Raw genomic sequence first — 134,783 nt, 5'->3', positions numbered from 1 at the left:
GTTACACGTTATTAAAAGGGAAGTTTAATGCCCCGAGGAGCGTCTTGAAAGGAGAAAATTTCCGGCGAGGTCGACCTATTTTAAGGCTGATGCCTGGCCGCCGCAGACTCGTCGTTTATTTCCGCCGCGGCGTTTTATCAAGTCTGCAAATGAGGCTGCACTTCCACCCCCTTCTGCCCACCTCGAAGCAGATTGATGATCCGATTCGAGTAATATTTTAAGATTGGCTTGATAACGTCGCCTCTGGACCTGCTCTCGCCTCCTTTCTAGGCCCCGGCTCGCCAGCCTCCATTCTTTTTAACAAGATTCCGTTGCGTTCTCGTCACTCAGGGCGACGGAAGAGATTCGTACTTGAATGGAACAGCTTCCGGGAGATTGAAAATGTCGTTTATGGGAGTGATGCACGAGCCTGGAAGCGGTCAAAAGGATCTGTCTGAAAAATGAACGTGTCCGGACTCTGTCCGACGAACGTTTGCTGCTTTGTGTTGTTTGGTGCACGAGTGGGAAGAATGGAGAACGCGTACCAGCAGAATTGTGGTGGAAGCACCGCGTCGGAGCATGAAAATTACCAGCGGTATGAAAGTGCATAGGGGTTTCAGGTCGATGTTGACACGAGGAATTAAAGGATAAGCGCAGATGACGCGGATTACCTCGAAACACCAAGGACACCTGTGTATTTGGCTGAATAGCAGAGTAGCAAAACTAGATTTACAGTGAAAAAGAGCAACTGCTGGATCAATGTAGCTGGGGCTGATGTGTTTGACCTGGTTTGACGCCATTTTGTTCGAGACATCTTGCAATTATTCATGAAGGGATATCAAACATCAAATTACTTGTAAATGGAGGCAAAATTCTTGTCACGGTGCAACTAGAGGATTGTTTGGGGTTGTTGGAAGAACGTTTGACCTGGTTTGACGCCATTTTGTTCCGAGACATCTTGCAATTATTCATGAAGGGATATCAAACATCAAATTACTTGTAAATGGAGGAAAAATTCTTGTCACGAAGCAACTAGAGGATTGTTTGGGGTTGTTGGAGGAACGTTTGACACGGTTTGACGCCATTTTGTTCCGAGACATCTTGCAATTATTCATGAAGGGATATCAAACATCAAATTACTTGTAAATGGAGGAAAAATTCTTGTCACGGAGCAACTAGAGGATTGTTTGGGGTTGTTGGAGGAATGTTTGACATAGTTTGACGCCATTTTGTTCCGAGACATCTTGCAATTATTCATGAAGGGATATCAAACATCAAATTACTTGTAAATGGAGGCAAAATTCTTGTTACGAAGCAACTAGAGGATTGTTTGCAGTTGTTGGAGGACCGTTTGACACAGTTTGACGTCATTTTATTGTCACTTAAGAGATTTCTTACAAAGCTGATGTTTCTGTTTGCAAATGTACGTGGGTGTTCGAATCATATCGAAGGTACAAACAACACCAATATCCCAAATTACATACGCGATGCCCTAGTCTCTCCGTCACAAAAAAAGTTCGCAACCCGTATCCGCGGGAGTCCAAATGTAATTGGCAAATATTTGCATGAGACTCCGGCAAATGGAACTCCAAATGTGTTGCGTAATCAAGGCAGCGACCGTCCATCCTTGTATCGTTGAATCATCCGGAAAGAGAATAGATGGTGTCTCCGGGAGGGGTTGGTTCACAGAGTAGCTGGACGAAACTGTGAAAAATGTCTGGCGCGGAACTGGAGCGATGGTTTACTTTACGATACATCACCAAGCTTCTCGATTATCCTCCACAAAAATTCGAAATGCCTGCTATTTTTTTTGTCGACGAATAAACTGCGCCCGTTATTATTGAATTGGTAGCCTCGTCGTTCGGTCGCGATCGATAGTGCATCGCTCCGAGCGCTACAGCTGTTCCTCGTTTCGTATGCAAATATAAACAACGCATCGTAAACAATTATCCGGGCGCGCGAAAACAGATTCGATTTTGGACTCGACGAGAAAAACGAGGAATCGGGCTCCGTTCCGGCGAAATTCCATTCCGGCGAAAATTTCGATTCGCGGTGCTCTCTCGCGGAAAGTAAACAGAGGCTGGTACTTCCGAGAATTTGCTGATTTACGAGAGAGAAACTGTCCGAAGGGGAGGATTAAACCGCTCTGGATGGTCGATTCATCACAATCAGAGGCATTATGTCCTTACAATTTGGACCCTGTTAGCCGATAGAGTTCAGTTCCCAACTCGGTTCGAACAAGTTTGACACGGTTTGACGTAGCTGTTCTCTTACGCGCGAGGACGGGGCCAATTTTTGAAAAGCTGATCACCATATTCCTTTCTTAGCCGCCATTTTGATCCCAACTATGATCACATATTTTTAAATATTTTTTCGTCTCGTTATATTTAATGTGGGTTTCACGCCACGGTCATAATTTCTGGCACATATCCGATTCTCCACACGGCTGGCTGTTACGCGAGCAATTGATATCGAGTTTCATTCACGGCCTCTCGCCCGGTTGATTCGAGCGAATTTATGAAATTAATGGAGTGCGACGTACGCCGCGGAAAATATGATTTTCAGCTTTGATGCGTGAGGTTGGCTGTCTGGTTTCATCGAAACGCGCGCGCTGCTTCCAGGGTAAATGCTCGAAACGGAATTATTCTTCTTGATTGCTTCTTTTGTGAGCCACTATATTCGACTCGAAAGGCAGAATTTCACTCACGATTATTCTATAATCAACCGTTCTCAATTTAGAATCCAAAAAATTGTGTACATCCAGAAGCTAGTGAATTATTAATTTCCTTTCATTGGTATCTTTTTTATTTAATTTATAAAACAAAGATCTTCGTGTCCAAGGAAACCCGAAAATTCACCGTACGAATTGAAAAATTAATATCCTAAATGAATCTGAGAACTGTGTGAGCCGATTTCCACGCGCTTGGAACTCTTAAAACCATCTAAAATTTTACATTTTCGTAACTCGAAGACGCGGTGGCTTCGAATCGTGGAGATCGGTACGTTCAGCGGCGCAATTTCGAGTGCAGAACAATCATTAACGTGTAAGTCTCGTGTAGTGGTTTTATCGTTGTTCCCGTCGTTCCTCGAGACAAACCTCAAACTGTTTGCACGGAGTACAGTCTCCAATCAGACGGGGCCGCGATGCCTAAGAGTGAACCCTTTAACCACGTAGAACGAGCCAACTACCGTCTCGCGATAAATATTTATGGGAGAAACTCCGTATTTCTGTTGGACTTGTGGCGTTTCTGCGGATTGTTTGCCGGTTCCCGTTGGATTTCCCTCCATTCGGACCCTCGAAACACGAACGTACATTGTTGTTAATGGGTTTAAGTAAACGTGTCGGTGTCAGAAAAAATTTATATGTAAAAAAAGATGTCGCTATCGTAGGGTATAATGAACGCAGAGACAGCATAGGTTGCACACTTCGCTCGTTTCGAACAGATTTTCTATTAAAATTCAATTTTAAACGCGTTGGAATGAACGTGCACGTAAAAACGAATGGGAAATGTGCAGTGAAATTTTGTCGTACGAAGCTCCGTTTTCGAGGAAATTGGTTTTCAAAACACGCGGCGCTGGTGCGTAATTTAATTGGTAATCTCGTGATCTCTTTACACGTTCCTATCGCGTTTAAACGTAAAACGTGTGCCGTTGATCGTACAAAAACATTCTACAATCGTGACGGACGTCTACAATGGGATTTGTTAAATTCGATTTTAACGATACACGCTCGTGCCCCGAACAGTTTTAAAATCAGTTGTCTCGAAAACGAGGGCTCGTACGGAAAAAGTTTATTCTACGTTTTCCATTTATTTTTACACCAAGAATCGACCACTGCATTTATTTTTTATTTAAAATATTATTTTATACGAACAGTTGCGACGCGTTTGAATCGAGGTTCGCGGGTTCGTTCATCTGTATCGCGTATCTATCATTAGAGATGTAAGACGTCTAGTGACCTAAAGTAACACGTGGCGAGGTCGTCGTCCACGGTAAGTACTGACATAACAGAAGGCCGAGCGATCATTAAACGATAATTAAAACCGAGGCTCTCGATTTTATCGCCGTTATCATCGCCGCCCATTGACAAAGGGCGAGACGTATAGTATTCAAACGACAATAGCGGCCGGATGGATAATTATTTTATTAGTTCACGTCGGTGCAAAGGACTATTCGACTAATTAGCAATGTCGTTGACCGTAATTGGCAATCGTCACGCGCTCGAAAAGTGACTAGCGGTGTGATTTTTTAGCGAGTACGCGAGAAACTGAATCCTGTTTTCCTGTAGCGACAGATGATGTTATATACGTATATATATATACAAGGAGACTATGTATACACATATGTATAAATATATCGATTGGTCGTTGCAAAAAAAAAAAAAGAAAAAAAAAAAAATGTGCCGAGCTGCGCGCGTAGGGTGTTAATAATAAAATTTACAAAGAAATGATAACGTGTTTCCTTCCGTTGGTCGTGCAACATAATCCAAACATATCTTTTATCTGTTGTTTAAAATAAAGAATTTTTTAGGATTAAAAACACTGCTCATTTATCCCTCGAAACATAATTGTTTAAGGTGCGGACAGCGATGGCTGCTTTTCCTAGGAACATCCACGACGCCTTCCACATCCAGTCGTCAATGTCTCCTAATTTTACGAGGGAAGTATTTTTAATAAATCATCACAAAAAGCTACAACTATTTTCTCAAAGTGTTGCTCTAATTTTAGATTGGAAACTTTCCGGGAGAAACTGTGCACAACGGCGAAAATAGACCATGCAAAGCAACGCTGCATTGTGACACGTGTCCAATTTTTCACGAAATGGCCGCGTTTCAATTTCGCGGGAATTTAGGACACGGTTGACCAAAATGTCACGCAGTCGCCCGGCAGAGAATTTTTCTAACAAGTTGTCCAGCTTATCCGGAGCTATTGACTTCTAACAGGATGGCCGACCGGGCTCGTATATTCTCGCTTTGTACGCGTCGTCGGCGACACGTTGCTTCAGAAAGTAGCGCAATTTCGCGTCCGGTCAACCTCTGGCGGCCGTGCCTTTGCGGGGGAGCAACGAGTGGGCTCGCTACGGGCATTGTTGCTCGCCGTGGATAGCAACAGCCGACTACACGCTGCATGTTAAGTTGCTTTGCTATTATCGCGGAATTCGCAGTCGAGGGCCAAATAGGATATGCGTTGTGCGTTTCGCCCGGACACGTGTCACACGCTCCCGTCCAGGGAATTCTCCCGTGTACCCGCCGAGAAAAACCACCATTTACCCCGTTCCATTCATGGAAATTTCATTTCACCGTTTTCGCAATTTTTAATACCCCTCGGTATCGTTCATCGACGTAAAAATAATTTAAACGAACTAAAGTTCATGCAGATGTCAGGTCAGTTAGGTGATTTTCTTTGAAAGAGATAATTTCATAGTTACGGGTGAATTTTGTTTCCGCGAATCGAGGAGGGTGCCATTTTTACGTAGCATCCCGTTCAACCCCTGTTCCCACGTTTTGCCGTGCAATGTGGGTCACGCAGCCGGTGTACCATTTTCCGTTTCCGTCCGAGCGTTTATTAAAAAAATGTATACAACGAACGGGGCGAGTTTTGTAATTCAAGACGGCGGGCGATCTTAGGGCGAGGACTTGTTCAAATCGGGAACCGAGATTTTCAAAATACGAGCTGTTTAACTAATTTTGTGAACGATGTCAACGTAACTATGCATCAAAAACAGCCATATTTACGTTACAAACTTCAACACATTCATAATCAAGACTTACAAGCATCAATTAGACGACAAAATGCGAAAAATCTATAGATCTTTGGTAATTCATTATTCAGCGTATAATGCAGAATCAGATACCATTATTTGGTCCTTGATAATATAAATCAAAAACTGAAAGATTAATTGCTTCAGCAGCATTCGTATCGGGAACACGACGCCAGCTCCAAAACACTCGTCAAAGTATACAGCCATTAATCTCTTAATATTTGCTATACATCATGACGCAAATGATAGCCTCTGATAGGGCAGCGTTCATTGAATAATAAATTAACGACCATTATATTTTCTTATTTTATCAACGAACTATATTTCACGCATCAAGTGTAATCATTATTGTATTTACAACGCCGTTAAGCTTAAAGAGATGCTTTTGTTTTGTCCCTTCGCTGCACTAATCGACTCCAATTGGATTAAACCCCGAGGTCTGCACGCACGGATTCTATTATACTTTAACTTGTCGGAGCTCACGTCAAATTGAGGTCTACACGCACGGATTTCATTACAGACTAACCAAATGCGCTCGGATCGAATTAAATCAAACTGGAATCTATGCGCGCGGATTTCATTACAGATCAGTCAACCCACGGCTGCGTCGATTTCGTTACAAACTAACCAACTGCGACCACATCAAACCGGGGTCTACATCCACGGATTCCCAGAAAGATTATTCGACCGTATCGTCGAGAAATCGGGGTCTACACCCACGAAGTCAGGCATACATTCGACAAATGTAATAATACCGATAGGTTCTAACTCTTTAAAGGTTAAAACATTGACAAAAACACGCGAATGCGTTAATTTATACGCTGTAAATAGGCTTTTGTTGCAATTCTGCGGTCATTTCGCAGATTACCGTGTCTATATTATAGTCGACCATACGCAAAACCGACGTTTAATTAAAATGTATGTGGTTCTCTACCTCCACCTTATGGTCAACTAACCAACTGCGACCGCATCAAACCGGGGTCTACATCCACGGATTATCAGATCGTGTCGTCGAGAAATCGGGGTCTACAGCCACGAAGTCAGGCGTACATTCGACAAATGTAATAATACCGACAGGTTCTAACTATTCAAGAGTTAAAACATTGACAAACACACGCGAATGCGTTAGTTTATACGCTGTAAATAGGCTTTTGTTGCAATTCTGCGGTCATTTCGCAGATTACCGTGTCTACATTATAGTCGACCATACGCAAAACCGACATTTAATTAAAATGTACACGGTTCCCTACCTCCACCTAATGGTCAGCCTCGGCTGCAAGACTGATGATCCCATTATTCCTCACAGATGGTCTCGCAAGTTTAAAACTCATTAAGCCCATGGGCGTGCAAAACACGGGGACGAAACTAGGAAATTGTTATTTAATGAGGTGGTTTCCGCGGTATAACGCTACACGAATATTTATTTCGAACGGGAATCACAGCGATTCCGTGAAAAGGAGGCCGTCTCCATAAAATTCAATACGTATGTACGTTGCGCGCCAATTAAAAAGGTACACGACGCCGTAGCGTAGGATAGTTGATTGCTCAACCTAAGCTCTTAACAACGGTGGAAACTGCGACGCGTTGGGAGCGTAATTCTTTTTATTTCGTTGGTAGCGAGCACGTGTGTCCAGAGGGTATGTAGAGCGTTGGCAAAACGCTAATACGCTTTAATCCGGCGCGTTAACTCCGCCGAGCGGAGGCAGCGTGTTCGTTCGCGGAAACCGCCTCCAGCATAAATCGAGTTAGGCGAGTTGGTCCGCGCTGATCCCGTTGTTTGTTACCTGATTACGCCCCCCCCCCGACGGACACTCGTTTGTTCTTCCCTTTCAATCGCTCCCGCTTCCCTGAATTTCAATGCGTTCCTCCCGATTTCTTCGAAAGGAGCCCCGCAGACAAAGGGAAAACGTTTTCTATTTTTCTTGATATCTGTTTGGACAAAAGTCTCGTGGAGGTAGAGGGAGAAAATTATAATAAACATCTTTTGTAAGCCTTTGAACGAAGTCGATCCGAAGCGAGAAAAGGATTGGCGAGGACCGCGACAGCGTCGCGCGTTCGAGTCGAACGGCGATGCAGATCGATTTTTAAAGATCTCACGCGGCTCTCTCCGAGCGGGTTAACTGAATCTCTATCTTAGCGAGTAGGTTAACGAGGTCGTAACCTACATTCTGCATCCGATGCTCCAGTAAATTAAAGCAATTATTGTAATATCACATTGAACTACATTTCAGAAACTCGATTGGCCATGGAACCGTGATAGGAAAGCGCATTGTTTTAGAAACTCGCGGGAAATTCTCCCCGTCGACGTTCATTTGAAATCGAAGGTCGAGGTTTATGCATTTCCACAGACTGTCTAGGCACGATGTAGAACAACAGCGAGGGTTGCATATCTACACTCATTAAAACGAACTGTAGCACAACAAACACCAACTATTCACGTAACAAACGACTGCAAACGTGTTCATACACATAGTGTGACGTAGAATAATAAATAAATGCAATTGCACACTTTGAAGTCTAGAGATCCATAAGAATGGACCCTATATTTACGTGACAAACTTCATCAAACATGTTCAAACATATCTGGTCCAACAATCATTAAGTAACAACGATTGCAAACGTGTCCATAAACACATAGTGTTGTACAATAAGGAGCAAATACAAATGCACACTTTGAAGTCTAGAGATCCATAAGAATGCACCCCAAACTTCAACCAACATACTCAAACACATCTCGTCCAACAATTATTAAGTTACAAACGATTGCAAACGTGTCCAAACACACATAGTAGTGTACAGTAATAAATAAATGCAAATGGACACTTTGAAGTCTAGAGATCCATAAGAATGCACCCCATATTTACGTAACAAACTTCATCAAACATATTCAAACACATCTGGTCCAACAATTACTAAGTAACAGACCATTGCAAACGTGTCCAAACACACATAGTGTTGTACAATAAGGAGCAAATACAAATGCACACTTTGAAGTCTAGAGATCCATAAGAATGCACCCCAAACTTCATCAAACATACTCAAACACATCTCGTCCAACAATCATTGAGAAAATACGTCAACGAAAGATGGAATCCTTGATGTTTGAAGATCAATCATATATCAAACATATACCAAACATATTCAAACATAACCTTACCTATATCGTGCAATAACCAATTACACACCCGTCATCTTATAAAATCCACCATTTTCAAACGCATACCCAAAAGTTTCTCTTCTTTAAAAGCAAAGAATTTATCTTATTTAAACGTGTTAATAATAAACTTTAGCGATGACGTGGGATATTATGAAAGATTTTTTTAAGAATTCCACGAGCTAAGTCTTTTCTATCCACGTGATCCCTTTCAAGGGTAAGAATAGAAGGAAGTTTGATAAAGAGGGTTCGAACAGGTTTCGTTACGTACCATATAGGTCAGCGAGGTCACGACCTAAATTCTATTTTGATGCTGGCACGGGAAATTCACACGATTAATTTGCGTAGAGGGCAACCACACGGTTTTATGTAATTTCTCTTAATGAATTACCAGCAGTTTTAAACACTCGACGAATCACCAACAATTTCAAACGGCTCGAAACGACGGAGCATTTTCTCGGAAATAACCACTCTCTGAGAAATCTTTGGTAGCGTTTTAAGCACCACGGGTGACTTTTCTGTAGCTACCACTTGCATAGGAAATTATATTAAATTTGTTTAATTTGTTACTTGGTTCTTAACACGCGTGCAAGAATACGAAATTCTCTACTTAAACTTCCATCTTGGATTTAGAGAAGTTTGAACGACCTCGTGAGTATAGAATGATTAATAATGATTTTAGTAATCATTTTAAATTATTCTGAATGTTTTTCACCCACTTTATTATTCCTCTGCAAGCGTAAAAAATTTTTCAAGCAGAAATGTCACAGAAAATTATTCTTAATAATCACTTTAAATGCCAAATGTATCAAAATATACGAGTTTTCATTATTATTTTATCATTCCCTTAGAATGATTTACCTGTTTTTTTTAATACGATAATTGCAAATAAACAAATATCAAAACAGTGAAAATATATCGACGTTTCAGTTGCTTTCATGAGATTTGAATTGTTTGTAGATCGATGCAATCCAGATTGGGTTGTATTCGTTTTTTTGCGGAGTAAACAGTAGAGAATTCGTTGGGATTCGAAGTGGATCTGCGACTTAGCGCGCAAGTCAATGGGGTCACAATCTGGATTTAGCTATCGAAGCGTCGCTAAAATTGCAAAGCCGGTGAATTTTTTTCTCGAGCGGCAAAAAAACAACATTTTCCAGCGGATTTAAACGAGCACGAGTTACGAATCGCATATTTGTATATGATATTTCGTTATTGGACACACTAAATACTCCATAAAACGTACAGAGACGAATACGTTACGATAAATTCTGACAGATTTAATATTACTTTAATCGTTGAAAACAATTACTTAAACAACTGTATTTTCAGTTATGTATCAGATAAATTTATTTATTTAACACGTGACTAACACGATGGAAAGTCGAACAATTTACGAACAAATTACTTTTCAATGCTTTACTCAAATCGTAAAGTTTTGTAGTATAATTTCTGCCAAAGTCAACTTAGTCTGGTTCAATAGATAAATAATGAACATCATACATTGGAACGAACCAGTACCTGAAAGTCATCAAGTAATTTACAACAGATGTTACTTAATTATAAATGTATTGTCATGGAGTGTTTGTCCAATATTATAAATGTAATTATCGATTGTAGCTAAACTACATAAATCAGAATGTTATACGAGAAGGTGATACCACAGATGAGGTATACGAGTAGATCTTTCACCCAATGTATATTTTCGGCTCATTTTTATGGGGTCTCGAAACCCCATTACCATTTTCGTGTCACTCGCGATATTACCAACAGATTTAGAAATGTTTCAGGTCGGTAAGGCAGTTAAATTGGGCCACGAAAGTCGATAAGGTGTAAGCACAGACGAGGTATACGAGTAGACCTTTCCTCTTATGGACTTTCGTGACCCAATCTGACTGCCATACCGACCTGAAAATTCGGAGGTGATTTTAGCGGCCTCCTCTCATGAATGGCGGTCAGTTGAGAAACTATTCACTGAATTAGTATTGAGTGAGTTGACCATGGAAGGGATTAAAATTCATTTCTGAATCTGTTGGTAACGTTGCGAGTGACACGAAAATGTTAATGGGGTTTCGAGACCCCATAAAAATGGGCCGAAAAAATACATTGGGTGAAACATTTACTCGTATCACAGACGAGGTATATGAGACATATACCTCGTCTGTGACGCAACACTACAGCTGTTTGCCTATCAATACTAATTCAGTGAATAATTTCTCAACTGACCGCCATCCATGAGAATTTTTCGCTCAGTATGGCAATTGTTCGAACTGACGTACAAAAAGACAAAAATTAACGAGATACACTCTTCCAAAATGGAAGAAAATGTTAAAAAGATCATGCATCAAATTGTAAGGGAATCCTCGTAAGAAGGCTTTAATCTTCGTAATGGTTTTAATGGGTCGATGATCAACAATGACTAGTTTATGGTCACTGGTGGTCAACAGTGAGGTAGACATCAAGGTCAGCGGTCCAGTGAAGATCCAGAAATGGCCAAGAAGTGGGACCAATCGAAGTAGTTTCTTTGTAGACAAGACAGTCCTAACTCTTAACTTCAACTATGACTCTGATTAGTCTCCCCACCCTTTCATCACCTTAGGCATATAAGCAGGGTCACTGCGAAGACTTCTTCAGTCGCGTCGCGAATTCGGGAGTGCACAAACCGCCTGAAGTGGACCGGGGACCGCTGCTGACCTCTGCTGGCCGATGCTGACCACTACTGGCCAGAGCTGACCATGGCTGACCAATACTGACCAATACTGACCACTACTGACCAGTGCTGATTCGCGTTCCTGCCACTTCTGACCACTACTGACCACTGCTGACCACTACTGACCAGTGCCGGACGGTGATGACTACGGTAAGAACTGTTTAAAAATTCTCTCCCCTCTTCTATTCTATCGTTTGATACCAATTTCGCTTCACTGAACTGATTTTGCCTTGCTTGCCTAACTGACGTTGCTATAATATGAATATTTTCTTACTTTACAGCTCGTCCAGTGGTAACTATCCTGTATACTGACAACAAGTAGTAAGTCCACTCCACTTATTTATATTTTATTATTTTCATTTGTTTGTTTGATGTGAATTCAACTGTATTTATCTATCTGATTTTATTTGGTTATTATGAATGTTCCTTTTCTATGTTTCTACTTTTACATTGTTTGTCGAATTTATGTGATTGCTTTGATATGTATAGTATTGCAGGATATAATAATGTAGTATTGTTTTCAATCATATACTATATTCGTTTCTACACGATTCCATGAATTTTTATTTTTACCTTCTTGCTCGAATTCTCGTAATATTCTGCGGAGGTACTTTCTTTGATTCTTCCATTTCGTTTGATTCTTCCATTTCGTTTGATTGTTTGGTGTTGATTCAATTTGGTGTCTCGATCCAAGTTCCTATCGTTATTACGAATGGTCGTTTTGAGTTGTATCACAATGGGGCGATGTATATACTGTATTCGTTTCGATGATACTGATCATTAGAAGAATGTTCGTTTTGATACGTGAAACATGGTGTCGATGGATATGCCATATTTGTTTCGATGGCACTGATTAATATAAGATTTCTATTTTTACGTTTAGCCCCTTTAGTTAGGTGATAGATTATTTTTAAGTGTTTATTAAATTTCCTACCATGTCTCACTAATAGAAATATTAGTTTTGATTTCAGTTTAAATTTGGATTAATCGCAAGGACACCGAGGGAGAACGCCGCGCCCGCCGAGGGACTTTTAATTCCGGGTTGATTAGTCTTAAGCTTCGTCGCGAGTATTAAAATTAAAGTCGAAGCCTTCTTTATTATACGTGTCTCCGTGTCCTACCAAGCAATTATTCAATAAGTAGATTGTCTCTCGCTCGTTCCCTCGTTCCTAGCTTCGGTCACCGCTGTTTCATCGGTTGAAACATGTGATCGGCCGTGTAGCTGGCCCGACAGATCTAACCGCCTTCCCTTGGTAGCTCGATCCAGGGAAAATGGTACTCTGCTGGAAGGTGTGGAGTTTCCGTATCCTGCGGAAACGCATACCTTCCAGCGGAAGTCGACACTGAAACAGAGGTACTCTCTCTTTGTCAGACAACTTGAGTCGGGTCCTTCGGGCTCCCGGCGGGTTGCGTTGGAGCAATGGAGACCTTAGATTCGGAGTCGCAGCCGTCCGTTATCCTGTAGAGATCTAGTTAGCAAGGGCAGTAGGTTCGATCCTCGGATCCGCTGCACGGTTCAGCTTCGCGTCGCGTCGTGTCGCGTCGCGTGCCCCTCAAATTAACTTCGTCCCTCTTTTTAACCAAATAATTGCTTGGTACATCCAAGGAACCTTGTTTCCTTCTATCGTCCGAATTTTAGTTTCAACTTGACCAGACTTGAGCTTCGACGTTAATTTTAAGTCCCTATCGTACGCGTCTCCCAATATTTCCAAGTAATTATTTAACAAGTAGCTTCTCTCGACTCGTTCTCCGGTTCCTAGCTTCGACCACCGCTGTTTCATCGATCGAAACATGTGATCGGCCGTCCAGTTTGTCCGAAAGATCTAGTCGCCTACCCATGATAGATCGATTGCTAGAAATAGGAATCAATCTACCAAGGGCAGTGTTGATTCGATCCGAAGATCTGCTGCACGGTTCAGCATCGCGTCGCGTCGCGTATCCCATAATTTAGCTTCATCCCTTTTTAAACGAAATAATTACTTGGTAGCTAAGCTTAGCTAAAAGGGAGATCGATGGAACTTTGATTCCATCTATCTCCCTTCGGGTCTCCACTCGCAGCAACCTCCTCGTGGTGAGACCTGGTAATCGGTGTCACCCACGATAGAAAAGTTATTCTTCATGGGTGACACCGAGCTAATGGCTGCGAATTTAGAATTGTTTCTTGATATAATACACGAATTTAGATTTATAGTTAGGCAGGTGTTTGGTTAACCATTATGTTAGGCAGGTTATTTTTATTTGAAGACAAATTCTTTTGAAAATTCTTTCTCACTTTCGTTTGTTTCTTCTTCGACCAACGATCGTGGGTCAGAGAAGATTTTTATTAATGGAGGGTGGTTGGGAATCGGTTAGGGCGGGTCTCCATTCGCAGCAACCTCCACGTGGTGAGACCTGGGTAATATTAATTACCGTTTAATTAATAATCGTATCACTCTTAGCTGGGTAATGCAATTATTAATTAAAAACTGAATAATATTAGCAAATTGGCTGCGATCCGCTTTGCATAGATCATCATAAATATAGAACTTCTTCGCTAGGTTAGTTTTAATTCTCATTGATTCATCAAAGATTCAAGAGTATTGTCACAGACGAAGTATACAGGTAGATCTTTCACCCAATTGATTTTTTGGCACCATTTTTATGGGGTCTCGAAACCCCATTACCATTTTCGTGCCATTCGGAACGTTACCAATAGATTAAAAAATGAATTTTAATCCCTTCCATAGTCAATTCACATTTACTTACGCATACACTACAGCTGTCTGCCCATCAATGCTAATTCAATGAATAGTTTCTCAACTGACCGCCATCCATGAGAAGAGGCCGCTAAAATCAGCTCCGAATTTTCAGGTCGGTATGGCAGTCAGATTCGGCCGCGAAAGTCCATAAGAGGAAGGTCTACTCGTATACCTCGTCTGTGCTTACACCTTATCGACTTTCGTGGCCCAATTTAACTGCCTTACCGACCTGAAACATTTCTAAACCTGTTGGTAATGTCGCGAGTGATGCGAAAATGATCTATTCATATATCTCGTCTGTGGTGAAAGGTCTACTCGTATTCCTCGCCTGTGTCTGTACGTCGCGTAAAGCATGAAAAGCATTCCTACGTTTGATAACTTCACGAAATTAAATTCTTCCAATATTTAGTCTCAATTCCAAATACAAAGGGTGCTGAGTTTGAATTCCATTGTGAATCGGTAACGTTGAAAGTGACACGGATCCAGTCACCGACGGAGTTGCATCGAACAAAGAACTTGTACCATTCGTCGATAGCATCGGTGTGCTTTAGAACATTATACTGGTAGATAAAACAATTTTCCATTGATCATAAAATCGCTATTAGAGTCGAAGCAAGTTAAAATTTTATTGTAACTAATAGAGCCCTCGAGCAAGACTATATAAAAGGCGATTTCTAATCTAAAATATACACAGACTTAACTCTAACTCAGATCTGCACTGTTGCTGCTTCAAGTTCTTCGATACCACTCTGATCATTGCGTTAAAACATAGTTTCGAACTTGGATTTTACCTTATACGTTACTCAGAAGTGAACGTGCAAATTATTATTCTGCGGACTCATCAAGTTATTGTGTTGCGAACTTCAGCATCATTGGACTTTGAAACTTACTCGGGGTCTATAGAGCTTGCCTTTGCACTGTGCTGTGACTAGCGTATTGACCTGGACACTTGTACGTTTCAATTATATGGTCCGATGAAACTTGCTGAAGGTTCATTGATTCATTTGACAGCACCCTATAACAGGATAGGGGTCGTGCTCCCTGTTCCATACCCAGGGATAAGGTTCATTATCCCACGAACAAGAGGAGCATCCGACCAGCCAACGTCTAAGGCTTCAACAGTGAGTATCTGGACCTGAGCAGTCCATTTCTAAAAGTCTCTGTAACCCCATAACTTACACGAACACGTGGACTTTGGGGCTGAACTACTGCTGAGAGTTGAAATGTTGGCACTCGAATGCCCCAGGGGTAACATGGGAATTCCATTTCTTCTTGACCGCTTCTTGTTTCCTTCGTTCGACGCTTGGAAATAAATCTGTAAAGATGTCGTCGATCTTATTAGGTGTCAACATCTCAACTTTGCGCAATACGTGAAATTTCTGACACCCTTGTCGAGTGATTCGAATCGATAAATAACAAAATGGTCAGTTTACTCTGCAATATCTGAACTTAAGGACACGCTGGGTCCCGTTCCACGTATCGCGCCGTGTCAGAGCGTGTTTCGAGTCAAGTTGACAAGGTCAACAAGAGCGTAGGGCGGGTAGCGGGCAGAGGGTGCATCGATTATGCATTTGTGACCCTCATTCTGCTCCAAACAGGCCTGACTCTGCCAATGGCGAGGCTAATCGGGCAGGAGGGTGCATTGCCAGCAGCCCACCCTCTATTCTCGCGCAGAAACTGCACAGAACTTCCCTCGTATACCGGGGCTGCGGTCGTTCAACGGCGTTCCCTACGTTTCCGGTTTATCGACGAGTCCTTGCAGACGAATATCAAGGGTACGACGCGTTGGAAGACTTTGGAAAGTTTTTGGCCGTCGTGTGTTTGGGTGGTCTCGATCTCGTTAGAATGATCTTACCATGGTAATACTTTTAGTCTGTTTTGTTCAGTGTGCGTTTGTTAGTTAAGTCTCGAATGATAATTAATACTAGGATCCATTGCGCTTCAATTATTATTTCGTTTATTTTTTGACTCGTAAGGGTGGTTGCAGGGGTCAATGGACATACTATCGAAATTCTACGCACTTTCGAGTAAAAAAATCCCTACCGAAAATGTAATGTCTGCTCATACATCGATATGTTTCACTGAAATTTTTCGGCGAAAAAATTTTTTTTAAAATCGTCCTGGAAAAATTATTTCCAGCTGCAGAGGTCTATTACAATCATGTTTGGTGAATAGACATACCCTCGAAATCCTAACCATTTTCGAGAAAAAAATTCCTTACCGAAAATGTAACGTCTGACCATACATCGATATGTTTCACTGAAATTTTTCGTTGAAAAAAATTTTTTTAAAATCGTTCCGAAAAAATTATTTTCAGTTGCAGGGGTCAATTACAATCATTTTTGGTGAATAGACACACCCCCGAAATCCTACGTACTTTCGAGAAAAAAATTCTTTGGTCGGAAATTTTTCTATGACTTTTTAACGAAGCCTCAATGAACAAATTAGTATTCTTGATTTTCGTCTTATTTTGGCGTCTAGAATCTCCTATTAAGATTTTTCCCAGGGTTGGTCGAACACCCCGTATAAATGGCACGCGTTCAACGCGTACGAACGGACTCGTGTTTCCTGTTTTAACACGCGTGTAAAGGAGAGCATTCATAGCGTGCAACGTTTAAGCTGAAAATTATTATTACCTCTGTTTGCACGTGAATTCGTGGGCAGCTTTGGTAGAACTTTGCATTGTTTGTGTCACGACCATTTGTTAAGTGTGAAGCAGACACTTGTAGTTGCTTGTTCACAGAGAGAGAGAGTTGATTTATCTGTAGTGCGATTAGGGGTTGGATCGTTGTGATTTACTTGTGACGTTTGACCAAATTGTGCTTTGAATACTTCATAATGTTTGCAATATTATGAAACGTGTTTTGAAAGTTCACTAATTTTTATATTTTGGGTTTACGCGTTCGGTAGCCAAAGACTGTAATTTTAATATTTAAAACTCGTAAAATTTTGGGCTTCCAATATCGATATTCGAAGCTTCAATATTTAACGAGTCCATTCTGTGTGGGTCTGTAGCTCAAGAATGTCTAATAAAATTTTATCTACCAATATATTAAATGTAAAATTTGCTTGAGAAACACGTGCCATCCTCTTGGAAGTTTAAGTTACTTAAAAATTTATTTAAACACTATGTTTAAACTTTTATTCATTGAAAATGCAAAGGGTGATTTTGAATTTAGATTGAAATGTTTTCCAATTCCATTGGAAGTTTAAGTTATTTAAAAATTTATTTAAACACTATGTTTAAACTTTTATTCATCGAAAATGAAAATGATGATTCTGAATTTAGATCGAAAGGTAAATATAAATAGTGAAAATTTAGGAGTTTCAATATCGATATCCGGGGCATTAATATTCAATGAGTTCAATCTGTGTAGGTTTGAAGTTTCAAGAATTTCTAATAAAATTTTATCCGTGGCTGTATTGAATGCAAAATTTCTATCAAAAGCACGTGGTCGTCATACACTATATCATCATTTTAAAAATTAAATAGAAATAAACAAAATAAAAAACAGTTAAAAACGATCGTATCAAATATTAAAAATTCTAACATCCAGAAAATTTAATATTAATATTCCTAAAGTTTGAAGGTTATTATGGCAGAAGTTACGGTATTTAGTGGGTTCAACGTTTCTGTGTTTAAATCGCGAGGGTCTTGAAACGAGAACTTTTATTATTTACTGCCTCGGTGCTTATTACCCGAACGAAACAATTTCGAACAATAAATTTTCGATTTAATTAAACAACCGTTCCACGGGAATTTCATTAAAGAAACCTTCGGGGATCGATCGTATCCTCTCTTTATTCGAAAATATAATATTATCCTTTCGATCTCGAACATTTTCAAACGCGTGGCAAATTTAAAGCAATTTGATATTCGTCTTCACGTTGAACGCCGACTCGAAACAAAAATATGCGTTTTTATTCGCCACCGACATTTTCTTCTCCGGTCGGGTGCAAACTCGGCGCGCAATTTATTATTGAATTTCTCGGAGCACGGGAAATCCTGATAAGCGTTTATTCACCTCGTTGAACAAACAGATTCATCAAATCGACGCCGATTTTATTGCGCTCGAACGTGACAGATTTCACGGGCGCAACTTTTCTCATAAGACGTTGCAATAATACGCGAGCAACGCGTTAAATTTACATCAGCTTACGAGCCAGCCCGGTTGCTCGACCTCCGCCATTGCTGTTGCACTTAGGATGTAGAAGTTTCGAAAATTCTACGACCGATACCATCGAGGAGAGACGAGAATCACGACGAGACTTTTATCGAGTTAAAAGATAACCGTGGGCGGTGAAAAAATATTCAGCCACGGTGTGCAAACGATTTTTTTCTCGATGAAACGTTCGGATAAAATTCAAAAACGCGTGCAAAGCAACGGGCTGGTTCCTTTAAGCGATAACAAGTCGCTGTAAAAATTTAATCCAGAGTAATTCAATTATTAAGAACACTCGGTGTTTCAAATTAGATCACATATAAATAATAAAATTACTTAAATATTGTTTTAATCGAAGATAATTAAACGAAACAACAGGGTCGTAAATATTTTAATCAAATCATAAAGCTTGTTAATAAAGTTTAAATACGCAATGAGTAATATTTTATTTAATTTCTCTTTTATTAGGAAAGTTTATTTAACTTTTTCACGTGGAATTTAACTCTCTCTGAAATCCGTTTAAACTGTTTCTTCGAATTTTCAAAGGTAACAAGTATTTATATTGGACGAATAAAAGAACGTCATTCGTGTATTGTTTAATAAAAAAGCAGTGATCTAATGATGTATAATTTGTACGTTTGTATTAAACTATGTTTGTTTAACCTGCTTTTGTTCATTTGGTTCGGACGATTTACCGCGCGCCATGTTTTATCGCGTTTACTCGGTGCACAAGAGGAAGCAAGTTTCAGTAGTACAAGTCCGTGATTAGTCAGACAAGCCGGTTTTCCGGGAAACGCGGCAGAAAATGGAAGAACAAAGTAGCCTTAATCCCGGTGTGCGTTTGTTGGCCTCTAAAGCCGCCGGAATAAAAAGCTCGGAAACGATTGAATTTATATAAACGGTTTAAACGCGAGAAATTACACCCTTTTTCTCGATCGAGATGGGATCAGTATCATGACATCGGGAAACAATAACTTAAAATAAGCGTAGCAAAACATGATTTAAACTGAAATTAGTTCAAACGTAACTAATGTATCATCGACTTAAAAATATAGATTTGGTATAAATCAATTTAAATTGAGTTGGGCTCATTTTTGATCGATTGCAGTTGAATTTTTAAGTATAAATTTATATCAGACTTGTCTTAACTATCTCAAATACCTAGACAGAGTATGACTTGGTTTGAGATAGTTTTAAGAGAAGTTCGAACCGCATTTCAGTTCACTTTAATCAAAGAATTTTGATAAATGATGCTCGAAAGTAAATTCAAGAAGAATACACACAGTCGTGCGTCATTTCGCAACGGCGAAACTGTTTCAGAATTAATTGATCCAAGTTCGTATAAATTGCAGCTCGACGGGCCACTTGTCTCGCGGAGTTGCTAATGGAAATAAAAAAAAGAATTCCCGCGAAGAAATAATACGCTTTATGGAAGCTGTTCGTTAACCAGGTTAATCGTTCCGTGTTAATTGATTTCAATCAAATTGGTTCTGCGGTCGGATTACTTTAGGATTCAAAGGAAATTACCATTCAATAGTATCACGTGCGCGCATTAATATTATAAAACTTCATTAACGTAATGCGACAGATCGCCGAGGAATGCATTCGATTATAACGTCGACGCTAATTAATGAGTATTCCAATTTACCAGGAAATTGTTCAACAAATTTATCTTTGGATTAAATCCAGGTTTTGTGACATTTGCCATAAAAAAAATGGTCCTCTAGATTGCAATAAAGAATGTCATGTCTGTTGAAAATCAGTAACCTTCGACCACTCGATATTGCGTTCTTCTACTCTTAAATGTACCCTATATAATCACCCTTGGTGTCCTCACAATATTCGAAACCACAGTTTTCATCAATTTTAAGGGAGGAAACCACTGTGACAGCTGAAAATAAAGGCAATTTTCAAGAATTTTTCTCTGATAAATATTTGATGTTTTTGAAAGTACATTTCTTGAACTGCATCTTGTTAAAATTTCGTGTAAAAATAATAATTATTATAGTCATAATAGGAACCAACGTGAGAGGCCTCCAAAAATTTGTTGAAAATGATTCAATTTTCAAGAATTTTTCTCTGATAAATATTTGATGTTTTTGAAAGTACATTTCTTGAACTGCATCTAGTAAAAATTTCGTATAAAAATAATAATTATTATAGTCATAATAGGAACCAGCGTGAGAGGCCTCCAAAAATTTGTTGAAAATGATGCAATTTTAAAGAATTTTTCTCTGATAAATATTTAATGTTTTTGAAAGTACATTTCTTGAACTGCATCTTGCAAAAATTTCGTATAAAAATAATAATTATTATAGACATAATAGGAACCAGCGTGAGAGTCCTCCAAAAATTTGTTGAAAATGATCCAATTTTCAAGAATTTTTCTCTGATAAATATTTGATGTTTTTGAAAGTACATTTCTTGAACTGCATCTGGTAAAAATTTCGTGTAAAAATAATAATTATTATAGTCATAATAGGAACCAGCATGAGAGGCCTCCAAAAATTTGTTGAAAATGATGGAATTTTCTTAAACCATAAGACAGTAGCTTACTTACAAATTTTAGAAAACAATTATTATAAAATGGTGGAACTTTGAATAAAAATTTTCAAAAAACATTGACAAAATTAATATTTCTTCTAACATCCGTAATTTTGTCAGTTTTGCGAATTTTACTTGAATATTTTAGGGGGTGTTTCTTAAAATCCCCCGAAACATTGAGGAGAGGTAATTCGATTTCTCAATCCATGACAGTGTTTTTTTTTTCTTGAGTTTCCCAACGTTCATCGACTCTCCGCGAAGCATCCCTTAAAACTGTCGTCCTTTGGGGTAACCAGAAAATCCTAACTGATCCCTACGCGAGATCCTAATGAGTAATCCCCGCGTGGTAGTCATGTCACGAACCACCCTTCCAGCCAGATCCGCCGTTTGTGAGACGGCACGAGCGTGCCAAGAAAAATCATCCCCCTCGGTTCTACCAATTAACCTTGCACTTGCACTACCGGGACGCGATAACCGGAGAGGAGAACAGCCCTTCCTCCCCACCCCGCCGTTGCCGGAGTTCTTCTAAATCCCCCCACTATTTTCCGCGTGGACTTGGTGCAACGCACCTGCCGCCCGGAGGGGGTTGTTTTCGAGATCGGTGGCGCCCGCGGCGGCGGCTGGGGGAAACGGAACGGTGTATTCCGGAAGCGGACAGTGCGCACCGAACCGCTGAAACGAGCGGCTGGCCTCACGGCTGCATCCGCGATCGCGATCTCTATACGGTGTACACGAAACGATGAATGAAAATGTGCCCCCACGCGCGGCGATCGACGTTCCATCGGACCCGACGGGGGTGAACGGCGACAGGAACGGCCGTAGGGCTCGATGATCCGGCGACGATCGAGCAACGTGGAGAATATCGAGACTCGATGACCCTGTGCGGCTGGGGTACACCTTGTGCATCGACCAAGAAATCGCTCGATATATATCGGGGGTGGTTTATCGAGTTTCGGTTCGCGTAATGGTTCACGCGGGTGAACGAGCTACGCAGGGTTCTTGGTCAACCCCATCGACGAAGGTCAGTTTCGGGGGAAACGCATCTCACAATTTGGAGATGAATTTGTTTGGTGGAGGGGGATGGATTTGAGACAACGTACGATTTTTAGAATTATTTTTCAAACTTCTCGGGGGATTTTTAAAAAATCAAACTGGGAACTTTCTGCTTGCAAAAATAAGGGATTATAATTTTCGTATTGTGGGGTACGCGATGTGGAACTTTCGGTTTTTGAATCACATCGAATTTGAAAATTTCGTAACCACGTTCAGGTTAACTTTGACTGTATGTTGTTGATAGATAAATATTCAAGAATACTTAACCTCTGATTTATGGTTTAATTGTAGGTAAAAGTATGTTTTAGTCGTAGTTTATGAACCTTTTATCAATACACGTGAAATATGGATTAGGGCGAATAGTTTGTAGCTACTTTGATTTAGAATGTGTTAGGGCTTGGGTTTGAGAAGAGGGTTTGTCAATTATTTTATTTTTGTTCAAGTACTATCAAATATGTGTGTCGTTGACATATATTCCAGTATATTTCGTCTTAGTAAAAAGTTTGTGACAATTTTAAGGGTGAATATCTATCAGGATTGATATTTAAATGGTGGTGGGTTTTGTGGGTTCCATCGAATTGATTTCTTTGGCATAATTTTACGAACACCAGTGTTTAGTTTGGTATAGTAAAGCTCCTATTAATTCTACCCCTTTTTGCATCTTAACGTCCAGTCATTAAATGCAAATGCGTTACGCAAAAAATGCAGTTCTTTTATGCATTCGACAGCGCAGATTAGGGGCGACAATCTTTTCTTCGAAACTCATTTGTCGAGGCACGTGCCAATCTGTCATAGTACTCTTCTGGACGTAATCAGGTACAGAGACCCTTTATCAAATTGATAAAGAAATTGTTTTCAGAAAAAACATAGAATGCAAAGAAAATTTTCCTGGATATGAAGTCACAAGTGTTAAAATTGTTAGGAGTAGGTGAAAATTAAACTGCATGATTGCTTATGGCTTCGTCTACCAATATTTAATATTTAATAAGGTGAAAACTGTCAGAGCATATATTGATATACTGTAAATTATTAAATTTGCAAAACTAATATCAAGTTTCGTAACATCAACCCTTAATCCATCGTCTGTCGTCACCACCATTGTTCTCACTATGTTTTGGCGGTAAATATGAATCGAGTCCCCCCATAAATAGGGGGTTAGGTCACAAAAAATAAAATATAAGAGTAATTCGGTGAGAAATATGAGAAAAGTAAACTGCACTTTCATCAGATTGGTCTCAAATATTAAAATAAGTTTTTGAAATGATCGAAATGGGCCAAGTCATTATTCCTCGTTTAAAAATAGAAACGTTTGCGTCTGGAAAGAGATCCTATCGGTGAAATTTAAGATCGAGAATCGGAGAACATTTGAAAATTAGGAACCGCAAGAATAATTGTGAAACTTAATGTAACAGGGTAGAATGGGGCTAGGGTTATTAGAATAATTTAATATTCAAATATTTGATAAGTGGGGAACGTTCTCTCCTGAATATTTTATCAATACGTGCGAAATGTGGATCAGGGTGAAAAGTACATAGCTATATTGGGGTTTGGTATTGAGAAGAGGGCTCTTTCTATGAATCATTTTATATCGAATATTATTCTGATCGAGGGTTTTGCTTCCTTATTGATATCTACGAGCTACAATGAGTCTCAGAATAACAAAATCGTTGATAGAACCCTCGAGTATTAATACATTGAATAGTTTCTCAGAACAGGGTAGAAAAACAAAAAAGAACAAAGCATAACTGTATATCAAATTTTATTTAAACTCCTGAGGGTAAAATTTTGTAGTCACTTTGGGGGTGGATATTTTGGGATTTGTTCTTAAGAAGATGGAATCTCCTGCACATCTTTTTAGGGTACAAATATAACATAAATTATATTTGTAGCCAATTCGAGGTTCCATTCTACGTCGTCTCGTTTTTAAAATAAGGGTAAGGTCCCGTAGATTATTTCACATCGTCTTTATTCCGACATTTTTACCCGTGCCCGCGAGTTTGCTGGTACACAAATATACCAGTATAAATATTTGGCTCCTAACTCAAGCTTTGAGACAAGCAAAGTATCTAGTAATTACAGTTTTTGGTTTCACTTCTTTCTGGGCCACGGGATCTGGAACGATCTTTTTTTAGACGGCTATGAAATGCGGAATATTCAAGCCGATAGTACGCGAAAGTTTCGAAACGAAAGTGATGGAAATACACCCCGCGAAAGAACCGAAACCATCCAAGAATTACTTTAATTTCTATCTCCTCGTCGCTCAGCAATTTCGAATGTGTGTTATACGTGCAAATCTCAATTTTGGCCGAGCAAATAGCTGTACACATTTTACTTTGGCGCTTCGAAGTCCTCAAATTGTTTTCTGTAGCTTCGTTCGTCGATGAGTGTGAAAATATTGGAACAGTCTTCTGGTTTATTATTTATTTTTAAAGCAATTAACTAGTAAAAGTGTACAACTGGACAAGACCCACCATATTCTGTGCATTCACACTCGTAAATTCGTACTTAAAATCTGTGTGTTTGTGATTCCTTTATAATTCCTGTTATTTGCATCAAATTCGGACAAAACTCTGGTTGCTTTTTGTGTTTGCTTTATATGACCCTGTAAAAGAATTAATTTCTATATTTTCTTTATATTTATATCTCAAGTTTGGTTGTATTTACGTTTAAGTATAGTTGTTCAAATTCTGTGTTCTACAAACAGGAAACGCGGGCTGATCCGCAAGCTCCGGTTTTACAGCGCGCGTGAAATACGACATCCCCACTTTTCGAGGTTTTTTTCCTATCGGAGGTGCATGATATACGACACGCCCATAATTTTCACATTCCTATTCCCCGAAGGCGTACAAAACGTAGAATATTCTTCTCTTTGAATTCTACAGCGTGGAATATCTATCTTTCGGACTTGGTTGTTTCCGTAGCGCGTGTAATATCGGTTATTCCGTGGAATTGTCCTTCGTTGCGCAGAAAATCGTGGAATTCTCGCCCCCAGGGATTATTCACCATAAGTGAAACAAATATTAAAAAAATTGTCCACTTCGTTTATATCACTTTTTCCCTGAATTTACAGTTTTTCTCTGCTCTAGATTTTGTAAAACGTTCATATCTTTTCAAAAAATTATTCTCTCGTTAGAGTTTGTTATTTTAATGGTCCAAGTACATGGGAAAATACACTGAGCTGTTATTAAATAATTAATTCCGAGAAATTACGTTTCCGTCTGACTTGTTAAGATATTTTCACTTAAAGTGAGGTATTTGAGGTCCTGTATTCCTCAAAGCGTGTCTCTAAATATGAATTCCATGTTACCACGTTCTAGCTGCACGATGTATATGCACTGACCATGCAGTTATCGATGCATTTACCGTGCTTATCGTCCGAAGACTTTTCATTGGCAATAGCCTGTAGTGGGTATAGGATTCGGGGTCAAGTGTCACTGTTCCTAAGTTGTTCTTGGTATTTACGTTCCGAGAATAGCGTTCGAGCGAACGAGTACATTACGGTTAAATAGCGCAGCTATATCCATTCCACGTAAAATTAGAAAACAGAGTGACGGGGTGGGGGAAATTTCGAAGTTCCAAGAATGTATTTTTAGAGCGTGGATTCCCAAAGTCTGCACCACGAGATGATTTTCAGTGGATTTTTAAAAATGCTGATCTAAAAATAGTAATACCTTTTATTTGATACTTCCATCTTGAAAAATATGATTTAAAAATTGTTTGTAATTTATTTATGGTTTCGACAATATCCCATGGATGGCCAAATTCCGATTATTTCGCAAGCACAATCAAGGAAATAAGGGGTGGAAAACAGAATCAGTCCAATTGGTAATTGTTCTGGCTCATTTCGTAGCCAGTAGGCGTTACGACCCTCCCTCCACTCTTGCTACTCCCCCCCCCAGTGGCGAGTGTGCTAATTGCTGGCGGTAATTAGCGTTGGATGGTAAACTTCCCTGTAGCTGCGTCCACAAATCCTTCTTCTATTGTTAAAACCTACGTTTTAGCGAAGCAAGAATGAGATCGTCTAAAGAAGTGGTTCCCTTTCAAAAGAGGAATATTATTAAACTATTTCTGATACTTTTTTCCCACCATCTGATCTGTAACGATCGGAAATAACAAGAGGAACAAAGACAAACATATAGTTTTACTTTGATTATATATAAAATTTCAAACCGTTCTAAAAAAATTATTTCTGGTCGCAGAGGTCAGTTACAATCATTTTTGGTCAATAGACATACCACCGAATTCCTAACCATTTCCGAGAAAAAAATTCCTTACTGGAAATGTAATGGCTGACCATACGTTGATATGTTTCCCTGAAATTTGTTGGCGAAAAAAAATTGTTTCAAATCGTTTTAGAAAAATTATTTTCAGTTGCGTGGGTTAATTGCAATCATTTTTGGTCAATAGCCATACCTTCGAAATCCTAACCATTTTCGAGAAAAAAATTCATGAAGATGGAGAAATTTTTCGACAAAATTAAAAAGTTTCAAATCTTTCTGGAAAAATTATTTTCAATTGCAGGGGTCAATTGGAATCATTTTTGGTGAATAGACACACCCCCGAATTCCTACGCAGTTTCGAGAAAAAAATTCCTTTCTCGGAAACCAATGAAAATATCCACTTTATTTTTGTATAATTAAATGATTCAAGCGATGTATAACAAATTCTTTTGGGGCAGTGGGGATTTCTAAACGTCCCGAAATGGTTCATAAAAATGGAAACTTTTTGAAAATCTGACCGTAATTCATTCTTATCTGGGGGGATATGTTGATCTCCCATGACCTGGAATGTTCCAGAAATCGCTTTGATGGTTCTCGCGTTGCTTTCGCTGAAAAAGAGTGTAATATTCAACTATTGTATACTTTTCTGCATTCGTGGACGTACATACGTATAAGCATAGCATTTTACTCGTGGCCTTTGCGTGGTCTTTCCTTTGAGCGACTGTGTCAAGAGTCTGAAGCCAATTAAACATATACGAGACAAAAAAATCGGGAAAAATTTAAATTAAAACTTCTGTAACAGCTACAGTGGCGCGTTTCAATCCTTCGCAGATACGTTTACCGCTCGTGTCAGAGGGATATTGCAAAGCAACAAAATAAGAGGATCAAAATAGTGAGGAAAATGATATAATATTCATCATTTTGGCACGTAGACTTTAAAAATAATTTCTCAACTGCTGTGAATACTCTGAACTTATAAAATTTGTAGAAGGAATTATATTATATTGTAACAATAGAAGAAAGCACCATTGTAGTTACCGGTGAAGGGTTGTATTTTTATTTTCCTAGCTATCATTGTGACAATATTTCATCCCTTTGCGTAACTGTTTACGTTGAATAAGAAATGCAAGGAATATGAGAACCGAGATCCTGCATCTCTATAATTAAGCAACATCTGTCGTACAGAAATTCAAATGCACCCTTTATATAACGCGATTGCACTCGTAACAACGACTCATGCATATTCTTCGCGTGTAAGCAAAAAATCACAGCGATCCTTTAAATTTCCATCTGAAAATTATTTCAGAAACCGTGCCCCCGAACGACATTACGCGACTGTTGTACAGTGGGAAGAAATATTTTTAACGCATAATTATTAATCGTGTACCAGTCGCCGTTTCTTCGAGGTTTTATTTTGTTTAAGCACGTGAACTCGAAAGTCACGCTAACGCGCCACGCGATTAACAATTGCTAGGAAAAATAAATTTCCAGGGGAAATTTCTCTCTTGCCCAGTCGCCTACAGTCCGACGTTTTGTTTTCTTCTTTTTTTTCCTCGTTTCAGAAAGAAGGCTGTAATTAATTTCGCTTATCTTGAACTAATTAAACGAAACTGTTGGTCCGTTCGTTTTTCCGCGCCGAAGTAAATTGCTTTGGGCTCGAATGCTGTAAAATTGAAATTGAATTTCGGTGGGTCGACGTTAATTAACATCGTGTTCGTTTCGTCCGAAACGTCGTGCGACTCATTTTTCGCGACGGGGTGGAAAAAAATAAAAAAAAAAAGGAACGGAATGAATCGTGTCGTTTCGCGTGTACTGTTCCGCGCGAGAAGAAAACACGGTCACGTGACGAGAAAGTTTCAGTTTTTAAATAATAACAGACACTTTCGTTCTTCGTACTCGTTTCGTATCACTTTGTTCGCTCCCTTTCGCTTTTTACACTTTACACATTCCATTTTCCTTTCACTTCATAATTGCGGATTCCATCTCATTATCAAATTACACCCCATGCTTCCCTTTATCCCCGTTTAAAGAGCTTCGAGATGTTAAATTCTGATGATAATGTTTAAAAATTTTACCAGCCACCTTTCAGTGGATTCTGTTAGTTAATCAAACGACTAGTTTTATCGTTTGACTTTTAATACAAAATAAATTCGAGAAACGAAGGAAACCCGTCGGAGTGTCCAAAACTGCATTATGAACAAGTTTCAAGGTTTCGTATTATAGGATAGTGTTCTTTCATTTCGATCGCTGCGGAGTCACTTGGCGCGAGTTCGACTCGTTTCCTCTCAATTTTCCGTTCAATAAAGTGGGTCGAACGCTACAAAGAAGTCAAAGTCTTATTCCGCAAAAAAATTACCTTGAAACGCTATCAAGCCGAGAGAGACTGCAATAAAGGAAACGAGCAGACAATTCAGTTGGTAGAGAGAGAGGGGGGATGGGGGAGGAAAATTCAGTTTCCTAAAATTCCGGACGATGGCTCGACAATCGGATCCAACGGTGTCCAAGCTCGGGGAATGGCCCCGGGAGAAACGTAAACAGGAAGATTCCAGAGTGGAAAGGCTGGAGGATGAGCAGAGACCTTAACGACGATGCTGTTGGCCGGTTCGGAGGGAAATCGTAATGCGGAAACGTAGCCGCCGGTGAAATTGTTCCACATCCATTCCGCGTGTTTTATACTCCGAATAACGTCTATCGATTGACACACATTCCTTCTCCTTCCTTTCCTGACGTTCGCGTGGCGTGTGGGCGACCAGCTTTCCCTGGTCTGGGGACTCTAACTCCGGTGGTGATCCTTCAATCGGTAGATTGAATTTCGCGCGTCTTACGGGCCACGCATTAAAAGTTTCTCCACGCCTATGGCAGCTGCGTATCGAGAATCGTGCATCTATAATTGCCTGTTTCGTTTATTCAAGCCCAGCAAGAGTTTGGGTAAAAATTGTCTGTCGATTTCTCACAATTTGCATTCTAGTAATTTAGAGTCCGACTACGCCTATGGTACTTGCATTTTGCAGAGTCTAGATCGGTATCAATTACTAGAAATTATGTAATTAAATGTTTGGTTAAAAGTTGCTTGCTTCTACGTGTCTTGCATGACATGTAATCAAATTTTGTCTACGCCTATGATAGCTGCATTTTGAAAGTCATGCCTCTAATATTACTTGTATTGTTTATTCAAGCTTAGCAAGAGTTTGGTTAAAAATTGTCTGTCGATTTCTCACAATTTGCATCCTAGTAATTTAGAGTCCGACTACGCCTATGGTACTTGCATTTGGCAGACTCTAGATCGGTATAAATTATTCTTAGCATCGTTAAAAATTATGTGATTAAATGTTTGGTTAAAAGTTGCTTGTTCCTCTGTGTCTTGCATGACATGTAATCAAATTTTGTCTACGCCTATGACAGCTGCATTTTGAAAGTCATGCCTCTAGAATTACTTGTATTGTTCATTCAAGCCCAGCAAGAGTTTGGTTAAAAATTGCCTGTCGATTGCTCACAATTTGCATTCTAGTAATTTAGAGTCCGCCTACGCCTATGGTACTTGCATTTGGCAGACTCTATCGGTATAAATTATTCCTACCATCCTTGTGAGACTCTATAATTAAATCTTATCTTAAAACTTACCGACACTGTACAATTTGTAATTTATCTCGAGTCTGCCTACGCCTATGATATTTCTATTCAACAGACAACAGCCTCGTGTTAATTGCGTACGTTTTACGTTTTCGCGTCACTTAAATTTAAACTGCGAACTAAATATCGCAATTCCTTTGTGTCGAGTCAACGTAAAGATCGCTGTACCATCGAAATAAACAAAGATCATTCTTTTCAAATAGTACACTCGGTACGTAGTATCAGGACCAAGCAATATGCAGTCCTTTCGTCGCGTTAAATAAAACTCGATTAATTTCGATAAAATGGATTGCATTCTCGATAACCGAAACTCTGAAACGTTCCAAAGTCCCACAAAATGGCGCAATTAGACGGCTGGGTACAGCCAGAGGCAACGTGGGTTGACTAGTCGGTGTTTCGTCGTAAATATTCGTTCGATGATGTTGTTAACCCCTTTTTCCCGGTTTTAATACGGTTCCTCTCGCTGTTCCGCGGCCACGGAGGCGTTGTAATTAAAGGCCCGAGAACACGGAGCGCAGAATTCGCCGGCTCTTTCATTACATCCGCTGTCATGCAGCGACGCGACCACTTCGCCCTACCACGCCGGCGAAGAAAGTATTTCAACGTCACGCCGCGTAATTCCGCGGGCCTCTTGTAATCTTCGCAAATAGGTTCATCTTCGTGCAATCACTTTTTAAGTAGAAGCTATGGCGCCACGGGAAAGTAAACTTTTTATCAAAGAGGACGGTAGAGGGCGGAGGGAGGGCCTCGAAAGGGGAGCACGACGAGGACGGACTCCAGATGGGGCGATTTGTCATCGATGCAATTTGTAACGGAACCGTGTGCGAAGGATGAACTTGTCGCGTCGTTGAACGATGCATTTGTTTCGAAGCTCATCGAATATGGTTTCACGCTTCTTTGCTCTCGTTTTCTCCCCGCGTAACCGGTGGTACGATTATCGAAGACAATCGGAGTTTGAACGACGCCGCGCGATCCTACTTGCGCCGACGAGTCGTGGGAACAAAGACGGACGATTTATACCGCAACTTCTGAGTTTTGTCCGATGATAGGATGTACTGGGCTTCCCGATTCAATTGCTACGGACCACTTTGCTGATTGTCGATCCAGCGGGACGGACTATTTTCTGATGGCATTAGGGCGACACTTTCGAGCGTCATAATAGAAACTACCAATTCACTTAAAACTTGTCTGGCCAGACATTTTTATTGGTCAGAGACCAAGAATCACTCGCGGTACATAAATAGAAATAATGATCATTCCACGGAATTAAGTCCAGAATGGTCAGTTTTTTTTTTTCTTTTTCAAATTCTACGATATTTACTTGCGTTAGTGGGCTTTATCGACGCAGAGTCTAATCGAACGAACGAAATGTGCTTTAAAAATTCTATTCTGGGGCATCCAGACCGCCTTCTTTGTCCGTTCCGTGACTGTTCTTCCTACGCCCAGCAGCGATACGTGATATTTCTGCCGGGGTATAAAAGGGAGAAGAATTGGATCCTTCGAAATCCTATTTCCTGAAAGTCTCCGAAGGATAAACTTGTCGTGTTGTTCAGCAAAGCATTTATTTCGTGGCTGGTGCATCGTGTAAGCTGATTGGAACGAGGCTTCGTGGAATATTCTCAATTATTAACGTCAAAAAATATCTCTCATATATTCAGAACTCGGAGGTCTGAACATCTGTCTTTCTCTCATAAAAAAGTTAAATATTTCTTAAACGATCGAGTCGAGAAAAAATTGTTCAATCTTCCATTGTTCAATTTCTCACAGTAAAAAAAAAAAGAAATGATTAACATCTCCTTAACGCCCCTTTATTGGATCTTGGGCGAGACTTTAAAGCCCGAGCGCAACAATTTATTCATTCGATCGGAACGACGGATAGATCGGGATCGACGAGGATCATTCAAGGGGACAGGAATCGTCAGGAAGTTTCCGCGAGAGATTTTAATATCGGAATATTAAATTTCCCGAGCGGAGAATATCTCGAGGAAGGTTAGAAAGCAACGATCCACGGTTCGAACTGTCAGCTGGTTCGCGTCGCCTGGGATTACGTCGCTTCCCGTTTTACATATTGCTGCCTCGCGAAAGTGTTTGTAGCTCGCAAAACCGATGCAATTGCTGCTGGTTGCGGCTCCGGGCTGTCTGTAATCTCTCCGCTCGTCGCCGTCCACGTGAAATGCGGTGATTAATATTTCCGCGTAAGCATTGTTAAATGTCTGACGGCTGTAACTTTGTTCTGGTGGGGCGCGTTAAAGCGTTACACCGGCTGGAATTCTCGAGGAAGACTGAAAAATGGATGTATTCTGGCCCGTATCTCGAACGGTGAAACTGAAAACTTCGTTGGAATCTGTTAATTAATCCACGTTCGCGAAATTTTAGTTGCCCTTTAGTTTCGACTACGATCACGGCTAAAACGTTCAAATTGTTTCGACATATGTAACACGATCGGGTAATCCCCAAACAAATTGCATTACCCAGATACCCGTGAATAAATGCAAGAACAAGTCCTCGCTCTAATCTATTGATTGCCTTTATCTCTGATTTACAGGGGCTGCGTTGAATGAGAAGCAACTGGGATTAGGCTAATACCTTCGATGGCTTTTGTTTAAATCAATAAACAACCGTTGCCGGGATAATGCGGTTCCCGTGACGTCACAGAGAAGGGACTCTAATTTTGTACAGTGTTTCGTGCAACCGTAGAACGAACGTTGGACTCTAACAAAAACAGAACATTAAGTCCGTATGAATCACTTGGACACCTTGGTTTTCGAATTGGGCTTCAGTAATGGACACTCGACAGTCATCAATCATCATTGCAACGATACAGTCATTAACAAAGTCCCCCAATCATGTTGACAAGTGCAACAGAACTAGCTCTCAAAGAAGGTCCCACTTGAGGGCCCAAGACCACTTTCTTTCCATGGAAAAGTACCCTAAATAATCCATCACCGATCTAGACTTGCAAACAAGTCAAGTGATCCTAGCTAACCGAATAGAAACTTCAGAAAAAAGATTTGCACCAGGGCAACAAAAGGTAGCCACCTACCAAGTACTGTTGTACCATCCAAGGGGGTTGAACAAAGCATCAGAGGGAGTATTTAAACCTGGGCATCGAAGGGTAGTCCATAAGAGTCTAAGCAGAGCATCAGAAAAAGGATTTGCACTAGGTCAACAAGAGGTAGCCACCTACCAAGTATTGCTATACCATCCAAGGGGTCTAAACAAAGCATCAGAGGAAGGATTTGGGCCTGGACATCAAAGAGTGTCTATCTAGGGCTACTAAAGTCCAAAAGAGTCTAAGCAGAGCATCAGAAAAAGGATCTAACCCCAGGACAACAAAAGGTAGCCACCTATCAAGTACTGCTGTACCATCCAAGGGGTCTGAACAAAGCATCGGAGGACTTTGTACCAGGACATCGAAGGGTGTCCAAGCTATCTGGTACCACAGCATCATCAGAAAGGGTCGGAGCATCCATTGGCTCTCTCATGCATCGTTCGATCATCGGTGGTAAAAATGATCATCGTGGCCAAGGTTCTCCCGCAGCCATGACAGAGTAAACCAGTCGGGGATCGTCCGAGACCTGGTGCACCATGTTGAACGTAATGGCGGCGGTGACGACGAGCCTGCCGAATCGAGTGGATCCAACGCCGACTACGTCGAGCAACGCGAGCAGCCCATCGAGCACAGCCGCGAACAACGTGACGTCGGTGCCCGTGGAGAATCCCACGGTCGAGAACCTGCCGGAGAACGTGAACGTGTTTGTGGTGGTGATCAAAGGGATAATAATGGGTAGCATAATCACGACGGCCGTGCTGGGCAACGCGCTGGTGATTGCCAGCGTCAGGAGACACAGACGGCTACGTGTGGTGACGAACTGTTACGTGGTAAGCCTGGCGGCAGCCGATCTGCTGGTGGCCATGTGCGCGATGACGTTCAACGCGTCCGCGGAGTTGTCGGGCGGCAAGTGGTTGTTCGGCCGGTTCATGTGCGACGTATGGAACTCCCTGGACGTCTATTTCTCCACAGCCTCGATACTGCATCTGTGCTGCATCAGCGTCGACAGGTACTACGCCATTGTCAGCCCGCTGGAGTACACTGTCATCATGAGGCAGGGCACCGTTGGCTGCATGCTGGGCAGCGCCTGGACCCTGCCTGCTCTGATCAGCTTCATACCCATCTTCATGGGCTGGTACACCACCCAGGAGCACTTGGAATACATGGTCATGAACCCAGAGGTAGGTGGATTCGATCATCATTTGATATAAGCAATCCTCTTCTGTCTCGATATAAGCAACTGGCTGTCCCCCTTTCTTTATACAAAGTCGAGGATAAACAAACGCTTACATCTGGCAAATCATTCGTTATTTTAACACTTAAGTGGACTATTGGGGCTGCTGCTACCCTCCACAAGTTTATACTAAAAATTATTTAACATATGTTAATGTCTCTTCTGTCTCGATATAAGCAACCCTCTTCTGTCTCGATATAAGCAACTGGCTATCCTCCTTTCTTTATACAAAGTCGAGGATAAACAAACGCTTACATCTGGCAAATCATTCGTTATTTTAACACTTAAGTGGACTATTGGGGCTGCTGCTACCCTCCACAAGTTTATACTAAAAATCATTTAACATATGTTAATGTCTCTTCTGTCTCGATATAAGCAACCCTCTTCTGTCTCGATATAAGCAACTAGCTATCCCCCTTTCTTTATACGAAGTCGAGGATAAACGAACGCTTACATCTGGCAAATCATTCGTTATTTTAACACTTAAGTGGACTATTGGGGCTGCTGCTACCCTCCACAAGTTTATACTAAAAATCATTTAACATATGTTAATGTCTCTTCTGTCTCGATATAAGCAACCCTCTTCTGTCTCGATATAAGCAACTAGCTATCCCCCTTTCTTTATACGAAGTCGAGGATAAACGAACGCTTACATCTGGCAAATAATTCATTATTTGAACCCTTAAGTGGACTATTGGGGCTGCTGCGACCCTCCACAAGTTTATACTAATAATTATTTAACATATGTTAATGAAATGATTTATTACTCCATTACTTCACTATTTTTGAAATGCTTTAAGGGAAAGTTGATTTCTAGAATCTTTACTTTAAAATCGATACATCCAATAATTTTCAGGGTTTCAAGTTCATTTTTTATCCATTCTTTTCCACGTCCATGATTGCTTGTACTTTCCATAGTTTCGCAAAGTCCAAGGACAAGGCTCCGAAAACTATTTCCACGCGAAACCTTCGGGTCTCGTCGTGAAAGCTATTCGATCAGATCGCCGTACGAATTTCCGCCGAATAAATCGGCAACGTCACGTGCCTACTTAATAAGCGTTCTGACCCTCTGCATACTAAATTGTGAATACCGACAATAATTCCTCAGGGATAAGGGGGATTTGTGCAACGGTCTTCGTCGATTTGCATACGCGCGCGTTACGAGTAAATCGACCAATCATGTCCTTCACGTCGTCCGCGTAACTTGCACCATTGTTTCCTCGATTGGCTAATTTGGTTATGCATAGTGTCCCGATGCATCATGGGAACACCACCGTGGATGTCGCGGGGCATTGTAAATGCACAAGTAATGGTAATTTAGTACGGGAGAATTGAATTTCCGATCTTCAAGGATCAACTGTTCCATATTCATACCGTTGCAAATGCCCCGGGGCTAGTTTTTCATTGTCCGCGTGCAGTCAAAAATTTTCAATTTCGCATTCATTTATACAGGCCCGTCCTGTTTACCTTGGCCGTCTTCTTATCTTCGTTGTTCTCGTCTCGTGAAAAATACGAAGACGAATTGTTCCGATATCGTTACCGATCTCGCCGGATCGAAATAAGAATCGGTGAACTGCTCGACTCGAATAGAATCGTTCATTAACGTAATGCAGCGCGTTTCCCGTGCTCGAGATAAAAACGTCATGCCCCTGTGTTCCATTTCGTAGCGTCGCCGGACAAATCCAATTTAAACGTGTCTTCAGCCGCTTGTAATAAAAATAAACTGGCGTGACATGGTCAAGCCGATGCTCCATTTGCCAGCGGAACGGAATTAAATCGTAGTTTCGATCCTCGGCTCCGTTAAAAGATGTTTCTATCCGTTAATTATTTCCAGCGGGACGGCTGATTGCGATTTTTTTTAGGAAACGAGCCGCGGTTACGATCGCTGCATTGGATCGGGTCCGCGATAATTTACTTCCAATTACTGTTAGCCCGTTCTATTAAAGTTCCCGTTTTCCTTAATTTATGTTAACCCGAACGACGGCTCGTTCGGCTCCTTCATTATGCGATGTGACTGACGGAAGTTTAATGCAAATTACGATTAGCACGATACATTGTTTCGAAATGAAGTTTACGTAAGCTCGTGGAAAGGCTTCATCTCATTATGCCAGGGGGTTTAATAAAAATTCTGCACGCGCAACAGAAACTGAACCGCCAGGGGAAATTGGATTAAAAATCTAGCGTAACATTTATGGGGAACCGAAACACGATTATTAAAACAAATTCGAGTTTCCGCGTACAGAGTGGCTTCTTTAACGCTACCGTTGCACGCAGTTTACGCAGTCAAACCTAATCGAACCAAGAAATTGCTCGAATTTAAACTTTGCTTTATGCAATTATCATATAGTTGTAATAAAGGACTGAATTCTGTGAGAACAAGGTAGTCAAACGCAATCAAACGAAGTCAAACATAGTCAATTGTAATCATTTTCGACCTTTGTCAGGCTTGAAAAGCATACGTATGCATAGACTTTGAATTATGAGAGAATAGGGCAGTCAAACACAGTCAAATGCATTTAAATGCAGTCAAACATAGTCAACTACAGTCACCTAATGGGGGGAAACATAAATTTTCAAAATTTGTCACGCTTGGAAAGCATGTGTCTGCATACAGATTGAATTATGAGAGAATGGGGCAATCAAACACAGTCAAATGCATTGAAATTCAATCAAACATAGTCAACTATAGTCACCTAATGGGGGGAAAAGTAAATTTTCGACCTTTGTCACGCTTGAAAAGCATCTGTATGCATCCAGATTGAATTATGAGAGAATGAGGCAGTCAAACACAGTCAAATGCATTCAAATGCAGTCAAACATAGTCAACTACAGTCACCTAATGGGGGGAAACATAAATTTTCAAAGTTTGTCACGCTTGGAAAGCATGTGTCTGCATACAGATTGAATTATGAGAGAATGGGGCAATCAAACACAGTCAAATGCATTCAAATTCAATCAAACATAGTCAACTATAGTCACCTAATGGGGGGAAAAGTAAATTTTCGAACTTTGTCAGGCTTGAAAAGCATCTGTATACCTACAGATTGAATTATGAGAGAATGGGGCAGTCAAACACAGTCAAATGCATTCAAATGCAGTCAAACATAGTCAACCATAGTCACCTAATGGGGGGAAAAATAAATTTTCGACCTTTGTCACGCTTGAAAAGCATCTGTATGCATTCAGATTGAATTATGAGAGAATAGGGCAGTCAAACACAGTCAAACTCAGTCAAACACAGTCAAACACTGTCAACCCAAGACAAAATGGAGACTGACAGTGCACTAGTAGTCTAAGACCTCCATTCAAAGCAAGGAATCTACCCATGTTCCAGGTTTGTTCCTTCGTGGTGAACCGACCATACGCGGTGATCAGCTCCTGCGTGTCCTTTTGGATCCCCGGTCTGGTGATGATAGTGATGTACTATAAGATCTATAAGGAGGCGGTGAGGCAAAGGAAGGCACTGAGCAGGACGTCCAGTAATATAGTCCTGAACAGCGTCCATCATCATAGGTCTTCGACCAGGCAACACCACCATCAGCAGATGTTGCTCCAAGCGGCGGCCGAGACCGGTGAGCAATCACTATACTTAGAACGTTATAGATTATCCTCCGGAGTTTGTGTTCCGTCACGATGACTGGAACATCTGGCTCGTTCCTGAAAAGACAGTTCTAGGGCAACACCTGTAGGAGGCGCATTGTTTCTTTTGTTCTTCCTTCTGGGGAAGCTACTTGTTGATCCAAGAGTTTTCAGAGATCGAAAGTAGGTCGAAATTCCAGAGTTTTGACGGGATATTTTGGGGCGGTTGATTTTTGTCTCGCGCGTGAACGTTTATACAAGAGATACGGAATAAAATGGAGGCACAGCCGCGTATCTATGAATTCACGCTGTTGTAAAATATCGATCGATCGACAACGATTAATTATAAGCGGTTCGAGGCGCCTTTAAATTTCATTTCATCGAGTGATTAATTTTTGGCTTCGATAATTAACGAAGACCGATGATTACGCGCGTGTTCGACGCTAGGTGGGAATATCTTTGCTGGTGTTAATTAAAATTGATTACAAAGTCGCGCGCAATAAAGGGTGTTCGTGAAATTTTCGCTTAATCGTGAAAGGATTTTTATTAAAGAGTTAATTAAAGATGCGGCTACCACGTAGCATCTCCCGCGCAGAAATTGCTCTATCTCGCGACAAAAATCTCGGAAGACGTATATTAGAAAATTCTTGAAATTTTACTCGAACCAGTTCTTGTATTTGTAGCAAAAATTGGTGCACTTGGAAATTCTGCATATTTTAATTCGATCAGTAGATCATATTAAATAAAATACTTTGATGACGAGTTAACAAATTTGTAATCAAGAGACAAGAGTTTATATAATTTGGGAAAGGCGATTCTGAAAGCAATCGATCGCAAACCAGCGTGCAGTTTTTCAACGAAAGTGGACACTTTAATAGCTTTTGACGAGGACCATGTCCAATCAATTTTCGAATAAATTGATTGTATTCCACTGTCCGAGAAGTTTCATGAAATTCAGAGAGAGGGGAATGATTGTGCTTGAGCCAGGAAGTAAACTGAATCGCTCAATTTAATCGAACCACTGAATTGTGAGGTGCAAAAAACGTTTCATCAACATGCACTAATAGACTTGCAATTATATCGTAAATATTTCTAGTTAATTATTCACCCAATTTACTATTAACTAATTTGAAATATATTCCAAGAACACTAATTTTAGTTTGCTAAATTTTTTCCATATTGTTATGATAAACAATCTAAAAATTGATGTTGAAAAATATTAAATTTTTAGATAACGTTTCTTGGTACAAAACTACGTCGGAAATGTAGAATACCTTTTTCGATACGAGGCTTCGTTTTCGAGAAAATTGACTCTGAATATTTAAGGAGAACACTTAAGTAGAAACAACGAGTATTGGTCAGACGCGTGACCCACAAACTTTAAATTTCATTATCTCAAGAACGAAGCGTTGTACGAACAAATCGTACAGCACATTTTCGACTTATTTTTTCACGTAGAATCACGCGACAGAGGTGAAAATATTTTCATTATTTTGCTTTCCTTTCAAAACACTCGAAACACGTTCGCCCGTTCCGTTATCGTATAATTTTTTAGCAACGACACAGCAACGACGAAACGATCCGAGAATCGGGGCTCCTTATTCGCGTTATCGACGCGCATAACTCGATTACACAAGACATAATCTCCCTCCCTCCTCATCGCGTTTAATCGTCTTACGATCCGCGTGACGGTGCGGTCTTCAGCCGCATTTCTCGACGAACTAATATCGCCGCTGTGATCGCAATACTTTCTAATACCGTTGCAACGGCGAGCGGAAGAACGCGGAAGCGGGTGAACGTTCCCTCGAAATCCTCTTATCTCGTTAAGCTGTAATACCGGCCGTCGCGGAGCAGCTCGTGCCGGGAATGTCTCGAGGAAAATGCAGTTTCCGGCTACCTTTGTGAATCCCCGTCGTTCCAGGTCGGTCCGTTTTCTTGGTATTTTCGTTGCGTCGCATCAACGTTGTTCAGGAAGCCGGAAACGACGCGCTGCCCGAGTTTCTCTTGGTCCACTCGACGTACCGCTCTCATTATTTCCCGCGTTAAATTTCGTCGGAACGCGACCGAGGAACGTTTTCACGGCGGGGATTGAGGTTACGTTGTCAAGTGGCAATCGCCGAACTAATTGCGCTTTATCAAAATTAATAGAAATAATTGCTCGACGGAACTGGCCGGTCGAATTCCTGGGGAAACGAAGTCATCTTTGGGAATTTATTACAAGCAAACAAATACGATTCCAGACTTTTCCTTTTGTACGATGTTTGGTTGAGTCCCAGGGAGTGTGAAAATAATTTTTAATTGTAGGTTAAAAGCGGGGAAGAGCTGTTTTGAAGGTGAAAAGTTCAATTTTGCATGTATCCCTAACGCAGAGTGCAAAGAGCGAGGTACGGTGACTGTATTTGCACCAGCGTTTCTCAGGCATTTCCAGTCTTTTCCACAATCGTTCTATGCACTATTTTTCTACGGAATTAATTGTGCAAAAGGCTTCACTTTCACTGAAAATTTATTTTTCGCTCATTAGAAAGGAGTCGGTTTCGAATACCTGGGGAACGAAGTCATCTTTGGGAATTTATTACAAGCAAATGAACGCGATTCCAAACTTGTCCTTTTGTACCATGTTCGATAGTGTCTCAAGGAGTGAGAAAATTATTTTTAGTTGTAGGTTAAAAGCGGGGAAGAGCTGTTTTGAAGGTGAAAAGTTCAATTTTGCATGTATCCCTAACGCAGAGTGCAAAGAGCGAGGTACGGTGACTGTATTTGTGACAGAGTTTCTCAGACACTTTCAGTCTTTTCTTAGGTGGTAAAAACGCACGTTCAAAGTTCACAATTGCATTTTGATCAGCAGTTTCCGCGGTTTACAATTAAGGGCGCGGATTGAAAGCGGTCGATACGGTTGAACCGATTAAATGGGATTTTGCGGTCCCGTGATAAAATGGCGGTTTTCGGCTATTTTCGGTAGCACGGATGGGAACGATAATCGGTTCCGTATGGCTTCCGGCGATTACAGGCGGATGGAAAAATTGATCGATTTCGACAACCGCGGAAACGCGTTCGCGCGACTCGATGTTAAACGCGGGAGGAACGAGCGGCGTTTTGTTAATCCCCGGGCGGATTATAATTCCGAAAATTGCGAAACCGGGTTAAGCAATCTCCCATGGCGAATCGATACTAGAAAATAATTTTCCCCATGGTAAAATAATCGTTTGAGCCGATAATTAAATCGACGTTTTCGCGTCATCGATTCCGCGATTAAAAACAGAATTATTCACGTTGATTGAACAGTAAACTTTATTCTTATGCACCTACGATCACGTGGAATTTAATAAGAATTAAAGTCAATGAAAATTTTAATTTTCTGCCCTGAGTAAAGTTATAACAAGTAATTAGTCGACTGTTTAGCGAGGCTTTTCCCAGCAGAGTCTGCCTCAGATACGATTAATCGTTTGAACAGTCTCCTCTTTGTAGAAATATCAAGCCAAAGTTAGTCTCAGGTAAAGATCATGGTTGTGGCAATTTACTGGCAAGAATATAAATAAAATTTAATAGAAAATTTCGACCAGCTTTTAAAAAGAATTCGAGGAATCGATTTGGCAGTCTCAATCGTCGTGTATTAAAGCTTCAAAAGGGGCTGCTGGCTCCCCAAATGGCGGAAGTTCTCGAGAATAAAGGTGAATAAATCGTTTTCGGAGTAAACTGTTTTGTGTGCTGGCCGGCGTGGAAAGCGAAAGTCGGCTGAAACGCGGCCATTGGTTGACACAATCGAACAAACGACCGTGTCAAATATTCGCTGATCAAACGCGAGTATCGTTCAGCGTATCGAAAGGTCGGTCGATCGAAAAAAGCATTAGTGTAAACTCGTACGCTCGCTTGAGCGGCCATTGAAAGCACAATTGCAGAAGGCTCGCGTCGAAAAAGTTTGTATTGCCACTTGAAACGCTTTGTCTCTCTTTTCCCTTTTTTTGCCCACCCAAATTTCTATTCAATCGTTTTTCCAGAGATTTGTCGCCCGTTGGTGCTCCATTTCGTTTTCGTAGAATTTCCTACACGATTCACGAGTGATTTCCCAGTTTTGTCGCAACATTTATCAACGTTGGTGTAATTTAAAATTAAAATAAAATCACTGCTCTTCTGTGTCAATTCTAAACTGTTTAAAATACTTCTCACGTTCGAACGAAATTCCCAAAGTCGACTGCAGTGATTTCAGCGATCGTTCAATGGAAGTTTAACGCGCGATTATTGCACGGGAAACGAATTGATAAACAAATCGTGGGAATCGGGCAGTTGTAAAAAGAATGGGGGGCAGCTGACAACGGTAAACAGAAAAGGAGCTTGATTCTGCGTCGCCTTTAATGACCAGTCATTAATAACAGCTTGGTACGTGTCGGAAATTTACGAGCGCGCCTGTTCAACTGCAGTTGCAACGAAATTACGAATCGACTGCAAGCATCCCCTCCCCTACCCTGCGCAGAGAATTTGCCGACCAGCTGACCTTGACCCTTAAACGCACCCTGTCATCGCTGGCATTTTATTCTGGCAAGGACGACGAATCACAGCAGGGTGGGGGAGGACGAGCGAAGATTAACAGAGAATCGATTTTTTGGTTCGAAAATTTTTATGCGGTGGAAAAATTGAACGACAGTAATGGGTTTAAACTATTCCACACCACTTGGTATCTAATTTTAGTAAAAATAATGCAGCAAAGAGGAATAGTTAAGGTTTAGTAATTTTTTGTCTCGTTTCTCCATGCGCCATTTTCACATTATTTGTTCGTCAAAGGGTTATTTCGCGTGTAAACAAATAAACGTGAATTATAGGGATGGTTGTCGAAGTCGTGTCATTTGTTTGGATCGACTCGAATCGGCTCGAGCCCGTTGCTAGCTGCCAGCGTCGGTCGCCAGTAGTAACGCACCGCATAGATCAGCCATAAGATTTCCTGTGTCTCGACCGGTGGCCTTGACCTCCAGCGATCCCACATCATCGCCAGCATTCGGGCTGAATGGTGGTTAGCAGAATGAAACCGAAGGGTTGGGTGGCCGCGGAAGGTCAGGGTGACAGTCACCAACGACGTACTTTTATTCTCAGATCGTTGCGGTTGCAGCTTTATCGCGGGAAGTTGTTTCGAGTTACGTAAACAAAAGTTTGCGGCTTCCGTACAGAGAGAAATAACTCACAAGCCATTTCGTGACCGGAATTATGAACCGATACATCAATATCAATTACGAAATCGTTGTACTATTGTAACACACGATAGAAATGATACGATGTTTATAATATCGCCGTAATTATTAATATTTAATAACGTTTACGAGCTAAATTTCAAGATAGTTTGTCATAGCTCTGATGGGCGTGGTGAAACACTATGGTGGGCGTGACGAAACACTAGTGGGCGTAGTGAAACACTATTGTGGGCGTGGTCAAATACAACGGTGCAGTAATTTCTTTCTTTAAGATGCTTTGTCATTTCTTTCTCGAAGGAATGCAATTAAAACACAATTTTCCAAAAGTTCTTGCTTCTCCGGAACAAGGAACGCAGCAATTAGACTAAATGCAATGAATCCTTCCAGGGGCTGTATTTTGAGCAGCCCTCTAGACGGTCTTTGTGCTTGCAAGTTACGAAAGGAAGTAGTTGGGAATAGATGCGAATTCTGAATTCCGCAACAATTAGCAAAGCCCTCAGCGGCGGACGTTGATAAATTACGGTTCAGCAGCCGCTAGAGAATGGCATTGTTAGATTATTCATACGTTTTCACAATAAATTGGCCGGTTCTACGTGATTTGTCATTGTTCGCGCGAAATTCTGTGTCAAGTCAGTCATTGTCCCGTTCGATGGTAATTTTTGAGGCTGTTTTTCAATCCCGAGATTTCAATTAGTGATAGAAAATTGTGTTGCGCCGCTGATGATCGAACAAGCCAACAATACTGAAGGCAATTTTCATTTTCTAACATTTAATTATGTTCCAACGTGATGTTCAATATTTTTAAATGTAATTACCATCGCTAAATTAATTCGTCAAAATACTTATGATAAAAATATTGTTTTGGAAACGTATGAAATGGGAGTAGTCAAGTACTATGGTGGGCGTAGTCAATTCCCGTGGTAGGCGGAGTCAGACGTTACGATGGGCGGAGTCAGACGTTATGGAGGGGATAGCTAGCTTCAGTGACCTAGGCAGTCACTTAATTTTGGTCTTACTGCAAGAGCACTCCATCCACGAGACTCATACACAATCACCGAAGATTCTATTATCCCACGATCGTTGCAACAACGATTTTAACCGAACTTTAGGATATTTTCTTTTTAGAAGAATTAAAATCAGGCTCGCCACTGTCATCATTTTCGCCCCGTGAGTTGCGTAAGAGGGTTGCATAGGTCAACACGGAACGCTCTTGATATTTACAGCGGACTGTTTTCAAATATGTATATCGCTTTATACTCGAATTGACAAGTGGGACGATCGATATTCGACGGTGGTGTTTTGAATGCACCAACTTCCCCTCCCTTTCGCCCCCTCTTCACTTTGTGAAGTCAACGCTTCTGCAGCCCTGTCCGGCGAACGTGTAAAAAATCGAACGGGTCCAAATTAAATGGAAATAATTGCGTCGGTTCAATGGATGATTTTCAGCGGACGTTACTCGATGTAGGAGAGCACGATTCATTAACGATCGCATGCTTATCACGTGCTCGTTGATTTGCTATCGGGATTCTTAATACTAATTGAAAATTCCTGGAGCACGGGTAAAATAATGCCTGAATCTTCCTCGATGGGTATTGATTTGGACACGTGTCAGGATAGTTTACAGAAAGTATCTGCTAATTTATAGGGGAAATTTTACTCATTAATTATTGGAAATTCGTTTGAAAAATTCGTGGAAAGGTGAAATTGTTGACTAACCGGAAATCGTTATTTGGCGTTGATTTCGTAATGCGCCTGAAAAGTTTAATGATACTCCAATGTTGCAATTTATGAAAAAATATTTACTTGTTTATTATTTTAAAGGTTTTATGGAATTATTTACGATATACGTGCGAAATTGTTATTTGTAGATTTTTACGAAATTCTGGTAGATGCATTAATTTAGCAGATATTCAACATTTTATTGGAAAATTCCTGTTTGTTGAGTTTATGTTATGAATATTTATTCGACGACGATGACAATATTTTTATGTAACGATAATTAATATTTTAATTCTTTATTTAGCAAGAAACGACACGATCGTAATAGTTTGTTGTTCTCTTGAAATGATTAATTTGATGGATATTTCAATAATTCTACCACAAATTTTCAAATTTATTTTCCGGGAAAACGCCAATTCAATGATGGAATATCATAAAGCTAAAATATAAACGCTGGGAGCTGATATTAAATGGAACAAAAGTTACACAATTAAAGTATTCGTAGTCATAATACATTTGCAGTAACGCATTTCCGTTTGTTGATTCCAATTTTGATCAAAATTCGTTCTCGTGTTATTTACAAAATGGATACCAGCGCGGATAATGAAATTCAAGAATTTCATTTCGCGAAACAACTGCGAAAATATTATTTAATTTCCTGTTTTCTAGAGAACTATTACACTTTTTCTATTTTTAAAAAGTGACAGAACCGGTAAAACTTTCTCTGAAAAACAACTTGTAAAATTGTTCATGTTCTCGATGTAAGAGATACGTGGTTGGAATAACGTCGAACCAAACTTAAATAAAAAAAAAATATTCAAGCGTCTGTGTTTTACCACAGATCGGACGAGTACGTGATTCTGAACGCGTTCTAGCCACCGATTCATTTGATACTTTCAATATTTGCATTCATTGTGCTTGGTTTAAATCAATAATATTGATTGCGTGTAAACAGCCACTGAACGTAATCAGCGCCTTCCCGCGACGGAATCGAATATGGTTTGAAAATTTATGAACATCGCTTCTCGCGTGGCGCAGCGAAACTTAGAAATTTCAAAAAAACTTTTACAGAACTCGAACGAGTTTATCGAAATTATTAAGGTCGCTCGATCGAATTAAAAAAACAAGTGCTTATCCGAAAGCCAGACAAGTTGCAAATAATTTCAAACACACACGATTTTGTTAGTTTCAAGGCAAGCGAAGTTTGATCGCCTCAAATAGCCTGCTACATTGTTACTAACATGCAAACCAACAAGTTTCAAGGCTTCGTACATTTAGCCAGGTGTCTGTATTCTCTGCATACTAATATACAAAATCCCACTATTTTTTTTAAATTAAATTCTTTAGGGGAAAAGGAAATTTGGTGGAAAATGGTGGAATAAAAATATATTTCAACGGTTGAATTTCCAAAATAAATTAATGAAGCGTTCTTTTGTACGAGGTACTAAACTTCGCTATGAAAACTCAAATTTGTTAAAAATATTCTTCCGTTCCCTGAGTCTCCATGAAATACGTATTTTGCTACGATTATAGGATCTAGAAAAAGTTCGAAAAAAAAAGTAATTTCCAGGAATAAAACTATTTGTGGACACTGTTTCGAGAGCGTGTTTACGAAATGCAAATTTGAGAAGAATCGTACGACTTGTCGTCGCTTCGCCACTGGCATGACCAACGCAATTTGCGTCGCGAGGGTAACTTTCGTTCGTCGTTGAATAAATAAATAAATATTTGATATTAATTACACGCGGATGCGGTATATGGCGGTACAGTGGCGGGGAACTTGGTCGGTATCGCGAGTTCGCAATTTAACTCTCGAGTAGATCTGCATCAGCATCGTCGCAAAGAGGAAAACGAGGAGGATGGGACGAGTTCTCGGTCGCGAGCGTTTTCGAGCTTATTAGACGCGAGGAGTGGGCGCGAGCGCGCATCCATACACGCGCGCGAACCGTGGACCTTGCCACTACTTTTGCCATTGACTTCGAGATTCATATCCCAGTCGCCGTTTTTACAAGCATGCAACATCGATCGTACGGTCGACCTTAAGCTCTTCTAGAGTGGCATATTCTCACGTGCTGAATCGAAGCTAATCGACGATTATTTGAACTGTAAATTAGACGCACGTGACTGGACGAGCCTTGGACAGGTATCCAACCGATTTTCATCAAATTTTACAGGACCGTAGATCCGTATCTACGATAAACGTGACCAAAGTTATGACCGTAGATGGTCAATTTTTAAGTAGAAAGTTATAAATATATATTCACTCATATTTTCAAAACTGTAAATTAGACTGACGAGCCTTGGACGTGTACCCAACCGATTTTGATCAAATTTTACAGGACCGTAGATCCGTATCTACGATAAACGTGACCAAAGTTATGACCGTATATGGTCAATTTTTAAGTAGAAAGTTATAAATATATATTCATTCATATTTTCAAAACTGTAAATTAGACTGACGAGCCTTGGACGTGTACCCAACCGATTTTGATCAAATTTTACAGATCCATAGATCCGTATCTACGATAAACGTGACCAAAGTTATGACCGTAGATGGTCAATTTTTAAGTAGAAAGTTATAAATATATATTCACTCATATTTTCAAAACTGTAAATTAGACTGACGAGCCTTGGACGTGTACCCAACCGATTTTGATCAAATTTTACAGATCCATAGATTCGTATCTACGATAAACGTAACCAAAGTTATGACCGTAGATGGTCAATTTTTAAGTAGAAAGTTAAAAAAAAAATATACACTCATATTTTCAAAACTGTAAATTGGACGCACGTGACTGGTAAGCCTTGGACATGTACCCTACCGATTTTTATCAAATTTTACAGGACCGTAGATCCGTATCTACGATAAACGTGATCAAAGTTATGACCGTAGATGGTCAATTTTTAAGTAGAAAGTTATAAATATATATTCACTCATATTTTCAAAACTGTAAATTAGACTGACGAGCCTTGGACGTGTACCCAACCGATTTTGATCAAATTTTACAGATCCATAGATTCGTATCTACGATAAACGTAAACCAAAGTTATGACCGTAGATGGTCGATCTTTAAGTAGAGAATTATAAATATATATTCACTCATATTTTCAAAACTGTAAATTGGACGCATGTGACTGGTAAGCCTTGGACATGTACCCAACCGATTTTCATCAAATTTGACAGGACCATAGATCACTATCTACGATAAACGTAACCAAAGTTATGACCGTAGATGGTTTACCAATTTTTAAGTAGAAAATTATAAATATATATTCACTCATATTTTCAAAATTTTGTACCAAATATTTCTGACGCCCACCTGTGATGGCTGGTTGTAGTATTATAATAAAAGAACCTTAATTGGTATATAATTCAGGCTTACAGAATATAATTTTAATTAAGACACTCATGGTAATTTAATCGGGACCAAATTCAATAAAATTAGCTTTAATTTAGAATGATGTACATGTTACGTCCACATGGACTGAAAGGAATGTGGCTCTAATTGGATTCACTTTCGTGTTGGTGCGATTCGAATCGAATGAAATTAAGTAGAAATCAGTACGCATAGGGAAACATCATATATTAAAATTAATAAAATTACAATGCAGGCAAAGTTGCACAAATTGTATCAAAGCAAATATTGTCAAGATAAATAATAGGACTATTTATTACAAATTTAAATAAAAAAATTGACTGATAAACATATAGACAAATAAAAGCCTCGAGTCTCGTCTCATGCATTTGTCTCGAAGGAACAAACTCAGACCTTAAGAATAATTAATATTCAGTTCTGGGATTTGGATCAAATCGAATGAAATTAAGTAGAAATCAGTATGCATAGGGAGACATCATACATTAAAATTAATAGGGCTCAAATGCAGGCAAAGTTGTACGAAATGTATCAAAGTAAACATTGTCAAGATAAATAATATTAGTACAGCCAAAGACCATGCAGTCGGTGCTGTTACAAAATTACAAAAAAAAAAAATAATACTAGTATTTATTATAAATTCAAATAAAAAATTGATCGATAGACATTTAGACAAATAGGAGCTTCATGTCTTGTCTCATGCAGTTGTCTCGAACAAACAGAATCTGGCCTTAAGAATAATTAAAATTCAGTTGTGTTTGGGACCGAATCGAGCCGAAATCAATTTAAAGTACTCGAGGTTAGGAATAACCATTCAGCCTAATCGAATCGAATGCGGCTTGGTAGCCGGTTAACTTCGTTGAGCAGGGTGCACGTTCGAACGGGAGTCGATTGAATTCAGTTCGATTAGGAACGATGGGGTTTCAGGTGCGGTTCGCTTAGCCATGCGGATAGCTTTACACGTTCGCAAGAAAATTCGATCCGCTTAGCTCGACCTCTAGACTCTTCGGCGCTGTCGCGTCTCGATACAAGTCCATCAATAATGGACGCCCGGTGGCGGCGTACACGTGGCTGGCAGAAACGAATGCGCTCGAACAGCACTAATTTCAAACGGTCGGTCGGCTGGTGTGGATTACTAAAATGTTCGAGGGGCCAAAACGGTGAATCCAATTCCGAGAACTCTCGTTTCGTGTACGCGTAAACCGTCGGGACATGGGGGGCAACAAACGCCTCGATGTTCGAGCTAAAAGATCGTTCGTTTCTCTCTTCGATAAAATAACAAATTCGAAACATTTTTCAAAGACGAAGATTCGTAGAAAAATTAAAAAATATACAATTTAGGTATATCAAACGAGAGAAAGGAAATTGAAATTTGTCATCGTAGTAATCTATGTCAATGGGGGGAATTTCCAATTTCGTGATCTCCCACTATACATCGCTACGATCCACGCGATTCGAGTGGCTCATTTACGACTTCTGATCTACATTTACACTTTGGCGTTCTGTTATGCATATTATGCACTCGAGCCAGCCCATTTAGCTCTCCTCGCATTCACAGCATTTCTGCAGTTCCAGCGAATATGGCTACTTTCGCGGTTTGATACGTTACCGTAAATAAACGGTACGATTGATCAATAGGGTCGGGCTAGCGCCGTAATATCCGTTTATTGCATCCACGTGACGCAACGGAACAATTACACAAATGGTTGCACAATTACACAAAATTCTGTCCTGATCCCTTCCCGATGAATAATTAAAATCGTATAACGATGCACTGCCTCTTTCCTCGGTAAAACCTTGTTGCTCCATTCTCAGAGAGACACAACGTGGTAATTATTATTTGCTCACCGCGTATATAAACTGATCAATAGTCACTGTTTCATTGCACCGGAGTAACACCTGAATTAAAGGCTAGGCTGGTGTAACGAAGACAAGATCATAAAGGTAGCCGCTGATGAGCCTTAATACACAGGGTGTCAACAGCAAACTGGCCAATTTGTATGAAAAAATGTTTAGTTCGAAACACTAAACAACGATGTTGCTATTCTTTGTCAATACCCACTTGTTACGCCACTCTACGCCCCGCCCCAACTACTCCACCACGCCCAAACTCTACTCAGACCACGCCCAGATCCTGCATAGACCACGCCCAGTGCACGCCCCCGGGAGACTTTTCCGATTCGTCCAGCTATACACGACCAGTATTCAAAACTGATTTTCTCGAAAACAAAACAGACGGGGAACGCACGAGCGTGAGATCGTTTGTTAATATAATATCACCCAATGGGATTGCCGTACAAAACAACGAAACGCCGGGTCGCGTTGCATGCAGAAATAACCTTGGACAATAAAGCGGCAGCTCGTGCGTAGCGCAGCACGGTTAATCAATCGGTTGACCGATTGGCAGTGAACTCGGGAAATCAGTTAAACCGCGCTACAGAGAGTCACTGTAATTCATTTTCAGGGAAAATTAAACAGCGCGATACGTTTGTACGGGGAAACGTGCGGTTACCTTTATGAGAACTAACCGAATTTCGGGATCGCTGTCGTTTTGAAATTTAAACGCAACGCGTGCGCCGCGGATTGTTGCTGCCGGAGCGAAATTCGACGAGAACGAGGGAGACCGAAAGGAGCAACGAACTCCACCCCCCCGTTTACGCCGTGGAAAATTAACGATCTAGATATACGAGCATCTCGTTGCCTCGCGCTATTTACAGTGGTTGTATACGCCCCAGCGAACAACACTGCGTCCCATTTAATTCGAGCACCTTAAATATACCTTGCTGTCGACGATAAGACGAAATTTCAGAGACGATAAATATTTGCTACGTGTTTCCCCTTTGCATCTCCCTCGGGATGATGGCGTCAGGTTGCCCTAACGTCCAGAATCGTTCTGTGCATTATTTTTCTACGGAATTAATCTTTAGGAAACGAAGTCATCTTTTGGAATTTATTCCAAGGAAACGAACGCGATTCCAGACTTTTCCATTTGTACGATGCTTGATAGTGTCTCACAGAGTGAGAAAATTATTTTTAGTTGTAGGTGAAAAGCTGTTTTAATGGTGAAAAGTTAAATTTTGCATGTATCCCTAACGCAGAGGGAAGGTAGTTTCGTTTCCACGAAAGTTTTACTTCGTGTCCGAGTTCCAATGAGCCCCGGCTCTCGCGTTAGCGTTCTAATTAGCGTCTGTACGTAAAATGGCCCCCCCCCTCGTTTCGACAAAAAAACTCGACCCGACCCGAACCGTCGGATTGACCGATCGACGACGTTAATTGCGCTTTTTTCCCGAGGCCGAAGCTGGACGAAAACTGGTTCCCAAAGTGGATTTATCGGGGGGTCACGCACGAACGACGTCGTCGGTATTAAAAACTCAAGGTCCACCTGGCGGTGGGATCTGCGTCACGTAGTCGCAGCGACCTCTGTCGTTACGCAACCCACGATTAAAGAAAAAGGCCTGCTCTCACGTGTCGCGGAACCGAGGAGGTCTTAAAGGTGATCCGCATTAGCGGCGCGCGGGCTGTCGCGGCTAACGCGATTGGTCGTCCGGTCAGCTGCGCTCCCCCTGCGTCTCGAGAGCTGTCGTTCGCGCTGAATGGGGCCGAAATTGGAGGAACAACGGGCTCGTGTCGTCGACGCCCCGATGCGATTAAACGGAAGCCGATCAATCGATTCTCCACGCTGGACGAAGGCGATTCCGGCTGATACCTCGCGGCTGCTGTTTCCCATTTCGGAGAATTGCTCCGTCGCTGCGTCGAACGACGTGGCTGCGAAGCCAACGGACACGGCTGATCGCTTTTTGAATATCAAATTAAACGGCAGTTTCGACCATGGACCGGCGAGAACAGCGTCGAACACTTTTTGTTAACACTCCCCTCCCAGGTCTGAATGCTTCAGCAATTTGGCCGCCATGATCGATAGGTTCTTAGAATCACATGGAGAGAGAGAGGTAGAGACTCCGAATCCTTTTGGTTGGATTGTTCCTCCAGGGCCTGGAAGGTTCATGAATTTAGACAGCCCCTTGATGTGTCGATTGAAAAGCTTGGGTTTCTAATAACAGCGCGAAAGGAACGGGGTCCAATCCTTTACGCTGGCCTGCCTCTTCGGGTTTGAGTATTCTATAAATTTAGATGTGACGAATCACGGGCACTTTGGGGGCATATGGTACTGTTTGATGTATCAGCTTAAGACTCTAAGATTCCAACTTCCACGCTATCAATCTAGACGCCATGATTGATCACTTCATTGCTTTAAGAATCTCTGTATCTGTGAAGGTTCCACAACAGATCTAACCTCTTTTGCTGGAAGGTTGCTTCAGATCTGAACACTTCATGAACGCATTAAATCACATAGAGATGTTTCTACAGCTCTGAACAGCTCATCAATTTACATACCCCTGGCAAAATTGATCCCAAGAACACATAGAGACTTCGAACTTATCGATCCTGGTACCTGTTTTTAATAAGATCATGGAAGGAATAGCGTCGAATCCTTTTTGATAGCCAGTGTCTTCGTGCTTGAATATTTTATAGACTTAGACATCACGATAGGATCGGTTCTTGGTAACTTATAAAACTTTCATAACTAGTGCTTTCAGAATCTTGGGATCTGTGCATATTGACAGCACAAGAGGTACAGCGTTGAATCCTTTTTGCTGGTGGGTCGCTTCAGTTCAAAGCACTTTATGAACTTCCGCCCCATGAATAATCGATGCTACGAAACATACGGGAGCCTTTTGACGCAACATCCTAAAAGATAGAGGGTTGCATCCTACCGGGTGGATCTGTTCCTCCGTGTCTGAACGTTTCGTCAATTTACGTGCCACGACAGTTCGGTTTCCTGGGAACTTAACGGAGCTTTCGTACGTGCTGCTTTAAGAACCTCGATCCTCTTTGCTGCCGGGTCAGATCAGTTCTAAACGATCCATACACTTGGATGTAGCGAATCATGCGTAACGAGAGACGTGTGAAACTTTTTAATGAAACAGTCGCAATGGTACAGCGTTCATTTTTGTCTCTGATGAGATCATGAAAGGAATAAAGTCGAATTCCCTTTACTGGTTCAGTACTGAGCGCTTCATGAACCTAGATGACCCTAAGTTTGTATGTTTTACTAAAGTTAGCTCCATTCGTAGAACATTATTAATGTAAAAGCCAAAATTCCTTGGTCTGTGATTTCCATATAACTGCCAGTATTTTTGTTTTACCTAGTTGAAGGTGCATTTGTGTTTGTTAAAGTGCTGCTTAATTTACACGTGGGAGTTGTTTCCCAGGAAACCGGTATTTTCTCACGGTTAACTATATGTTGTGGTATTCTCGTTCGAAGAACAATGTTAGGGTTTCCATTATTCAGGAGAGACAGCGGAGAGAAATACTAGACTTTTATCGAGCAATTTTACTGGCAGTTTACAAAGAATCCTATAGTTAGTCGGCTAAAGTAAACCTTGCAATACAATAGGGAAAATAACTTCTCCATATACAGGGTATTCGGCCACAAAAAAATTTCCCCAGGAGACTCCGTTAAAAAGTTATTCAAAAATGAAATTAAAAAATTTCAAATCGTTCTGAAAAAATTATTTTTGGTTGACGGATTCAATTACAAGCATTTTTGGTGGATACACATTCCCTCGAAATCCTACCCATTTTCGAGAAAAAAATTCATTACTGAAAATGTAATGTCTGACCATACATTGATATGTTTCCCTGAAACTTTTAGGCGAAAAAAAATTTGTTCGAATCGTTTTAAAAAAATTATTTGCAGTTGAGGGGGTCCATTACAATCATTTTTGGTCAATAGACATACTACCTAATTCCTAACCATTTCCGAGAAAAAAATTCCTAACTGGAAATCTAATGGCTGACCAAATATTGATATGTTTCCCTGAAACTTTTCGACGGAAAAAAAATTTCAAATCGTTCTGGAAAAATTATTTTCGGTTACAGGGGTCAATTACAATCATTTTAGGTCAATAGACATACCCTCGAAATCCTAACCATTTTCGAGAAAAAAATTCAGGAAGGTGGACAAATTTTTCGACAAAATTAAAAAATTTCAAATCGTTCTAGAAAAATTATTTTCGGTTGCGGGGGTCAATTACAATCATTTTTGGTGGATAGACATACCCCCGAATTCCTGCGCATTTTCGAGAAAAAAATTCAGTTCGGGGCGGAATTTTAAACGTTAATAACTTTTTAACATAGTCTCCATCAACAAATTGGTATTCTTCATTTTCGTTCTATTTTGGTCTCTAAAATTTCCTGTTACTATTTTTCCCAGTGTTGGCCGAACATCCTGTATAAAACAAAAATAAATAATTTTCGTTTGGACGTATTCACGTTAAGTGATTGTCGAATGGCTTCCTGTAAAGCGCCGACAGTCCGAAATTAATTTTTCTAGAAAAATAGTTGAACGTGCCGTTGCCAATAGCAATCTTCCCGGCCGTAACTCGACCGGTTCCCATTAAAATTCCATACGGCAGTCTGTCCAATTTCAACTGCCACAAAATTGCCAAAAGTTCACGTACATGCATATCGGCCATTATTGGCGTTGACCCTTTCCACGTGGAACACCGATCGCATACAAAAAAACCAGATATCCGTTCCATCGATCCCCTGTCCAGGCTAGAACGAAAGTCTCACAGCCGTGCCATAAAATTTGATGACACGCGACTTTCTGCACAGTCGCGTTGTCACTGGATAAAACTCGATCTCCCCGCTGGACTTTGGAATTCTTTTCCTCGGTCGGGCGAGGACGTTGCACGCCCTGGCGACGTCAAACGCCGGCACAGAACTCCGCGCAAAGTTTCTCAATAGACCCCTCATCAGGAATCCATTTGCAGTGACACAACTTCGTTAGGGGCTCTTTTGGTCCGACGTCTCTTGCCCACGAAGTCGATTTCGCGTCCACGAAACTCCCCGTGTCTTAAACAGCCTTCTCACGTTGATATTTGTTGAGGTACACGTCTCGATACAAGCAATGGGTTTAAGCCACCGGAAGAGTAGGGTCTTGAACCCATTGCTAGAACAAAAATGTGTCATTCTTCGGTTGGGAATGTTGGGAGTCTTCGAGGACCCAGTTAGCAGTTAGTTGGAGTCCAGGAGGCACACGTAATTTGTACAATTAGTCAATCAGTCGCGGGGTATGTCAAAGTTCAGACTTTGGGATTAATCAATCTTCCGGGTACAAGCACACGGGCGCCTAGTTAGCAATCAGTTAAGATTTAGGGGCCATTCGGAGTCCCAAATTAGTAGTCGCTAAGCAGTTAACCTGGCTACCCAGTTAAGATTTCAGGATCTCTGAGAACACCTCCGAAGATCCTTTGTTAAGGAGGGGATTTAACGTGTAATGTCTTTTACTCTTTCTGACAGTTAAGGGGGAAGACTCACGTAAAATGGTAAAACGACAGAATAAGGCCACTTTCGTATATTCTTTAACAATTCAAGATAGAAATATCTTTTTTTAAGTTACGTTTTATCGACTTTGGATGAAATGATAAATGTCGTGACATCAGCGTGACTAAAAAGCTTACAGTTTCGCGCACGAATGGAACGTTAGCGAGTTTAGTCGCGAATATTTCGAAAGACGTTAGCGGTGAAAGGAAACCGAGATCAGGATTGCGTGGGTCATCGTTCAAAGGCAACCCTGAACGACAAAGCACGGAGAGTCGAGGACAGTCTCCTCTCTGTGAGAGCGGCGGAGATAGCCATCGCGTGGCGATCGATTACTCGAATGCGAAAGTCATACACGGTGCTCGAGTCGAGTGGACGAGGCTGGATAGAAGTGGGAACAAACGAGTCCGAGAAAGATGAAGATAGGGCACTCTAAAAGATTATTCTTCGATAGCATATATCTTTCTAATCGCGAAAGCTTTTTTGCCTCGGGGATTTATCGCGTGTACCATTTCGGCGCGAGTCACGTACCGCGCACGAAATTCCTCGTGCCTCGTTCGCGGAACGTTCTTCGTGGGCCGATCGTTCGAGAAATCACCGCGAATAAAATCGCCACGGCGCGGTTTTCGAACGATAATTTATAATTTACGCGCATGTGAAACGACCCCCACCAACCTGGTCGGCGAAAAATTTTCTGGAAACCCGAGGCCGGCGAAATTCCGGGTGTATTTTGAAATTCAGATTTCGCAATCTCGTGTATTTCAGTCTACTTCTGTACACATTGAAAATTTCCCGGAGATTTCATCGCTTATTACTCGTTCCGCGGTCGCTTCATGCATATTTCATGGGGATATCGTTTTTAAAAGGAACGGGCGATAAAAATTTATTCCCGGATTAGAAAAGTTGACGCGTCGTCGGACATCGAGCTTGGGGTGTGTTTCGTAATTTACGACGAGGTGGGGGGGGGACTAAACCGCCCGTGCCTTTTGAAAGACGAAATTAGAGTTTGGGGAGTCTTTTGAAAAATTAACGGTGAATATTTCATGATGCAAAGTTGGATTCGACGTACGTTAATTTCCATTTTAGAAATTATATCAAGAAATGTAAAATCAGAACATTTGTTATAAAAATTATTTCCCTTCGCGGAGTCCACAAACGAAGATTCAGTAGTATGAACCGATATATGGTCAGCCATGTTACACATATGACGCTTCTTTTATAAAGAAAAAGTATAACTTTCCATTGGAATAATTTATATTTTATCATCGAATAAACAAATACCCTTTCTGGAATCGAACGTAACAATAAACGTTTTTATTGTTAAAAATATTTCACGTAAAATTCTGTTTTCATGCTAATGAAGACAGAGACTATAACAGCAGAGTTTCTTTGCATTTTCCGCGTTTCTGGCTTCGCGTTACGCGGACGCAAATAAATTCCGACTTTATTTATCGCCACGGTTAAAACCCTCATTGCTTCTGTCCGATTTTTTGCACGAATACCGCAATGGCGCGGAGGCTGCGGCGTTGTCCCATGAATTCAGGGATGTAAAACGATCAACGTCCACCTTGTTGGGAGATTACGGTGTGTCGGGTGATACGATTTGGAAAAATAGGAATCCTTTTACCGCGGAACGGACCGCCCGACAATTCAGCGTGACACGTGCGTTCGTAACGCGAGAACCTGACGTGGCGAAACTGTGGCCATTTTTAAAGAAAAAAAAGAAAAAAATTGTTTCTAATCGGTTTCGAAATATCGAGACAAGCAAATGAATCTCTGGTAACGATTCACGAAGTCGATCGACGGAGATCAAAGCCTCCGTGAAAAGATCGTTCGATCGTGACGTGGTCTGGGAATTTTCTCGCGCCAACGCCATAGAATTATGGCGAAATCGGCGCTCGGCTGCGCGGCCAATTGCAATCCAATTAATTTAAAGGACGGCTATTGTCACAAGATCGCTTTGTATGCAACCGCCGCATTGTTACCAACCGCCGTGTATTTATATCGGTTCCATTAAGCGACCATCGGTTTCAGCGCATTTTGTTTAATTGGAAATTACGTGATTGGGGCGGAAGGGTCATTCGTCGATTATAATTCCATCGTAAACCGAACAACTCTAATTGGAACAATTAAATGAACCGGCGGTGTTTATTCCCACCTTTGTACTTCCTCCTTTTACCAGGCGTTGATCAATTTTCCTTCTTTTCTTCCTTTCAACGACCTTATTAGCGCCAATCACTGGCCAGACTTCGCCAATCGACGACTTATATTTATTAATTTATTTTAATAATTCTCCGTTCAGTGTTTATAAAAGGTGGCTCTTCGTTAAAACATCGAGCAGCCTCTGCTAATCTTTCCAGAGACGAACTATCATGCTTTTAATACCAAAGTAAAATTAATTAACAATCGAGTTGCTCGTTATTACAAATTAAACGCGGAATCAATTAAATTCGTGTCGTAAATAAATATCAATTTGTAATTTCCATCGTTCGAGCTATTGTTACCAGGAATATTGTTGTATATCATCCATTTGGCCAAATCATTCGTAATATCATTTTCTATACACAGGACCCGATAAATCTATTAAATGACTGCATTAATCGTCCTATATAGTACGAATCGAAAAAATAAGTTTATAATGTAAAATGAAACTTTTTCGTACGAGGTTCTGTTTTCGAGATAATTGACGTTGAAAATTTATGGGGCACGCGGAGTACTTGAAATCGCACGGATGCCCCACAAAATTTCAAACTCAATTATTTCGAAAAGGAAGCACCACAGAAAAAATGTTTTTATATGTTTTCGACTTATATTTTCACGTAGAATAACTTCCCCTTTCTGTTTCATTATAACACTAGGACCCCTTTATATTATTAAACAAATTGTACAGTTCTCCGCATAGATTCGAGTAAGAGAATTTTTATAACGTCAATGAATATTGTACAGAGCTTATGGGAATGATAATTTTTGTTGTATTTAAAAATAATGGGGGCGTGCAAAGAGCGTGGTGCAGGTTGTATCATGAATTTCTCTGCGATCGCGTATTTTTTCAAGCGGAACAACGACAGAGGGGGGGAAAACCAACGTGTTAAATAGTTGGCTGATGCTTGGAACGCAAAAATCCGGCTCGTATTTCCGTTTCTGCCGTACGCGAATTCGCAAACACGTGATTCGCGGATCCACGGGACCGTGAAATTTATTCTTTCGAAGGAATTCAGGCGGGACGTTTGAGAAAACGAGGGAGTTTGCAATGAATAAATTTTTTTCTCTCTGACGCGGTGTTGTCGGTTTGTCGTTTCAAGTGCCGGGAATAAAAATGGCGCAAATCGAAAAAAACATTTTTACGAATTTTTTTTTCGACACTTGGATCGTTCATCGCTTTAACGCTATGGCCTTTCATTGTTACTACCTTCATGGATTTTGAAAAAAAAGAATAAAGGAGTACAAGGTATATACAACTACATAAATTTATAAATAAATAAAAATGATGTGAAACAAGATTTTTATAGTTTCATATATTTATTTAAATTCATCGAAATTCGGTGAAGATTTCAGCGACGATGGATTTTCGACATTTATTCGAAAGCAAATGGTTTTTTTTTTTATCGCGGTTATGGACATTTTCACTTTTCAACTGAATTGTTACGCCATCGTTTCTGTGTGTTTTTTTTCTGGTCAGTTTGGATTTGTTTATCATCGTTTTACCGTTCCATTTGTATCCATATTTGTAGCTATTTCGTGGGTGTTGACTTTCAACTTTTACTTCGTTCCACGTTATTTCGTTCATTTTATTACAGACGTTCAGAAATATTGGTCTTTTTACCATCGACCACTCCGACAGTTCAATATTTTCCCATTTCAGTTACGGATAGTCATCAATGAATACAATTATACATATGTACATTCTGGTAAATAATTTCGTATTCAATCTTCACCATAATTATTTAATGAAGATTAAATTAATGATTCATTATTATTAATTGTGAACGTGAATTCACTATACACGATAAATAAAAATAATTATACTGGAATATGATCTTATTAAAATGTTCATTAATTCGATAATTACTGTAATATTATATCATACTGTTTCTGTACAAGATTAGTTATAATTTCATTTAAAATCCTTTTTTCTCTTAAATATTTTACGAGATGATTTTTGAGAAACAGTAGCTATGTTTTTAAAAAATTAAATTCAATATTAAACGCTGTGAATTAAGAATCAGTAGTATAGGTCTGCGTGTGGTCAGACGCGACACATACCTATTAAATACAATGATTCACAAACAGAAACATTATAGCATATTCAATAGTTTTCAACATTTTACAGCAATTTTATTCTCCTAAAACCGAGTCACCAGAGCTCAAATAAATAGTCGTCCCTAATTTCCGACGGCTCCGGAAGCATGAAAACTTTCATTAAAATCGTGGTCAGACATTTCACGGGCGCCAACACCGCAATTTTCTCGTTAGAACAAAAAAAAAATGGCACCGCAAAACCGCCACTGCTCGAAACGTGTTTTTTACCTCGAGAAATCTACAATTAAACTTTCAGCTTTGCTCGTTCGACTGGATTCTTATTTATATTTTGATCGATCACGATACAAGAGCCAGTCTCTGGCGTATTAATCTTTAAATCTTGCAACCGTACCACGACGAGTATTTTCTCATTCCGACAGAACGAATAAACCGAGTTTGGCCCTTCGCGGGGCCAACGCAGCCGGAGCAGCGGCCATTTTTCACAGGAACGGATCTGTCAGTTTTATTGTCTTTATGGCAAATAGCCTGTCAACGTGAGACGGGGTTAATAATGGATTTTCAATTTTCCAGCTGCAGGTTGTTCCGGGTTAGGTTCGTTCTCTTCGCGGGTCGGGGTCGATGTTACGGAAGAGATTGAAAATCAAAATATCGGTGTAGCCCTCGGTGCAGCCAATTTTCGTGATTAATCATTCGAGACGGAGGAGCGATTCTCCAGCATCATCGTTGCCCTTTACGATCCATCGGGGGGAAAACATTTTTGTATAAACTTCCGGGACACTCCAGCCTTCGTTTAATTACGACCGAGTTCCGTTTGATTGAACTTTTCAATCGTTGCATCGGTGAAAGTACACTCACTCGATCAATTTCATTCCCGTTTCCTAAATTTTTAAATGACCAATTGCTTTTAAATATTCTTTAAAACTCAAGTCCAATATTAACATTCGTTTTTCGATAGTCATTCCTGCGTTAGATGTATCCCAACGCACGATCATAGTGTTTTCATTGCACATTAACTGTCCCTCGCTGCATTTGAGATGCCTCATAAATTGTCTTTATTGCTACACGTTACTTTTACCGTCAATTTGTCGTTTTATGGGGGGGGGGAATAACTATCTGATGTAATCTGATTTATGATCGATGTAATCTACTTACAGTGTGAATATTTCCCGAAGTTACTTCTCTTTTATTTAGTTTCTTAATGCCATAGTCGGTTCCATAAAAAGATGTTTACAGCTACGTAAAATTGAATGAATATGGTAGAAATTTCCGACGAGAAGGGAACGTAATTTTCGAATAAAAGGGTCCAACGTTGAACGTAGCAGCTGCCGGGGAAACGAAAACAGTCCAACGATTAGTAAGTGGCAATCAAAGCTAGAACGAGCTTTTATCGTCGCGATCCGTATCTGTCCTAAGAAATAACTGGTAGCATTTTTATCCAAGGTCACTGTTAAAACGAACAGAGAGACGCGGCTCGAGCGAGAAAAACCGTATTTGCGAGCTTCAAAAGTAATAACAATAAATTTGACGGTCGGTGTTTTGCGAAACGATTGCCGCGATAACGACGGTCCTCCGCGAAGGTTAAGGCCATCGGGCAAATTTTTACTACTTGGCTGACCGTTCTGGCAAGCTACGCAACCGATCGAACTTTCCATCGGGAGTGATTCTCTCACACTCTGGTAATTTTTTTTGTAGCGTCGGATCATCGTAAAGTGGAATTCAGATATAATTTTCAAAATTTTTTGGAGGATCAAACTATTCCTTCAACAATTTGTGTCCTCAGTTGGGTAGAAATAGAATTATAACAATAAGGTAGCACTTTGTGTGGCAGACTTATGGAGGACTCCATATTTGATACCTCCTGTATCTTCAGTTTCATGGAAATTTATGTATATTTTCTGGGGAAAATCTCATTTTTGTTCTCATTTTGTTCATTACTATTCACTGGTTTGAAAAATAATTGCTTTGGTCAAGTTAGGTGGTTGACTCCATGAAGGACTCCATATTTGATACCTCCTGTATTTTCAGTTTCATGGAACTTAATATACATTCTCATTTTCGTCCTGATTTCGTTCATTATTATTCACTGGTTTGAAAAATTATTGCTTTGGTCAAGTTAGGTGACTCATTTCATGGAGGACTCCATATTTGATACCTCCTGTATTTTCAGTTTCATGGAACTTAATATACATTCTCATTTTCGTCCTGATATCGTTCATTGTTATTCACTAGTTTGAAAAATAATTGCTTTGGTCAAGTTAGGTGGTTGAGTCCATGGAGGACTCCATATTTGATACCTCCTGTATTTTCAGTTTCATGGAACTTAATATACATTCTCATTTTCGTCCTGATTTCGTTCATTATTATTCACTGGTTTGAAAAATTATTGCTTTGGTCAAGTTAGGTGACTCATTTCATGGAGGACGCCATATTTGATACCTCCTGTATCCTCTCTTTGATGGAACTTAATATACACTTCCTGATAAAATGCAATTTTTATTTACTACTTTTCGCATCCAAACAATGTTGATTCCTCCAATAATTTGAAAAATAATTGCTTTGGTCAAGTTAGTTAGTTGACTCCATGGAGGACGCCATATTTGATACCTCCTGTATCCTTTCTTTGATGGAACTTAATATACACTCCCTGATAAAATGCAATTTTTATTTACTACTTTTCGTATCCAAACAATGTTGATTCCTCCAATAGTTTAAAAAATAATTGCTTTGGTCAAGTTAGATGCTCACTCTGTACATTTGACGGAAAAGTTCGTGGAATAAAGGGTTAAACGACCCAGCCTGTACGTAAACCGATACGCTGGATGCAAAACGCATATTCCTGGCCTCTCTTATCGAAAAAGCATCGATACGAATTTCGGTCGCGTACCGGTGATCGAGGCGTTCTGCTTCGCAGCGCGTGACCCAACTTAACCATATTGACAGTAGCGACAATACCATACGCGTTATGGCTTATCGTATCCCTGGGCCTCCCCCGACAAACGCGATTCGAATCGGACGCGCGACTTTTCTGCCATTTGTGCGCTGCCGGCTTCCTGTTGCTCTGACAGTTGGACATGCCTTACGGTTCTAGCGTAGCTTGTGCAATAATATCGGATATGGGATAGGAACCTATTGAAATTTTGACAGCACCGACTGCATATCGAAACAATTCCACCTACGCGAAATCCCCAAAAAGTTACCCTTTTTTTCCCCCCCGAAAACGAAAAAAGATTCTCTGTTATTCGAGAAAATCTGTCTCGTGTTCAATCTACTATCAAACATAGTAACAGCTTCGTTTGATCACTCGACCACAGCTAGTATTTCGCCTTACTCTTTCTCAATCAAATCAAATCATATATTAAATTAAACACGAAATAAATAATTCAGCATTGCGATTACGAAAATGCAATGAATTTGGAGATGATTACCAGTATCTCCAGAGTTTCGAGTCGAGAAAAAAGTAAAAAAGTTTCGAGTGTCCCAATCTGAAGTCTCGTGTTTAATCCGGTATCAAAGATAGCGATAGCTTCGTTTGTTCACTCAAGTACATATATTAAATAAAAAATAAATATACACCAAAAAGGATTCAGAAATGATGAAAAAGTGAGAAAGTTACAAGTGCGCCCGATCTCCATCCCCAAAATTCCGGAAGGCGACGCGATTTTTCCACAAAGCCGAGCGAAAGAGGAGTCAATTAGAGTGGAGAAGATGCCTCTCAGGATCACGGATTCTTCATCCTGACGGGATCGAGTATACGCACGAATAAAGCTGAAGGGAAAGCTTTGCTCCCTTGGTCGGGCTCCCGGTCCCCCAGCCAACGAAAGAGAAACGCTCGTGTGTTCGTTCGGCCGAGGGGGCTGCTGGATTTCGAACAAGCACATCCGAGTGTTTTCAAGCACCGGTATGCACTCGAGAGTCGGCGATCTTTGGCCGTGAACGCGAACGACAAATACCGACGGGGTGGCTCGATCCAGTCAAGGACGGTCGACTTTCTGCAAAAGCTGCGGAAAGCTTTTAGCACGAGAGCGACCGTGTATACACTCGCTAACGCGAAGCCTTTTCACCTACGAGATTACGGAACATCGATATTTTCGGCCCGTGACCCAGTTATTTTACCGTGAAAAAAAAAAAGAAAAGGAAGACGAGCCTCGGGGGCCAACGCAATTATATTAGGCGCAACAAACTAACGAAATTTTTCGCGCGACGTTCCGCTCGGTTTTTCAGGGTCAGTCCGCCATTGTCGATCGTGCAACGCTCCCCACTCTCGTCACGTTTTGTTCTTAGAGAGGGGGAGTAGCATTCGGTGACCTTGAACGACCAATTCGTCTCGATCAGACTATAGCTCGAACAGAGATTTCTCTTCCCAGCTTTTGATAAGTATCGATTTTCTGTCCATTGCAATTATTAAAATAGGAAACTATGCTTTCATTGTGAGGTAATAGTTGCTATAATCAAAAGTAGAATTGAAATGATATAGTGGGGAGGGGACTTCGGTGACCTTGAACGACCAATTTGTTTCGATCGGACTATAGCTCGAACAGAGATTTCTCTTCCCAAGCGTTTGATAAGTATCGATCGATTTTCTGTCCATTGCAATTATTAAAACAGGAAGCTATGTGAGGTAATAGTTGCCATAATCAAAAGTAGAATGCAAATGACATAGTGGGGAGCAGCCTTCGGTGACCTTGAACGACCAATTTGTTTCGATCAGACTATAGCACGAGTAGACTTTTCCCCCCAGAGTTTGACGAATATCAATAAATTTTTAACAGTAAAAAAAGGGGTGATTCTTCCTATTATAATAGCGTAGATAACATCCTTGAATAATTCTTCCAATAGAAATGTCAAATTGAAAAATTCATACGACTGTGTGATTACGAGTACGCGAACTAGCTCTCTTAAACGGAGAAATGGAACAAAACCGTTTGAAAAGCGACGGTGTGTACCGATGAATTAAAAGAATTAAAAAGGCAGCGGTGGACCGGGGGGAGGGGAGGGAGAAATGAAGACAAATGGAATTGAAAAAAAGTGATGGAAAGGAGGGAAAAAGAAAGCATTTGAGCGCAAATATGTCAGCTGCAAATGAATTGACCGTGAGATGAGAAACAATGCCTCCATGAAAATAAAACATTTCCACGCGGAGTGAAGATGACCGGAAAATGTGAAAAACGTGCCTGAGACGTCGGGGATGACGCAGGGACAACGTGCTTGTCTCTGACAAAGTGGGCGTGTATTAACGCAGACACGGTCTCTCGTATAAACCGTCTCTATTTTCATCCCGGATTTCGCTATTGACAGTAAGAGTTATGTGTAAATAATACCAACGGGGGGGGGTGGAAAATAATTCAAAGGGAATTACTTGGTCACGAATAATTTTAATGCTCTTGTTTTCACTATTTATCGTAGCTTCAAAGAATGTTTATCCAGCAGAAGTAGAATATTTTTTGTAGATTTTGTACCCGAGAGTAAAATTGGCTGATAAACACTTTCGAAATAATTAAACTTTGATCTTTTACGTTCATCGCGTTACCGAAGAACGAATAAAACTAATTCGAAATGGGGTCGTTTGTATTCGATCCAAAATAATCACAATAAATCAACATCTAAAAATAGCTGGACTGTGGGCGATCCGAAAAGAGTGTAAAACTTTGCGGAAACATAAAGGCGAATGCCAAGTTCGGCGTGGCCGCGTGGGAGTAGTCGATACTCGTCGGTATTATAACGAGTCCACGTGTTTACTGGAAAAATTTAAGTCCGGTACAATTTCATCCGCCATTATTGGAAACGAGTATTCCAACATGGTCTCTCGAGTCCCTAGACTCCATGAATGAAGCCCTCGACCTATTTTTTCGTCCACGCAGCCCACCACCTACGCAACAGCGTGGAAAATGTTCGAAGGTGTTGCGATATTGTGCGATTAATCACCCTCGTGTCGTCGTGGAACGTCTCCTCATTGAAAATTACGAATCAAGTGGAAAGTTCACACTTTCCGGTGTACAGGGCGGGGTGCTTGAGGCCACCTGAATTGCCCCTGAGACGTGGAGAAAAGATTCGGACCGAGGTTCTTGGGTATTGAGGAAGTCATCGCGTGGTTCCATTTCTTTAGTTCCGAGTGGAAGCCTCGAGGACGTTTAAAGGTCAACTTTTTAATTGGAACGATATACAGAGTGTTCGGATGCTAATGGCGACCCTTTTATGGAACGATTCTGCGAACCAAAATAAGAGAAAAATCACGAAATTGTTTGAGTTACTTATTCATTGTTGATAGCGCTAAAAAAAATTAGGTGGAATAAATTAACAAAATTTGACACCAGTCCGCCATTGTGAATCGTGCCATGCCAACAACTTTCGGGGTGTAGCTTTCGGTGACCTTGAACGACCAATTCATTTCGATCAGACTCTAGCGTGAGCAGAGACTTTTCTTTTTAGTGTTTCTTGCCGTTGTTACGAGAAAGTTTGCACGTTTTCATTGCGAGAAAACATCGAGACTGTCAAAATTAATTCTTCCAACCCTAAAAATTAAAAAGACCCCTCATCAATCGTAAATATCTGACGAACTTGATATTTTAGGAACCCGGAGATCGTAAAAAAACGGAGATGACAAACAACCCTCGTTATTTGGTTCCCGTCTGGAGTCCTCCGGCGAATCGGAAGGTTAAAATAGATCGAAGCGGGTCGGGACCCGTGTACCAAAGTTCCGAAAGCTCGGTTATCGAACGACCGTGGGATATATTTTTCTTATCCGTCGTCGATTCCGCTCCCCATTGGCGTAACTTGTTCGTCAAAGGGGGCGGCCAGAAATCGCGCCTATGTGCCTGGCAGCGAGATACGGATGCAATCGAATCGGGCGTGCTCGTTTCTGTACTGATATCGACGAGAGAGACCGTTTGGAAGGGGCACGTCGAATAGAGGTCAGGATCTCCGCGGAGGCCTGGGTAGCGATTGTAAAGCTCTCGTAAAATGGGTAACATCGTTGTCATTTTACGAGATCCGCTGCCCCGACGATTCATCGACGCCGCGACACGCTGCGAATTCGGAATTCTCTTCCCCCAAACGACGCTCTGCATTTTTAAGACGTCGCCACCCCCGCCATCGAGTTTATTTTATTTTATTTTATGCAGGCCATCCAGGAAACTCTTGGAGGGGGATTCACGACGATCTATACTCGTTTCTACACTGTAGACTCCCACAAGTTCGTGTCGAGTTTTGTATCCGAATTCTTATCGAGGATCGTCTTCTAAATTCACGAAAAATCACCCTATTACGCAAGCATTTCGCTGTTTACCTTAGGGTGGTCGTGAAATTTGTTTCTCCCATTTGAACAGGGAGGTCGGTGACTTTGGGGGTTCGAAATCTTCCACTTTCCGGCGGAATCGAAGGGCCAGCTGGAACGTTCTCGAGTCGGGTACGATCCGGGGACATTCTACTTTCCATAAGACAAGTTAAATCCCGCGACACCCACGCTCCTTCTTTCTCCCCCTCCTCTAATCTTCAAATTTGCTTTCTGATCCTGACGCGGGCGCCGAGGAAATCCCAGCGCAGCCGTCTGTCGATTTTAACTCTCTTGCTCGACGTGTTCCGTGAAACGACAATGAGAACGTCGATATATTTACCTTGTCACTGAGAATACAAGCACAGATCTCTCGACTTTTTATTTTCGTTCACCGAATCTCACGAGGATCTCGATCAAAAATTTCTTTTCGTATCTTCTTTTCGTGACTTGATTATAAGTGAGATCACGAGTGGCTAGTTGGAAGAATTTGGGAGCACACACGTGCAAAGAGGCGCGTGGCCATTTGCATGACGACGTGCACGCCCACCGTTCGACCTCGAGTGTTGCAATCTTTCAGAATAACGAGCTGCTTTCGGTCGGTAGATTATGGTGGGTCACGCGTGCATTGCAAATAACAGACAGCCGCGTGTGCAGCGCCGAGACCGCCCTTTTTCAGGGTGTCGCCACTCAGGGCCACCACGAAAATAACCACGACGACCTTAAGTCTGTCTGAGTATAACGATTCGAAAGGGGACACGAAACGCACACCGTCAACCATACCTACGCTTCTGCTTGGAAGGTTTTCTTGGAATTAGATTTACCTCGTTATGTACGCCAATGGGAGATGCCGCGGTTTGCAAGCCTTTTGATACTCTTTGTCGTTTGTTTCGAAAGGAATCTTTATCGACGAAATGGTTGAAACCTTCCTCCGACTCGTAAGTGTTCCTTTCTACCGATTGAAGCCTCAAACAACGTGCACAGTTGCTTGACGACGCAATTCGTATACTCGACAACTTGTGGCGTCGCCTCCCATGCTCGCCACTAGAGGGATCGTGCTCTCACAAGCGCTCAACCGACCCCTCGGTTGCTATATATACACTCATCGAACGACGTCTAAGGCCCCCTCCTTTCCTTTTCTGTCCTCCTACGATTCTCACGAGTACCACACCGCGGCGAAGCAGCACCCCACAAACTATTGGTGGTTGATTTCAATCAGCATCACAATAGCGACCGTGCAAATTAAAGATTACCGAGTCTATTCCGATTTATGTTTGCCCACTGCACTGTTTAACGCGAGCCATTGTTGACGCACGTGTCACCGGGTATATTGGAGTTCGAAACATGGAATAAGAGGGCGAGGGGGATCAAGTTCACCGTCGAACCTAGAACTCGCGGGCGGGATTTCTGACTGTCGTTGTAAGAGAATTGTGTAATAGGTCCATTGGCACCGATCCAAAGTCTACGGTTTCGTGCTCGCTTCGGAACTCGGGGCTTCAGAATCCGAGGGTAAGCGCAGGTGGGCCGAGATGAACGTGTACGAAATTGGGTCATACGCGGGGAGGCAGTCGTTGCAGCTGAACAATTAATACCCGGTGGGTCGAAATAGTTGTTGCAAATGTTGTGCAACGTTTGCACGAAGTTCGTGTGCACCCATGGTCGGCGGTGTTTGCCAGGTGCTTCGACCGGGCGTCGTGCTTTCGCATCCGCGGTCGTCCATTATCGACTGAGAAGCGATTATTAATCGAAGGGAACGGCGAAAATATCGAACAACGGGGCAAACGTTCGCGGTGTTATCTGTTGCATCGAATCGAACGAGCCGCGTCCGTTCGTTACGTCTTTTTCTCCAGGCGTTTCTCGTCGAAACGTTCTTTTCGATGCAGATCGTTTCGAATATCGCGTCCCATGAATACAGATCGAACGGGACGCCGGAGTATTTGTGTTGTTCGACTACTTTTAAAGAAGAAATACTGAATTTCATGCATCCTAATGGGCAGTTCTGTTCGTCGACCAAACCTTCGCAACGGCCACTTAACGAATCGAAATTATTCTGAACTCGAGGCATGAATTAATTACCGAACTGTCGAACTTGGTAATTTTTCAGCTGGGTTACAGCGAAATCACGTGGCCCTGTTTCTGAGAAAATTGGTGCACGATGCTACTAGATTATAGTTATATAATATATACGGCTATTTTTAGGGGGCTTTCTCCACTTTACGGGGTCAAGGAATAACTTTTTTACATATTCCTCACCAACATACTCGTTGTTTGCCTTTCGATACATTAAAATCCTCCAATCCATTCAGGTGTTATGATTTTTTAAACATACGCATTATATTTCAGGGGAATCAATCAATATATTGTCAGACATTGTCTTTTCGGTAAGGAATTTTTTTCTCGAAACTGCGTAGGATTTCGAAGATATGTATATTCACTAAAAATGATTGTAGTGGGCCCCCGTAACCGAAAATAATTTTTCCAGAATGATTTGAAATTTTTCATTTTCGCCGAAAAATTTCAGGGAAACATGTCAATGTATGGTCAGACATCAGATTTTCGGTAAGGAATTTTTTTCTCGAAAATGGTTAGGATTTCGGGGGTGTGTCTATCGACCAAAAATGATTGTAACGGACCCCGCAGCTAAGAATAATTTTTTTAGAACGATTTGAAATATTTTAATTTCGACCAAAAAGTCCACCTATTGAATTTTTTTCACGAAACTGCGAAAGATTTCGGGGGTATGTCTATTGACCAAAAATGATTGTAATGGACCCCTACAGCTAAGAATAATTTTTTTAGAACGATTTGAAATATTTTAATTTCGACCAAAAAGTCCACCTATTGAATTTTTTTCACGAAACTGCGAAAGATTTCGGGGGTATGTCTATTGACCAAAAATGATTGTAACGGACCCCCGCAGCTAAGAATAATTTTTTTAGAACGATTTGAAATTCTTTTTTTTCGCCGAAAAATTGCTGCACCTTTTGTAGCAGACGATCGGTATATAACTGGAATTCGAATATTTATTTCACGGGGAATTACCGAAATTTATAACGTTAATCCCATTCAAGCTGCCACCATTCACTGCAACAGAGACGTGACCAATTTTAGCTTTATTCATTGGATCGCGTCCAAGTTATTTTCATTTTCATTTCCATTTGCTCGCCGTCTGTCGCAGACGTGTAATTCATGGCTAAAGGTGCAAGGGGTTAGAAAATATGCATAGAATATCTCAAGAAATCCCTATCCCAGGGCTTCAATCCTGCAAGAAATACTCCTAATAATTTCCTCAGGCGCGAATCAACCCTCGCGGAGCTAGAAGAAAACCAATATGCAAAGTGAAAGGAGAAAATGGAAAAGTTCCCGAAGAAACGCGAAATTGCCTGTAGACCTCGGCATTTCTTTCATGTTCACGGCATCGCTGCTTGAACTCGAACTCGCAGGAATATACGATGCTCTACTCGCTGGACACGAATAAACATGTCTGGTCAAAGCTGAGTCTCAGATTCGAATCCGTCATTTTCTTTCTTAATCGAGCACTCCAAGGTGGACAATAAGTTTGGACAATTTCTGTTTCTTTTTTAAACAACCAACGTTATTCTTTGCTCGTGTGAAAATGGCGAGGGAACGTTCGACGCGTTCGCGAGTCATCTTGTAAAATGGCGCCTCTATCTGGTAGCTATTCGCTGCTTCGATGATAAACGACTCTGATACGAAATTGGAAACGCGATCTACTATCCATAGCCGCGAATTTGCAGCGATTATTTATTGTTATTGCAGCAGTTTTGTTCGCGTACAACGGCTGCCAAGCTTGGGTCCATGAAATTCACGATGGAAGGAGCGACCTTAACCTTGGACCACGAGGACTTAGCTTTTTTCCAATAAGTATTTTTACCAAGCACGAAAACTTAATAACAAAAGCTGACGGTGGATGGGGTGACTCGATTAATTAAATTGTTCCAACACTTTTCACCGAGGGGTAATTTCATCGTAATCTATATTAAAGCGTCGACGAAAAATAGTTTCGCGTTATCGGTGAATTAATCTATTTGCACACAGTGTTTCGAAATTTTCCGAATATCTGGGCTCCGTGAATTTCCCGTGCTGGTATCGGGAATTATGTGATGCGACTATGCTAATGCGTCGCCTAGGCGCTGCGTGTAACAGTGACGTATACAGGGTGATCCACCTAACTCGAACACCTAAAGTATCTCGTTTGCCTTCTAAAGATCAAATACCACGACTAGAAAATATTTTTCTCGATGATTAAATCGTTCATCGTGCAAGTGAAATAACAAATTCGGTTTTGAGTCAAAATTTATTACATTCTATAAAGTTCGTCTTTCTATTGGCTGCAATATAAAAATTTTTAATAGATAAATATCGATGAACTTGATATTTCGAAAATGTGATCTTGAACTCTCCAGATAAACATTTACGTATCTTTGAGAAATGTCGAGTGATCGAGTTACATGTAACACCCTGTATATAATGGAATCTTAGTAATATACGTGCAATCAAATTATGACTGCATACTAAGTGCGTTGGTTGCCAGCTGCATCCGCACGCAAACAATGGCAATGTTACTGTTTGCATGACAGTGTCTTTGTCACTCGGCTACCGCGCATTGTTTATCGAGAGCTTAAGCACTTGCACCTATGTCTCTTGACGACTGACGCGAACAAACAGGGGGATTTTATAAGTAAACAATGTAATAACGAACATTAAAACTGCCTGTATCGCTCTTTATTCATAATCGATTACCTGCAAGTATCACTGATCTCAAATTGTAGCTAAGTGTTAAACTGTTCTTCTCCGTTCGCAATGGATTATTGCGGAACAATGACAAACTTACTAATGGGTTCTCTTAAACACAGACCATCTGAAACTGACCTCGAAATCATTGATCCTCTGAGAGACATAGCATCCTAACACAAGTTGCAGTGGTCTAATTCAGATGCAGAACGGGCAACGTCAGTAACTTAAGTCGTCTACTCGTGGATGATTCAGGCATAAATTCAAGTGCATTCTTTGGGGTGCATCTAATTAGGGAGCAATTGCTCGTAACACGAATATTGATGATCTAAGTAGATAGAGAACACATGCACTTCGTGATCATAGTGACATGGCTACGCCATTGCTAGGTTACTTGGTTGAATGAAAAATCTTTGATTGATAATTACAGGCCTTGATCCTCAACACCGATGCCTCGAGATGGCAAGAATCGTAGGTCCTAACACTGTTACCCATTCGATTGACTGGTTAATGTTTATAGACTGATGACTAATTAGAGGAGATTGCCATCAACCGAGGCGTCCTGACAAATTGGATGATCTACGATCGACGATTAACGTCCGTAGCAACCTCTCGTGAGTTATAGAAATCGTAGATCAGGAATTGTGGCATCGTGAATAATAAAAATCCCAGCCTTTTCCATCTCGACTCCGAAAAATATTCTTGGAATTCGGTTCACCCGGCAAGATGATCTCTGTTACACAACTTCGGAACGAAAAGAATTCAGCCTCGAAGCTATCAAAAGCGATCTCTTCAAATTCTTTCTTACCCCCACGTGCCACGCATTTTATTCCGCTTTCCTGGCCACAATATTACCGCGATTAAAACCACCCCGTTGGCTCACAGCGACGCATCCAGCGTTCGTGGACGAAAGAAAGACAGGCTTTTGGAATAGAGTATATTCTGCAATGGCGCAGAACCCGCGTCGCATAGAAAGAGAGTTGCACGTCGGGGGTGGTTTTCTTCCACCCTTCCTGGACCCAGGCCAAGTAACTTTTCTACTTTGCTTTCATCGTGATTCCTGGCCGCCCTTATCAGGAACAGTTTCATACGTATTTTTGCGAACTGCTAGGTCCGTTCGTTCGTTACTGGTCACTGGAAACGTATGATGCTTCCTAGGACTTCTTTCAATTACTCCGAGAAGTGGAACGCCTACCTTTTTGCCATTTTAAAGGCAACGCTGGATGTTTCTTTTTAGCTTCGGGGTGGAATTTCGGTGGTTGGCGTTCGACCTTCATGGTCAAGGATCCACCCCGATGGTGGAATAACTTTCGTGGAAGATGATAGCGAGGTAGACATTTTGTAATCGTAATTGGATGGCGAAAACACCGATGTTTCGGTAATTTTTCCGAGGGATTCAGAATGACAGGCTGAGGGGGCAACTTCAAAGGCTTTGCACTTGGATGTAAAGCTTAAAAGCTTAACGTTGAAGTAATACTTCAACTTTCGAAGCTCAGTAGCTCCATTTTGCGAGGGTCGAAGGTGTCAGAACCTGTGAGTGGGAATTAAATCGACAGCTTCGAAGGATCAAGTCATCTTTCAAGTTACAAATTTATCAAAGCTTCCAAACAAGACTACAGGTTATGTAAACTATTGTAAATATATTAGTAATCAATGTTGCGTTTCAATGGTAGCTAACGGGGTTAAAGTTGCAGGTAAATATCACGGTAGGTTTCACAGGTACAGATAATCGCACGGATTAGTTGAAACAGAGTAACGATAGGTCTGCTGGATATTTCTCTTATTAGCCGTATCGTGCGCTCCGATTTAATACGGTTAAATAAATAGTGATTCGATACGTATGTACGTTAGCGGCACGGCGAAGTTCGTGACAGTGAAATGCACGATTTGCTCCCTGTAGGAAAGGTCTCCCGGCACCTGGAGAGTCATCAAAACGAGCTTGCTGCTGACCGCAATCGACTCGGATTCTCAGTCGATCTGTTCGAATTAGTTCGGGATGCGCGACTGTGGTCTTCCATTTGCGGATTTCAACATTAACACGAACCCAACCGTCGATCTTTCGACACGAAACATTACTAATAATCGGTGCAAAAACATTTCTATCTTCGCAAATAAGCGGCCATCTTGCACATTTGAAAGCAGAACTTAAGGACAACTCAACGAGGCATCAAAAATCAATATTTCTGTTTTTAAAAATAAATTCACTATATTTATTGTCCGCTTGAGTTGTCAAGTGAGTATTTAATTACCTGTCTACGTTTCGAGTTCTCTTCAGAACCCATATTAATTCGCAAGTTCTAATCGAGTCGTGGATATTAATTTGCGTCCAATGCAAGGAAAGGTTATATTTAAACGATGGTACCTTTCTAAAGCATTTATGCAATGCGTTTAGTGCGTCGTAAAAATCCGTGGAAATTGAATTTGCAGATTAAATAAACTATTCGCGCATCGGAGAGGAACGGCAGTCGTCAAAGTGCAAGGGGGATTTCATTTTGACGAACTTGAGCGGCATTTGCAAGTACTTCTCAATCAAATTTCTCACCCTCGCCTTTGCTCCTCATCAAACACACGGTCCCCAGATTGAAGCATGCAATCAGTCGCAGAATCAACGAGTCACTGGGTGCACCTCTGCAGTCAGACGCAACATTTCCCAAAATTATTTTGCCGCGGGAGCGCTGAAATTCCGCGCGAATCGTCGAACAAGAAAGTTTAAAACGACGATTTCAAATTAAAACACGAACGTAAACGTTTGCGAATGTGGGATTGCTGTATCAAGTTACAAATTTCATTTATAATGATGATAGATTGCGTACTGGCCGTCAAGAGCAACTGGCGGACCTGATTTTTCGTCATTAAACGAGGGACTAGTGTATCACAAAAATTACTTGCTAAAAATTGCATTTTTTTGTGTAAAAATAATAGAATTCGAAAGCTTCGACTGGTTGGACACTTCGAATATTCAACGCAAATTTTATTGTATTGAACACAGTGTTCTGAGAAGAAGCGTGAGCAGATTATTGCAAGTTTAAAAATATGACAGAAATACGCACTAGTTGGTCCGTTCACCTGACTAGTTCGGAACCATAATGCTCCGATACTTTGTATAGTATATTTACTTTCCACACCTATCGCCTCAAGAGTGCACCGAGATCCAACGTTCCGAGCCGTCTTTTATACTTTCACATGCAAGACGCTGTCAATCTTTTTTACCCCATTTAACCAACGCGAAGGAAAGATATTTTTATCTTTTCTGCTTGCAGAGACGAGCCGCGTGGCCTCCTTTGCCGCAAAATCCTCGAACAGTATTAAAAAAAAGAGCTCATGCCTCGGGTGGGCAGAAATTCTACTTAAGGAACCGAGCTAAAATCGAAGATGATCTTTTGGATTTTTTCATTTAAAAAATAATTTTCATTTAAACGTTTTGACCACTTTAAAGCGGATCACATATTTTTTTTATCAAAAGCTTAACACCCAAGGTTATTCGAAGGTCATATCATCGTACACTTGATTTTTCTTGACCCCAGTTATTCTACCTTCTTGGGGCTCGCCCTATGAGTTTACGGACTCGGTAGACGAGGTTTGCTTCCCTTTATATTCTCTGCAAATTCCCCTCTCGCCCGTGAAACGGGGACACGGAGTTTTTAACGGAGAAAATTTTCGATAAGAAGGAATTGCACGATTTTGGAAAATCGTGGGATAAAATTAAGGGAAAAATGTGTTCGAGAGGATCGCGAGGGAAGATTATAATATTCGAAGCTGATCTTGAGGATCGAATGGCGGGGAGAAAGGTGTCGACGCAGCCTGAACCGTTCAGGGGGATTCTCATTAATGAAGATTCGAAAGAATCCCGGGCTCTTTGGGAATACACGTGAGCCGATCGATGGAAATGAGTCAGCCGCGCTCTTTCCTACATAGGTAAATAGGTTAGCGGCATTGGGCGTGCGCCTTTAAGGCTGCTTTGCTCTTCCTTACGAGCCGCTTAGCGAATCGATAGCAGGAGAAAGCGAAATGTCCTCGAAACGAAAACGGTGAATCCGTATATGCAGGCTGCAATCGGCCACCCAGGCGTCTTCTGTGTCTCCCGTCCCGTTCAGCGTCGTTAATGAACTCATTACAGATTCGTTGATCCACCAGTGGTAGTTGTTTATTATGCCCCGAGCGAAATGCAAACTTTACTTCGTCGCTACCATGACTTCGTTGGTGTCTTTGGCGCATATTCTGTTTGCTCTCGCTACACGTTTGATGTTTGTCGGGGAGGGTAATATCGTGGGAGGCTGAAAGTTTGTTGGCTAAGACATCATTGTTGATGTGCGGAGGCGGCTTCGCGGAGATTGGGGACGAGTTTATCGGTGTATCGATGAATACAGAGGTGTTTCGATGCAACTGATTAACGATGAAGACTGTTATTCTGTCGATAAATGACGAAGATGACAATTGCATCTACCAAGGGGTTGATGAACAGTGCAAGATTGTTGAGATTAGTTGAGGAATCTACCAATGTTGAAGTATATCAACTGTTTCCAATCGATGGGGTTCATGACAAATAGCTGTGAGTTTTGTTAATGAAGACAGAAGTGTTTCAATGTAGATATCTATGGAGTCTATGTTGTGGACTGCTCGCAAAGACAGTTCATCGAAGGCTGATGAACAACTTTCAATGGGCATGAATCTCCCCTAACGGAAAGCTACCTTAATCAAGCCAATTTCGTTTTCTATCGGACGTCTATCGATTTCCCAATTTGCACAGAAACGTATTGATCAGCGGAGACAATTTAAATCTGCGGAATTGTCTCAGGGAATCGAAGAGCATCTGAGCCACAATACGATGTCCTAGGATTCCATTATCGGACGCAGTAAGAACTCCTGCAGGAAATCCTTTCCCATTTTGCGATTACTCTGGCCTCAACGCGGGCACAGTGTTTTGAATCGCACCTGGAAATGACTTCTGAACGAACTAGGCGACGAGAAATCACCCTTGGCGTAAGGAACTAAATTAGTTCGAAGTATTTTCGGTTCAGAGGCACTCATTGAGAGAGTTGGATACCTCGTGAGACACTACGATTTTATCCCAATTGATTCCTAGAAAAGATTGATACCTTTCTCGGATAACTGAAAAGAGGTGGAGCCTATTTCACTTCAGTTAACCGGGTAATATCGTATAGTAAGTAATTTATTGCGTCCAGTTTGTGAATTAGAAGTTTCTAAGAATGGAGACATAATCTTCGAGTCAGAAAGTTTGTAATTGGACATTTGCCCACGTGGCTGTGACTCGTGCACCGCTAGAATCTATTTCCAACGATGGAGCACCATAGCTGGCTCCGAAGTGGGCAAAATCAGGAAATTGACTTGATAAGTTACGCAACGCCGCCTCTATTATTAGAGGTTCGAAGTTTAATTAAAGGTCGAAGGGGTACATTCTTGCGCGATAATGAATTTAATTGCCAAAAATCGATCGCCACACCGAGCCCATTAAAGAGTTACGAAACTTCAGCGAAGTTGGTGTTTAAGTTGGAACGAAATCGATGTAATTGTTCGAATTCGACTCGCGAGCACGATGTCTCCTTTCATTATCGTTCCTCTAACATGATGAAAAGGAGCAACATACGAGACACTTGTACTCGAATGTTTTGTCATTACTGGTAAAAAAAAGACTTTAAGCTATAGTTCGACTCGTTATAACTGTCCTTGGAATATTAATATTGCAATTATTCATAATTAAAGCAGGACATGGGTATCGGTTTTTAAATTATTGCAATTAACCTGTCAGTTCTATTGATAATTGCTTTGGTATGCTAATCGTCAATGAGTCACGTTTTCTGTTTTGCAGATAACTGGGTCCAGGATACCTCAGACGTGAATAACTGCATTGCGATCGAAAATGACGAATTATCAGAGTACAATGTTACCAATATTTCGTTTTATGGTAACTGACCAAGAGTTATACTACTTGTTAGTAATTGATATCATGTACAACATAGTTGTTTGACGCGTAACAACTTAGTTATCCTCAACATTGCTAAGTATCTTTGTTGAACTATTGCTAGCTTGCTATGGCGTCGGTATGTAGTTAGCTAAGTAGGCTAATTGACGTAAGTTATGTTTCCAGTATTGCGGATAATTGGCCGAGGACACTTTAATGCCCTTTAATGTTAATTATCAGTGGGTCGTGGTACTAACGTTTCTGGTAATTGGGTCAAAATAGACCACTTGTTGATAATTAATTCAACGTTTCTGATAACTGATAAAAATAGCGATCAGTTGGCTAAAAATAGTCAATTTTTTGGTAAACGATTCATGATCCAAAATGGCGAATGACGAAGTAAATAATTATTTTACACGAGATTAAATTTATATTGTATTGCATTCCAGTTTATTGTGACCTCTGCCTAATTTCTGAATTAACTTTCGATATGTCTAAAAAAGGATTTAAGCCGGGGGAGGAAGGTTGAATTTTTTTAATTCACACGTTGGGGAATAGGGGTCATAGAGGGTGGCTCCAATATGGAAGGGCTGAATGATTCATTTGTTCCGATTAAACCTCGTCCGACGCGACCTCTTTGTCATTGTTGTTAATCGAGAAAGATTATCAGCAGGTTCGATGTAATGAGCAATCCCGACGACGTAATAACAGCGGACGGCAATCCGATCGCCTATCGACTGGTTTGTAATTATGCATTTCAGCGAAACGGACAGACAAGTTTCGAGCAGGGGGGGAGGAGAGCTGCGTAATCGAAAAATAATTACGCAATGCCAATCAAAACTCTGACATACATTTCCTACTGAATCAACCTGCGGGATTTGTGGGCCTTTATGACTGCTTTTTAACATGGAAATAATCACAGAAATTTCCAATCGGAATAAAATAAAAGTTACGAGCTCTAAAATCTTCCAATAATAATTCACTAAAAAATGATCGAAAACGGATCTCCAAACGGTCTTAGAGCGAAATCCACTCAGCGCAAGTGGAGTATCCTGTACAGAGCGGTTATTCCGCAGACTGGGAATCGATCATCGATCATCGATCAGCCTCGATTTCGAGCAATCCGGTATTGCAGCGTCACGTCTGTGAATGGCTAGGAATATTAACGCAATTTATCAGATGATCATTATCCACTGATTTGCACGCGTGCACGATGCTCTGTGTGCATTATTGCAAGCTGGCTAATACCTAATTGTTCCGTCAAAGCTGCCGCAGCCCACGGTCGTCTCTGGCGGGGTTGCTTCGCGATCCCAGACGCGACGAAACGAACACCGAGGGGTGGTAGACGCTATCGACGGATCGAAATGGCACGCCTTTTCACCTTTCGCGGGCTTTCACCTTGCGAGACCTGAATTTCGGGGTTCCCCGTGGGAAGTCATTACAGCCAAAGGACAAGAAACACCCCCCTCTTACGCGACGAAGACAAACGAGAATCAAGATTACGCGCATTCTGAAGATTTGCTATTTGCCAAGAGACAGTGCAGCGATACAACAAAGATTTTATTTCCGTAAGTAATTCAAAAATGTAGGATAAAAACTTTACACGCGTGGATTCTCAAAGCTATCGCCACGCCGTATGTCAAAAGGCGTTATTTAAATTTCGCTGCAGTTACACTTTTATTTTTTTTTTTTTAACGGTCAACGAGGCAGAACACAGGAGAATGGGGGTGAACAGATATTCGAAGCGTAGCATCAAATTTAGTGAAAGCAAATGCAATACACTTTGGCTGCACGAGGGCTTCGGGGATCGAATCTAGCATCGAAACATAGAGCGAAACGAAACGTCATTAAATAACTGGATCCTTCCATCCAATTTGCTCGACGCTGAATTCGTTCGCGTTTCGGAGAGCTCTTTTGTTCACCGCTCGAATAGAACGCGAAGATATAATTCAAATACACGCGATAGTGTTTAAACAGCCAAGGCTTCAAAGATATTCGAGTACTGGAGAATTTCAAAACTATATCGAGACCTTTTGCTCTTTCCAAGGTTTTTTTTTTTTTATGTTTCAGTGGGTGTTCGTGGCCGAACGGAGTGTAATAACTGGCCACGCCCGGTGTAGTTTCCATTTTCAAAACGTGACATTTCTCTACACGCTACAATCTACCCTTATCCACTGTTTTAGCGGTGATTTACAAACCTATTATTGCGTGGGCGTCGAGGCCTGTCCGACGCCAGAAATTCACGGAAATCCGTTCGCGCGAAATACGCGATAACAGGGTCTGGCAAGAACTACAATGGACGCGTTCAATAAATTTTTTTTCCCCAGTTTGCCCGAAGGATAACCCGGACAGTGACGCGAGAAACGAGGCAGATACCACCGGCGTGCAACTCGCGCGACCCCGTCTCGGCCGTAGATTTTCATAAAGCCGACGTAGTCTTCGTATTATTACGTGTCCTGCTTCCTGGTGCTTCAATAATTTATGGAGACGTCTAGAACGACACATGATGCTCATCGATTATGAGCACGAATCCAGAAACTTTCGAGCGCGTTGCGTTCGCGACCTGTACACGACGAGATGAGCCTTTTTATGGATCTGTTATTGATCGTCGTTTCTCATACTCATTGTTAGACAAACTGCAGCACTCGGTGGACTTGATCCAACACAATACACGATATATTTAGTTGCCCACTAGAGTTGGGTAAATTTAATTTTCGAATAACGTATAAAATTTGATTGTTTAATTAAATTTATACTTGATTACTTGACATCGTTTGGAACACATTTACGTAGAAAAAATGATAAGTTATCGTTTAGATTTTGGAGAAAATTAAGAGAATCTGTCCCGACTGATCGGTCCGGGGACAAAATCTGCTCCAATCGAGAATTGAACATTCCGGTTGGCTTTTCTTAAACCGTATAAATCTGTAATTAAATTTCCAACTCGTCGTCGTTTCGAGTATTTGCCAATGCACTTTGCTTCCATTTCGAGTTACTAATTAACCCGAATTTTCCACGGATTAAATGCACGAATCACCGCATCGAGGAGTGGAAGCGAGTTAACAGGATTTTCTTAACTGACACTTTGTGAAACTCGAGAAAACCTCGAAGGGGGAAGGGAGATGGGCGACACAAAGGTTACCACGGGGGAGGAGTGAAAGGGGTTGAAGCGAGCGAAACAAGAGGGCTCGCGACGTATCGATTAACGTCCAGACGAACTTGACACAGCACGGTGCAGGGGCACGTGGGCGGTCGAGGAGCAATGTGGGCGAGGGGGGGTATCGAAAAAAAGGTTGGTAATAGTCAGTGATGGGCTCAAGATGCTACGAATCTCGACCATCTAGTACTTCTAGCGAAAGCTTCGAATTAAACATGACTCAAAATTTAAAGTCTTCAAAAGTCAATGTTATAACCGATTATAAAATCTCTAATTTACCTTTTTTTTTCATCAAACAATTGCAAAAACGTTTCGATTATTTTAAATTATCGAGGTTATGGAGTCATTCAGTATTTTTAATATCCCCCGAGGACGAGTGAACTAGAATTTCGTGTCTGGAGTGGTTCTAATCGCTTTACGACTAAATTGCTTATATGCTCGTGGTAGAGTTTGAACGCCCATTGCTAGCAATAGTAGGCCGCCTACCCTACGCGATTCGGTTCCCCGGTGCACCCCCGCAAACCACCCCCGTTCCGCTCGTCGAAAAATACCAACTTGACCGAGTTCGGCTGCGCCCTTTCTCTTGACCCGGCCCACCCACCGATTTGGGAACCGTGTTTGCAGCGTAAGTCACGCAGATTATCCGGATGAAAAACGTCCTCCGAAATTGTTGCCCGTGTGGGCGCCGGCCAGTAAATTGCAGAGTACCTTTTTAATTTCCATTCGACGTTCGGTGGTTGTTCGTATTTATCCGACTGCATTTGATGTTCTTCAAACCTTTTCGACTGTTCCAAACATTTTAAACTTGGGGATTCCCAAGGTTCTCGAGGGTTAGGGAATTTTAATCAATCGTGATCTTTCGTGCTCGATGGGTTTAAGATAAAAAGCGAGGTAGATGTGCGTTCATATTCGTCAAAAAGACTGCTGACCCTATTTGAACGAAGCTAGATCGAGATTCCTTTGACTCTTTTCTTCGATTTGAAAGCAAAGTAATCTCCAGGCATCCCTTCGATCGCTGGAACTGCCATGCGTCCCACGGCCCGTTCCAGTTCCAACGCAGACAATTCAAATCGATCGTTCTTATTGTCAGCGTTATCGTGGCCATTAATCAAGGATGCCTCCGCGAATCTTGTTGCGTTCATTGTTTCCGTGAAAGTGGCATCGTTATCTCAAGGTGGCCGCGAACGATGCTCCACTTTTGTGCCTTTGTCGAAGAAATAATTAACGCGTGCAGGACGTACGGACAATATTAATTTCACGCCGCGGGGGAGGGGGAGGGGAATCCGTTATGGTTGCTGGCAGGAGCAGGACGTCTCGGATTCCTTTTTCTTACGAACAGTATACCTCATAAATATTTCCTCGATCAATTTTCATTTCCCTTTTTCAGGAACGTAGACAATTTCCCCGTAAAATGATAAACGATTTTGTTAACGATATCGTTTAAAATGTTTGATACGTCTTTACAAACTATTTAACAGCACAAATAATGCAATATTTCGAACATCATATTTTTTCGTAATTTAATTTTGTTCTCTAGCAAAAATTGTTTAAGTTGCCCTGTGGAAAGATTACGTTAACAATTGACAGAAATTGTCTCATGATTACAGCGAGTCATTAGAAATAATTCACCCCATTGTTCCCTCGAGCCTCTACAGAGTCGTCTGTTCTATCATTGAGCTGTACTACTCGAGCCCTAAGCACCGAGGCAATTATTTCGATTACACGATCATTTTCCCGAATTTATTTTCAGCTGTTCTTTCGATCCACAATTTGCCAAGAAAAAATTATTTAAACATCTTTAAGCATTTACACTCCATAAACTTTATTTCCCAGCGTTACCAATAGCTCATCGTATTTTTCTCATAAACAAGGAAATCCCAGCGTAAAAATAAATATTTCACTAACGAGGATGTAAAAGGAAATACTTGTAATCAAAAACTTCGCTCGTTACGAAGTCTCGCTATAATATGAACGTCTGGTCCGCCGAGGGATTATTTTGTATCGCTTTAGGGAAATTTTTCTGGACAAGCAGATTATTTCCCAGCTGATCCCACCGAGAGTTACAGTCTGACAGCGAGTCTGTACGATTTTCAGAAAGTTCTCCGCCCAAGCAACGCGTTTCGAACTTTTTTACCGGACAAATTCGGCCGAGAGCCACAATGTGGACTTTCCTGCTCGTTCTGTTATCGAGTTCTGTCACTCGACAAGTAACAACGCCAAAACGACGATCTCCAAACCTTTACAAAACTTGACACGAGCATAGAATATTCAATTTTGTTTCTTACATTGATCGATACTCGCGTGCAACTAGTGGAAACTACTCGTAAGTTCGCGGAAATACTCGTTCAATTGAATATTCAATTATTTTTTTCATACTCCAATTTTTTATTTTTTTATTTCATCTAGAATTTCGTGGGATGTTCAGTGAACCGCTGGAGAGTTTCTGCGCTATTTATTCCGCTAAGATTTACAATTTAGACGTGTCGTCTGCCTCTACAACGAGCTGCACCACTTAATGGAAGTTCTTTTCGCTAATAAGACACTGGGGAAACTTTTCTTAGTCGACTCGACTCGGGAATATAGCGGCTTGGACACGTTATTTGCTCTGATATCGAGTTACGTTGTTATAGCGGCTGCTTCCGGTAGCAGAGTTTAAAAAAAAAACAATTTTTATATTAATTTTGCTCTGTCCAGCTTCATTTTATAATTTAAAAGCAGGTCTGTAGTTTCTATATATGAAATAGAATTGATCATTTTTAAAATATTTTTTAAACAAACTAAAACTTTGAAAGTTCGTTTTATTGGGTTATCAGTGAGAGTAACTTTCTTTCTGTCACTGTGTTCGAGTAATAAATCACAGTCGAATCGATCGAGAAAGATTTCTTCTAAATGCGTTGGTGATAGAGGGAACTCCGTTAAAGTAACATAACTCGATATTAAAGGAGACCGTATAGCAAGTAAGAGTAACTCTTCTAAGTTGGTTGAATCGATCAGAAAAGCTTTTAAACTACGTTACAGGGGAGGGGGATGAATTTCGTTAAGTAGTATAGACCCTTGTTAGGGCAGACACAATGTCGAGGCAATAATTCTTGGTGTAAGAGCTTTTCAGGCGTTGTACTTGCAAACGCAGAACTAATCTAAACTTCTGCGTTATCTACATAGACGAGATATCATCCAAGCAACCATAATTCACCGTTGCATACACTCGACATTTTAAACATATTCGTTTTAAGGACTCGCGTTAAGTAGTATACCCTCTCTCGAGTCAGACACATCTTTTTTCTAAAAATTTAAAATAAATTCTCTGAATTATTTCGCTGCTTGTTATATCACTTTCGTTGGAACGATCAGAGACATCGATGCAGATGCCGCCAGCTTGTCTACCCGCGAAGCATTCCAAGTTCAGACCAAGGAAAATCTGGAATTCGTTCAAGGCCACCATCTTCCCGACAGCACTACTGTCCGCCATCATTTTTCAATGTCTCAGAGATTTCGACATTCGTTTCATGTACCCCTTCCTACAATTTCTCTCTTTCCTCGATTACAGCTGCCAACCCATGATTATAGACGCGTCGAACTTTATCGAAATGTTAATTTAAATCAAATTAGCACAAAATTAGCTTTATTATTCCCTGATCGATTGTTGAGGTGAAAAATATTAGTGGAGTAAGAGAATTTTATTTGATATTTTTCTGTACACATTTGAATAATATATTTTGTTTTAATGCCAGTTTGTTTTAATACTCTCTATTGGATCGCAAAGAACAACGAAAGCAAATTTCATTCAAATCGAACAAAAATAGCAGAAGTTATAAGGGAATAACAAACACACAGATTTTAAATATGGCAGACACGCGCAATTTGGCGCCATCTAGCGTCGAAAGTGGGAACTACGATTTCGCTGTAGCGCTGTATTAACACGGAAAATTGCCTTTCCCCGTAAAGTCACTTAAAAACGAAGCAGCGGCGAAGAGTTTGCTTTCAGGACGAAGTTAAATTAAACTTTAAGTCGAGTCCGCTATACTTGAAGGCTCCATAGCTGTTAAGATTCTATTTGCATCGTATTGCATCGCATCAATTACTTCCAAACGCAAGTTGGACGTCACGTTTTCGAAACTATAATAATTTTAACTCGACGCGAGTTTAATGAAATTTTCTGGAGCAACGGAGAAAAATAGAAATTTACTTTTTTTTTACATTATTTATTCATCGTTACTGTTTCAAGCCCAGACCATTACTGTTTGCTCCGAGACACTCATTAACCTTTCACCTTCAACACACTTCAGAGCCGTTGAAACCAGGAGAAGTCGTTACTAATGCCCATAACTACTATCTCTTCATACGTTCCTAAATAATGAAGATACTTGGGTGTACTCGTTTAAAACGTCCATTCCATAACTATTATAATTTGAACCTTCCCTTCATAGTGTAACTGTGGTCACATAATTCTCAAATCTTCATCTACATTTTTGTTTAAATTTTGGGAGTGAAAGGCTTAATGGCTTCTATGGTTCCACATTTTCGAGATTATCCATTTTGAATACGCTGATGGGACGAAATCCTCGCCATAAGCTCCTTGGGGGTCACGATTCCCGGTAAATTCGGTTTATTCCCGATCGTTTCGCTCCATATCGCGCTACTTTCCCCGGTTTCGTTGTCACCGGAAGCGCGGGAAAGGTGGTTGTTCCTGTCACCGCGAGATTACGTGCCGCTGTGCTCTTCAAAAAGCTCCGCCTCGTCTTTTTCCGCAGTCTGGTTGACGGCCTTCCGGCACTGGCGACGAGCCGCTTTGAAAACGCGTCGTCGTGATTTACTTTCAGCCAGCCTTGAAATTCCTCTTGAGGATATTGGGCTCTGGCTGCCGTCCCGTATCAGAGGTAACGTAATTGTTAAACAACCGGCACGATGGACGGAAGTCTTTACTATAGTAATTATGTTACGCTCAAAATCAGATATGCCCGATGCCCTGAGAACGTTCGTGCAACGAACAATTCTATAAATCCGATTTTTCATCGTTTCGAACGCGTACATGGAACGTAAAAATAGAAATGAAGAAGATAATTTAAAAATAATTTCGATCGACTACCTTTCATTATTAATAAGTCATTTTTATTGTGGAGGGGTTGAACCGTATAGAGGGCGAGTCATATTTGTTTTATATTTATCTAGACTGCTGACGAATAAATTTTTATTCGTCCCCTACGAATAAATCTGTGGACGTAATTTCGAAACGTCCGGAGAAGTATCGTAATTCAATTATCGAACATAGTTTGTGTTGGTGTTTCTCGGTGGTCTTCGACCGTCCAAGAAATAATTGAATCGGGCCACTTAATTTGGAATCTCGTCAGTACCATCCAACGTAGGAGAACTCGATCGAAGCGATACTTTTTGTCATCGAAAGAGACTGTCGAAACTCGTTCTCCGTGAAATGTCGTCGGCTTCCACCGGTCTGTCATTTATTTCTGAAATTGCGCCTCGGTGTTCTTTGGCCGTCTTTGACCCGCGGCCTGTAATTTTCCGCCTCGGTGAAAGAATAAATTGAAGAGTGGAACTCGAAAACTAGGGAAAGAGTTAACAACGAATAGCCCGGAAATTGAGACTAAAATAAACAATTAGGTTATTCGGAGCGCTTTATGAAATTGTATTTTAATCTTCTTGTTTGCTCCGAACGGCAACGTACGAGGATAAAGGGAATAATGTTATTTAGGCCAACTTTCCGGAATGGCGTGTCTCATCAGCCTGATTATATTTTTTCCCCGACCTTAATTTTCCCGTCCCGGGGATTAAATAATAATTATTAACGCGCTAGCGTGGTTTGTCCAATGAATCATGCAGCCTACGTAACTGCAAAATATGTCCCGGTTTCGAGTCCGATTCGCAGAAAATTCTAAGGTATATTTGAAAAGCGTTCGATCATATCTGTGTCGTGTTGTTAATGGACAAATATTGACAGATCCAATATAGAATCTGTAGAGTAATCGAGAAGGGAACTTCTCGATAAACTGGAAAACCGAGTAAGTGCAAATCCAAGAGCGTCGCCGCGAATTCGAACGATTATTTGAAGTGCTCAAAATTGGATGCAGAGTTCAAAATTCAAATATTTGAACAGAAATAGATACGTGGACTGTTTCAATAAGAGCAAATAAAAATTGTGTAACCTCGTTCTACTGACCTTGAAGATCAAAATAGGTCAGGGGATCGTTGACAATTGAAAAACTATTGGGTTTGTTTTACCGCCTTGTAATCAGAGGAGTGTCGCGAAACTTAATACCGAAGTAATTCATAGTGCTCAATGAAACAACGAACAGTTCCTTAATCTCAAATTTAGTCTTATCGACCAATAGTTCTGGGTCACTCTGTGTAAAGACAGCAAAGACACTGAAGAGAATCCCTGTCGAAGCATGGCGACTATAACAGCTCAAACGAAGGCTCCAAAGAAGAGCAAATAAATGGAACGAAAATTCGATCAAAAAACAGTAACTTAAAAAAAAGACTGGACGATGTGAAATAGTTGCAAAAAAAAAAATCAGAATGAGGCTCGAAACAAGGAAAGATAATTGTAAGAAAAATACATGGCGACTATAGTAGCTCAAACGAAGGCTCCAAAGAAGAACAAAGAAATGAAAAAATAGTAACTTAAGAAAAAGACTGGACGATGTGGAATAGTTGCAAAAAAAAAATCAGAGGCTCAAAACAAGAAAAGATAATTGCAAGAAAAATTCAGCTCAAAGATACTGAATTTGAAGAACACTTTTTTAAAGAAATATTCCAAAAATGTGGATGAACAAGGAAGTCAGAAATCATGATGGAGGATGAAAGTTGAAAGAAACCTGGGCTCATAAGAAGTGGAGGTGCTCAAGGAGACAGAGGCTCGGTTGAGGATAGCAACGGAGAAGAGCAAGCTGCACGGATAGAGACGAAAGCGTAGAAAGAGAATGACTGACCACGTGAGTAAGACGGGGAAGTAGCGAGCACGAGGGGGAGATCCCGCGGCGCCACGGTTCGTCGCGACGCTCAGTCTACCGGCGTCGACCGGGCAAACATGTCCAGCCGTTACTTTGTCGGTTAAAACCCCGTGGATCGCATCCCCCGATTTCACGGTCCCGCGATCGAGTGTCCAAATCGTGGCTCGAAATTAACGAGCCCCATAACTATTTTGAGAAATAGTTCGCGATCGCGCTCAAAATAGCGCACTTGCGGCGAGTGTGCTTTAGAACACTAACTAACCTCCAACGCGGAAAATTGATTCGCTGTAACGAGGAAGCCTCAAAGTTTTGTTACCTTGACCCAGAATCAGTGAGTGAAAAATTGGGCTCGAATCAGTGTCGTTGCAGTGAGTTTTTCAAAAGCATCTGACACGATTTTCAGGTCGCTAAAATTGTGAAAAATTGTGCAGTTTAAATAAATTTCTTTAAAAGAGGATTAAGATCTCGCGGTGGATACGTTGAGGTAGTGTAAACAGAGGGATTAAACGAGTCATGGAAATTGTGGGCAAGATTGAGCATAAAAAATGAGTTTTCTTTGTCGATATTAAAATTTAGAAATAATCAGCTGCTAATAGCTACTGTAGTTGTAAAAAAATGGGGCTCAAAAAATTGTGTTTGAAGTATTAATGTATCAGTGAATCTCGAGATGGTAAAATCGCTAAATTGAGTAACAAGAAAGGCTGGAAGTTCTCTTATTTTGAGCCACAAGAGATGGCGACAAATTGTGCTCAAAATAGGTGCCTTTCTGGTGAACTCTAATTCAAATTTAGAGTCTTTGCAGTGGAAAAGATAGAGCGACGACAAAGATAATCGATGCTCCGGTTCTCAAAGTGATCGAACGCGCTAAAAATTTGAGCGTCCCGTGCTCGATAACGAAGGCGCGATTGCACGTGCGATTTCGACGCAGTTCTGCAGTGTGCAGCTCGAGAGCTGCGTCAGCAGCGCAACGAGGAGGGGGAAATTTGTGAGCTTGAAATCAGAGAATGTTTTTCTAACTGTCGCACGAATTTGAAGACTAGATTCCACCCCGAGGGACAAGTTTCCCTCGGGAATAGTAATTTTTTAAAAGAAAAGAATTCTGAAAAGCGAACCGAGTGGCAAAAGTTTCGAATGTTTCTCGTCAATACGGTGGGTTGTTCGATATTCACGATTTTCACATCTCATAGGTGAAGATTGTCGAAAATTTTTTTTGGAACCATTGACAGAGTCGTCCAAAATATTTTCCTCGATGGTCAATACCTGGAGAATTCAATTCGTTTCAATTTAATCAAATCTGGCAATTTTAATTATTAATTTTTCCACTTGTTTCCTTACACTCGCATTGAGAATTTTAATCCAATCTGTGAATCGATAAATACCAATTATCGAAAGTGCAACTCGCTCTGCACATCGACGGGTGTGAAAGTGAAATCTCCCAGATTATTTTACAAGCATCAATAACCCAGAAAGCAAATATTTACTATCCTATGCTCCGGACATCACACTTTTCCGTCCTATTTTTTTTACTATTCGACTTTTCCTAGACGCATACAACAAATTCTGCTCTAATTAAAAGAAGAAAATCAATTTGACCTTCGCGTGACCTTAAGAATGTTCTTTTACGATTTTGGCTGTGACTACTTCGATTCAACGATTCCAACATTGTCGGGAAACCTGTTCGTAAAACTCTACCGAACGAAAAAGATTCCACCGCCATATTTCACGGAACAGCCAACAGATTGTTCGCAGCGTGGCGTCTTGCGATACCAGTAGTTCGTAAACTCGAAATTGCGGTTGCTCTCGCGGACTCATCGGGGCAAATCGTTCGTGACGTTGCCTCCTGGTGTACCCCCCTCCCCCGCCACAAACGGAAATAATAACTCGGTTCGCAGGTCGGTTCACACGAGACGACGCTCGTGGCGGCAAATGGCCCCCAAGAAAACTCCGTTTTGCTTTTCCCTCCGAAAAGCACGCCGGTTTCCGATTCGCTGGCGTCGCGCTCGTGAGAGGAGCCAAGGCGTAAAACTGGCAAACGGTCCACCGACGCAGACAGCCAATAAAAGCAGTCGCTCGTCGCCCGATTCTTGGAAAAATTCATGGATCCTCGCACGCTCCGCTAACTCCCAGTCTTGCGAAAATGGTAATTTTTGTCTTCGAGAGATTTCTTTTCAATCGAGAGGTGCTCCATCTTGGAGCTCTGACTATCGAACGCCCTCGTAACTAAACAATTTGTATCCCAGCACCTAAATTTTATTATCATTTCTGGGATTAATAGTATTTTTATGGAATTAATAGTACTATATTTACAAAGAAGACGATAATGTAATGTTGGAACCAAGAAAATAGCGACTCAAAGAAGATGCATAACACTTGTCATCGAGATTATAAATGACAAAGGAATTCTTTTTTAATATATTTTTCATAGTATAAGGTTCAGCAGGATTTATCAAGAAATATTCTTTTGATCTTCGAGTTTCCACAAGAGGCACATGGAGTTTAAAAATAAATTTCTCTGTGTCCCTACGAATTTAATTGTTTTTCTAACCTTTTAAATAATTCGAGAGTAAAAAATGCTACTGTAGTCACAGTGGAAGAATGAGTTAATTAAAATAGTGTTCAGAAAGGTTACTATTCTTTTACAGCACGGAAACGTTAATTTTTCATTGATTTTATGAATATGTTTCATTTTATACTCTGGCTAAGAGTCACGAGTATTCTGCTTGCTCGAAATGTTATGCTTGCTGCAGGGAACGAAAAGGTTCTATGATAGGTGCCATAAAGAAGAGTAAGGGAGGGCAGACCCTTTTCTGAATGCACGACCAACGGAATGTTCTGCGGCATAAAACCGAATTATCCCATTTCTTTTATCTTACGCGAGGACCTAAAAAGCACGTCTCGAATTTCTAGTTAAATGAGAAATGCTAATTCCGTAGCAAAGAGAGTCCTATGATACTCGTATCAAATGTTCTTTAATTACACTTGTCATACAAACTTGACAGATATAAAAAACAATTATTTATCTTACTTTCCATTTATAAGAAGAAGTAACAAGTATTAAAGTCAGAAAGGAAAAGTTAAATATCTGTCAATAAGCAGTTTCTGTTTCTCAGACACAAAGGCAGTAATATTCCATAAATTCCGCAAAATTGACATCATTTCCTACTTTGTGCGTGAAACTCTAATAAAAGTCAAACTTATACGCTCGAGAATGTCACACCAGTCACACAAAAAACTAGTTAAGAATAATAAATTAATTTTTCCTTTGAAATGCAAGGAAAAGATTGTTCTCTGACGTCTTTGTCGACAACAGACTTCTGAGAATCTTGAAAAAACAATACTTTGCTTGTTCAGAGAACTGTTATTGCAGTTTGAAGAAAAAAAGACTATCATAAATCGTAATAAAAATCCCTAATCTAATAGAGACTAGCTCTGGATCTCTGAGAAACTATTTGAATAGGTCAATAGTCAAATATTTCACAGGTATTCGAATACTTGAATGGTATTCAAACATTCGAGTGGTATTCGAATATCATTCGAGCATCATTACTCGAATATTTGAGCAGTATTCGAGTATCGTTATTCGAATATTTGAGTAGTCAAATACCACTGTCCTAATAATATATTTGAGTGGTATTCGAATATCATTCAAGCATCATTACTCGAATATTTGAATAGTATTCGAGTATTATAACTCGAATGTATTAGTATTCGAGTATCGTTATTCGAATATTTGAGTAGTCAAATACCACTGTCCTAATAATATATTTGAGTGGTATTCGAATATCATTCGAGCATCATTACTCGAATATTTGAGTAGTATTCGAGTATTATAACTCGAATGTTTGAGTAGTATTCGAGTATCGTTATTCGAATATTTGAGTAGTCAAATACCACTGTCCTAATAATATATTTGAGTAGTCAAATACCACTGTCCTAATAATATATTTGAGTAGTATTCGAGTACTATTAAAACAACGACGATAGTCGAATACGAAATAATCGTACAAGTAGTCGCAGGCATAATTCGCGCACCAGACATTCCATGGAAGAACCGACGCATTTTCTTCGTGTCTTTTCACGGAAACACAGCGAAGGACTCTGTACTCGCCGTGAAACATTCCTCTTCCACTCGAACTCTGCGCTAGAACCGAGGCGACTCCGTGTCTAACGATTACGCAAACCGTTCTTTATTTTCTTGCAAGTTCGCTGTTTGATCATGGGCAAGGCCGTGTACACTTAATTCACTGCCAGCGCGACAGGAACTGGCGTACGTAACAGCCCCGCCGAGAAAATAGATCCGCGAACTCGATGATTAACCTTTTTATTGGCGATACGGTTCGCGTTGATTCCGTCCCCGCGTGCGTCTGATTAAACTAGCGCCTTGGAAGTTGTTTCTCCTTTTCCGATTCGAAATTGCTGTCTCGTGGTCAGGGGGTTAGGCGTGATGGAATTAGGTCCGCGTTGGGCGACCGTGTACGTAGAGGTTGCACTTTATTACCTTTGGGATTGGCGTTCTCCGGCCAAGGTATAGCAGAATATAATACCAGTAATTGTCTGGATGTGACAGAGAATTGTAACTTCACTCTGGCCTCCATATAGTCTTCCTATTGTGTTGATTATATTATTCTCTGAATATGAATATCGTTCTTTCAAGTTAATTATCTGGATCTCAAAAGATGGATTCCTCGAGGTAGCTACATTGTGCTCAAACAATGAATATTGAGTTATTTTGTCGCACAAGGACGAATTTAAATATTTCAAGTAACTGTATTGTTTCAAAGCTTTCAAACTTGTCACAAACAACACTGAAAAACTGTTTTTTATATAATTTTCAATATTCTAAAATTTGGAACTTATTTTTATTATGGAAGGAATTCACGTAAACGCGTGTCTAATTAGAAAGTTTTCCCGAGTCTATTACCAACCTGTTTATCTGCAATAGTCCATCAATCGTTTTTCTTAACAGAGAATTAACGGGTCAAATTTATGTCAATTTCTTGAGCAATCAATTGTATAAATTATTGGAACCAGTTCCATCAGATACTATACGTCGCGCGTGATTTATGCATAACAACGCGACGTACAGTCTCGTTTCAGTCTAGCAAAGACCGCTCGTTCCCCGGATCTAAATTTTACTGGACATTTATTTTTAGATACACTCGCAAATATTTGTTCGTTCAACACCCATTGCCAGTGTTTCGAAATGCTTCACTCTCGCGTACAAGAAGGCTGCCAACGAGTCCGGCAAAATGCATGGAATATTTAAATGATTGAGAAATTCTGTGATAGATCGTATTTGGGCAGACGGTGGCCATTTTGAGCGCTCCCTACGAAGGTGGACAGCATTCCCTGCGTGTAGACTCCAATCGGAGTCCCTGCGTGTAGCCCCCGATATTGATCAGTGGCTCCAAGTGGAATCCTTGCGTGTAGACCCCGATTTTAATTACTCATAGTCCCCAAACAGTGTCAAATAGAGCACACTCAAGCTTCGTGACACTTCAAGAGGTGTCCAACTCTCAGTAGTTCACTTATCCGGTCGAAAATGACTTGCAGTTATCCAAGCATTCCTGTGCAGCTTTTTTGTAATGCATGACGCGCTCTGTCTACTTCTTCTTCTTCTTTGGAGTCCCTAATCGCTCTACCTTCATCGATTGGTATTCACATAGTATTTTTTATCTTCTCTCGTAACAACAGAATTGTTTTCCAAGCCTAACACCGGACTCTACGATCCCGGTCGGTGCTTCCAGCCATCGCCTCTAACCTCTCTACAGTTTTGCATACGCAAACGTCCGGCAACTGTTGGCGTCCGTACGTGGCGGGCAGCGGAGTCGTCTCTATGAATATTGCAGTATGTAAATTCAGCCCTCTTGAACTTGCTCTACTGTCAGCACTATTTTCTCTTTTTAGCCGGTCGACCCCCCCGTCACCCGTCTGTTGCATACTCCTCTCCCGCGAAGGTCGTCGCGGCCTTTCAATCTGGATGCGTGATTCGTTCCTGCGTGTCAAGGCGAGCCCAACCGCTATAAACGTTTCCCCCAATTTTATGGATCCCGACTTTTGGTAAAAGTTCGCGAGAAATTTCGTTTCGAGACGCTTGGAAGTTTGCTCGACGACGGAGGAGTTCGATCGTTTCTTCGGATTCTGATAAACAGACATTTGATGTCGCTCTAATGCAAATTCATCTTTTCTCAATGGACGAATGCACAGTAAAATAATCTGCAAGTTAAATTTTATATTCGTTGATGAAAAAAATTTGTTTAAAAATTTATTTTCTCGTTATACGTGTCGAATACTACGGGAACGCAGGGGCATGATTTTCTTGAAAAATTCAGTTTCAGTACTTTTTTTTTGCTGTGGTTATTTCGTTTGAAGTGCTTTTAGCCTTTGTAGACGGTTTTTAAGCGAGGCAGTTGCTGACCAGTTCCGCGTTGGTGATAAAATATTCCAAGCTTTAACCTCGAAACATGTCCTTAAAAAGTATTTTGAATAAAATAAATTAACTGTGAGAACAACAATTAACTTGGTACAGCCAATACCAACTGATTTATTACGAGTTGCCAAGACTGTGTTAGAATTATCAAGGACATGTTCTTGCATACGTCAGAGCTGGAAATACAATTTTTCTTTTTTAAAAAATATTTTTACGCAGCATTGTTTGCTTTCGTCCTTTTATTTTCTTCCGTTACTTCCCAGAGCATTACTGCTATTTGGAGCATGACTATCGTCCAGGAAAACTTACGCGTTATCGTTTCTTTCATCGCCGAAGTTTTTAGAGCAAGCGATTCGAGAAATGCGAGTTACTTATTCCACGATTATGCCCATGCAGGAAGCCATTGCTTGCGTCTGCCTCGATCGTGTTTCAAACTGGTTCCTGACTCACTTCGGTCATTATTAGTTAATTTATCGCGCGTTAATCGACCAGTCTGATCAGCTTCTTGTAATTGCAGTGGAATTATTCAAGGAACACTGTGTCTTAGAAAAAGGATCGTTAAAATCGTCGTCGGTATTATAAAAAATTGATACGAAGTACACGAGTAATGTCGAGTTCCATGTGACCCACCCGATATAAGAGTATCTTGTAAAATAAAGTAAGAAAAATATGAAAACTCTGAATGGAAATTTGAAACAACTCGTAGGATTGCCTGGATCATTTCCGCGACCCAATTTTCTTGCAACAACCGAGGTGCTACAGTATCGTTTGCCCAAGTTTCCACTTGACGTCCCGCAGAACCGCATCGCTGGTCGGTTGTATAGCGTTGACAGAAGGAAACAAGTGGCTAACTCCTATTTGAATCACAATACCAGACGTTGCAGAGGTTTCTCCGCAGTTCGAGGGAACACGGTGAAGCTTGGCACATCATGATCACGTAATGCACGCGACAGTCTCTTCTTGACGTGGAGACACGATTTACGAGCAACAGCTCTCGACACCGCGCTGATTACACCAGCATTTTCCTTTCGTTTTTGGTTGTTCTTACGGGCGGACGAGGCCATCGCAGGTGCCTTCGCGAAATTTTGCTCCGACTCGTGATAAATGACACTCAAACTCCACCGAGTCTTCCCAGAATACTCTCTACTCGAATACAATTGCACAATTTTTTTTCCTCTTAATTATAAAACAACAGAACACGCTGTGCAACTGATAATCTAATACGCTTGACTAACAATTTGACCACCCACCAGCATAATGCAAACGGACGTTTCTCGATAAAGATGTTCAGCTCCCCTGCTACCTCCATTCGCTCGCAAGTGACATGGGTATCTGCAACTTCAACGTCAGACTAACGACGTGACACGATACAGAAATGTCTGATATCTCCATGCGATTGTTTACGGTCTGCTTGAGCGGATTAGAACGATGTTTACATCACTGGCATTCCATTCGTAACATAATCTCTGATACGAGACATTAAACAACAACGACTTGGAAATAAAACACATGCACGGCTGTTTCGAATCAGCATAACGAGTAGAATATGCTAATCGTCGCGATACGCGAATGTTTTATTTCGCATTCAGGCGATATCGACGAGACTATAAATATTAAAACAAAATGCTCGTTCCCAAATAATTGTTGCTTGAAACAAGACTTCCGCTCATATAATAACTTATATCGCTGCTCTAGAAACACATGGAAGTATTTTTTAAAATTTGTTGAATGTCAGTATGCAGATAGTATTCTAATCCACGGTTCAATACCGAGAGCTCTTAATATGACGAATTGGTAGCACGCAGAACAGTGACTGACCTATCTTGTGCAAGACCATTAATGGTGTAACCAATTGCCACCCAGATGTGTTAAAAGAAGACCGACATTTCATTCCCCTGCTTGCAAACCTAGTTATGACACACTTGACCCTGTTAACCGTACGATCCCCCTTGATAATTTATACAAGGTGTAATATGCGGGACTAGTTTCAGGAATCACACTTGGAAATAGTACAATAAATTCACATAAACATACGACCTATTTAACCTTCATTGTACGAACTCTATTATTTTAGTTTCTTTTCACACATCCAGGCGTCGTTGCAAACCAATTATCCGCCATGTTATTATTTAGATGGGAATCTTTTCGGTTTGTTTACTCTATTTTACGAGCAATTTCGAAAGAATTAATCGAAATTGATGTTCGAAGGTCGTCATTATTCAGAAGCAATTTGCACGGGGTTCCGAAGAATGTAAATTGGTACACGTTGTAGTAATTTCAGGTTATGTACGGGGTTTCAGCCCAATTGACGCGTATAATGAAGAATAATAATATGGCGTACCAGGACCAGTGGAATAGGAAGTTACGTGATTACACGTCGGTTTTGGGGGGGTTCGTTAAAATAGAAGGAGAAACCAATCGCGACGTTCGAGCGTTGAATCTTCGGTTGACGGGCGAAGAGGAGCCGGAAGCTTTTAAATTATACTCGCGATCATGAATATAGAACGAGGCGGCGCTGAGAAAGCGGAGGAGAAATCGTTGATGGGGACGTCTTAAAGGTAACGAGCGGGTCCACTGGGGGAACGTTAATAATAACTAGACTTTGAATAACCAAGACCTCGTTTCGTCGCGCGGCGCCCGCTCAGAGGAGCGAGTAAACATCGCAAAAAGAACGGTAGAAACGAAATATGTGCAGCCAAACAAGTTGAAAGAGCAATTGCTAATATCTTGGCCGAGCGATTCACGGAATCGTTTAATTCCGCGAATTTATTGGCGCTGCAATTACAGGAGCGAGTGCACAACCTCTCTCGGGGATGACCTTAGGTTCATCGAATTGGCCATGAGCATCGTTCCGGGAATTTTGATAATTTATTTCCATATAGAATTTCGTGCACAATAATGCATTCGAGCGAAATCGCCGGGAGTAACGATTTATTCGAGATACGTTTCCTTGCTTCGTGAAGAGTATTTATTGCTGTACGTGTCACGGAGTCGCCGAGTTCAATTTCGTCACGTCGTTAGGCCTATTTCTCCATAACTTCGTTACCCATCCCACGCTCGCGACGCGAATATCGCTGCCAAGGTCCGAGCTCGTCTGTCCGTAAAGCAGACGTACGAGATTTCCCGATTCTTCGCGACGCTACTCGCCCGTGCACGCGAAAACGTTCCGTGCCAGGGTCATTATCGTACGTTTCCTTCCAGGCCCATCTCAATCGCGGAACGCCGACACATCCGCCGGTTAGCCGCCGCCGCGAGCATTATCAATAAGTCCCACTAGAGTCAAGGTCTAGATCACTTCGGCGTCGGATACCGCGTGAGAAACGGCCACTCGAGAACCGCGAGGCGGAGGCCTCAATGGGCGTAATTAATGGCGCCCGAAACGCCCGTAGTTCCGCCGGAAACGCGGAACACTCGATGAGGATGCTGGGATTGGCCTGATTTCCTGCAGACGATGTGTTGACGACAATAGGAAACGATACACACTGTTCCTCTCGCGATAAAACGTCGACGTTTCGATAAATATTGATAACAAGTGCCATTTTTGATGAAGTGATCGTTTAAATAATCGAATAACCCTTTAAAATATTAAAGTAAAATTCGCAAAAATGGCAAAGCTACAGAAGATTCGGTGGATGTAGAAAATATAATGTGGGGTCCATCGCTTCCCAAACTCGCCGCCAGAGGGACCGTTCCTCTCGCAAGTACTCTAACGCTGGTTCCTATTATGGCTATAGTAATTAATATTTTATACGAAATTTTTACACGAAGTAGTTCAAGAAATGTACTCTCGAGAACATTAAACATTTATCAGAAAGGGTTTCATAGTTATGCCCAAAAAATTCTTGAAAATTGCCTTTATTTTCAACCGCCACAGTGGTTTCCCGCCCTAACCTCCGTATCATTGTATTTGAACTAAACTTTTTATCGTCTAACTAGAAATAAAAGTAAATCCAGTGATAAACACGAGTCCAAAGCGATATCTATAGCTGTTGTAGATAGAGGTCTAGAGGTCAGCGAGTAATGGCATATTATTAAGTATCTCCCTGTCGTGCAGAGTAATTTCCTGCTTCCATTGTAGCAGCACGTGTCAATTAACCAGTAGATGTTACAACAAAAAATAACAAAGGAGCGACGGAGTAAGGTAACCGATTACCTTACGTTTTGATGGCATGTTTTCATCAGTACCTTCAATAAGCCACTGCAGACACCTTTATTAACAGATAAAATCCTGAAGTCGCTTAATTCGAACACCCAGAAGAAAAAAAGAAAATTGCACATCGACGTGCTACTATGAAACAAAACTATGGTTGCGTAAGAGGCTGGCGACAAAGGCACGCACACTGCTGTCTTTTCCCCCTTTCGGTCTAAAGTTTCCAGGGATCCGTAAGTCTCATCTCGAGTATCCGTGACATTAACATAATAACGACAGACCCGCAATCCTTGCGGAGTAATTGGTCGTCGCTATAGTGTGAATGGAACTTCGTGCAGTTAAATGCGCATAGCGAGTTTGAAGACTCGTCGTCAGCTAGTTTGTAGCCATTATTCGAGATCGAGGCACCTGCATAGTTGGGGAAAATATGCCTCGAAAGAGAATACGAGCCCACGCCAATGCCTCGTCTACGTTTCTATCATCCTTGACTCTGCAGTTCCACGTGTCAAGCTGCCCTATCTCTTAATTCCATTTAAAGCTATTTGCACCAGCCAACAAGTTTTAAGTCTGACTTTGGATGCACTTTGGCGTCCTCGAAAGACTATCATTCATCTGCGTCTTTCGTTTAGTATTCAAAGCTATTCAACTCAGCTTCAAATTATGTTAACCTTATCCATTAGCTGACAAGTTCTAGGTCTGATTCTGAGTTTGCCACTCGTCTCTATCTAGATGGATAGCTCTTTAGTCGCAGCAGTTATCGCCCAGTCCCTCCTAAAGCTGGTTGAACCTAACGACTGGCAAGTTTTAAGTCTGCTTCTGTATTTGGCATCGGGGGCAGGGATTAAGCAGTCCTTCTGTAGGATTCTGACGCCAGGACACTGTCTCTCCCCCGCGCTGGCAGGTGGTTTCGAGCCGTGTTATTCGAGCTGAGCCGTGTCAGACGTTGCATGCCGGGAATTGTTCGAAGATAGGGTGTTTACGATCGCATCGAAAGCACACGAAGTTAGAATAACCTGTTGAATCCGCCACGCTCATTAATAAACCATATATGGTTAACTAGATTCGAGGAGCAACGTCAATCCCGCATGCCATAATTATTACAAACGAAAACGCAATTATTTGACAACTATTGGCTGGTACCGTTCAACCATGAAACCATTAATGGAAACACGGACTAAATTTACACGCGATTGTGGTTGAAATCGTATTATGGCTCTGCCATCAGTGTGAACGAGTACACCTAGTCGTGAGTGGATCGTAATAATGTAATTTCAAAACCTGAAACCTCGTTAAACCGTCGCCTCAAACACGGATTGATCATAGAATCGCTACTATAAACTCCTTCTCGGTCGAATAATGCTGAGAAATGCTCCTGGTGTCCCTACACTTATCAAAGATCTCAAGCTAGAGACCTTAGTATTCCCAGCGCGTTAAACTTGCGCGATACTTCGAAGATTAGAAGTTCCGTTCAACGTGTGCAGGTAAATCCTGCATAAAAACCGGGAAACTTTGCCTCTACTGGGGTTTCCGCCCGTAATTCCAGGTCAGATACTTACGCATTATGTCTACGTTCCCTACTGTTTGCGTTTTACTTGGAAGACCCGAGAGGACGGTGTTTTTCGGGCAAGCTAAATATGCATACAACTTGTCTCGCCCGGCACTCCAACCAGAGTTTACTTTAATGTTAAAGTATGCTCTGCAGAGCTCCGGGGGGTGGTGGGATGTTTATGTGGAAAGTATACTCGCTGGTCGCGCGCGTTGACCTTTCATATGGGTTTGAGAAACTTCTATCATCCTTTCGTTTACATGGAATTACCAAGAGAAGTGTCTCCGTTGTTTAAAGTTTAGGATTACTTTGGCAATTTTTAAGTAGGCCCGTGGAATCACCGGATCACATTTTTTGGACCACCTACTATACTAACTGAAGTACGAGGAGTGTATATATAGCAACCGAGGGGTCGGTCGAGCGCTTGTGAGAGCGCGATCCCTCTGGCGGTGAGCATGGGAGGCTACAATAGTAAACAGATTTCAAGCTAACAGATTAACTCCTGTAAGTTCGCTTGCAGAACGCGTTTGATCGATTTAGCGTTTTTAATCAATCAAAGACACCAGTCTAAGTGGACGTAGGCCTCACTCAATTTTTCTAATCTAGGTATAAACAAAAAGACGTATGTAGGAAGGAATCCCCAATGTACCAACGTTTGCGTTTCAAACTCTATCGAAACATCGACGATAGGAGGTGGTAGAGTAGAATTTCGTCAGATTCTGACAGATATCAGGGCTGGCTCAGACCGCGAAACCAATTCCGAACTCCCGGAAGCGCGATGCATGTCGACACTCAGAACCGTTGGCGGTCGATGTCCCCCAGCATCTGCAGGAACTTCAAAGCCGCGTTTCGGGAGCAACAGCCTATACCCTGAACCGTGTTCCGGCGTCTAACATGCACCCAGGCCGTGTACACTGGAATGGAAGTCAGTGAGCCAGCAGAGGAGGACGTGGACTTATCGTTGGGCAGGATTAGTACAACCACCGGCATCGATCGTATCTCGGAGTCGTTGAACACGACGGTGAGGAACACGTTGCAAGCGGTCACCGTCTCCGTGGACTCGTATCAGCAGCCCCACGTGATCTGGACGGTGGTAAAGGGCGTGGTGATGATCAGTATCATCGTGACAGCGTTGATAGGCAACACCCTGGTGATAGCCAGCGTCAGACGTCACAGGAAGCTGCGTGTGCCCACCAATCGGTACGTGGTCAGCCTGGCCGCGGCTGATTTCTTGGTGGCGGTATGCGCGATGAGCTTCAACGCGTCCGTGGAGCTGACGGGACGCTGGGTGTTCGGCAGGGTCATGTGCGACGTATGGAGCTCCCTGGATGTCTACTTCTCCACGGCCTCGATCCTCCATCTGTGCTGCATCAGCGTGGACAGGTACTACGCGATCGTCAGGCCCCTGGAATACGCGGCCATCATGAGGAGGATCACCGTCACCTGTATGCTGGGTAGCGCGTGGCTTCTGCCAGCTCTGATCAGCTTCATCCCCATTTTCATGGGATGGTACGCCACGAAAGAACACCTGGACTATCTGCGAGACAATCCTCAGGTAGAGTTTGGATGGCTCGCGTTGAATTGAGGGGGCTGACTCACGTAAAATGGCGAAACGAGAAGTGATATTTGACAATTTTCTTACAGCACGAGGATCGAAATCCTTCAATCCCTCCAGAATCATTCATGGTCAGATACCCTGTATGTGGAAAGTGGTGAAAAGTTTCATGAGATCCTTATGCTGTAAAAAAATTGTTAAATATCACTTCTTGTTTTATCATTTTGCACGAGTCTCCCTTCTTAAGTGTAGGGGGGATATTTGACGTCCATTCTCGATAATAGATCTTGGTGACTAGTTACTAGGACTTGGATTTCTTACAGACAGTGTTCTAGGACTTCTTAAAATGATCAGTTTAGGGTACTTGCAGATGTATATGTTGCTAGAGTCATACCTATTATTTTTGTAGAGGAAATGTTTTCGACTGATATTTCGTTACTGCGTTTACTGCATGGAACTACGAGATAATTTGCAATTTGTACTCGTTTTTACGTTGATCTCGTGCACGAGCGCAGTTCCATTCGCTCATTTCTGTTAATAGAATACTCGATTAGGTATTTACACTTGAATCGCGCAAGATAGAATTCCAATCCGCGGAAAATCGAACGAGGAATGCAACGAAAGGAAACTATAGGCAAGATGAACGGCCTTCGAAATTTGCATAGAGATGATTTAGCGTACGCCTGTTATCCGAGCGTACTATAAACGGAAACTGAGGATTAATAGCTTTAATAATTCTACGTCCAACACATACGTTGCATTCCTTTGTACATTACATTGTTTCCAAATATTCTGGGCCTAGTTTCTTCGTCGTAATCGAGCTGTTTATTTCATTAACATCATCACATCCTATCGTGCGGTTTAGCTTCGAATTCTCAAATGTAAAATTGATTTCTCTTGTCATCGCTAAAATTTATCAATGAATTAGAACCGGACTGTAATTATTGCTTTATGGAAAAAGGATGAGACCGTGAATGGAGTGGAATAAGAAAGGAAAACTGATTCGACAAATTCCCGTGGGCGCTGAAAAATGGCCATGTTTTCACACGTCTGGTGTGTTTCGAGAGAGACGGGTAACATTTCCACGACTCCAGTTACGCAATGTTTCTTGTTCAACCGCAGTTAGCGTAGTTTCCAAACAACATGCTCCGTTATTATATCCAAAGTCATATTCCGTTGTTTTATAGCTTCTCATCCGGTATTCGAGCACTTATAACTTTGCTCGGACGCGTACACGGAAAGATACACGTGCCGGTGCACGTACATTATTATAATTTATCCCCGAGAAATTGCGGCCGGAATGGAACTAGCGACCGAAGGAAGATGGTGTGAAATTTATTGCTTTCCTTGGGAATTTCCTCGAGAGTTTCTTGAACAGCGTCATTACACCGAACTGTTTCGGACAATGAACGTCTGAAGCGTGGATCTTCCTAATTTCCAGCTATAACTTCGGGGAACTTTAGTTTCAATTTCGTCGCTAGTACCATTAATCTTCATAGCTATTTGTTCTCTAGTTGAAATGTATGGTTAGAAATATTTCTTTTAAAAATTTTCTTCGTTCATTTTGTGCGTTTCCTTCGACTTAGATTCGTCAATTTCGGGGTTTAACAAGCTCGTAAGAGATCACCAAGAATCTAAACGACTCGAGCAAATCTAAATCTTTCGATGGAACGTTCTGTTAAAAATCATCGTCGAATTTCGTTATATGGTTAGAAATATTTCTTTTTAAATTTTTCTTCGTTCATTTTGCGCGTTTCCTTCGACTTAGACTCGTCAATTTTGGGGTTTAACTGGTTCGTAAGAGATCACCAAGAATCTAAACGACTCGAGCAAATCTAAATCTTTCGATGGAACGTTCTGTTAAAAATCATCGTCGAATTTCGTTATATGGTTAGAAATATTTCTTTTTAAATTTTTCTTCGTTCATTTTGCGCGTTTCCTTCGACTTAGACTCGTCAATTTTGGGGTTTAACTGGTTCGTAAGAGATCACCAAGAATCTAAACGACTCGAGCAAATCTAAATCTTTCGATGGAACGTTCTGTTAAAAATCATCGTCGAATTTCGTTGAATCAGATATGCAAATTCCTGGTGAATAAACCATACGCGGTGATAAGTTCCTCGGTGTCATTCTGGATACCTGGCGTGGTGATGATCGTGATGTACTGCAAGATCTACAAGGAGGCTGTGCGTCAAAGGGAGGCACTGAGCCGTGCCTCCAGCAATACCGTGCTAAATAGTGTTCACTTGCATCGTGCGTCCACCTCCAGGCATCATTCCAGAGCGTCTCATCAATTATTGCTGCATCCGAGCGATGTCAGCGACTTTGGGAGGCCTATTTCTTACAGAACCGCCGCGGAGCTGAACGTGGAGAACGGTGAGTGGCACAAAAAAAGAAAAAAAAGAAAAAAAGCGAATTAAAATACAGGGTCGAGGATCGTCGGCCATGTTTGAAATACAACCTCCTATTTCCACGCAGGCATATCGTATGAAAACTTACCACTTTGGATTGAATTATAATTCCTTGTCGTTATAAAACAGTGTTACACTGTCTTTTCATTGCCACTGAAGCTGTTCGCACTTCCCGAAAATTCGTGTCGCGATACACTTCTGGCTCTAGCGTGATTGCACACGACCACGAAATTCTGGAGGTTTCGTATTTTTAGAGCGCCTCTTGGAAATCTATTTTACGAGACACGTATTAAGTGGCTGTTTTGAAACAACGGCAGAAAATAAACAATCCGTGATTCGTGAAAATTATTTTTGTCACGAAACACTTTTATCAAAAAGATTATTTGGACAGTAAAATTTATCGTGAAAAGATAAGACGCCAACTTCAAACGTGTAAAATGTTATTTTTCGGAATTTCCAAGTCGAAGCAAAATTAATAAAACTTAAACGACACTTTGCCTCAGTGGCGAAATATCTGTTGTTTTAGAATCGATTCCGCAAGTATTTTCGAAAGGGTTTCCATCTTCCAAGAACCAAACTTGCACCATAAATTTTCTGAACCTTCCACTTGACAGTTCCTACGGTAATGAAACTCTTTTCACTGAAAATTTACTGCAAATTGAAACTCCAGATTTTTTTTTTCTCTCCCCCTGAGCAACAAGACTTTATCTGTCACGAACGTTCTGCAAATTGGGGCATAAATAAAAGTCGAAAGACATTGATGGTTGAATCGAAATCGAAGGGAACGAAGAACAAAGAGAATCGAGGATCGTGCAAAAACTCTGTGGCCCCTCGAGACGTTCGGTTTGGCAATCGTATCGTAAAAATGCGTTTAAGTGTGGCCAATTACCGCGGGCAAAAATTACATGCGTCCGTAATGATCGAGATTGATGCCGTATGTAATTTTTCTGCCAGTTCCAATGCTCGTCAAGGTCAATAGTAGTGATGGCTGTTCCATTCTCTTACGAATTTTTAAGCAAATCACAAATCAATTATTCTATAAACAAAATGAGAAATTCAAGAACCCCAAAAATGTTTCAATTCTTTTCTACGTTTAAAGAACAATTCGTTCAAATATTTGTGGATTTTATTTTTGAAGCGTCCAGCGAGAAAATGAAAAAAGCTACAAGTTAGTTTAGACGATTTTCGAACGTTTAATTCTCCTATTTTGTATTCGATGTTTCGTGGTGTTAATCCGGGCAACTTTCGAAGCGTTTTGAGTCTGTCGCTGGTGCCATGGGACGACCTTAATCCCGTGGCGAAATTTCACGGTAATTTGTCGAGGCGGCGCGTAAAAACGGCCCTTGGTGCGACGTTCAAGGATAAACTTCGACTCCGCTGGGAAGGGAATTGAATGGAAACAAGTGATTCGTTCGGGGCTCGTAAGTCGACAATTAGACTGTTCTTATGCGAGGTCTGATGCCTCGCAGAAAGAATGGTGCGTTTTTTAATAGTCCAGAACAAAGATTTCGCGAATTGTGACATTAATTATTACCATTATTCATTATACGAAAGACGAGTGGAGTGTAATAACGTTGGTATTAGCAACGATGTGACACTTATCGAGGTAGCAACCGCGACAGTTAAAGGGGTATATACAATGTCCAGATTTTACTGTTTTTTGTTCTTATTACTATTATTTATTATACGAAAGACGAGCAGAGTATAATAACGTTGGTTTTGGTGACAATGTAACACTTATCGAGGTCGCAACCGTGACAGTTAAAGGGGTATACACAATGTCCAGATTTGACTTTTTTTTTGTTCTTATTACTATTATTTATTATACAAAAGACGAGCAGAGTATAATAACGTTGGTGTTGGTGACAATGTAACACTTATCGAGGTAGCAACAACGACACTTAACCGGGTACCTCTTTATTCGCTTCAGCGTCTACAGTGTCCAGATTCGACACGTTTGTGATATAATTTTCCAACGTTTTAAAACCTATATTTACTGTTTTTTGTTCACAAATGCAACAGATATTTTCTAACCCGATTGATGTACCCAATTTCTCTGTGTCTTATGTTTCACAACAGCAAGGAATTATAATTGAATCGAAAGCGGTAATTTTTCTCGCGTTACGTCCGACAGAGGTGAAAAGGTGGCGTAGAAATGGTTGGTTATATTTCAAACATGACCGACAATCCGAATGGCGCGGATGATCAGCGACTCGGGACGAGAATTTTTCTTATCGCCGGTGATCACAGCACGCAGTTGCGCGGCGATAATGGTCGCAATTTGTTACTGGAATGGTAAATGGAGCTTCTTAACTGAAGCCTAACTCAATTTCCTTTTTTGTCTTGACCGTTGGAACGCTCGGAAAGAACGGTGTTCCTTTCAATTTGCGTCACCGATGAAACGAGCCGTTTGGACGTTTGGCAAAATAGCAGCTGTTAACGTCAACGAATATTTAACATTAATTTACAATACCAAATTAGCGGGATCAGACTTTAACGCGTCACCATCGCCGGAGTTTTCTTTTAATAAGAGGAAAACGCGAGATTGTTTATTGAAATTCGATCAAGTTTGGGTAGTACAGTGACAAAATTGATACGATTGCGTGATAATAATAATAATCGTTAGTTTTACGTAATGGATGGACGACTGTCGGGCGACGTCATGTCGATCTTATGAATGGATCGATTTAACAGGCGGGCGAGAATGAAATTTTCCAGCTGGGAAGCATTTAGGCGTAGCGAGCGCCTCGTCAGCCTAAGTGTCGCTTTTAACCTGGCGTGGGTATCGCGCATGGGAGCGGGAATTTTGTCTCGACGGGGATGCATTTACGTCTAAATGCATTTCGCCTAAAATAACGCAGCGCCGGAGAAATTTAGTACTCTACGTGTAATGAACATGGCGTTTATTATTGGCGAGATGCATCGATGTGTCCCACGTGTTGGCGCGCATTATTCGAACGACGTGTCATTTTACACTCGAATTTATTTCGACGTTTATCGAACTCCCAACGTGACCCAGTCGCGATTAAAAGAATCCCCGATAATTTGATATCGAAAATCGAAAAGGAGTATGAACGAATTTAGTTCTGTTCGAGACAAAGAGATTACGGTTGAGAGCCACATAAAATCTGTCGGAAGGCTTTACGAAAATAAGCACGTTTTGTAATATCCCCTTAAATTTTGCAATAAAGTCCAATAAACACGCTCATTGGCAAACGTTCAATTCAGACTAAGTGGGAACTGGAACTAAAATAAAAAAAGAGTCACTCGTGCCGCGATAATCGCATTTCGGTCAAAAATTTATTTCCTCGTGCGACGATGGTCATAAATAAATGTGCTCGAAAATTCTCTACAAGTGTCGAAATCCCTTCATCATACTTTGTTTCGACGAATAAACGTATCAATTTCTGTAATCGACATTCAGCGCAACTGGTAATCGTGTTTGGCCGATCAGTCATCGTTTCACCATCGACTGTGGCCAGAGGTGCCAGAAAAGCACCGACGGTGCCCTACTCACACATGCCAGATCACGCGTACGTGAACTCGTGGAGTTTCGGAGAGTCGACAAAGGCAAACTGACACATGCCCTCTTTCTCGATTCTCCGAAGCTGCCCGAAGTAATTACTGACCGCCTCGTGGGAGTCGAGAGAGGAAGGCTCATTTGCCTTCTCGCTCTTGAACAACTGAAATTCGACCTCACGTCGACGGCATACGATTCCAAGTCTCGACTGCTCAGGTATTTTTTACTTTCCGACCTATGTATGTAGACGAACGTAAGCAAGGTACTATAATGAAAAAAAATTTTGTGAAATTTTTCTTACCGAAATACACGTTCTAAGACCCCCTGATCATATTTGAATTATTGAAAAAAAATAAATTCTTTTTTATTATTCCTATGTATGAGCGTACATATGTACATCATTTCAGATATCACTTCTGATACATCTGGCAACGTATAACCATTACTGCTGGCTACTGCCAGCCTCTCACAGCCTCTGCAGACCACCGATTATATTTCTGACAGCGTATAACGATTACTACTGACTTCTGCCTGCCTCTGCTAACCGCTGCTGACCACTCCTGTTACTTCTGACAACGTATAACGATTACAACTTGCTATTGCCTGCCCCTGCTGTCCCCTGCTGTCCTCTGCTAACCGCTGCTGACCACTCCTGATGCTTCTGACAACGTATAACGATTACTACGTGTTACTGCTTGCTCCTGCTGGTCTCTGATTGCATCTGCATGCCTTTGCTGGCTCCTGCTGACCACTGCTGACCACTGCTGGCCCTTGTTGACCACTGTTAGCCTTTGTTGGCAACTTCTGACATGATGTATATGTATTAAAACTTTGTATACTGTAAATCTATGGCAATAAATGAAATAATTTCAAAGAATTCTATGTGTTTCCATCATTTTTACCTTTCTTTTCCTCTCCAAATCATTGCCCTAGTTTTAAGAGACCGTTTTCCGGTTAAAATTCGATTCCCAAAGTGTCCAACTCTCGTACCTGCTGGCAAAATCGAGAATTCATTTTTTTCGTCAAAAAGTCCTGAAACAATTGGAAAGTCCTGAAACAGCTGGAAAGTCCCGAAACAGTTGGAAAGTCCTGAAACAACTGGGAAGTCCTGGAACGGCTGCATAGTCCTGAAACAGTTGCAAAGTCCCGAAACAACTAGAAAGCCCTGAAACAACTGGAAAGCCCTGAAACAGCTGGAAAGTCCTGAAACAACTGGAAAGACCTGGAATTTCTAGGAAACGCTGAAAATTCTTGGAAACCCTGAATTTTTAGCAAAGTTCTGAGTTTCAGGACTTCCTAGTGGGTTCAGGGAAACCAAGGAGTTTCAGGGAGTTTTATAACTAAGGTAATGATTTGGAGAGGAAAAGAAAGGTAAAAAATGATGAGAACACATAGAATTCTTTGAAATTATAACAATTATTGCCATAGATTTACATTATACAAGGCTTTAATACATATACATCATATCAGAAGTTGTCAACAAGGGTCAGCAGTGGTCAGCAGGGGCCAGTGATATATCAGAAGTGATATCTGAAATGATGTACATATGTACGCTCATACATAGAAATAATAAAAAAGAATTCATTTGTTTTCAGTAATTCAAATATGATCAGGGGGGTCTTAAGACGTGTATTTCCGTAAGAAAAATTTCACAAAATTTTTTTTCATTATAGTACCTTGCTTATGTTCGTCGACATACATTGGTCGGAAAGTAAAAAATACCTGGGCAGTCGAGACTTGGAATCGTATGCCATTGACGTGAGGTCGAATTTCAGATGTTCAAGAGCGAGAAGGCAAATGAGCCTTCCTCTCTCGACTCCCACGAGACGGTCCGAAATTACTTCGGGCAGCTTCGGAGAATCGAGAAAGAGGGCATGTCTCAGTTTGCCTTTGACGACTGTCCGAAACTCCACGAGCTCACGTACGCGTGATCTGGCATAGTGTGAGTAGTGCACCCGGTGCTCAATCTGGCATCACTGACTGTGGCGCCATGTTTCCCGAGTTTCTCACTTTCTCCGCTCGCGCGCGCCATATTTAAAGCCGCGGCACCGTTCCGTAACATGACAAATCGAAAATATTCCCGCGAGTCGGCAGTATAAATATGCCTCTGGTGACAGTGAGCTATGAATCTCGTAAGCGATCAGCCTGGTGGAGAACAGCCAGACGGAAGCGTTGCCAAAAGCCTCAACCAGCGAACTTGGCATTTCGTGGTCGTGTTGCTTTCAGGTCCAGCCATGGACATGTCCAATTTCGTGATTATGGCCGCGTATCAGAGCAGCTCGCGAGCGTCTAAATATTAACAACGATACTTTGACCTGGAACCTATACCACAGAAAGACTGAACATCCAAAATCTGATGAATTCTAATTTCTATAAATTGAGTAACAAATTGCCTTTTATAAACTTTGTTTAAATCGGTTAATCCCCTCCTGATTTACTATTTCAACTCTTTGGTATGCTCCGACTACCTGACGGATCCAACAAAAGTCAATTTGTTCGATTACATAAACCGTCCACGTATTCCTCTCGAAACAACTCTGGCCGAGTCAAGTTCACGTCAGACTGTTAAGAAGTTTGAAAGACAACTTGGCATCGGTAATTTGACAGCTTCAAACACTTTTAGAGCTAACTGGTGGGAAGTTAAAATGCTTGGAAAGTGTGTTTCTCAATAGTCTAACGAGACCTAGATGAATTGGCTATATAAAGTAGTTAATTGGCTAAAATTCAGAGTATGTATTCCCATCTGGTCAGCTACTCTGCAAATATTAATATTGGCTGATCTTTGTAAACAAATTCCACTTGTCGAACCACTCTCGTCACTCTGACGACCTGGCGAACAAGTCCAAGTTTCATCTACGCCCAAAAGATTCGACTACTTCACTCAGATTCGCACGTTATCGAAGTCTACGCAACGATTTCATCTTACATAGCAAATATCCTAGTATTTCACGGCGATTGTGTCTGTCAACGTGCACGTAGTGCTCCAGGGTGGGTGGTGAGGGGGGTGAAACGAAGCAGGGCAGAGTGGTCGCCAATGGCGTGAAATTATCGCAATCCCTGGTCCTAATTCACGCCAGCAAATTGCACGTAGTCGGTCCATAAGTTACGGGTAAGCATCAACGATACCGGAGGATCTGTTTACTTGGCCGTTTAATTGCTCGCGCATGCGAGCCACAATGTGATACACGCGTCGTTTATGAGCAACGATAAACGTCACGGCCCGGAGCCAAGACTGTAAATTGCTGGGACACCTAAGACAATTACTTATGCGCGGGGAACTAGCACAAAATAGATCCACGTGTTCAAACGTGAACCTCTTCGAAGGGCGTTCTTTAGATTCGACAGACAAGAGAAGCTAGGTTTTAGTTATGACTTATTTTATCCAAGTCCAGTTGGCGAAATTGATCCTCTCTTCCCTTTATCGTCTTCGAGATTCCGGGCCAAGGAACCTGATAAAGACTCGATGATCCAACGCGTTCACTTAATGATCGATAAAAGTTAGTTTCCGAGCGGTCGGGGCGACTAACCAAACCATTCATAATTCATGAAACATCCTTATTTCCCGCGAGTAATCTTGATAATAACGGATTAACGACTGACCCGAATACAAACGTGATAGAATGAATAATTGATAACCGGGCAAAAGTAAACTTTTCGTCGCCGCGAAATTATGCACGAGCCACTTGACCGTACAACTCCCCTAACGAGGACCCGTTTTGGCTGTCTGAGTCGGTCTGCAATTATGGTCGTGGAAACGTCAGAGCTACCGCGTGATTAATCACGTGGTAATTAATGCCATGGCCATTACCGCCATCTTTCACTGAAAAGTTTGATAAATAAAATACGAACGTACATACGTGCCGTTTCGTAATCTTACGAGGCTTGTGTCAGGTCTAATCTTAAAATATTGACCTAATTTTATATACACTCATGGCTGCTACTGCTTCATTTAGGTTCACCAACCCCAATATATGATCAATACGTAAACAAACAAAGCGAAATCTCGTTAATTAGGATTTGGTAGATCAGTGGTCCTCTTAGTTTATTGTCTTTCACAAGTATGCACGATCTAAGTGTTTTCGTATAAGATCGGTTCCAGGATTAAGTCAAGTCTGTCTACCACGTTACATCCAGAAAGCTTAAAGCAAATTAGATGATACAGGTAATCTTTCTTAACGACTGACCTAGTTGTTTCTAGGCACCCAGCCATTTCTGCTTCATCCAAGTACGCCCAAAGAGACAATACCTTCACAGATTACCCGAAAGCAATGCATCAATCAACATCTCAACATCGGAGGCGTACTATATCAAACGTGGTCTTCTCTCAGTCCGACAGTTTTAGAACGAATTACTATTTAAAGTTTCGATAGTACAGAGTTTAATCGAGTCATCACGGGCACTCATTACAAAATTAGAAATCGTGTTTCATCGGTAAGTCTGCGACATTGAAGTAGATCCAGGATTAGTTCAGAGGTCCTGTTGCCCATATTACGCCTTAAAAACTTCTTCTATAAAAAGAGTATCCAACGACCATGAAGGTCCAGTCGAATAAGCAATCTTTCTCAAAGATTCATCTAACTTTTTACATAAATATTGGTGACAAACCATGATCTACAAGGTTTCTAGCTCCATAAGTTCAGTGTTACTTAAATCGTCAAAGACATTCTGGACCAAAAGGCTCCCCTTTGAAGTTGGGCAAAAAGTATACAGTCGTCGCAGACCCTCTTTTCTCAAAGATACCCCAACATTTGTATAAGTATCCGTCTCATCTGGGTCGGCCACTTATCAAAAAGACGTGTCAAACCAAAGTAAATCCTTTTCCTACCGCGTCTCCTTGCTTTCCGGCCAGACGTCCGCTAGCGTTCGTCTTTTCACGCAGCCCGCCGTGGATTTTTACGAGCGTCGTTGCCTATTTAGAAACTGACCCAGAAAGAATCGCACAAAGGCCCGTATACGAGACTTTCCGGGCGGTTTCCAGACGCTGGGAATAAAGAAGCGGTTGCACGAGACCGGAGCTGGACCCGAACACAAAGAAAGGTACACCGAAACCCTTAACGCTTTCGCCAAAGGTTCCCTGAATCAAGCCGCAGTTCTTTATATTCCCGGACAAGCGATTCAAAAAGCTTCTTCCAGGGAAACGAGGAGATTTCGTTGAAATATGTACGACAGAGAAATATTTCGGGGCTTCCCCGTGCCGCGGAATTGTAACTAAATAGAGAATTGAATACGGTCGCCCTAGCGTTCTTCCCGTCTTCTTTTCGGTATTATACTTGGGAAGATGTCAACCTTTGCGATTTATTTGTCGACGTTTGCAGGAAATTGGCGGATAATTAAATTAATTGGTGGTCGTTGGGAATCGCAAAGCTTAAAAATAATGATTTCTGAATGCTAGTTGTAAATATTCTTTGGAGGACCGGTCGATGATCAAAGAAAGCTCAAAGCTCTTCCGCGATAAAAACTTTCGCACGGTATTCCGCGTGTCGTTAACTTTGTACAGCCGCGAGGATGGTTGGAATAAAGAAAAAGTAGACAGCGGGAGAAGAAAAACAATAGCAGGCGGGAAAAGAAATATTTTTCTTACGGTCTCTGCGCCCGTACCAGGCGGTGTGAATGACTGGAGGGGGAGGAGGGGCAAGCAGAGACGCTGCGGAGTTCATCCCATCATCTGGAATAGGTCACTGCACTTTCCTTTATATCGTGCCACGTAAGAGAATTGGCGTATAATCGCAGACGAGCACTGGGAATTTTGTCCTGTAGAATTGAGTGGCTTTCAATTTCGAAAAGTCAATGAAAATTAATTAGGAGTACTATTCGTGACTACTAGGCCTAGCTTAATGAAAGACAGAGCTGAAAAATCAGATATATCATCAGATATTGAGTGTTCCTCAGTTTGGGTTTCAGTTAACTTACAAAAGGAACACAGAATTGGGTGGATTTCAATTTTGAAAAGTCAATGAAAATTAATTAGGAGTACTATTCGTGACTACTAGGCCTAGCTTAATGAAAGACAGAGCTGAAAAACATCATCAGATATCGAGTGTTCCTCAGTTTGGGTTTCAATTAACTTACAAAAGGAACACAGAATTGGGTGGATTTCAATTTTGAAAAGTCAAAGAAAATCAATTGGGAGACCAATTCGTGACTACTAGGCCTAGCATAATGAAAGGCAGAGCTGAAAAATCAGATATATCATCAGATATCGAGTGTTCCTCAGTTTGGGTTTCAGTTAACTTACAAAAGGAACACAGAATTGGGTGGATTTCAATTTTGAAAAGTCAATGAAAATCAATTGGGAGATCAATTCGTGACTACTAGGCCTAGCATAATGAAAGGCAGAGCTGAAAAATTAGATATATCATCAGATATCGAGTGTTCCTCAGTTTGGGTTTCAATTAACTTACAAAAGGACCTGATAGATTCGATATCCCCTAACGACGAGTAAGACCAGCCCAATAAGAGGCAGAGAACTTCCTTCGAAGCTACAGACCCAAGCAATCAACAAGATTGCCCAAGGTGAAGTTATAAACATGTAAGACGTTAAGCGTCTCCTCGAGTTTGGGTTTCAATTAACCCGGGTACAAAAGGATCACCAGGGTCGTTCGAATAATTAGAACATTCTCCTAATACCAAACAAGGGTAACGTTTCCTGGTGGCTCAGTTTCAACACGCACCATCCAGCAGGTTGCTAAAACGGTTTGTAAAGATGAGTCTGAAGAGGCTGGGCTGGGAACGGGGAAGGGGGTTGGTTCGACGCGAGAAGTAGCGATGGGGCAAACGCGAAAGAACGAGAGGGCGAGGGAACTACAGGGGGGCTTGATCTCTCCCAGCCTGCGGTGAGCAGTAGGGTAGGTCAGTGAACGCGGTTCCAGGCAGCTTCAACGAGAACACTCCCCCCCAACACCCTCGCCCTCCACTTGTTCGCTCGATATCTGGAAACGACGACAGCAGACTCGCCGGGAAAGAGGGGGTGGAAACAGCAGGAGCCGTGGTTAGCGATGCGCTAAAAACGCTTCTAATCGTTCCGGATATTTTTCGGAATTTGAAATGGAAATTTAAGGGGGGAAACCGCTGTGACGGATCGAAAAAATCGAAATTGTTTTTTATTTAAAAATGAGAATTGAAGTTTCTCTTAACCCATGAATCATTCGAAGGTTATGTGAATTATGTATTGAACTAAACGTTTCATCGTATAACTAGAAGTAACTAGATATTGTGAAATTGGAAACACGAGTCCAAAGAGATACCTATAGTTGTACAGCCCTCACAGTGGTTCATATTAAATATAAAGTTCTCCAACAATTTCCTTTAACACGCAAGAAAAGTAATTATAGCAAGAGGGAATCAAACTTGTTTGACAAGTTGATGTCTCATTCTCATTCCAAACGCCTATTGGCATAGGTGACTCGTACCGGGCAGCCAGCGCGTTAACAATAGGGAAAAAGCCCGAAGCCAGAAAGCGATTAAGTGATTAATGTGCTTGAGAATTCGCACGAGTGGGCGCTGAATCCTCCATCGGCAGCCGTCGGCTCGCAGGGTAGTTTACAAGCGGTATGGCGTGACAAGGGGGTGAGAAATCTCTATCATTCAGGGTTGTTTACACACCGAGGCAGCGACCGGATACGCGCGGGATATCGAGAGCCTCTTGTGGTAGATTCTTCCACGCTTACAACGATCGCTGAATGGAGGGGTGAGTAGTTGCTTTTTTTTTATATTCGAAGTGATACGGGTTTGATGGAAGGTCGGTGGGGAGGCGTACGAATGTACCTTGTGGTTGACAAGGATCTCACTTAACTCGTCACGAGGAACTTATCGATCTTCTGGTAGAATTTTAATGGAAATGTGGCATGCGGTATTCCGCCTTGGGCAATTCGATCATAAATTCAGAAACGTGATTTATTAATCGCTCGCCGGTGTGGATGGTCTGTTTCAATTAAGCGCGGTAATTCTGCTCGATGCTCGGAGTAGTCCACTAGGAGTAGCATGACAGGTTTGTTGAAATAATAAACAATAACAAAACGATGCTCGTGTTCGAGAGCAACACTCTGTCGGTAGTATAGTAGCCCTCCCTGTAATAAAGAATAATCTTTCCGCCTGTAAGCCGTCGATTATCGTTATTTTACCATACGTCCGAACCTAACGCCCCGTGAAATAGAACTGCCCCGAGCGTAACTCCGTATCAGGAACGTCGGGACAAAAAAATATCGGGGACAATAATGTCGCGACATGTTCGGGGAAGTTCGTGGAACGAGAATTCTCATAGCATCGAAAGCTGGAATAAACGTCCAATGGCGAGCACGTCTACAGGTTCCGTGATCTTTTTTCTCGGTGAGTGAAGACGAAGCTCAGGGTCAGTGGAGGAGTAACGATGGCGAAGATAGAGGGACCGAGTGATAACAGGGGATCCGAATCGTCTGATCGGGCCATACGTGGATCAAGGGTTGAACGAGATTGAGGAAAGATAAGATTTCCTCGTGAGGGATCACGCGAGTGATTCCGTCGAGCGGAAACGCTCGTGAAAAGAGGAGGATCCGTGGTACGATCGTGTCGAGGATCGAGAATGAGCCTGGATAGCTTTCGGGCGGAATTAAACCTGCCCGGGCGCGCTCGAGACAGAGAATTTTAAAGAAACCTATGAAACGAACTCGGATGTATATAGCCGGACGGAAAATGATTCCCTTTGTGGAGCTAAATTGAATTGGAATGAGGGATAAGTTCTTTTCAAACGAACCTTCGCTCTTTAGAGAAACGAGGTTGAAGATCTGGCGCACAGTTCATTGAAACATGATTTAATGGAATTAGGTATCGATCTGACTATCGCGGTTGTAGCCTGGTACATGTATATCATTTCGTATGTGGCTGTTCGCGCTAGTTTTCGAAGTTTAAACACTTTTGAAGCGCCGAAGGTGGGTATATACCGGATGTACCGGGTGTCTGACTCTAGCCAACGCTACGGGTTCGACTGCTGGTAAAGTACGTTCCCTGAAATTTTCGACGCGAAATTCGATACGAATTCTCACACTTTCCTTTTGTCCTTCTCGCGAAATAATTTCAAACGGTATTGTTCGGCTTTCTTCGCGCGAAACAAAAAACCAGACAATGCAGCGCGCGACGCTGGTCGACGTAACATAATTCACTTCCCCCCGCCCGGCCATGCAAACGAAAGCGTGATAGACGACGCGTTGGAAAATGTTTAAACAAAACGACGCTGGACGGAGGCCTGATTTCCATTTATATCAGTGTTGCTGCGCGTACCGAATGGAAAACAGCATGGAAATTCAACGTACTTTCAATGAAGCCGTAAATATCGTCGTAAAAACACGAATCGTTTACGCGACACTCAAACCCCCCTCGTTATCGCTTCCATGGAAGCCACAACGTGTTTTTTATTTTCTTTCGATATTAGTCAACGTGCTAAATTGTTAAAAATTCATTTTTTAATAATAGGTTAGGTCAAGTGTGAAGATTCCTTAAAAAATGCAAGATTGTCGAAGATAAATTTCTAATTCAATTATGCGATAAACATAGTTTAAATAATTATTATTACGAAGTATGTTAGTTCGTATGTCGTGTAGTACTATTACGAGCAAAATGTCGTTAGATTTTTTATTCTAGATCAAAGGAAAAAAATGCCAGACTGCACATAAGGAATAACATTTATTGTTTCATCTGAAGTCGATAACACGTAACGAAAAAAAGATATTTGTATCTTGAAATGACAAAGAATATACTAACCTAACCCAAACCTAACTCTTATGCTGTAAAAAAATTGTCAAATATCACTTCTAATTTACCATTTTACCCGAGTCTCCCCTCTCAAGTGTTTGGAACTGACGATTACAAGTTAGACAATAAGTTAGGTTAGAATGCCTGAGTTTGCTACGAGCAGGGTTAGGTTGCATACTTAACTGTGTTAAGATTAGGTTGATATGTCTGACTATGTTCAGAGTAGGTCTAAGTTTACACGCTCGACTATGATAAGAGTAGGGTTAGGTGACTATTCTTGCCTACACTAAAAGCATAGCTAGGTATGATAGCTAGGTAAAATGAGGATGCTTGATTATGCTCACAGTAGGGATAGGTCGTGGCTAAAAGTATGGTCAGACTGCACTCCTTAACTATTTTAAAATAGTTACTATTGACTATGCCAGGAGTGGAGTGCAAACAGAGATAACGAGTAGACCGCAAACACAAGAGGCAAGTGAAAAGGCAGAACCGAGGTAGCCATTGCTCCGGTATAAATTCCTTTGATACAACCCTCATTACGTTGTATTTATTCTACCCTGAATATCCTCGTTTATGAAGAACAAATTTGCAGCTCCAAGAGTTAAATAAGATCCCCAGATTTTCTCATCCTTCTACAATCTTTTGCTGTACCCTGTCGACATCCACCAGCTACGAAGGCCTAGATTATAGTTTGATCTTCCGATCTCATGCCAATTATTTCTCCACTATCGAACCACCCCGTCAGTCTATTTAACTTGTTGAACTGTACCACTCAGTTGGATCTCGAAACGTAATCGTTACGGTTATCGGTTCGGTCATCCGAACGAAGCGTGTCGAGACGCGGCAGGTGGATGGGTGGCGGATCAACGCAAAAACGAAACAGTACCATCTGCTACGTTCGAGACGGGTAATCGCATAATAATGCCGCTTAATTGCCGGTCTGAGCTGCTGGCGAAATTCCGAGCCAAAGGGGGGGACAGATACGCCAGTAAGTTTCAGGAAACGACCGGTGCCCCACTTTCATACAATATGCAGGTCTTGTTGAATGAGGATTACGTCGCTCTTGTCCGGCCGTGGTCTCAGACGGGCGTAGAGCTAAGTATATTCGAGACGTGTACCTACTTGGTATTACCGTCGAGATTCTCATTGTTCAGCCTGTTAGGCGGCACAAACGCGACGACGGGGCTCAATGCCTACGCCATTGTCGAATGTTACGGCACGAGAACGAGCGGATTTTACTTAACCGTGACGTTCACGGCTGTGTCTGAAGCCGATTAAACGAAATGTCGAGCGAACGACGTCGAGGAACGATGAAAAGTTTATCAAAGCTTAGACAGATGCATGCAAAACAGATTCTAAACACCTACTGTTCAGCTAGGGATAGACTATACACTAGACAGTCACCTCGAGCATGAAGATCGATCGAAAAATATGTATGACATAATTTAAATTAATTTTGTGTACCTTTCCAAAGAAATAGTTGAATAAAAAGGGAGAAGTATTTTGTGTTCATTTACTGTTTCGTAATTCAAGCAAAAAATTTAATACAGAATACACAAGGTTGCATATTTATGGAAGGAGGATCTTCATTCTCCTCTTAATAGATAAGAGGTATTGCATTACTGAACATTACCGAGGATGGTTCGTAAAATCCAGGCTAATAAAATCATTGAAGATTCCGTTTCAAAGCTCCCAGCGGGAGCTTAATGAAACTCGTCTTTTTTATCTCTTACCGTTTTTCAGAGTTCTCTCATTTAACCATGCATCGAATCGATCTCGTCCAAAGGAGGGGGCAGAGAAAAATTGACTCGCTGAAAGAAAACCAGTTCGAAGCACATTCGTTTTTCTTAACCTCGTTTCGAGACGGAATTTCCAAGAACCAGAATTAACGGATCCCTCTCCAATCCAGGAGAATCACAAACACACACACTTTCGAATCCATTTCTATATTACTGTTCTTCCTACCTTCTTTTAAACTTTTACAATTGCACGTTCAATTTACAGTTCGTGCAAGACGCACATTTTTAATAATTTTAAATAAATGAAGTCAGACAGTCGGTATTTAACTTGAAAAACTACCCTTCGTACCAATGACACCCCGAGTGTTCCTACAATACTCTCGAAAAGGACGAACCTAACGAGCGATGGACGCTCGACGGTGAAACAAACAGCATTCGAAGCAGATGGACAAGAACAAATTCTCGAAACAACTCGCGTTCCTCGAAGCGTTTTTCGCGAAACGGGACTTCCAGGATTACGTGTTCCCCGTCGCCCCACCCCCGCCCCCCCCCTCCCCCTCTAAACTACTTTTCTCGTCTCCATTAAAAAGTTCCGAATCCGCTTTGTGCCAGAGCTCCCGCGGGACCAGCGGATTGCAGCAACGTTATTCGCAATCCCTGCGTGGTGCTTCCCTTCCGGAATCGAGGGACTCCGGGAACAACTGGAGTATCATAAAGTTTCCAACCGACAACTCCGAAGAGACCGACAGGTGTTCCTTTTACCACAAGCACGCGAGTCTCATTTTCTCGCGGTAAATTTTTTACCATCCGTGGCGCCACTCACAAGCATTTCAATACTACGTAAGATATTGCTGTGCCTCAATATCTGTTAAGATACTTCCCATAATTCGGGTAGGCTCAAATCCTTGAAAAAAATTTGGACGAAGAGTGAAAGTAGCAGACTACTTCCTCACGATATGTCCACTAGGTTCGATCAATACTAAGATGCACTACTAGTTTCTCATGGATCTGTTATTTACCTTTCTCTGGGTTCTCTAATTCGGTTAGTCTTAAATCTTTGAGAAACTTGGACAAAGAATGAAAGTAGCAGACTAGTTCCTCATGATATGTCTACAAGGTTCGATCAATACTATGATACACTACTAGTTTCTTATGGATCTGCTATTTACCTTTCTCTGGGTTCTCTAATTCGGTTAGAGTCTTAAATCTCTGAGAAACTTGGACGAAGAATGGAACTAGCAGACTATTCCCTCGTGGTATGTCCACTAGGTCTGATCAATGCTATAATACACTACTAGCCTCTCAAGGACCTGCTATTTACCTTTTTCTGGATCCCCTAATTCGGTTAGTCCTGCATCCTTGAGAAATTTGGACGAAGAATGAAACTAGCAGACTATTCCCTCACGATATGTCCACTAGGTCTGATCAATGCTATGATACACTACTAGCCTCTCATGGATCTGCTAATTTACCTTTCTCTGAGTTCTCCAATTCGTTTAGTCCTACATCCTTGAGAAATTTGGACGAAGAATGAAACCAGCAGACTATTCCCTCATGTTATGTCCACTAGTTTCTCATGAGTTTGTAATTTCACGTTGCTCGGTACTCTGGACATTGATATTGTTGTTCTATGAATTTGTTTGCGTCTTGAACAGCTCGGGAAGTGATTGCGTGTGTACACTTAAATTGGGCATACCGTAGAACAGACGCTTCTTGCATCTTGATAGACGAGCGCATCGATTGCACGAAAGCGGAGAAGCCGGTGAGCATCGACCAACCAACCTAAATCTGCCTGACTGCGTCCTAGCACGCGAACCCTTCAGCTTTCGCTTCAACGACTGCCTTCCTATTCTGGCACTTCGCATTATCTAAACAACGGTTGGATATCGGCCCCGTCCAAATGAATTTGCTATCTTTCGTTCGGGGGCCACGTGCTCCTGAATGGACACACGCTGCTGCATTCGACGTGCACCTTCAGGAAGTGCAATCTTTATCATTGGCTCGGTGACTCGAGAAGGGGTTAATCGGGACAGAGATAAATTACTCGAAACGAGATCAACCGGACAATTTAGGTCTCGCGAGAACGTATCGAAATTTTATCTACTTATGAAATACATGTATACTTTTTCTATAAATATCAGGCTGACCCAAATTAAACAGAACGCCTAATTACCGTTTCTTTTTGCGAACTATCTTTAAATACGAATTCGAGGAAATAAATTTTTGTTTATCAGAGCCAATTTTTTACTCCAATTTTCGGAAACTCACACGTTCTTTTTATTTTTAACAAGACTGCACCTACGAAGCCACGAGAGGAGTCATAACAAACAAGAATTTGTTTCGTTGATTTTGGCGCATCGATGTTGAAATTCTTCGAGCGTTAACGAGCGTCGTTTCGAAATTGAAATTAATTATCACTGTGGTTTGTCAAAGTTCAACGTACAATCGCGTGCCACGCGTTGTTTGATAATAATAATCCCATCGACGTTGTTTCTATACGACAGGGAACAGTAGCTTAAATGCCAAAATAATGGAATTTGCGCGATAATATCATTGAGAATTATTAATATAAGAAACAAAATATGTGTGTTTGTGGTTGCTCTGCAACGACCGAATCATAAACGTGACAATTTATAATTTTCAGGTACATCGATACGACAGCAAACGAAAAGCTGGAGGGCCGAACACAAAGCTGCGAGGACGCTCGGAATAATAATGGGCGCGTTCCTCCTATGTTGGCTGCCATTTTTCCTTTGGTAAGCAGAAACGATCATATATTTTCGGAGCTCGCTTTCCAACTCAGCGCTATCTTAATATACTAATGGCATTACCGTGTCCTGACAAATGTACGATCCCGAATCAGGAGGCGATTCTTCACGAAAAAGGGAATCGAAAATGCGGAATAACATTTTCAATTCGAAGCTTCGGTTTCGCAGAAACTGGCATTGAAAGCTTTTTGGGGCGTGTGATTCCGAGCGTACAATTATACGTGTGACCATTATTCATTTATTCTACTTGCCTTGATATTCAAAAATATGAATCGAAATGAGAGCTAACGAATAGACATTTTAACCAAATCTCTCACGTGCCCCAAACATATTCAAATTCTATTTCCTCGAAAACGGAACCTCGGACAACAAAATTTGATTCCTCGTTATCCATTCATTTTTTCATGTAGAATCACTGGAACCTCGAGCTATAATAATTTCAATATAGCATCACGCTATACCGGGCGACCAAATTCGTAAAAATGCAAATCCACGCAATGGAAGCCGTCCAACTCCGCGAGTTAAAATTAGATCCCCGGTTTCGTAATGCAACGGTCGCGCCGGGGGATTAAATGCCCAAAAATGCAAATGATCGGCAAGTACCGCTGTTCGCTGACACAGACGTTTCAGTTCCATCAACTTTCCTCGCAGACGTTCGTAAACAATTCCGTCGAAGGACGGAACTCATAGCAAAACTGTTTTCCACCTACGCGTATGTAAATATCCGATCCATCGAGTACTTTTTTGCGCGGGGGGTTTGCACAATCGCGATCCCGGAAGCGTCGGGGAAACTGAACAGAAACTCATCTGTACGGCAGTGCAACGGTGCATCAACGAATGGCGGTTGCAAGCTTTTCGAAGCTTTCGTTTCATCGACGCCAAGTTCCCGGAGTCGGAGAATTACTCGCGAAAGCTGAACCAGCCGCATGTTTTATTAATGCAAAGCCGAGTGCATCCCGCAGAGTACGCCCGTGAGTTTAGCTCGGTCTCCGCGTATCCAGTCCAACTATTTGCTTGACTAAGCGATGCAGGACCGTGGTTTCCGAGGAAATGGCACTTCCCTCCTTGCTGCTGGAATAATAAGGGCAGAAGTTGCCAGGCATCGGGTTCTAATGAGAACTTCGCCGTTGCTATGCCGATTCGTTCGTCGGGAATCGAAGTTTCACGCGTGATAGGGAATGAAGAACAACCTGGAAGATCGTGTACCAAACGCAGCATTCGAATCGTATGGAGTTTCGTTAAAGATCGTGTTTTGGAAACCGACGAGGTCAAACGACTGACATTGAGGATCTCTTCTGCTACTTCAAATGATTTTTCGAACTCTACATTGAGCACGATTTCGACCACCGTGTGGTTTATTTTCCAATCACTCGTGTATCGGCTGACTCCGCTGAAAGGCAATCTGCGGCTCGATATTACATTCTATACAAATCCCTCGCCTGAACGATTCTTCCTGGATTTAAATGTTTCCGTTTGAAATAACGTTCTACTTTCGGAAAATTCGCTGTTGCGGAGGCGAGAGGAGCGCTTTGGGAAGTTCAATTTGGAAGGGCCGGGTTGAATTTAATTTTCTTCGATAGAGTATGCGCTCTTTTGAGCCGGGAAGCAAAATACGGTGCTACTTTTCTGTCGCAATTTGCCCCGACGTTTATGACAGTTGGACAAAGAGTGCTTTCTAGACTGTATCAAGCTTTTCAAAGTAGTCAGAGAGAAACTAAGTTTGCCATAGATACTCTTCTTAAGTAACCAGAGAAACTGTGAATGAATATTCATAATTATATAGGGTGTTCGGCCACTCCTGGGGGAAATTTTAATAAGAGATTCTAGGGGCCAAAATAATCTATTCACCGAAACTAATTCTTCCAGAACGATTTGAAATTTTTTTTTCGACGAACAATTTCACATATTCAGGAATTTTTTCCTCGAAAGTGCGTAGGAATTCGGGGATATGTCTATTCACCAAAAATTATTGCAACTGACCCCCGCAGCCGAAAATAATTTTTTCAGAACGATTTGAAAAAGTTTTTTTTTTGACGAAAAATTTCAGTGAAACGTATCAATGGTATGGTCAGACATGTAATTTTCTGTAAAGAATTTTTTTCTCGAAACTGAGCAGGAATTCGAGGATATGTCTATTCACCAAAAATGCTTGTAATTGACCCGTGCAACTAAAAATAATTTTTCCAAGACGATTCGAAATTCTTTTTCTTCGTCCAAAACTTTCAGCTCCTACTCCAATTTTTTTCTCGAAAGTGCGTAGGAATTCGGGGGTATGTGTATTCACCAGAAATGATTGTATTTGACCCTAGAACCTAGAAATAATTTTTTTAGAACGATTTGAAATGTCTTAATTTTGTCGAAAAATTTCATATCTACTCGAATTTTTTTCTCGAAACTGCGTAGGATTTCGTGGATATGTCTATCGACAAAAAATAGTTAGAATTGACCCCTGAAGTCAAAAATATTTTTTTCAGAACGATTCGAAATATTTTTTTTTGGAAATTCAAACGTTAATAACTTTTTAACGAAGCTTCAATCAATAAATTGGTATTCTTGATTTTCGTTTTATTTTGACCTCTAAAATCTTACATTCAAATTTTTCCCAGATGTGGTCTAACACTCTGTATAACCCAGCAACATTCTTATGTTATTAATTATATGCAGCAGTGTGAGTTTGAATTTTCGTAAAATAATTGTACAACAGTGAATTCGTGGAAAACTTTTCGTCGGGACATTATTTATTTAACTCGCAGCTGCGCTAAACGCTAAAACAATCGTCCCCTCGAAAGTTCGACCGTGCCTGCGAGTGGCTGCAGCTACAAAAATAAGTTATTAATGAATTAAGTCGCAAAAAGTTTCTTCCTCGTCCGAGAATTGATTACTTTGACGATAACAAAAATTAATCATACTTGAAAAATCCACAACGTATAGCAAATACCTCAGCGCGATGGTATGACTTGTCCCTGTTAGAGGAAAGTTTCGATGTTTACGATACTCTCGTGCAAGTTTTCCATATTTTTCATCATTTTTTTCATCGAACGATGGAAGTTCGGTTAATTGCTTCAGTCTAGCAGCCCACGCTTCTCGTTATCCTCGTAATAATTAATTCTTACAGTTAATTCGAGTTGACGATGCGTTTCATCGATAAATTGGGCCAAAAAATAAACTGTTCTTCAAATTATTAAAAAATAATTTCTTCGTACTATTTTGATACTACTGTTGTCAATACATTTGTTATTTCGATCATGGTAGCAGATTGATGAAACGAGAAACACCCACCGTTCCATTGTCCGAAAGGGCATGGATTCCTATTAGTTCGTACCTATTAGGTCGTGGGCATCCCCCGTATTTATAATTACACGAAAATCGTAGGTTAGGAGCGACAGTCGGGGCGAAGCAGCGCGTTCAAGCAGAACTTGGAATGATTTGCAAGCGTGCCCGCCACGACGAGCATTATTGTGCAGCTGCGGACATATGCGAACGCGTTCGACAGCTGCAGTAAATCACGACCGCGCGGCTCGATTAGCTTCCGCGGGCGTGAATGGAGATTTCCGGTCCGCGGGACGTTTCTAAATGTCGCGTTCGAGATAAATAACTTCCCAAGCGGCTGAAAATATGATCATTAGTCAGCGTGAAAAATTTTCTCGTACGTTCACGCCGGCTGCATTAGTCGACATCGTCCAGAATTATTGTGGCCGGTAAGAAAACCCCGAGGAAAGCTTTTAGCGGAGTTTTATATAGTGTCTGGGTCAGGATTGAAATGTAGCGATCACCGAGTTATAATTCAGCTCGCGGACCACTATTATTAGACGTTACGACGTGCTGGAACTGAACTTTAATGGGCCTTTATGCTGGGGATGTTAAAAAAAAGATATATCAAATGAGTCGATGTTAAAATCGTTCGAGAAAGCTCACTGTAACTGGACATGGTCAGTTGAGGGGGTAGAAACCACGACAGTTAACGAGGCAATATTTGATATTGACTCTAGAGGTCGATGTGAGGAAACGTCAGAAAATTATTAAACTATAGGGAGGTAGAACTGAACTTTAGTGGGCCTTTATACTGGGGATGTTAAAAATAAAATATGTCAAATGAGTCAATGTTAAAATCGTTCGAGAAAGCTCACTGTAACTGGGCACGATCAGTTGAGGGGGTAGGAACCACGACAGTTAACGAGGTAATCTTTGACTGTAGAGGTCGACACGAGGAAATGTCAGAAAATTATTAAACTATAGGGAGGTAGAACTGAACTTTAGTGGGCCTTTATACTGGGGATGTTAAAAATAAAATATAGCAAATGAGTCAAAGTTAAAATCGTTCGAGAAAGCCCACTGTAACTGGACATGGTCAGTTGAGGGGGTAGAAATCACTACAGTTAACGAGGCAATATTTGACTATAGAGTTCGACGAGAGGAAACGTCAGGAGATTATTAAACAATGGTATAAACTGTTCTCCATACTAATCCATGGTATTCGTGTCTTCCCCAGGTATCTGACGACGTCCCTGTGCGGCGAGTCTTGTTACTGTCCAGACACGGTGGTGTCCGTCCTATTCTGGATAGGTTACTTCAACAGCGCCCTGAATCCCCTGATCTACGCGTACTTTAACCGCGATTTTCGCGAAGCGTTCAAGGACACCTTGAAGAGCGCCCTCCCGTGCTGCGCGAGCTGCTGGAAGACACCGTCGCAGTTCGTCTAGCGAGAGAAGCCCCCGTGAACAGTCGCACCGGACACGCCATAGCTTGAGATCCACGAACGAATTTGGCGTCAGCTCGTTGGCCGAACGATCGTCAAACTCCATGGGGCGAACGAACACGCGGTACCTGCATTCCCTTTTACACGTCCGCTCCGGTCGGATTTGGCCGCTCAAGGTCACCGCCTCCATCGCTGTCCCCACTCTCGTCTCGCGGGAGCTTCAAGGGGACCGGAATGGTGGGGGAAACGAAGATGGTGGGGGACGACCACTCGGTGGCCTTGGGCGGCCAGTTAAGTTGGACGTGACTCGGTCGACTCCCACGGCGCATTCCGCCGGAGTTGATCGCTGAACGACGGTGCAATTTAATTTGCCAATCGAGAGGAAATGCAGAGGGTGCCAACCTATCATCGATCATTCAGCTAGAAGTATTTACTGCTAATTTGTTGAATCGCGAGTACGCCTACGATAAATCACACGCTGTGTTAGAGAAACGATGAAACGACTCGGAATTGGAGTACCAAAGGGCTCGCAAAACGAAAACCGTGTTTCGTACGTGTGCATCGATCAGATTCTGATTATGGTTCGAGACTTCGAGACTTTGAGTCTATATTCTCTTTGGTAAAAATTAATAATCAGTTGATTTCTTTGATTGGCTCCGCGCGATAGGTAAATTTGATTCGTGGCTTAATCGAGTGGACATGAGAAAGAATACGAATATCAAACAGAGTTCCCGATTTCTCAGTCAGAATTGGGATTACTTTCTGTTATTTTCTAATTTCGAACGAAAGATTTTATTAAATTTTAACTGCCAGAAATTGATCAAAAGATTTGGAATTTTCCTTATTTAATTCGCCATCACGATGATTGGATTCGATTTCCAAAACAATGGAAACGTTTCCAATTATACGTATCTCTTACAACCGTGGAACGTGCACTATTTTGTCACGTGAAAATTCGATTTTGCCCAGGTGCACACGTACGCGTACATATTTAACGAAACGCACGGTTTGCTCCATCCTTGTCCGATAGAATCGATTACGCTCGGCCAGGCGTTCCGCTTCAATGATTTATTAGAGGCGCGTTAATTAATCCGGACGGAAGTAGAGGCCGTGCCCCCGTGAGTTTTGCCAACCGTTCGCCGAGAAACGAGTGCAACGGTATTTGAGACTGATTTTATGCATTTCTGGACTCGAATTAAGCCCCTTTTTAGGAACCTCCTGCCCGTGGATCGCAATCAGAACCCCCCCCCTCATTAAGGTCAGCTACTTTGACTGGCTGGTTCCCGACCGTTTGTCACGCTGGAATTCCAAACTGCTAATTGCAAGACGCTAAATCGCTGTTCGCGCGAAAGCTTCGACTTCGATCCCTCCGCGGCGGTCGCCCGGGGGCGAATAAAATCGAACAAGACACTTCTCGTCTCTTCGACGAAGACACTCGGTGAAGTTCTCTGATCTCCTTAAAGGATTTCACAGTCGAAGAAAGAATCCTTTCTTGGGCTTGGATTTACCTCGAGTGGAAATTTATCAGATGAATTGCAAGTTGCTCTCGGGGATGGCAAGTGTTCACAAGTGGTACTGCCGGAAGTCTGGTCATTTTTTGATAATACAGGGGACGAGAAGAACATTTCACTTCTTCGGTGGATATTTCATTTTACGATTTTTCACGCCAAAAGTTGCCTTTAATTTTGGTTATACTGGATTAAGAAAGATTTCTTGGCGCTCAGGAACGGCGAGATGTATCGCGGAAACGAGCTGAGTGATTTAATATTTATATATTCGCGCATCTTGGGGCGCAAACTTTGGTTTCTGGGTTCGGTGGAGCGAGCGTTGAAAGCAGTTTGAAGAATTCCGCGCACGGTCGGGAACTCGTAAATGAGTTCGCTGGATGAATGGATTAACATTTAAACTTCGAGCCGCGGTGTGACGACTGACGACAATGGTTGTCGACAACCGGAAACGGGGGGCAAAAGAAGAAGAAAAAAAAATGATAAGTACTCTTTTTACGTCTTTCGTTGGCGCGCAACGACATCGCGAATTTCGTCAGAAAAACACGTGCCGGAAATGCGTACCTTCGTGGGCGACGAGCTTCGCGGAAGTAGTAGTTAAAATGCGATTTTGGGCGCTGCTTGTCCGCCAGTCATCCATCTTCGATCATTTTTTATTGTAAATTCTAGTAATAAAATAAAATAAAATTAAATCAAATTTTATTTCATTAGATTTAATTTCTTATTGACTTCCATTTTGTTTTGTTCTGTTTCAACAAACACATTTCACTATTGCAACTATACATTACTAAAAATCTGTAAATATACATGTAAAATGTATTGTTTGTAAAAATGTAGTATATTTAAATGGTTGGGTGCAGATTCAAATAATTTCTTTCTTTCTATCAATGAGACAATAAGATTATTAATCCTTGTACGATGAAAATGATTAAAAAATACGATCAGCAGTCGAATTCAATAACAATAAATCTACTCGAATTCTCCAAATATAATTCTTGAAAATGAAGGCCAGAACCAGAATTTCTATTAATTACTGTAGTTTCATGTTTAATTTTAAATAACAGTTGACTCCAAAGTTTAAAAAAAAATTTTCAAAAATTGTAAATCAAGATGGATGTAAATATTTTGCAAAAGCACTGTCCAGTTGTTCATAAACCGACCGGCGACCAACCAGCGCGCAGAATCGTCGAACACGCGTTGACTTTGTAAATACGTTGTCAACCATAAACGTAGGATAAAGGTAACCAGTGCTACCTAGGTGTAATTAGAGAACAACAAAGCTGTATTATCTGTAACGCAATACTTATTAACAATGAAATTGTTAACGAGAGAAGAGCGCCGGGCTGCGTTCGCATGAAATGCAAATATCATGGAACCGAGTCACGAGTTGCTTTCATAGTCACTTGGAGCTCACAAGTTTTCGTGTATGGGATGAGTAAATTCTACAAAAATTCTATGAACTCTCATCTTCGTCATCTTTCCTGTCATATGTGACCTTTCGAGCACTCTTAGGTAAGAAATTACAACGAAACCTCGATAATTGCGCGAAAATAAAGATGGAGGCGCGTGCATATATCGAGGTTCGGGCAATTATCGGGGTAATCGGTTCAACGAAAACATACTCCACTATTCTCGCTAATTCCTGGTTCTTCGACTGCACTTGTTACTAACAAACCACCCATTTAATTGTCACTACAGTGCAATAAACGAGGTTTTACATGTTTTTCTCATCGATACATTATTTTTAAAAGAAAATGTAAACGCTACAATTTCCATCGCCTCCTGTCAGCCTAAAGCAATTTCCTCAGTCATGTAATTATGCTCACACGTACCAATACGCCTCAGAAACACTATTTAAGTTCCCAATGTTGGGTGTCTCATCCTATACACGAAAGAGCAACAAAGCCAGCGATTTGCCGCCACGAGGCACGAAATAAGGTGGCAAAAGGGTGGTAGAAACTCCTGCACGTGGTATTGGATCAATCAGAGAGATTTTGTTTGCAAGTGGAAAGCGAAACTTTTCTTTCGTTCTCCACTTCCGGTCCCAGCCCGCGCGTCTCCTCTCTCCGGCGGTAGAGACTCGACTTTTTCTAGAGGACTTGCGAACGCTTTACTTTCATTCGTACGGCCTATTGTACGCGTTTAGACTGTATAAATGTACCATAGCAATAATAATCAAGGACTGTACATACATTGACGACGAACAACGGTGAGAGTGCGAGCGCGCGTGTATGTGAATTGTGTATGCCCGTCGTTTTTGTAAGTGATGTTTAATCGTGTAGCGTGCGTGTTCCGTGTTGCTTTAAAGTGTACACAATCTTCCCCTCCCCCCCCCTACTACGAGCGACGTAATTATTATCATCGTTAACCTCACTGCAGGTCGATAGGTTTCATGTGAGATTCCCAGATGTAGCAGATATTCTTTGGGAATGGTCCAAGGGAATTCAAAGGACAGCTGGACTGTTTGAACGTCAGTGACTGCTCGTTCGAATGAAAATGCAACGCTTTGTTTTTTACCAATGAATTTAAACGATTTTTCTTATTAAACTACGATGATATTTGAAGTTAACTTTGGTTCCGAATCTGTGTTGGAAATGTGAGATTAACCCCTTGCACTACGATCTGAAGTTCGATTGCGTGAGCCCAAAATTTAAACGAAACTGCCCAGTTTTTGAGATATTCCACGGTCTCACGCGTGATGATCAGTTTTGGTCCGAATGTCTGACCACGAGTCTCACGTGTGATGATCAGTTTTGGTCAGAATATCTGACCCTCGAGTTTCACGCGAGATGATCAGTCTTGGTCCGAATGCTTGACCACGAGTCTCACGTATGATAATCAGTTTTAACCAGAATACCTGGCCCTCGAGTCTCACACGTGATAATCAGTTTTGGCCAGAATACCTGACCCTCGAGTCTCACGCGAGATGATCAGTCTTCGTCCAAATGCCTGACCACAGGTCTCACGCGTGATAATCAGTCTTGGCCCGAATGCCTGACCACAAGTCTCACGTGTCTCACGTGTCTCACGCGTGATACTTGTGTCTTACAAGTCTCACACGCGGTTGTAGGACAAAGGGTTAAGAGATCGATATAGTACTGCCAGGTCCATAAGTTCGTGTGTGTGTTTGTGCTACTGTTTATGCCAAGAGTCGAAACAGTTACGGAAATTTTCATTGCAAAATAGAATTTCGACATCAAAGTGAAAAGAGATTACATTGGAAAAGCGAGTGAAAAGCATTGGTGAATGTTTAATTCTTTTTAACACTAGTGAGACCTAGAATACCAGTCTCATAACGTTTACTCCTACTGTGACTTTGCCAGAACAACATTTTTACGTGAAAATATTGTGCATGCAGCGTAGTTTTATTTTTTTTTTTTGCAGTTCGAAATATGCGAATTTATGGACCGACCTGATACATTTGGGAATATCTCATTCAAAGAGTGATTTATATTTTTGTTAACGTTCGATTTGTTCCGATTCCCCTTTTTTTGCACAGAGAAAATATAAATAATTAAATTATATTCTGAATTTATTATTGTGGAAAATAATTTCATGCGATATCTCCCTATTAAATTTTCTAACGATTCTCTTCGATCAAAGACTAATAATATATTGTGCCAAAATTGTTCCGACATTTTGTGTTATTCATAATTTTCGAGAAGTAAACGAGATGGAAAACAAACAACAATATCGTAATCTGTACAGATTATCAAAATTCAATCAAATTTCACATATGTTACCATATAACGATATACATAATTAAATATAAATACTAAGTCGATACAGTTAGTACATCTTTTACTATCTGAAAAGAAACAAAATATTTTTTATTTATTATTTCGAAAAGAAATTTCAGAAAATTGTTGATAGGGGCTCGAAAGTACTTTCAGTAAAAGATTCCGACACTTTTGATCCGAGATCCGACGATTGTATCGGAAGTTAGCTTCGAATCCTCTTATTTTTACAGCTCAGATGCGTTTAAAAGCCGTTTCATGGACCTGGATGGGTAAAACAAAAAGAAATTGCAGACATTCATTCGATCGAGCGCTGACACTGACCTAGCTAAACGTCATCGACTGCCTCGATTCGCTCGAATTTCCGATTAATCCTATCCGTTAGATTCGTATCATTCGCGATAACAACAATCGGCACGGACATACCAATAGTGGGATCCAACATCGATATCGAAACAAAATCCGCGCTATTTAAAGGGGAATTATATTCGAAGTAAATAAATGGTGTCGATAGTATCGTTCTAACTGACAAATTGCAACTGTATCCTCCTTCGAGCATGGATCGAACAGCCACAGATACGATTTCCAATTGATTCTAGCAAATTGACTATTCGTTCTTCGAGTCATTGAAACAGAGACACAAAATTGCAAAATATTTCAGAAGAAATTTCAAAATGAAAATTAAACCGAAGTGCAATAGTAGTCCTCGGTTATATGAAATAATTTTTACCCGCTCACATGAAACAGAATCGTTTAAATTCTTTTAAGAAATTGAACACATCGACACGAGTAATTATTTCGAAAATGAGATCCCTTCGATTGCGAAATTCGAGTAAATTCGAGCGACGACAGTCCCGTTACCGGAAGCCACGAGCCACGACAAGATTTGATTTCCGATACGCAAGTGTTCCTTTCGACGCATCGGCGCGAACTTTATTTTTGTACATGTACAACACAAGGATTACTTCGTCGATGCGTTTAGATATTTTCTATTGGGCTTCCGTTCTAGTATCACGGTTTAAATCGTCGTAATTAGAGCTCCTCTGACGTCGCGTAATATACCAAAGAGTACGTGTTACATTGCAAATTCGTAGCTTCAATGTGAGCCATTGATTGGAAGGTGCATTACAACTGAGCGAAGCGGGACAGTAAACACTACTGCATCAATCACTATGCCACTGTTTTCTTTTCACAACCCTACAGTGTATAAATATTTCTTATTTACATTAACATTCTAAATTTACAGAACCACTCAAATTCAAATACAGTGTTGCCTCTCAAGTTGTCACAGAACGATGGATCACAGTGACAACATGAAAGACAATGCTGAAATTAACGCACAGAGCATTTGCGTTGTTTCTGGCGTCGGCGGGACATTCGACAAAGGAAAAAAATTCTGCTCAAGCGTGCACTGGAGGGTTGCACGGTATACTTTTCTTCATCGCTCCGCGTCGGACGAGCAATGTTAACGAGACTTACAATCTCGCGTAATGCATACCCGTTGAAACGCCCGAGACTTTCGTAAATAGCGAGAAACTATTATTCGAGAGAAAGTATTCAGAAAAAATAAAAAGGAAAATTGCGCTGTCGCGCAGTGTACGCATCGGTGGATATTTTTTTTTTTTCTCCGTGTCTCCGACCGCGGAAAGCCCCGGCTATGTAACCTTCGTTCACTCCTCGTAAAATAAGTGGGTAATGACCCACATTCTCGCCTTTTCAACCAGCCTCCCGGCCGGCACGCGTTCAGAGGCGCGAACACGATGGGAGGCCCTCGAGATTTACATAAATTTCGACGAGGCCAACGAATCCATCGCTGCATAGCAACAAATTAAAAAACCTTGTTTTTGTATGAAACCATCAAAGTTTTACAGGTGAATTAAATAAGATTCCAACTATCGAATCGTGGCTGACGTGATTCAATTCGTGGAATTTTAAATAGAATCGAAAGAAGGTGGAATTGGTGAATAATTACTCGCGATCGAAGCCAAGAGATTTTAGGTAAGACGAGTCTTAACTATCGAACTGACATCTGGCGGCGTGAATTTCAATTAGACACTAATGGCTTCCAATACTCGTGAAGTTCTTGGCTTCGTTCGCGTGTAATTATTCGACACTTCGATTGTCACGATTGTGATTAAAATTAAAAAAAAACTATTCACAGGAGAAACTGTATCATTCATTTTGATAAGTGAAATCAAAATATAATGTATGCCATGTACTTTTCAATTTATACGGAGGAACGGAAAAGGAGACGATTCCTTATAAATAAGTATTATTAGCAAGTATTATTAGCGAAAAGTGGAAACATTAAGAATTACAGAATTAAAAAATTCAACAGAAAATATTAACTCGATATTCCTTGCATATTATATTTATCAGAACCTAGAAGAACTAGTTCTTCTTTTTCTTTTATTAACTGATGTACCAGAGCCTGTTTATTACCATTACTATTGTTTTATTCTTCTATCAGTAACTCATCAATTTCTTTTTATTGGCTCTATACTGAATAAATTGAGGATTCTCTACCGTAGACTAGCAAAATCAATCTCTCTCCGTGCAACACGACAATCCTAATTGTGAGATCACAGAGCATTGTTGTCACCTGATACAGTTCCTTTCGGATGAATCGAATCGGAATTTGCAGAGCAATACCTGGTTTCTAATTAAATCACGCGATACGGAAGCCTTTGAGAATCGGAGCGCCTTCTCCAAAATGTTGATCAAATTCTATTGAAAAATTCTTGAAACTAATGAGACCTATCGAATGCACTTTTGCACCCAGAATATCCTACAAATTAATAGATCTGTGGAAGAGAATTTCGTAGGAGGATAGAAAAGGAAAATGGGGGGTCTATCGAGCGCTTGTGAGAGCGTGATCCCTCTAGCGGCGAGCATGGGAGGCGACGCCATAGATCGAATCACAATTTTCGTGTCATTCATCGCAATTTCTTTTTTATAAATAAGCATTTTAAGACAAGAACTTTGCAAAAATGGTCGAAAAGAAATCTAAACGGGCAGGAGGTAGTAAAAAGTTGGCGAGTGATTAGATTTTTACGAGTAATTTTATATAGATGGATCTCGACAATGGTTTCTTTTCGTCAGGAAAATCCTTTCCAGCGAGCTCTGCTCTGAACACGGATTGAACGTTGCAATTGATTCTTGGAAGGTGCTAGAGCTCGTTAGAACCACGAGATAAAGGTAAGTAGAGACA

General features: G+C 41.3%; 1 protein-coding gene across 5 annotated transcripts; it reads left to right on the top strand.

The window, feature by feature from the left end:
• The first annotated feature begins 33,146 nt into the window (after positions 1-33,146).
• LOC122396400 (octopamine receptor beta-3R-like) lies at positions 33,147-134,466 on the top strand. Of its 5 annotated transcripts, none has more exons than XM_043394753.1 (5): positions 87,864-88,124; positions 100,526-101,474; positions 103,549-103,849; positions 121,511-121,622; positions 126,124-134,466. In XM_043394753.1, the coding sequence occupies exons 2-5, from the start codon at positions 100,839-100,841 to the stop codon at positions 126,332-126,334; spliced, it is 1,260 nt and encodes a 419-aa protein (XP_043250688.1). In that variant the 5' UTR covers positions 87,864-88,124; positions 100,526-100,838; the 3' UTR covers positions 126,335-134,466. The 5 variants fall into 5 exon arrangements, with proteins under 5 accessions (XP_043250690.1, XP_043250688.1, XP_043250687.1 ...); XM_043394752.1 differs by having other exon boundaries at positions 87,864-88,161; XM_043394751.1 differs by having other exon boundaries at positions 87,864-88,277.
• The last annotated feature ends 317 nt before the right edge of the window (positions 134,467-134,783 follow it).

Source organism: Colletes gigas, unplaced genomic scaffold (assembly GCF_013123115.1).
Source record: "Colletes gigas isolate AHSC1104 unplaced genomic scaffold, ASM1312311v1 Colletes_gigas_Sc00007, whole genome shotgun sequence".
NCBI lineage: Eukaryota > Metazoa > Arthropoda > Insecta > Hymenoptera > Colletidae > Colletes > Colletes gigas.
Note: the sequence above shows the minus strand (reverse complement) of the source record. Positions and strands in the feature narration are given on the sequence as shown.

Bases quoted from the DNA above. Each gene is read 5' to 3' on its own strand.
- LOC122396400 (XM_043394753.1), top strand. From the start codon at position 100,839: ATGGAAGTCAGTGAGCCAGCAGAGGAGGACGTGGACTTATCGTTGGGC. The intron at 101,475-103,548 runs GTAGAGTTTGGA...TCGTTGAATCAG, and splicing joins ATCTGCGAGACAATCCTCAG to ATATGCAAATTCCTGGTGAA. The intron at 121,623-126,123 runs GTAAGCAGAAAC...TGTCTTCCCCAG, and splicing joins TGGCTGCCATTTTTCCTTTG to GTATCTGACGACGTCCCTGT.